The sequence below is a fragment of the Nelumbo nucifera genome, chromosome 1 (genome assembly GCF_055504915.1).
Source record: "Nelumbo nucifera cultivar China Antique chromosome 1, China Antique-T2T, whole genome shotgun sequence".
Lineage (NCBI taxonomy): Eukaryota > Viridiplantae > Streptophyta > Magnoliopsida > Proteales > Nelumbonaceae > Nelumbo > Nelumbo nucifera.
This window is the reverse complement of record NC_142649.1, coordinates 52,430,513-52,539,282: the sequence shown is the minus strand read 5'-3', so window position 1 is coordinate 52,539,282 and position 108,770 is coordinate 52,430,513. Positions and strand designations below refer to the sequence as shown.

At 38.9% G+C, this 108,770-nt stretch overlaps 3 protein-coding genes across 17 annotated transcripts; 2 read left to right on the top strand and 1 right to left on the bottom strand.

The window, feature by feature from the left end:
• The first annotated feature begins 19,329 nt into the window (after positions 1-19,329).
• LOC104586957 (uncharacterized) lies at positions 19,330-36,030 on the top strand. 3 transcript variants are annotated; one of them, XM_088896751.1, is made up of 3 exons: positions 19,750-19,876; positions 21,791-21,891; positions 34,250-36,030. In XM_088896751.1, coding segments are annotated over exons 2-3 (1,413 nt in total). In that variant the 5' UTR covers positions 19,750-19,876; positions 21,791-21,889; the 3' UTR covers positions 35,661-36,030. The 3 variants fall into 3 exon arrangements, with proteins under 3 accessions (XP_010242665.1, XP_088752877.1, XP_088752878.1); XM_088896752.1 differs by having other exon boundaries at positions 19,758-19,876; positions 21,795-21,891; XM_010244363.3 differs by lacking the exon at positions 21,791-21,891 and having other exon boundaries at positions 19,330-19,876.
• A 25,441-nt stretch (positions 36,031-61,471) lies between these two features.
• Positions 61,472-82,908, top strand: PUR4 (purine biosynthesis 4). 13 transcript variants are annotated; one of them, XR_733524.3, is made up of 8 exons: positions 61,472-61,644; positions 61,725-61,774; positions 61,867-61,945; positions 62,124-62,173; positions 62,282-66,483; positions 66,604-66,657; positions 79,798-79,871; positions 82,627-82,908. XR_733524.3 is itself a non-coding variant. In XM_010244365.3 (6 exons), the coding sequence occupies exons 4-5, from the start codon at positions 62,132-62,134 to the stop codon at positions 66,476-66,478; spliced, it is 4,239 nt and encodes a 1,412-aa protein (XP_010242667.1). In that variant the 5' UTR covers positions 61,472-61,644; positions 61,725-61,774; positions 61,867-61,945; positions 62,124-62,131; the 3' UTR covers positions 66,479-66,483; positions 66,609-66,935. The 13 variants fall into 13 exon arrangements, 2 of the variants coding, with proteins under 2 accessions (XP_010242667.1, XP_010242666.1); XR_733527.3 differs by lacking the exon at positions 82,627-82,908 and adding an exon at positions 80,316-80,752 and having other exon boundaries at positions 66,609-66,657; XR_733521.3 differs by lacking the exon at positions 82,627-82,908 and adding an exon at positions 80,316-80,752.
• Positions 82,909-83,049: 141 nt separating this feature from the next.
• On the bottom strand, positions 83,050-96,642 carry LOC104586960 (protein VERNALIZATION 3-like). Its single transcript, XM_010244367.3, has 4 exons — positions 96,445-96,642; positions 96,226-96,287; positions 93,989-94,029; positions 83,050-85,145 (listed from the first exon to the last, which is right to left on the bottom strand). The coding sequence occupies exons 1-4, from the start codon at positions 96,640-96,642 to the stop codon at positions 84,925-84,927; spliced, it is 522 nt and encodes a 173-aa protein (XP_010242669.1). The 3' UTR covers positions 83,050-84,924.
• Positions 96,643-108,770: the final 12,128 nt, after the last annotated feature.

The following is a 108,770-nucleotide window of genomic DNA, read 5'->3' as shown; positions in this document are numbered from 1 at the left end:
GGCCTCATAAGCTCCATTTCGCGAGGTCGCCTCTACAAGTCAAGATCTTCGTGGCTCCCGTAGGAGCTGACGGCCAACGGACTGCATGGATGCCCTTGTAGGTCGAGCCTTCCAAGGCTCCCGTGCGAGTTGGTGACCTAAAGTCAGTAGTGCTGCCCCCGTAGGTCGAGCTCCCAGTGGCTTCTTGTAGGAGTGGATGACTGGTGTCACTATGAAGTTAATGCAATGCAGTCGTGGCCCCGAACTGCCGACTCATGCCGACAACAACTTTATGTATCAACAGCCTTCACAAGGGGGGGCAGAACATGTATGTTGTGGTCTCGCAAGCACTCACCCAGGAAGATAATCCCACGGGGTGACGTAGAAGCAGCCATATGAGAAGTTACTACAAAATGACCACCTGCTTAGGCGAAGAGAAGTTATGCTGCACGTCGGCTAAATAATATTATGGGGAGTGGACTATGAGTCACTCCCAAAGCCTAAGGGCCACGGCACCGAACAAATAGTGACCTCGGTGCTAAACATGAATAAGACCCAGTCGCCTCATCGGCATGGGAAGAATAAAAAAGTAGTTCGCGTTCAGCCCCATCGGTGTGCAGACAAGTCGGGTACATACCGTTCCGCCTCAGCCTCATCGGTGTGTAGAAGAAAGAGAAAAAGAAAGACAAAAAAAGAAGCGAAGGAATGAAGACTAATTCGGCACAAGAAAGAGAAACAAAGGAAAGACTAGACCATGACAAACGCAAACTTGGTTGATCTCTTCACAGTAGACCTTCACCTCGATTTTAGGCTCCGCATCGAATTCGCTAGCTACTCTTTTGAGAACCAGCTTGAGGGACATTGCGTCGAAGTCTACCTAGGTGGAGCAACCTGATAAAGCAGTCACACAGAACCCCTTCTTGAGGACGGCATGATGAGCTTTGCTCTTGAGGTACTTAGTCGGATTGCAGAACCCCTTGATGGTTGCATCCCTAATAAGGTAGATGTCCTCGGGGTACCTGTTCCACCTCTCCTCGAGCGGATGAATTTGCTCTTATGCCTCAATAATCAAGACAGCGAGGTCCTGCGTAAGGCTGCAAACACTTGGACTCTTTCAACCTGAGGAGCAAATTGGATTGACACCAACGACTACGAGCTCATCAAACAGTCATTCCGGGCCAAAGGAACAATCTACTCCCTTCGCCGAGTTGCCCTCATCTCGGGAGTAGGGGCAATTGATGAAGGCAGATTTGGGCCTCCAATAACCTCATGACACATGGCATCTCGAAACAACTGGGTGACACCCAGAACCACCTAGGCAACAACTTGCCTTAGCCAAAATGATAGTCCCATCTAGCGACCTGGCACTGTCGCCGACCTGGCGACCTACCCCTGGTGCCGACCTAGTGACCTACCTCTGGTGCCGACCGGGCGACCTGCCTCTAGCGCCGACCTGGCGACCTGCCCCTAGCGCCGACCTGGCGACCTGCCCCTAGTGCCGACCTGGCGACCTGCCCCTAGCGCCGACCTGGCGACCTGCCCCTAGTGCCGACCTGGCGACCTGCCCCTGTTGTCAACCTGGTGACCAGCCTCTAGTGCCGACCAGGCGATCTATGAGACGTGCTCGCCGTCGATTTCTGCATGCATCCCATCACTCCCTGGTCTCTCGGAAGTCAGCTCTCACACCAAATGTTTTGGGAGAAACTGCGTAAGGCGCAAAGATTGGCCTACGTGCACGACTACCTCCGAGGACTTTGGAGCAGTTAGGCATGTCCTCTCGGAGATCCCGGACATGTTGTGTGATGCTTACGCCAAACCTCCAACTCTAGGTGGTAGATGCGCAATTTAGTTCTCGCAGCTCTCTCACATTTATCTATCTTAAAATCTATGATCGCTAACTTAAGCTTCGGAGTGCCCACCCCAAGTAAAGCAACCCGGGCACTCTGACATTGTTTCCTTGCAGGTCGCATCAGAGCCACCTCTCTAGCTCGTCACCATTAAGTTAGGCATCAGAGCCACCTCTCTAGCTCGTCACCATTTAGCTAGGCATCAGAGCCACCTCTCCAACTCGTCACCATTCAGCTAGGCGTCCAAGCCACATTCCAAGTAGGAATTATTCAGCCAAGCATCCAAGTCACCTGTCAATCGGGGAGCTACCAGAATGCACATCATCATCAACCACTTTAGAGAGAAATTCTTGGTGTTGTATGCGAACATTTTTACTGAAAGATTATTCCATTGGAACATTGCAATGGAACACTATAGCTGATAGATGTGTTGCCTATTTTTGAAGAAATACCATTCCTTGATATCCTTCCAAACTATTGTCATTGTGTCTACATAAAATACACTGGTCGCAAGGTCCTTGTGGATGGCATTCAAGATCTAGGAGAGGATCATATTGTTTGTTCACTGCCAAACAAGGTAGGTAACTTCATAGGATTTGGGCTTGGTGGTCGTACCATCAATGAACCACCCAAGCTTGTTTTTGGCTAAAATATACATGGTCATGGCTTATGACCAAGTCATGTAGTTATCACCAATTAGGAGAATTGTGATGAGAATTGTACCTAGGTTATCTGAGTGATGGAGATAATATGGGCTACTAATATCATTGATTATAGAAGAAACTTCTATAGAGTTGTTCTATGGAGAAACAACTTGTCAACACCCAATTTTTGCTTGGCCCCTTCACCCTACCTCTTTATATCATTTTTCAAAACCCCAACACTTGAAAACATAACCAAATCTACCTAGGACTTATTGAAACCCAAAATGATAAAGGTTTCCTAATTTCTTTCTTCCTATACAATCCAAATAAACGCTGCTTTTGTTGTCCTCCATATGACTTTTCCTCTCTTCTTTTACTGCCTTAAGAACTTAGAGTTAAATAAGCCTACCATGTCCTGTAGGGGTTCCCATCTACAACCAAAGAGAGAATGGACATATTTTCAAATACAAAATACAAAAGGTTATACGATAAGTAAATGTAGAGGTGTAAATCAGGTTGTGTCGCCTACGGCACGAATTTGGACCGGCCTGACACGACGGTTCGCCTGCTGTGCTGGGCTGGGGTTTTAGGTCCATGGGCCGGGCGGGCACGACACGACCGAGCGGGCCGCGTGTCGACATGGCCCATATATATTATATAAATTATAATTATATAATAATATATAGTATATAATATATTAATAAAATAAATATTTTTTTGATATTATTATACTAATTTATTTAATTATTGTATATATAAGCAATTATATACATCCAAATTCATATAAAATTAAAATTTTAAGTTTTTGTCATTTTTTTAAATAAATAGCTTTGGCCCCGGTGCACGGCCCAACCTGGCCCAAGGCACGACCCGTGACATAGCACGATACGACACAGGCCCGCACGGGCTTGGGTCGTGGACCGTGGACTGTGCTGGGCCGACCCCCCAAGTTATCCCAGGGGAGGGCGGCATGGCCCACACAAAGTGCGAGCCCGGCCCAGCACGGGCCGTTTTACACCTCTAAGTAAATGAAGAAGGATCTCACCACTTTCCTAGCAAAGGATACACACATGAGGAGGCACTTAGTTGGCCTTCTTTTTTGTAGCAAGTCACATGTGTTGATCTTCCCACGGAGAACTTCCCAACACAAAGCTTGTACTTTAGGAGGGATACATTTGCACCGGATTTCTCTTACTATAATTTTCTTCCAAAAGCTTCTAAGGTTAAAAAAGGAAGCATAGGAGAAAAAGCCTTCAAGCAAGGGGAATCAAATTCTTCCATATAGAGAGTTAGGGTCCAAAAAAATAGTTTCTAGCTTTGACTAAGAGGATAAGGGAGCTACACTCATTATATTTTAGACCCCTACTAAAACCAAAATCCCAATTTAAACCAAGTTCCGAGGGTAAACCAATTTTTAAGATAAGTTTGGCCTTGTAGTTAGATAAAGAGAAAAGCAAGGGAATTGTAGTTTAAGTGGGAGATCTCCAATCCAAAGATCCTCCCAAAATAAAACTCTTTCCCCATTACCCATATGAAACCGAGTGAAGTTGAGAAAAGTTGATAACACTTATATTATTGCTTTCCAAGTGGATTTTGAAAAACCATGAGGCGCCAAATTTGCATCCCAGTCATTTTCTACCATACTATGAATGCTTTCATTGACATTGTGCCACAATCTATCTCTTTTTAGAGGAAATATCCAAAGCCATTTTCCAATTAGAGAAAGATTCTTCTTTCTCAAATTCCCAATACCGATTCCTCCCAGTTCTTTAGGTTTTCATATTTGTTCCCATTTGATGAGATGATCTCTTCTTTAAAGCTAATTTCTTTTTGAACCTTTCTACTACTGGTTTCCAAAAATTTTCAAACCTAGGGTTACCCCCCAATGACATACCAAGATACTTTAAGGGCCATCTACTAACCTCACAACCTAGTATTTTTGCCACCACCTGAATATATTGTTCTCCACATTAATTCCTACCACACATTCCCCTAAGTCACTTTCAACATTGATACCCTTTGAAAACCATCAATAGTTGTTTTAAGTTCCTCAAACTAAAATCATTGCAGCCCTCATAAAAGATCATTATATCATCTAGAAATTGTAAGAGGGTGACAACAACCTCATCTCCACCAACTCTTCAACCTCTAAGAAAATTATTTAGATTAGCATTAACAATCAATTTGCTTACCACATCATCCACAAAAGTAAACGAGAAGGGGGAAATGAGATCTCCTTACCTCAATCCTCTTTTTACTGGGAAGAAATCCTTAGCTATTCCATTTACCATAATCAAGAAGTTTACTGAACTAATGAACCCTTTAATCCATTTCCTCCACCTTTCTCTCGACCCAAACCTTTTCAAAATAAACATAATGACCATTCCACCATATCATAGGCTTTTTTCTAGATGTAGCTTACAAATTAGACCTCTCCCTCCTTTTTTTTTCTTTTCAACCACACATGTTAGACAATGTATGCCCTTAGCTCCAATCATGTTGATGTACAGAAACATTTGTATATGAATAGTATAAATATAATATTGTTTTATGTCCAAAATTGTGTGTTTTTGTAAATTACTCCTTAAACAAGATACTTATTAGACTTGTGTTACTTTAGAATGTTCTCAACCATTAGATAAACTTGGGGAATTTATCCTGACAAGGCTGATACTAGTGTGTTGCCAAATTCGTAGAGTAGCTTATCTTAGCTTATAGGGTTAGACTCCAAGCACAGTCGTTTGGTGTTTGGAAGAAGCATTAAACCTGGACCAATTTCCAATTACACTATGGACCTTGGAGATAGATGGGAAAATTGGAAAGTGTCACTTAAACCCAAACATGATTATGATATTGCACTAGGTCTTGGACTAACTTGCTTTTGATATGCCAATCAACGAGACCTGTCAAGGGTCAAATGTCTAGGCATGTTGGAGTAGTTTGGGAAATTACTTGGGTGGGTGATCATAGTGATAGGTAGACCTATTCATGGGATGGGCCGGGTCAGGCTTTCACTCTTCATTAATAGACTTTTTTAGGCCCTAGCCTGAGTCTGACCCTTATAAAAAGCCAAAGATCGGGCCCGAGCCTGAAGCCTAAGTTCGTTGGCTTCCTGATTTTGCTGGTACGAATAGAAAGAGAGAGAAAGAGAGAAAGGAAGAGAACAAGAGAAAGAGAGAGGATCCAGTCGTTGCTACCTAAGTTCGTCGGTTGTAGTTGCTAGCCTACGTTTGTCACTGACTCGTCGGAGATTGATGAAAATGATGAGAGTCGAGATATGAGAGGACATGGTCATTAGCTCGTTTTTACCTGAGTTTTACGGAGACAGTAATGCAAAAAAGGCCATCGCATGTTGCTGCTAGCCTATGTTCATTGTTGACTCACCAGAGACCGCTAGTTCGTTGGTCGTTGCTCGCTTTAGCTCTTTGAGAAGTAAGAGCTGATAAAAGAGATATAATGAAGAGTGGGAAAGGGAAAGTAGGGTAGGGTTTTCAATTTTATGAATTTGAAAATTACAATAAATATTATATATTTTATATTATATAAAATGGTCAGGTCAGGATGGACTTTTTTGGAAAATCCCGAGCTTGACCAGCAAAGAAATCAGGCTTGGTGTTTTGGAACCGAGGTCAAGCCCGTGGGCTTAAAAATATGTCCAAGCCTGTTCAAGGACTAGGCCAGGCTGGGTCAGGTCGTTGAATTACCTAGCTCATGAACAGGACTAGTGATAGGATCGATCAACCCTTTTGCTAGACAAAGTGAATATCAGGGTTTACACTCTCTCTGATGGAAACCTAAACTACCGGTAGTGAATTTCAACTATATTTGAAATTGGATTTGCAAAATGTATTTGTACATATATTATGTTATTTTATGAAAATTTTTGGTAAAAGCTTTTAATCCCGGGACCATCTAAGTAGAGAGTGTAACATTGCATTTTGCAGTTAGGGAAGAGGTCCTTCCTTGTTCCTGTGAGGAGTGTTTTGATTATTTAGGGCTAAGAGATTAAGGGCAAGAGACCATTAAAGGGCTAATAACTTAAATCCAATGATCACTTATGTTTAAGTGTTGGGCCCAGACTGAGCCCAACTTGTTAGCCTCAGGGGTTTATTCCCCTTAGCCAGGGAATCTGGCCTACCCCTTTCCTAGGATGGACTAAAACCATGTGGACTTGTGTGAAACCTTTATAGGTCCTACGCCACACAATATTTAGGCCTAAGTAGCCGTATAATGCCTAGATATGTGAGCCATTTTAGAAAATGTGCCTTAGGTCCATTACTAACAAGATTAGTTTAAGAAGAAAGAGGGCATAAAGGCTCAAAGTCCAAGGATAATCCTAAGGGGTTACGAGTGCAAAGCATCACCTTGGTAGGAGTGGTTATCGTGAGGTAGGGCCTATGGTTAGACTTCTTTCTTTCATTCTTTTTTCCCTCTATTTCATTTTTTTCTTTTTTTTCTTTTTTTTAGAAAGGGCCTCTCAAAGTTTCATTGCCAAGTGTTTTTTGGCTTCAGGTGTTTTTCACCTTAAAAGTAGTCCAAGGAGGACTTTCTACAGGACAAAACATGGCTTAGGACTTGGGTTAGCAAAATAAAGGAAAAGAAAAACATCAAAAGATGTTACCTAGGGCCAATTGAGGAGTTAAGAGTGTGACGTATCACCTATCTAAGAGTGATTGGGTAATTTGAGTCATGATCTTTTCTTTTCATCCTTTTTCTACCAGTGAGAAACTTTCTTATTGTTTCTCTTCCTCTTTTTCTGTTTGCTTTTGTTTTTTACCATATCATCCCCTAGTAAAATGGAGGTGTGTTTTCCTTTCTCAAAATGCCTTAAGGAAGATAAATGGGATTAAAAAGGAAAATATTTTTGGATTTTGGATTCTTTTACTTTTTTGAAATTTTTTTTTGAAAGATTCATGAAAAGAAAAGGCCAAGTCCCAATTTACAAGGGATTAGATACTATCATAGGCAGTTTAGGGTAAGTGTGCAACCAAAGATGGCCTCCTTTTGATGGATTACTTCAAGTTTTCATTGCCTCTTGCATGGGGCACTAGTAGTTGCCTCTTCAAGTACCCTTCTTTCTTTTTCCTATTTCCCCCCCCCCCCCTTTTTCTTTTATTTTGTTAGTTTAACCATTTACCCTCGTCGTTTGGTGAAGGTGTGTTTTCCTTCTTTTGTTTGCTCTTGTCACACTAGATTGGGTTCCTTTTAAAAGATTTTTAATTTATGGATTCTTAAAGGGAAGAGGCCAAGCTCTAACAATGGGTTACAAGGGATATATATGATTATGAGTGGCTCAGTAGGATAGTAACCAACTAAAGGGGACTCTTTTTTTGGTGAATCCCAAGGGACTTCTTTGCCCCTAGTATCAGTTTCATCATAAAAAAGCGTGGAAAAGTTCTCTTCCTTTTTTGTTGGCCTAATTTTTTGCTTAGACTACCTTTTCAAGTTTTTAATCCAATTAGTTATCTCTGTTCTCTTTTTTTTTTTCTCTTCCTTTTTACCCTAACTTTTTTCTGGACCACCTTTTTGACTTTTCAATCCAATGGTTTACACATAATATTTTTTGATCCTATCAGCATTGGTGAATTTAGGAAGTTCATTACTATCGAGATCGATGAGCTTGACTACATAACCAAGGAGTACCTCCCTAATGGCATATGGTCATTCCCAATTAGGTTTAAACTCATTTAGTAAATCAACTAAAACTTCTCTTTCCACTAGATTCAAGGTAGTACGTTGATCATTTAAGGGTTTTCCTCAGTTCTAAGGTTAATGGTCTCTATCTCATCATTAGTAGGTTGTGCCCTTTCTTGTTATTCAATAGATTTTGTTTTTCCTTCAAATAATTCCCTATTTTCATCATTTGGACCATTGTCATGTTTAAAAGTTAAAGCCGGTTTGAAAACTTCAAAATTTTTGAAACAAATTTTTAATGTTTTTTTGTTTTTGAATTATTGGATTTTTGCTTTTTATTTTTTGGTTTTTTGAATTTTTGAAAAGGAGTCCATAGAGGGGGTGTTATAAGATGATGCTATGTTATCTCTCCTCAAAACAAGACTGTCTATAGACTTTTTTTTTGTGTGAGAAGCACTCAAGATTGCAGTCGTCCAAGCCATGTTAGGGGGTTATGACCCAATTTTTACTAGCACCTATTGTCGGTCCAATCCATTTTGTAAAGTCAATGTTGGGCTCATTATGTATTAGGACCAGAGCGAAGTGAATCTAAGAAGACCCTCATCACCACTTGATCTTGATGGGGAACCTTTCCTAGGATGATAACATGGGGAACTTTCTCTAGGATCATACAACGGGGAACTTTACCCATGATGATATGATGGGGAACCTTCTCTAGGATTATGTGATGAGGAGTTCAAACACATTCTTGAGGATATAGAGTTGTTCCCCATACTACTTGGAGTCTGGTCATGTTGCTCATAATATGGGTGTCCACACAAGGTAGTTAGAAGATCGCTAGGCTCTAAACTTGCCCAATGCATATTATGATTTGGGGCAATGTGCCCCATGTGTTCATAAACCATGTTGCTATAGACCATGTAACCATGTTTAAGAGATTTTTAGGATGAGGGTATTGTGTTAACACTTAAGCTAGGAGGAGTGCCGGTCTCCCCCCCCCTCCCCCCCCCCCCCCTCCATAAATCAACCATTTGTCCAATTGACTCTTTTGTTGTGTTTAAGTATAGATGTATAGGGACTCGAATAAAGATCCATAGCCCTAGGGTTTTCATCATAGACAGGCATCAAATCATCCCAAGAGTCATCTAGATTTTGATTAGACGTATGGTTGATTTGTGGAGTGAAAAGGACAGTTGTTCCACGGGCAAGATCCTTCTCTTCTAGTCCTTGCCATCTTTGTATTTCCATGCTTTGATCTTGTAACCTATTGTCTAATCCATGCATTTCTTTAGACCCCTTATGTAAGTCTTCACCTTCCATCTCAGCAAAAAAGCTTTGGAGGTGTCAGGAGGATTCTGAATCTAGGGTTTGTGGCATTGAAGTCACAAATATAGGGAGTGCACCAACTAGATTCAACTTTACATGGTAGGTTAGGCAAAAGACACATTTTTTCTCCATTTACATATAACTACCCCAGTTATCAATATCAAATGTCTGAATGGGACCCATACCGATCCCATTCCTCATTATCGTATTGGGGATCAAATGTCAAGATCTAACAGATGTTTGGGTTGTACCACCCTTTAGCTAGGATGGGGGTAATGTAAGTTTCTTCATTTTTCCCACCTATCTAACATGGTATTTTGGTCGTTGTGGCTCTGGTTCATGGGCTTAAAAAATTAAAAGAATTCACACATATTAAGCATAACAAATGCATATAGAGTGATATAAATATAAAACTATAGAACCAACAACTAAAGAATTAAATTAAAATGAACAAACTAGCTAGATTAAGAAAAATAAAGTGAGCTAAGATGAACAAATGAACCGAACCTAGAGAAGCAAATAGATTTGAACCACTATAGGAAAATGAATTAAGTTAAGAAGAACAGACAAACAAAGTTAGAATATGGGAGGGAATAAGTCTAAGAACTTTCAAGAAAATATTAAGCTATGCTAATGAACAAATGAATTTGACAAATATATGAAAAATAAGAAAACAGCCTGTTTATCAAATGAATTAAGTTATGAAAAATATGGAAGGGACTAACCTATTAAGGATTACACTATTCTGAAATAGAGTTTCAAGCATATTATTAACATGGAACCAAACGGCCTGTTTATCAATACAAACTATTAATTGAAGGAAATATAGTGCATTAACGTTGCTGCCTAAAACCCAAAAGATTTATCCAATTAGCCAATGCAAAACGGATGTTAGTTAAGGATGTATTGAAAATCCAAAATACTATAAAGAAGTGAGTGTTAGTGTTAGCCTAAGGAAAATGACTAGAAAAAAGGCTATGCAAAAACATGGAATGATTAACAATTGCTAAACATAAATAATTAAATAAAAAAACATGATTCGATAATAAATCTTATGATGCATTAAAAATTAAAGACAAAAAATTAATTGACTTGAGAAAAGGATGAGGAGATTAACTACTAATGAAATCCAAAAGATTATTAGAGTAATGAAATCCAAAAATGTGAAGCTAGTATGCTTCTATTTTACAAAGTGAGACAATCCTATTCTGGATTGAACTGGACTACTATGGAACCAAAGAAAACGAAAAAAACTCAACTCCACGATTAAAGAAAATATCATGAAGTGAATGCATATTGGAAAGTATCGCAAATAAATGCTAAAGTCAACTAGTCCCTTTTCTATATATATATTCATGAAAAATGTTCGAAATTAAACAACAAAATGATGAGAATGTAGATGAACCTGAATGTATGCTTTTTGGAAATGTAGCTCTTAATGCTAAAGAGTTATTGGATGCCCATGGTTTCTTTACTACTCAACCTCAACTTCAAGCTTGCATCTAGCCTTAGGGATTGAAGAGCACACAATCAACTGAATTGTATACTCTCCTTAAGAAGGTTCTTGTGTGGAGGTTCACTTAAGGAGTTTGTTTTGGATTAGGATAGAGCTTGTAAGATAAGATAGAATACATCATTAGAGCCTAAAAAGGGCGAGACGTTCTAGTCCCATGGTATTATTATGGGGGGATCCCAATTTGAATGCTATGATTGGTCTATGATAATTTGAGCTCGGGTCTTAGGATGGGTGGTAAATGATATCAGAATTGAGATATTTTGGTACCATTGGATTCAGCATTTTAGGCTCTATGTACCTGTGATTTTGGATTTTTGTCTTGATGTGAAACATGGTTGAAGATTGAAAGGATTCCAAATGTACTACTGAAATTGATCATGACTTCGAGTTTTAGGCAAGGATCAAAGTATTGGTATCGGGTATCGTATCGGATAAATTGGATACGGATACGTTTTGAAAACGTATGGATACGAACGAAAGATATAGAAACACTTGGATACGCTAGTAAAATGCATATAAATCACATAAATACATTAATCATACTAAACCAAAAGCTGAATTATCTATGAATAATATATAAGCACATGAGAAATGCATACTTTAATAGGTTATATGAAGAGAAATATTACAATAAACGATAGTGGGACTCTAGAACATTAAAAAATTGTGAAGAGAAATATTACAATAAACGATACTGGGACTCTAGAACATTAAAAAATTGTACAATAATTATCACTCTTTCAATTTTATAATTATAATTTTCAATTTTTATTAATTTTTGGGAATATTTATTAATTTAGTATTTTATTTAAATAATAAATATGTTTTCATTTTTAACATATAATGTTTTTATTTTACACATAATTGTAAAATAAATAAATAAATTATTTAAGGTAAATAAAATAAATTATATTTAATTTTCAGTTTTTATTAATTTTTTTGGGAAAATTAAATCTTAAATTATTCATTTCAGTTTTTATAATTATAATTTTCTGTTTTCCATTAATTTTGTTGGGAAAATTTATTTATTTAGTATTTTTATATAATAACTCTATTTTTTCAAATAATAACTATGTTTTCATTTTTTAACATATAATTATGTGTAAAATAAAATATATAAATCATCTAAGGTAGATGAAATATATTATTTTTATAATTTTTAGTTTTTATTAAATTTTTTGGAAAAATTAAAGCTTAAATTATTTATTTCAATTTTCATAATACTATTTTTTAACTTGTATTAAAGATGAGAAACAATCCAAATGTACTCAATGTACAATTTTGTCAAATTAGACACGGATACACTTCCATATCGGTGTGTATCGGGATACAGCCCGATACAGAGGCATATCATACTAATGCACAAGATTCGTAGGATACGTATCCAATCGTAGAATATCCTGTATCTATGGTCATGGATACGGAAACAATACGCCTCGTATTAGGAGTACCGTATTGATACCTTAATCCTTAGTTTTAGGATGAAAGGGTAAATGAGATTGATTTTAGAATGTCTTAGTTTTGTTGGATTCAGAATTTTAAGCTCTATGTATCTATTAGGTTGGATTTGTAATGTTAGGCTTGAGATCGAAAAGATTCTAAACTGAGGGTTGGAATCAATTTTGGCTTTAGGTCTTACAACTAAGGGGTTAACAATGTTGGGTTTCGACACTCTTGGTATCATTGGATTCAAAATTTTGGGCTCTATGTATTTGTCAAGTCATAATTATAATGTTTGGCCAATGATAAAAAAGATTCCAAATTGAGGATTGGGACCAGTTCTAGCTCTAGGTCATAAAACGGAGGAGTCAACAATGTCAGGTTTAGGAAATCTTGGTTCTATCGGATCCAAAATTTTAGGCTTTACGCATCCGTCAAGTCAAATTTGTGATGTTAGGCTTGGGATTGAAAAGATTCCAAATCGAGGATCGGGTTAATTTTCATCATTCCTTTGTTGTGTTTTCTAATAAAAACATTAGAGAATACTAAGTTTACATAGATGCATTAATCCAAGCAGGTTTGAGTTCTTTTTTTTTTTTCTAAAACAATGTTGCTGAATTGGCTTCACACCTACAAGTATGCCTTCTTCAGTTAGAGGACGATTTGGGTCTGATATTGGGCATGAACCACCACTTTGGGAGTTGCATATTGTAGACTTCGTATCAAGTATAAATTCGGGTTTCAAATCTTGTCCGGGTCTAGTGCAAGAACAATCCAGGAATTCAAATTTCAATATACCAAGAAGTTGGTTCTTGGGTTCAACTGATTTTTTTTTTTAATTTCAACCAACAACTATAATAGGTTCAGCCATGTTTAATTAAGTTTCCAGATCTTTCAACAACACATTCATTTGCTACTAGGATTTGGTCTATTATTTGTCCCCCTTATAAAGGCTCCATAGTTTTAGGAGATTACCAAAGGCAACACAAACTTCAGCCTTCTTGCCATAACTTTAGTAATAATTTTATAGAGATTGCCAATAAGACTTATGGGTTTAAATTCCTTTGGGGTTTTAGCCTCTTTCTTTTTAGGCACTAGGGCAAAGAAAGTAGCATTTGCACCCGGTGAGATTTTCCCTTTGTGGTGGAACTCATAAAACACCTCCATCAAGTCATCTTCTAAGATTTGCCAACAATCTTGATAAAAAGCTATGGAAAAGCCATCAAGACCTCGGGCTTTAGATCTCTCTACTGAGAAGACTACTTTAAGGACCTCCTCTACCATGAAATTCCTTTCTAGAAAGGTAGCTTGGGTTTCAAGCACTCTAATCCAATCCAAATGTTCCAAGTTTAAATGACCATCCCCTGTAGTAGCAAAATTTGATATAAAATGATCCACTAGAGATTTAGCAATTTCCCCTCCTTGTATGTCACCCAACCTTGAACCTCAATGTTGGTAATTAGACTTTTCCTTATTCCATTTGCAAAAGAGTGAAAGAATTTTGTATTACCATCTCCTTCCAAGAGTCATTTGCACCTTGACTTTTGTATCTAAGAGATTTCTTCCTCCGGATCCCTTCTAGTTCTACTTTTAGACTCCACCTCTCTATTCTATCCTCCTAACTACATTCTTTTCTAGCCTCATTTTGATTTAACTCATCTATCCTTTTAGAGATTCTCTCGTTCAACTTCTCCAATCTTCCAAACTCTTCTATCTTCTACTCTTTAATCCTTTCTTTCAATCTCTTCAACTTTTTCATAAAATATATCCCTTTATTCTTTATATTGATTTCACCTTCCTTCCATTACACTTTTATTTGTTCAATGAATTTTGGGACTTTTAGCCACATGTTTTCAATTCTAAGAGGTATGGGGCCTCTAAGATAGGTTTCCTGATCTAAGCATAAATGATAGTGATCAGAGATTACCCTAGGCAATGCCTTTAGAGCCAAACTACCCCAAATTTCCTTCCAAAGGAATCTATCCAATTTGGAACAAACATGAGTTTCTTAAAAATTTGACTAAGTTGAGGATGAATTTAACAAGGGAGGTTCTTTCATCTCTAGAGAATCTACCATGGTATTAAACTTCCTCATGCTTGTAGTTATGGTCTAACTTGGATAACTTATCTCATTTGTAAATCTTATAACATTAGAATCTCCACTAGAGCACACAATCCTTCCCACAAACCTTTGGTTGCAGCTAATTCTTCCCATAACAGATCCCTATCTATATATGAGTTAGGGCCATAAACATTTGTTAGGACCTAGGGGTACAAATGGATCAGATTCTAATCCAATTCGATCTGTGATACAATCCTGTTTTGTCGAATTCAGATGTCCCCCTATTCAGATCGAATTGGAATAGAAAATATGATCCGATAATAAATCGGATTCAAATCACCCCTATCTAATCCAAGAAGATCTAATATATATGTTATTTATTTATAAATATATTGTTTATATTGTATTTTTGTAAATTTGTTATATTAATTTATAGAAAACATGTATATATATGATGAAAATAGTTGAAAAGAGACTTGCATTTCTTGTATTTCTTTTTTAATTATTATATTTTATTTTTTTTTAATAATTTATTAATTTTTTAAGAAATTTAAATCGGATCGAATCAGATTTGAAAAATCCAACATCTTCATCGGATTCAAATTCGAATCCATACTTATGAGATTCGATCGGATCTTCAAATCGGATAGGATCAACTCTTAACAGAATAACAATGTCAGATCGGATTCGGACATACCCTAATTCGAATATGATTCAATCCGCTTGCATCCCTATAATAGGACCTATTCCTTTCCGTAACTCATTCTTTCTATTTTATTAAAAGTGAAATTATCCAATCAATTCCCTCATGGCACTCCATTTCCTCATTCCTCTAACCAGTAATTATTTCCCCTAAAGCCCCCAAGGAGGGGGAAAAAGACCAACTCAAATCTCTAGTGCTCTAGATATTCCTTATCCATTTTCTATCTAATTTTAAGAACTTTGTTTTCTTGCAACATTAAAATATCCGATTTCTCTTTTCTTGCCACATTTATGATCAGTCTCCTCTTCTTTGTTCTTCTTAGACCCCTTACATTCCAATATGTGATCTTCATTATCACTTGTTAATAGACCCCTATCATTTTTCTCCCGACTACTACTAACCTCTTGTTTTCTCCTTCTTTCGGCTCTCCCTCTATCATAGGCGACTCCACTAGCTAATCTCTCTATTTCGATCATCTTCCTTTTCTTTTCTTTTTTCTCTTCTCCCCTTCCTTCCTGAAGTAAGTTGTTAGTTAGTGGAATTTTTATTAGAATCTCTGTTTTTTCTCCTTCTTTTATTCTGATTATTATTTACTCCTTTTATCTCTTTATCTAAATAGCCACTTTCTATTCCTATCACCTTCAAGGGGGTTCCCAGCATTTTCACCTTTTCTACATTCTTCTCCTCCACATCAACTAACTTTTTAAATGTATTAAGATTAGATCCATAGTTTCCTTCTCTTCCACTCCAACCCATTGCCTCCTTCCTTTTCTAGCACTTTGGTCTTTGTTCACAACAGGTATGGTTCTAACAATTGAATCTACAAGATCAGAAGAGCAAAGAATAGCATTAGTACCAATGCCAAGGATAGAAGAAGAAACACAAACAAGAAGAAAAGCATAAGGAAATTTTCCATCCCTAGTGTGGGAGGTCTTTCATGCAAGAGTTTCTAGTGTTACAAGATAGGTCCACACATAGTGAGATAAGAAATTGACTTGTTAGTGAAAGCTAAAAGTAGGTTTGCATGAGCTAAGAAATTGGCTTTTTAGTGTAGCTATTTTTGGTAGCTTATAGAAAGTGTCTCAATCAATGCAGGTCAACCAACCTTAACACCCTCCCAAATGGAGCCAGAGGCTTTTTCCAAATTAGATGAACCAACACTTTAGTTCAGCCCTCCCAAATAGGTCATAAATATGCTATTAGTACTTATTTGGGAGGGCTTCAGGTAAGGTTGGGATTGAATCAAGTTGATTTAGACTTTAACATGTCTTGGCTTGGTTCAACTAAAATACTACTATATTCAAGTTTGGATTCGGCTCGAAAGTTTGAAAAAACTAATATATTTTTATATTTGGGAAATTGTCAAAAACTCGCCATGAGTTTTCAATATTTCTCTTAAACTCACCACAACTTTTCAAAATGTCTAAAACTCACCATGTCACTAACTTGACGTTAAAGAGACCAACGGCTGTTAATGTATTAATTACCATTTTAACCTTCATAGAAAAATATAAAATATATACATATATTTTAATATTTAGACATGAAAAAAATGAAAAAAGTTCAAAAAGTACTTTCAAATATAAAATACATAAAAACATAAAAATTGCAAAAAAATAAAAAATTATAGAAATTGCACACAAAATAAAAATTATTTTCAAATTATAGAAACTATAGAAATTGAAAAACAAAATCAGAAAATAAAAATTGTAGAAAAAACACCAAAAATTATAGAAAAACACAGAAATTGCAAATAAATAACAAAAAATATAGGAAATTTTATAGATTGTAGAAAATAGAAAAATGTAAAAGAACAAAAATTATAAAAAAAATATTAAAAATTATAACAAAACACTAAAAATGTAAAAAAAAACAAAATTGAAAAATGAAAAAGACCATTTTCCTCTAACTCTCCATTCAAGGGTGATTTGGTCATAAAAATTGTTATTTATGCTAACTGGGACACTTCTGTTAAGAAACATTAATGGTGCACTAACCGAAGGTGAGTTTTGGAAAATAAAAACTTATTGACATGGTGAGTTTTAGACGTTTTGGAAAGTTGTGGTGAGAGAGAAATGCTGAAAACTCATGGTGAGTTTTAGACAATTTCCCTTTATATTTTAATATACATATATACATACATACATACATACATACATACATACATACATACATACATACATACATACATACATACATACATACATACATACATACATGCTGCATGCATGCATACATACATACATACACACATACATACATGCTGCATGCATGCATGCATGCATACACACACACATACATACATACATACATAGATGCTGCATGCATGCATCCATACATGCATATATTGAGCCAGGTTTGTGAGCTTTTGAGCCAAACATTTTATTGGTCAAATTTGAGTTTGAATAACTAATTGAATTTACCTTGAGATTCAAACTTGGTTAGCATTGAACTCAAATCAAACCTAATCCAACTTAAGCACAAACTATTTGATTAAAACTTTGACCCGATTGCACCCCAACTTTAAGGTAGTGACTTCTAACTTTATGAAGTGGGCCCCACCTAAACAACCCTTAAGTTATGTTTGGAGAAAGCCCTAAAAAAATAAAATGGCTGCATTTTCCTTTAGTAGCTTCTCTAAAGCAATTCACTAAAAGCAGCTCAACCAAAGCCTCATCCCTTCCAAAATGGTCAATTATTGTTGGGAAATGGGACTGTTTTTATGGGAGCAAGGATTAGCTGAACACAATGGTTGTTTAATGGGCTATGGAGCAACGATAATGTTCCACGTCAGTAATAAAATATATGGAACCCGCACCTTTCGCAATGGGCCCATGAATTTATTATGGGCGAGGAACATTATATTTGTTCCATAGCCTATTGAATAGCCATCACGTTCAGTTAATCCCAATTATTTTTATGGTATGATTGAAGGATGGTTATCCCTAGGGGTGAGCAAAAAAAAAAAATGAATTGACCAAAAACACCGATTGAAACCAAACTAAAAAATCGGTTAACTAAATCGACCGATTTGGTGTTTTAGAAAACCCAAGGTACCAGTTCAGTTTCGGTTAACCAATATAGAAAACCAGTGGTTAACCGAACCGACCGGTATACATATATTTCTATATATTTTATATATATTTATGTATATAATACATATATTATATTTTATATATTATAAATTAATAAATATGCATTATATAAATATATATTTATAATTATGATGTATTATTTATTATTTAAAATATAATATTTTATATATATTTATAATTTTTTATTATATATTTATATATATTGTAAAAATTAAAAAACTGAAAAACCGACAAACCGAACTAATGGTTAACTAAATCAATCAACTGATTGATTACGATTCGATTTCGATTACCAGTTTTCCAAAAACCAATAATACCAGTTCAATTAAAAAAGAAAAAAGACCCACGGTTAACCGAACCGTGAGCACCCCTAGACTTATCCCGAGTCCAATGGGTCAACGCTATTATGCTAAGAGATTAGCTGGATTATCTGGTCCCGGAATACAAACGAAGGATATGAATATTTCTGATCCACAGATCCCTTTGTTCGTCTATAATTCCTTATTGGGCCTGTATGGGACCAATTCCGTCTGGCCTGTACTGGAGCGGGCCTGGTATAATCCTAACAGGAGTAGGGTCCGATCGGATTAAACTGGGCCCATGGACCCATGGTGGATCGGTGTCAGTGATGACCCACAAAAACCTGATGAAATTTTGGAAAGCATCAGACCCCTCTCTCTCTCTCTCAATCTGCGTATTTTTTTAAAGGTTTTCTTTTATCTGATTTTCTAACATTCCAAGCTCACAGTCCAAGCTCAGGCCAGAGATCGTACTCAAAAGTTGAATCCGGCCTGGCCCAGGTTGGCCCCAACCACCCAAGCCCACAAACCTGCTGGCATTCGTAAACTCTCATGATGTTCATGGAAGAAATCACCATTAGAACGGGTCCACCTAAATATAGATTGGTGGGCCTTGATCTTCTGAGCATAGCACACGTAGCTAATTTAGGCCCAGATCCATCTACTATTCTGCTCCTGTGGGTTGAGGCTGTGGTCCAGCAATAGAAGTTCTTTTCTCAGTCCCACTCTCTCTCTCTCTCTCTCATCTTTCTCCTCAGTCCTCCCACTGACAACTCATCACTATACAAATCACCGTTGAAATCTTTTGTGTCAATTTACTTTCAAAATTTTACACCAATTACACATTTCACGGTCTTCTCTCTTTCTCTCTAACTCCAGACATTTATATATTGCAGACCTCTCTCTAATTCTCTCTCTCTCTCTCTCTCGCTCTCGCTCTCTCTATATATATATCCCAAGTTCTTCTAGCAGAGAAAAAGAGAAAGTTGAAAGGTTGATGTTTTTTTTTGAAGAGCTTCGAAGGGTCTCTGCGAAATGCTAGGGTTTCTGGATCGAAGATTCTGAGAAGCACATAGAGCAGAAGTGGAAATGAGGGTCTTGGGGGAAGCTTCTTGGTGTTTCTGCAATGGAGGGGGAAAGTCTGAAAGGATGAAAGGGAGCATTTTCTGCAGTAAAGGTCCGGCCATTGCTAGAGTCTGTAATGGGACTGGGTTTCTGATACAGAGAAATCTATTGTTGACGACTCACGTTAACCTTCCGTCGGTGTCGGCAGCCGAGGGGGTTGAGATCCGGTTGCAGGACCGTGTTGCTGCGATGCTCGTTCCTCAAAGGTGGGTGGCTCGGCTTGATCCCTAATTTGGCTTTTCCGGTTGTTCATCTTTTACAATTTATGGTCTTTTATTGTGTATTGTTTGGTTTTCTCACTCGAACTTCGAAAGAGTGGTTCCAATTGATGCTTATGTCGGTTGTTTTGAAAATCCATAAATTGCCTTTTAACTGATTGAATTGGTTGTGAATTAGGAGTGTCGATATATGGGAGGAACTTTTATTTTCTGTTGTAATTGTGGAGTTGCTACATCAACAATTAGCCATTTCGTGTCGAGAATGCAGAGGGGATGTGATCTAATATTCTAATGGCTATTATGATATTTCAGAAAAAAAAAAAAACAAGTGGTCATTTTTATTCCCCTTTCCGTATAATTATAGGATCCAGTTACTTAATTGCAACTTAAATAGAAAATGGCAACTTTCCTTTTTGATGGTTGGTGTGGTTTTCATTTGTTTTCCGTAGTTGAGCCTTGGTACCGTCAGCTAGAGGTTCCTTTAGAATAGGTCTTCTGTGGCCAACGTTTGAGGTAACTACAAAATTAAGTACACCATTAAGGCTATTAGATTTCAAGATTTCCTACCTTAATTCGCTTTGTAAACAGTCGCTATGTTGGTTGAGGTAATGATGATTCATGAATTTTTTGATGAAGCTTGGGGTAGTGTTTTATTGCAGGCTTATCTGTAGTTCTGAATCGTTAGAAATGGAGGCTGAGCTGAGGGCTTGATTGAAATTCATGGACTGAGTGATTTGTAGGGTTGCAACTTGGGTCAGGTTGGGTTGTAAATTTGTCAAATTTTTAATGGGTCTGAACTCTAACCAGAACCTGATGTAGCTGAAATTCTTCAAGTCAGGCAACCTGACTTGCAGCCCTAGTGATTTGGTCATTTTTGGGATATGCTCAGTGTGTTTGTCCTTTGTTCTTTGCTATGATCACCAAATCAAAGCTTGTAGATTTTCCTTTATTTATTTATTTTATTTTATTTTTTTCTGTCAATACCCAATAGTTGTCTTTGAGAAAGGAAAATGTTGGCAAGATAGCAGCTCCATTGTGCATTCAATGTGCTGGAGGAAAAAGAGAATAGTGCTCTTTAAAGAGGACATTTCAGGATCAGTACCATTCTCCTTGCTGGAGGGATTGCAGTGTCCATGCAGCAGACAGGACATATAAAGGAGTTTCACCTAGGGGATCTTTTTAAATAAAAAAGTATGATCGTTTTAAGACATGACATCAGAAAAATGCAAAGAAAATGTTAAGTTACAGGTTTCTTCCCATATACAAACATTTTACCAAATAATATTCTTTATGCTGAATTTGGGACATTCAGTGGATTACACGACCAGGTCAATTTTAGATTAAATTGTAAAACACCCTTTCTGAATTAGGATTAAATCTTCTTGAATTTAGTCAAATCTACTTACTGAAATCAGTGTGTTTATATGCATTTACAATATGCTGGCTAAGGTGGCTTCAATTTTTTTTTTCTTTAATGAATGACATTACTTAACTTTATTAAGAAATAGGGATATACAAAGATTCCAAGCATTTTATGGATTATATGAGTGATTTTTTTAATAAATGATTCTATGAGTGATGTCCAAAGATGAATTAATATTATTCTGGAAAAGCATTGCAGAAGGCATGTCATCCTCGTATTTATACCATTTCTTGTATTCTAATCCTACCTGCTACTTAAAAGGATTATCTTTTCATCTTCATAACTGTACTTACCTTGAGGAAAGGGTAGTTGTGACAAGTTCTGCTATATATTAATTTGTTCTCTCAGGGGATATGGTCTTTGTGGTTATGCAATATCTTGTGTCAATTGTATTATATCTTTTTGACTTTCTAAGTGGCTAAATAAATAAGAAATAGATATTTGACAGAACAATGACTTTATTCTTTTTCATGATTAAGACAGAATGGATCATGAGCATCCAAAGTGGGAGAGCTTCAAAAACAAGAATATCATATGCTGTGGGTGCACAGAAAGATAAATAGCTCTTGGGAGTTAGCATGTATGACTTCAACAGGGGTTCAATATTTGTTTTTCTCTAGTCCATTCAGTTGGTGTTTGGTATTTTGTTTGAGCAAGTCAACTTAGATACAATCATGTTCTTATTAGGTTTGAGTTTGGAAGTTGTGAGAAGTCAGGTATCTGGAGGCCTAGCTAATCAGGCTGAGATGGTCATCTGGGCAACTGGATGAGTGCCCAAACATTTAAACAAGCCATGGCCTTTGCCTAATTTTCTGCTATATAATATTATAAATATCTGTATGTTATAGTATTAGAAGTGGTGAGGTGTTTGGCATTGACATGTAACTGGTCAGACTTTTATTATTTGTTCCAAAAGTACTCAACTTAACTCAGCCTTAATCTCAATTATTTGTGATTAGGTAACCAGATATAAGTAAAACAAAGTCAGGGAGTAACCAGGCTAAATATACATAAATTCGTTTTGAATTGGAAGTTGGACTTCAAAGCGTTAACATGACTACCCCTTCCAAAGAATACCAGTAAAAGACTATAGATGATAAAGGTAATGCACAGAAAGTAAATAGGGTAACCTACAAAAAATAAATAAATAAACAGTTAGTATGGAGTAAAAAGGATGTTACTTTTTATCCAGATTTTTTGATAAGTATATCGACCCTTCTTCTTGAGGTTCTCCACAATCTTACGACATTGGATGAAGATGAATTTATATCATCAACAAAGTAATACGGTGCAAGGGTTCTTGGATCCAGTCATGATGCTATTGTAAATTGTAAGGTTATTTCTATCTCTTGGAAATTTGTCAAAAACAGTAAACTATAGTTAATAAAAGCTTAGGCATATTGGAACTGATTTGGAAAATCCACATCCATTATATAAGCAATTAATATAACAAAAGTTTTACCACACATACATTTTAAGTTCAATAAGATCTAATTAAGCTTGACTTTAAAGCCAATTAACCCATGCATAATAGCTCTTTAACCTAAATTATGATTGAAAATAAACTAAAAAAAAGTCTATAGTAGGTTTTGAATAATCTAACTAGTTTCTATTCTATTAAGAGTTTAAAAATAAAAGCTACTTGAAAAGAATTAAAAATATAAAGAAGATGGATGGTACATATCCACTTAACTGGAAAACAGTCCAACTTAAATTATTTATTGATATAGTTAAAAATTAAATAAACATTAGAATTAGAAATCGAATAATGAATTTATAAAATGTTTAACCAAGAATACCCTCTAAACCTCATAAAATGTGGATTTTCTATAGGTATAAATTGGCAAAGCTAAGAGAAAGGAAAGGTAGAGATTTAAACCATGTTAGGTGCATTAAAGATGAGGATCAAAGAATCTTGGTAAAAGATGAGGAAATCAAACAAAGATGGAAAAACTATTCTGAAAAATTATTAAATGAAAAGCAGGGAGAGGGTGCTAGAGGAGAATTTAGGAATACTAGTAATGTTAAAGATAATATGTACCATCATAAAGTTAGACCTATTGAAGTATGGAAAGGCGTTGGGACCCAATGGGATATCAATATAAGTATGGAAAGGTATGGGAGAGGTAGGCTTGTTATGGCTAACCAAGCTATTTAACAAGGTAGTGAAAGAAAAGAAGATGCTTGATGAATGGAGCAACAACATGTTGCCTATATTTAAGAACAAAGGTGATATGCAAAGTTGTAATAACTATCAAGGGATTAAACTTATGAACCACACTATGAAACTTTGGGAGAGAATGGTTGAACAAAGATTATAAATTGAAACAAGTGTGTCAGAGAACCAATTTGGCTTTATGACAGGGAGATCAACCATAGAAGCTATATTTCTTTTGAGATGATTGATAGAAAAGTTTAGAGAGAAGATCTTCATATTGGTGTTCATTGATCTAGAAAAGGCATACGATAGAGTTCCTAGAGAGATAATATGGTCAGCCTTGGAAAAAAAGGGGTTCAAAATGGGTATATAGACCTAATTAAGGATACATAAGAGGGGGCAATAACCAATGTTAGAACACTAGTGGGAGAGACTTTAGATTTTACAGTTACCATGGGTCTTTACCAAGGTTCAGCACTTGGTCCTTATCTATTTGCATTGATCCTAGATAAATTGACTAAGCATATTCAGTAGGAAGTTCCATGGTGCATGTTGTTTGTGGATGACATTGTTTTAATTGATGAAACTAATGGAGGATTAAATGCAAAATTAAACTTATAGGCAAATGCCTTAGAAGCAAGAGGTTTTAAAATAAGTAGGACTAAAACAGAGTATATGACATGTAAATTTAGTAATATTGGGAGTGTAAATCACGATACACTTAGGGTTAAAGTGGCCATTTCCGGTAACTTGGTTCAATAATTCATAACAAGGGAGAGATTGAGGAGGATGCCATCCAAAGAATTAGAACAAGATGGGCAAAATGGAGGGGTGCATCTGAACCTTTATGTGATAGGTGAATGCTACTTAAATTAAAAGGAAAATTCTATAAAATAGTTGAGTCCAGATATGTTGTATGAAGTAGAGTGTTGGGCAGCCAAGAAACATGTCCAGAAAATGCATGTGGTAGAAATGCGAATGCTAATATTGATGAATAGAAAAACTAGAAAGGATAGGATTAGGAATGAAGTTATCCATAAGAACCTAGGAGTAGCTCCAATAGGTAATAAAATGAGAGAGAGTATACTAAAATGGTTTGGGCAGGTGCATAGAAGACCACCAACTGCGCCAGTTAGAATAAGTGATTTTTTACACACTAAAGGGGCTAGAAGAGCTCGGGGTAGACCAAAAAGGACATGGTAGAAGTAGTATGAAATGATTTAAGCACTAATAATTTAACAGTTGGTATGCTTTAAATAGAAAGGATTGGCGAAACGGAATGCATGTGGCCAACCCTATTTGTGATGAGGCATGGGTGATGATGATGTTATACCACAGGTTTCTCATTTTTATATTACAAGTTACAATTTGATTCCTCTTTCTTTCTTTGTTGTTGATGCTTCCCATTTTGGATACCAATAATGGAATGTAAAAGGCCATTACCCAATATTGGTCTCAACTATCCAAGTTAAACATAAACTAGTTTCTATTGGTTGGTGCAATGGTAAAATCTTGGGCTAACATGGGCAAATGAGTTTGAATTTGAGAGTGGTCGCTTAGTGAAAAAAATGATTATGATGTAGAGCTACTCCACTCTGAAAGAATTTCAGAAGAGGGAATCATGACAGTGGTGAGCTGACCAAAATTTAGTAAGACAGTAAAATATGAAGATAAAAAGAAGTCAGCACTGTGGATGAAATCCTGGGCCTGGTGCTCCCATACTATTTCAGACATGTGGATCCTTCACTAGCCACTAGCTGAGGCATCAGCAGTGTCATTGGCAGATTTATAGATCCATCTGAACAAACTGTTCAACCTATTTGGCAAGTCTCTGTTGAATTGTTTCATGATTCATGGGTTTTCTATTCTAGTCATCATCCAATTTAGAGCCACTTCGCAATCTACTTCAGCAAGCAGGTTACCCCATTCCAAAGAGAATGCTAATTTGAGCCCTTGCAGCAGAGAAACAAGATCTGCTCTCAAAGAAAGGCCTTCCCCAATGGGTCCTGAGTAGCTTAGAAGAATGTTTCCTGAGGCATCGCTGGAATTCTAATAATATACCTATTCCTAGTGATCTCATGTTATTGATGGTGTATGTAACCATCAAAGTTATGCTTAAGAATTCCTTCAAGGGATTATTACATGCATAATTGGATTTATTTTTGATCGGTAACAATCAAAATGTTATTGAAAATATTTACAAGTACTAAGAAGTGTAGCTTGTCAAGCTACGCAAACCCAAATAGAATTATACAATGGATTCCCTAGGAATCCCCCCCTTCCCCCCAATACATTTGAGATCTACTAGTCCCATTGGGAAGGTTTAACTACTAGAGCCCTACCCAAGATAACTTTAGACTATTGCCCATTCAGATTAGGGAGGGAAATGATAGGTGGAGGCCCTTCCCCGTTTAGGCTCGAGAACATGTGGCTCACTCACCCTGACTTTGTAAACAGGGTAAAAAGAGGGGTAGAATGAGGAGTTGGAGGGAGTCCATTGGAAATGAGTCAGATTCCATAAAAGGTTACAAAGGCTGAAAGAAAGAGTAAAGGAGTGGAACAAAGATCATTTTGGGAGAGTTGAAGAAAGGAAAGAGACCTTAATTACCAAGTTTGACCTTTTAGATAAAAAGGAATCCCAATCAGCCCTAAGTGTGGAGGAGAAGAATGAAAGATGGAAATTGAAAAAGGATCTAGAGGAAACCCTTCTAGGGGAAGAGATTAGTTGGAGCTAAAAATCCAAGTACAAATGGATAAAAGAGGGTGATGGCAAATTCTTCCATGTTGTGGCAAATGGGAGAAAGAAAAAGAACTTTGTGTCCAAATTGGTAAGGGACGGAGTGGAGATCACTAATCAAGAAGATATAGCAAAGATCTTTGTTGACCATTATAAGAACCTTTTCAAAAATCCCTTAGAGGATGGATTGAATGTGGAAGGTCTAGATTGGCCTTCATTAAATGGAGATAGTAGGGCTTTGCTGGAGAAGAGATTTGACTTAGAAGAGATAAAGAGGGTTGTGTTTTCCATGGATAGATCTAAGGCACTAGGGCCGGATGGGTTTACCTTAGCTTTCTACCAGGATTGTTGGGACATAATCAAATTTGACTTGTTTGAGGTCTTCACTGAATTTTATGATAGAGGTAGATTTAACCCGAGACTCAATGCCACCTTTTTCGTGTTGATTCCCAAAAAGTCTGAGGCCTTGAATCCTAGAGACTTTAGACCAATCGGCCTGGTGACTAGTGTTTGCAAGATTGTGACCAAAAAGTCCTGTCCCTAAGGCTAAATGAGATTCTTCCCTCCATCACCCACACCTAACCAAGGGGCATTTATTCAGGATAGACAAATCCTGGACCAAATCCTAATAGCCAATGAGTGTGTAGAGGAGAAAAGAAGAAAGGGTTTGTGTGTAAATTGGATGTGGAGAAAGCTTATGACTTGGTGGATTGGTTGTTCCTGTTAGAGGTTTTAAAAAATTGTGGTTTTGGGGACAAGTGGTGTAAATGGATCCAAGGTTGTCTACAATCTAGTCACTTCTCAATGCTAGTCAATGGTGTGGTAAGGGACTTTTTTCTAGCTTCTAAAGGTCTTAGACGGGAGACCCACTTTCACCTTAATTGTAGATGTCCTTAGTAGACTGATTGCTAGAGCAGATCAAAAAGGTCTTGTAAGGAGGTGGAGAGTAGGAGGCGATGAGGTGGTGGTCTCTCACCTACAATTTGTAGATCACACAATGATCTTTTCTGACGAGTTTAATCGGCATCAGGTAAGGAAGCTGAGGCTTTTGCTGAATCTTTTTGAAAAGATCTCAAGTTTGAGGATAAATCTTGAAAAGAGCTATGTAGCAGGGGTAAACCTAGCAGAGAGGGATTTAGAAGCAATTGTGGACATTTTAGGGTGTCAAACTAGTAGTTGGCCCTTGAAATATTTGGGGCTACCTTTGGGGGGTAACCCAAGAAGCATGAAATTTTGGACTCTAGTTGTAGAGAGGTTTGAAAGGAGGCTAGCAGTGTGGAAGTGGAATTATATTTCTTTAGGAGGTAGGCTTACTTTGATCAAATCTACGCTGGAAAATCTCTGTCTATTACATTTTTGTTTTTAAGATCCCCAAAAAAGTGGCCAATTTGCTGGAAAAATTAATGAGGGATTTTCTCTGGGAACCTAGGGAAGGAAAGAAGGACCATTTGGTGAAATGGGAAACAATGAGTTTGTGTAAGAGAGAAGGTGGTTTAGGGTTGGGGAATGTGAATTGTAAAAACCAAGCATTGCTAGGGAAATGGTTGTGGAGATTTCCTCTTGAAAGCGAGAAGTTGTGGCATAATGTGATTGTAAGCTTACATGAGCTATTGCAAAATGGCTGGAATGCTGGTGTTTCAAACAGAGCTACCTTGGCCACTCCTTGGAAATCTATCCATGCAGTCTTGCCTTTCTTCTTTGAACGAGTCAGGTATGATTGTTATGCAGGGTCTAACATTCGCTTTTGGGAGGACCTTTGGGTGGGTAACTCAACTCTTAAAGATGCTTTCCCATCAATTTTCTCCCTTTCCTTACTTAAAAATGAGTCCATCTCTTCATTTTACTCTGATTCTGAAGAGGGAGCTTGGAACTTGGGGCTTAGAAGAGGATTAAGAGAGGTTGAATGCTCCCTTGTTGTCGAGCTGCTGTCTAGCCTTGATTCTGTAGCAATAAACCCATGTCTTCTTGATGAAAGAATCTGGCTGCCTGACCCCAAAGGCTCTTTCTCTTGTGCCTCCTTCCTTCAGTCCCTGATTGCTCGTGCCCCTCATAGGTCTTCCTTTCCAGTGTGTGAGGTTTGGTGCAAGCCAATTCCTTTAAAAATAGAGGCTTTCTGTTGGAAGGTCTTTCACGGAAAAATCAACACTCTGGATCTGCTACAAAAGAGAAGGATAAACATTTGTTTATCCCCGAACTGGTGCACACACTGCAAAGCAAATGGTGAGACTGCCTATCACATTCTCATCTCCTGCCCATTTGTTACCTCTATCTGGGACTGGTTCTTTGATCTCTTTGGATGCAGGTGGACCCTTCCTACAAGCTTAGCTAGTCTGTTTGCAGGTGGAACCTTTAGGTGGCCAAGGAAAAGAGGAAGAATTTTATGGAGATGCACCAGGGCTGCAGTGTTATGGACAGTTAGGGAAGAAAGAAATGCAAGAATATTTAAGGAAGTGGAGAGATCTGTGGAGAGGACACATTAGAATGTGTTCTCTTAAGGGTGACTCTATGGGTTAAGTCCTTGGACTGGTTCTCACCTTTTTCCTTTGATGACATAAGGAGGAATTTTTGGGAAGTGGCTTCTTCATCTACATGTAAACCAAGGACAGTTAAGATATGGGAACCTCCTCCAGAAAATTTTATAAAACTCAATTTTGATGGGAGCTGCCTCAGTAATCTAGGCCCCTCAGGTATAGGAGGGGTTTTTAGGGACAAAAGGTGTAATCATCTTATCTCTTTTCTCAGGTCCTAGTGCTCAAGGTGACTCCACTAGAGCTGAACTATCTGCTGTTCTGTGCAGGAGCACAATTAGCAAAAAGTCTAAGGCTTAGAAGGTTGGTTGTTGAAGGGGATTCTCAAGTTGTGATAAGCTGGTTAGAGAATGAAAAGAAAGCAGCCTGGACCTACCAAGAAGTGGTGAAGAAGATTAAAACAGTTTGGTATACTGGAAGATTGATGGCAGTTCTACTAGGAATTGCTTTGGCGAAACTCATCTTTCATAGAAATCTTGTAGTGGAAGGGGACTCTCATGTAACCATAGAATGTCTTAATTACAATAATATGGGCCTATGCCCCATGGAAATATAAACATGTTGAGGGAGATAAGTCATATGGAAATGGAATTGAGAACAGATCACAATTGGATTCCAAGACCAGTGAATAACATTGCTAGTTCTTCAGTAAGACAAGGAATGACTAGGAATCATCTATTTTGGGGGGAAGTGAACTCAATTGGGTCTGTGTAATATATATTGAACGATGAAAGAGGGGAAGGGTAACAGGTGTGCCAAATCTGAGGTGCTTGACAATTCTTGAATATGATTCTTTACAAGCATTAATAACATTTACAGAAGGCACATCAATGCTTAAGATGCCAGCTTAAATGCAATGGGTCTTCCTCTTCTCCTTAGAAGGTGGTGATGGCATTGCTTCCTTTGTCTCTCAGCCGCACTTGTTTCTTCATCGATTCTGGAGATAGAGTCAAATTCTGGGAAGACAATTGGTGGGATAATAGACCTTTAAAAAGATTGCTATCTTAGCCTCTTTTCTATCTCCTTGTCCAAAAATAGACATATCTCTCACTTTCCAAATTCCTCTAGGGCTAGGCCTTCTTGGGACTTTGAGTTTAGGAGAAGGCTTAGAGACCATGAAAGACTCACAGTTGTGGACCTTATCAGTTCTTTGGACTCTGTTTTATCTTGACCCATCCAAACTTGATTGTAGAATCCGGACAGCCACCCCCTTCGAGTTTGTTCATCTTTGCCTCCTTTTTCAAAATCCTTGCCCCCTCCAGACCCTCATCTCAGACCTTTCCAATGAAGTTTGTAATAAATATGTTCCACCTAAGATTAGGGTCTCTGTCAGAAGGTGCACCCCAAAAAATTAACACTTGTGAGGTGTTGCATAAAAGAAGACTCCTTTGGTGTTTTTCTCCTTATTTTTGTTCCTCGTGGTTTGCAAGTGAGGAATCTAAATATCATCTATTAATCTCTTGCCAATTTGTGTTTAGTATTTGGGGTTGATCTTTGACCTATTTGGGTCTAGGCGGAGAGGGCCTAATGCCATTGAGTCTCTCATCAAAGGTTCTTTCTTCCTTATCCACCAAGAGAGCAAGGGTCATGTGGAGATGTTTAAGGTCTGCAACCTTCTTGGTAATATTGGAGGAAAGATCAATGGAATATTCAACGAGTGGAAAGAACTCAAGAAGTGATCAAGGAATGCATTTGAATGACAATTGTACATCGGATAAAAACTTTAAAGCTCTTTCAAGCTTTTTGTATTGAAGACCTGCTTAGGAGTGTGGTAGCGACTATTCCTACTCAGAGGAGTATGGTCTTTTCACATTGGGTCTGACCAATAGTAGTTGTCAAGCTAAGATTTGATGGATGCAGCTTGGGTAACCATGGAGAAACGACAGTAGGAGCTTTTAGAGGTCTCATTGGGACACTTCGGCTATATTTTCAGGTCGTATTGGGGAAGGAAACTCCATCACAGCTGAGTTGTCAGCAGCATTGAAAGGCTTAAGATTGGCAAGGACGTTAGATTTAAGGAAACTTGTTGTGGAAGGGGACTTAGAGTGGCAGTGAAAGTGATGGTGAAATGGCTGCAACACCAAAAAAAAACAAAAAACAAAAAACGGGGTCCATGGCAATATTGGAACTACTTGAGGGAGCTTAAAGCCTTAGCATCATAAATGAATTCAAGTTTTATGTGGATCTTTGGATTAGCAAATGCACTGGAGACAAGGGGTGAACAGGGTACAGATGTTTTGAGGTTATGCTGTAAGGAACCAAGGGGCTGTTTGATAACAGCTGAAGCAGCTGAACTGAAAAGCTTGGTGCTTTGTCTTTTAGTGAATAAGTTTTTAAGGAGGTTGTGGGCTCCTTAATGGCTGAAGATGAAGTTGGGTAGAGTATTATACCCTTAAATATTTTGTTATTTAATTATTTTATCTACTAAAAGACAAAGCAATAAGTTGTTCAGTTCAGAACCTCAGCCATTATCAAATGGCCCCTAAATGTAAGAAGAGGGGCAGGTGCTAACCTCACTAGAAGAATGTACGGTACTTTATTTCTCTTAGGATTTTTGGCATATTGTACATATTTATTCTTCTATTCAATTAATAAAATTCTCATAGCTACCAATAAAAAAGAAAGTGGTAGAGTCCACTATGTATGAATTAATACTTTAGATATCTTTTCACTTTAATTCGTTGCTTCAACTCAATGTCCCCATCCCCAGCCATCAAACATTTAATTAGTGTTGATTTGTAGTGTTCAAGAACATACTTTATTTCTCTTTCTCTTGCTTTCTTTCTATGTAGTACATGAAGGTGAAAATTCTAGTAGGGCGTACATGGTAGGTAAAGAAGTGGAATTAAAGGTCTGAATAGTGAAAGGAAGGGGATTCAGATCTGGATAGAAAAGAGAGAGAGAAGAAAGAGAAGAAACATTTTGCCTTTAGAGATAAAAAGAAAAGAGAGAAATAAGATCAACACTCTCACCCATAGGAACACACTTTTTACTTTTTTTGATCAAACACACTTTTTACTTCATTAATTCACATTTAAAATTTCAATTAAAATGACTCTATTTATAGACTCAACATAAAGTCTCAGATCACTCTTCACGTACTCCAATTCAGACTGAAAAACTGACCAACTACAACTCTTAACTGCTTTTTGAGTTAGAGTCATAAATTCATAAAATAATTCTAATTACAGTCTATGAATCCTACTAAAACCGAACAAAGTAAAACAACTCCAAGATAGACCCAAAAGTAGGACTGAATTCCATCACAAACTGACATCCTATCACTAGAATGGATGGCCATAACTTCCTTAAAACACATTTGATTTATAAAATCTTGGTCTCATTGGATAGATAACTTAATTTTGTATCCAATGACTCCAAAATTGTGCTACATGCACAAGTTTTGGCCCCTGAAAAGTAGGTTGAAAGAAAACGACATGATTTAGTCTTCAAGTTTTAAAAATCCTAATACATCTTTAATATGACTTTTTAAGCTACCATGAACCTTCAAGTGAATTAATATATTACTAAGAGTAAGACACCAATAAACTAGAAAAGTAGATCTGAATTCTGAATTTTTTGGAAAAGGTAAAGTATAATTTCATTAAAGACAAAACAGGTCCTCTATACAATGAGATGCTGTACAAGTATAAACCATTAGGGACTCCCAAATAAATCCACTCTCTAAAAAGAATAGTCTGTCATTTTTAAATATATTGTGTATAGAAAACCAGCGAGATCACATCCTTGCCCACAGGCGCCCCATGTGCATATCTCAGCGTGCATTGGGAACATCTCCCGTACTTGTCATTGGGAGATGTTCCTAATACACAGTTGGGATGTGCTGTGGGATGCTGATGTGAACTAAAACCAGCTTATAAGATCCTCTACTGCCCTATTTATTACCCCTGCTTCCAGTGATGCTTTTTGTTAAAAAATTCTCGTATTTCTTTCATACCAAATGGCCTACATAACCACCATAGGATTTACTGACCATCAGACTTTCCCTTTTCTGGATATGTCCCATTCTTGTAATAAATCCTTAACTGAAGAAGGGAAGAACCAGTGCAGATTTAGTACCCTTCTGAAGTGAAGCCAAAGAACTGTGCTAAAACTGCAATGCAAGAACAAGTGGCCAACTGACCCTTCCTCTCTATTGCAAACCACACTGAAACCCTTTCTCAGCGGCATTTCCTTAATTAAGCAGTTCTCCAGGGTTACAACCCAAGTGAAATTTTCACTTGAAGGTGCAACAGTTCCTCAAATGGCCAAGCTAGGAATCACTCTTGGATCTCCTACTAGACCTTTGTAAAAGGATTTAACTGAAAAATCCCCCGATGGTGTCCACTTTCAACATCTTGAGTCTTGAGAGTGCAGGTTTGGTTGTAGAAAATTTTATAATTTTGACATTTATCAAAAAAAAATTATAATTTTGACATTTCAAAACTTTGATTAATTTTAAGAGTCTTATAAAATATTGCTGATAAAAAGGCTTATAAAATGTTTCTAGGCTATCTGATTAGATTTTCATTTTCAACAATAATGTAATTGAAATTCAAACCATTGCATGTCTTGTTAGAGTTAGATAATTTACCTCTCTCTTGTTTGTTGTTGTTCTATATGATAATGTTTTATACCTGTTTTTGTAGTGAGTTATGTGAGGCATTTACTAGGTCTCAAATAGAAGTAAAACAGAACAGCAAGAGTCTTCTATTTAATTAAGAATATAGGCAGAAAATGAGAGGAGAAGATTCAGAAAACAAAAAGAAAGAGAGATGGGAGAGAAATAGGGTTTGGGAGAAGAAGAGAACGTAACAGTTTCCAAGCCCCTAATTGTGCTTTATTAGTTCTAATCATAATTGAATGTAAAAATCACAAGAAGGCCCTTAGTAGGGCGGCTGCTAGAATAGAATAAACAAATAAAAAGGCTTAAGCCCATAATAACTCAGGCTCATTAGCATAAAATAAAAAAAAGAACACTAAAAGGTTACATATGACCCAATAGCTCAACACGAATTTACCTAAGATTGTATTGGGATATTGCTAATTAATTATAAACTATTTATTTTTTTTACTCTTGTATTACCAACTCTTTTTCTCCAATTTAAATACCTAAAAGTTCCTTCTGAGAAATTTTTTTTATTCCACAACCAAATCCAAAGTATATGCTTTCTTCTTATGATGTTTTCTGTTCATCATCTGATAATCTTGAAGCTGTTGGGTTTTATGAGTACAGTGAAAAGGAAGACAATTTTTTTCTAAGAATTTCTTTTTTATTGTTACTTACATTGTTCTTGTAGTTAGGATAAGACTTTGTTGAATTGAATTGATCTTGCATATTCTTGTAAAGTTTTAAATGCTTGATATTTAATAGTAGAAGATTTGCACCCCCTGATTTTAAGTTGGAAGGAAAGGAGCTGGTGCTGCTTATGCAGAAAAAATGGTGTCATGATCTAATCTTGTTCACAAAATTAGGTATAGTGCAACAATTTCTCATATTTTCATTTTGGTGCAGGTTCTTCATTACCAGCTCTGTTCTTGATCTTACAATAGTGGGTTTAGATGCCATCGATGGAGATTCAAGTTCCCAGGGGCAACAGCTTCACTACTTGAAGACTTGCTCTAATCCAAGTCTTGATCTGGGCAGTGTAGTTTACCTTTTAGGCTACACAGGGAAAAGGGAATTGACAGTGGGAGAGGGGAAAGTGGTGATAGCCACTGATAATCTCATAAAACTGTCAACAGATGGAGTAACTTGGAGCCCTGGATCTGCTGGTTTTGATGTACAAGGCAATCTTGCATTCATGGTCTGTGACCCCATGAAACTTGCTACATCTCCAACAACCAAATCTTCATCAACCTCATCATCTTCATCATCATCGTGGAAAAAGGACCTCCCTATGCAATTTGGAATCCCTATTCCCATCATTTGTGATTGGTTAAATCAACACTGGGAAGCCAGCTCAGATGAGCTTAGCAAGCCTAAATTACCAATTATCAGATTGATCTCTACTGGACAGAAGAGTGAGCATTCATGCACTTCTTTCACACTGCGACGGGTCTTCAAGTCAACAGAGGGTGAAAATGAAGAGAGAACATCATCATCACATATCATTTCAGGACCTGGGAATCATCCTGGACCAAGCTGTTCTGCTGCAAATATATGCCAAGAAGAAACTCCAGTTGCTGATCTACAATGTTCTGTTGTTCATGAGCAGGGCATTCAAACTCCTGAAATTTATGAATCCCCAAGGTTGACTTCAGTACCTATCCAGAAGAAGGAAACTCAAATTCAGCTTCTGGACATTAACTTCCCTCCAAGGGTTCCTAAACCTATTGCCCTGCCTTCTTCCAGCAAACAATTGACCCCAAACACAGATGAAAATTGTGTTGGGGAACTTGCTTTGCAGAATCCAAGAAAAGAAGACAAGGACGGAGGACCATCCAGTCCTGGTGGAAATGCTGAAATTGCATCAACTGGTTCTGTTAATGGTGACCATAGTGAGGTCCAATCCAGTTCATCTCCTGTTGAAGTTTCAGAGTTGCAAAATGATAGGCATGGATTCCATCCAGACTATAGCAGTGAAGGTGAGACAATGTACTCTGCTGAAACTGCAGAGAGCAGAAACTACCCTAGCCCTCCTAGGGGCGAAAAGTTTCAGCAGGTTGGAAGGAGCCAAAGTTGTGTGAGCTACAACAGATGGGGAGCTACTCAAAGGAATCCTGTCACACACAGGGCATCACTAGAAAAGCATAGAAGCTTTGTACAAGGAAAGAAAATGTATTCACAGGGGGCATCATCTCAAAGGAGCCATGATTACTTTAGCCCCACTGTTTCTTCAATTATGAAGAAAAAGAACAGCTCAGAGCAGATGACTCGACCCCGGCAAAATGCAGTTCATATGTCTCCAAGATGGATGTTTTGATTGATTCTTACAGGGCAGAGCAACTGCAAGGGAATCTTATTCATGTTGACCTGATCCCTGTTCACCTATACAGTAACTGATTTTTTGTGATTGTATGTGCAGAAGAGTCAGTGAATAAGCAACTTCAGTCAAGTTTTAGTAGATCTGCTCAGGGAAAGAGTTATTTTTTCATTTCCTCTGTGATAATCTTCTTGTTTGAGACAGTAGTGCTGCTTGTTTCGTTAGAAGCAAGCTCATTTTAACAGTGTTTTGGATACGTTCCATATGCATTTGGGCATACAGGACGTAACTTTGTATCCTTTATATAGTTTGGAAAGTGTGCAGAGAAATGTTAATATTCCTTAACTAACTTAACGTGATGTTACTGGTATTAAATTGAAGGGATACCACTATCATGTGATTGGTGTAGAAGGCCTTGTCTCAATTGTTAGGATTTGGCCTTGAGAAAACAAAAAGGTAGGTTCCTTATCTTCTGGGAGGAGGGGGGTGTTCTCCAATGTGAATTGTAAATTGTTTTTCATGTAGCCAGTTTGAAAATATACTGTTTCATAAAACAAAGACAGGGAACATGTTCTTGGTTATGTGTGTATGTGTGTTTTTTGTTTCCAAAATTGAAACAAAAAACGTGTTCTTGAATTTCTGGTTTAAAGAACATGTTTTTTGTGTAATATTATAGGAGCAAGACAACTGTACAAGCTTTTTTGTTTTCTTGATTTTCTTGATTTCTTGGTTTCACCACATGTTCTTGAAGTCAGTTAAATCACATGTGTCCTGTAAATAGAAACTACAAAATGCTTTTCTCAGAATTTATATGGTATTAGAGCACCTCATGTGTTCAAGATCCTCTGTTTCCTGCGTTCATCCTCTGGTTTTTCCTCTTCCGTTTCTTTTCTCATTTTCCATGGCGTTCAGTGCAAACTCCAGCAACTCTGTTGTCGATTTTTTCAATGATCCTGCATCACCTTATTTTCTTCATCCTTCTGACAGTCCAGGTGCTGTTCTTGTTTCATCTTCTCTGAACGGTGACAATTACTCCACCTAGAAAAGAGCAATGAAGAATGCTCTGTATGCCAAAAACAAATATGGTTTTGTTGATGGCTCGATAGTGAAACCTGATGAGTCTTCAGTCAATCTGACTGCCTGGATGAAATGTAACTCGATGGTAGTGTTGTGGATTTTCAATTCTTTGGCAAAAGAACTCCACGAAAGTGTTGCATACGTAGAGACTGTTGCAGAAATTTGGAAAGATTTAGAAGGTTCTCTCAAGGCAATGGACCAGGAATAAGAAAATCTTCCCATATCAGCTTATTTTTCCAAGATTAAAGCATTATGGGACAAATGAGCATCTATCAAATTGTTCCAACTTGTGCTTGTGGTGCAAAGGAATTCGTTACTGAACGGGAAGGAGAACGTATCTTTCAGTTCTTGCTTGGTTTGAATGAAAGTTTTGGTGCAGTTCGTTCATACATCCTCAGCATGGAGCCCATTCCTTCTGTCAGTCATGTATACGCCTTGATCTCACAAGAAGAGCGATACCAAAGTTTAATGCATCAGAAGTTGCCCACTCTTGAAGTTGTTGCAATGATGGCTAATAAGCCATTAACCAAGAATGGAAGTAGATCAAAGTTCAAATGTGAGCATTGCAAACTCAATGGTCACACCAAGGATCGTTGTTTTGAATTGAACGGGTATCCACCCAATTGGTTTGGAAAAAGACTTTCAAATAATAACAAATCAGCAACTGAAACCATTGGTGCAAAATTCGCTTCCTCAATTGCTGGATTAACACTTGAGCAACATCAGCAGTTATTGGACCTCCTTACACCACCAGCTTCGGCTAATATCACTGGTATGTGCTTCATGTTTCCATTTGAATTCACAATCCTGGATTTTAGATAATGGGGCTACGGACCACATGTATACGTTTGATTCCTTTTGGACTCATTTACCAGAAGAACAACTGTGTCAAGGCCAGTTTAGTTATCGAATGGTGACATTTTGCCAGTATCTTCACAAGGCATCATTTCACCAACCCCTTATTTGGAATTACATGATGTCTTGTGTCTGCCTAATTTTACTTGCAATCTCATATCCATTAGCAAGATTACCAAATAACTGAATTGCGTTGCTATTTTCTTTCCTTCGTTCAGTGTCCTTCAGGACCTTCAAACGAAGAGGGTGATCTGTTTGGGTGAACAAAGAGGAGGTCTATATTACTTTATTGCAATACATACCTCAACTGCTTTACATACAACAACTAAAAATTCTCAACTATGGAATTTATGCCTTGGTCATTTTTCATTTGACTGCATAATGGGGTAGTAGAGCGCAAACACAGTCATCTCTTGGAAATGGCCTGAGCCCTAAGATTTCAAGCAGGTCTTCCAGTGAAATTCTGGGGAGAATGTGTTCTAATAGCGGCGTACCTCATCAACCACTTGCCAACTCCAAAACTTCAAGATCTTTCTCCATATGAACGACTCTATGGTTAGCCACCTAGTTACTCTCATCTGAAAGTGTTTGGATGTCTAGCTTATGCCAAAGTTCCTGGAAAGGTTCATGACAAAATGGCCCCTCGCTCAGTTCGTTGTATATTCATTGGATATCCCCATGGGAAAAAGGGGTATCATCTTTACAACCTTGAGACAAAATCTATCTTTGTCTCTCGAGATGTACTATTCTATGAAGACCAGTTCCCCTCCAAGTCCCTGGTCCCTACAATACTTGATCATTCACCAATTATCCATTTACCAGTCTTGGACAATGAACACATTGCTACCACAAATCCAATTGAATCTTCTTCGCCCCAAGACTTTGTGGTCGAATCTGGCATAAGTCCTGATGATGCGCCATCTGGAGGCTCCTAGCTGGAGGATGACCTGGACCTTAGTCGTGTAGCGAGCTGGACCAAGCTGCAAGACAGAGGATTAGAGCACCCGGGCGGTTAACCCGGCGAGGTTGCTCCGATGCTTAAGTCAGTAATGTGTCGTGATTGCGAGCTAAAATCTGAGTGCTAGAGAACTTGGATGCAAGTAATCGCATGTACCTAGACAATGGAGGGGTTGATGCCTTTATATAGCTGAGTTATTGCAGGTTTCCCAGAACAGTTCCGAGATCTACGGCCTGAATGGACAAGATCCGTTTTCACTTTAGTCGGAGAGTAACATATCAATCAATGAACTTCATTATCGTCGCCCGATTCGGACGTAGAGAAGATAAGGCTTGCCGTTATGCGGTATGATCCCACAATATTCAAAGTTTGCTGGGAAGCTATTGGGATTTAATATGTGTCACTTTGGTTCCTGGGCCTCGAACTCGATTAGCCGCCGAGGTGGTGTTACGCCGAGGTGACCTTATGCTGAAGTGACTTTACGCCGAGCTCTGCATACCACTAATTAGGCTCCCCTTGCTGAGTTGTCATCCTACATGCAGATCGCGTCCACATGACTTTTATTTACTAGGTCGTGCCAAATTACTCTTCATCAATTGCCCCCACTCCTTGTGGTAGGGGTCCTAACCCGGCTCGGGGAGTTCACGACGAGCTTAGGTGGATTTGGCACAAAAACTAGGTGATGTGGAGGGGGAGTCGTTGGTCGGACTTGTTCGACCGTTCGGTTCAACCAGGAAGTGACCCAGATCGCGTACCTGGTATGTGCGAACGTCAAGCCGATTATTGACTCCGCGGACGTCAAAACATGCACTAAATCGATTTCAACCTCGGAGGGCGTGCAAACGATTTTTCTAAGAGTCGTCAGATCGTGTTGATCTTGACCGTTGATTCCCGGATATACTGGCTATAAATAGGGGCCAAAAGGCCCATTTTCTTCGCCATAAGTCCACAAGTCCACAATCTTTGAGGTTGCGCTCAAGTCTTTCAGTTCGGTATCAGCCTTTTCTGGGTTCGAGGTCGCCTCCTTTTCTTCGGTCTTCCTTTTGGTGAGTTCACCTTCCTTGGATTTTTCCTTTTGATTTCATTGTCCTTTCCTTTCATATGTCTAGCCTTAGCTTAGATAGTCTTCTAGACGGGAGCAGCGAATCCGCTGGGGCCAAGGTGGGTACCTCGGCTTAGACCGTGAACCCTCGTCCTACTGAAGTGGTCACTTCAGGATAGGACGTGGTTCTCAGTCCGCCCGAGGTGAACTCACCTCGGCGAGAGCGAGAAGCTTCTGGTAAATCGACTTCCACCTCACACCGATTTCGGCTGCCAGACAATTTCGGCCTGTCAATAATGACGGCGGACAAGCTCCTAGCCTTAGTAGCCTGGTACAGACTCCCTAACGACCTTGTGTATAGCATCCTCTTAGGCAACTTTCCTTGGGATCATGATCACAACGAGATCGTGGTCTTCGAGGAGCAGCTCGTAGTCGGTCTGCATCTTCCACTTCACCCTCTTATAATTGAGATCGTTAAATTCTTTAACATTACCAGAGACCAACTACACCTGAACTCTATCCGTAATATCGTAGGGACCATTTCTCTTTTCCATGATTACAACCGTCCCCTTGACCTCGACGTCTTCTCTTCGATCCTTTCCATTAAGAAAAACTCGTCCTGCATTCTGCCCAAATAAAGGTGAACTTACTACTTGTCTCCTCGTCCCGAGTACAAACTGTTGCACGAGCTCCCTAATAAGGTCCCGACCTAGAAGAGGCATTACTTCATGGTCCGCAACACAAAGGGGTGGCCCTTTCCGACTCACTGGAGGGCAGCCATCTAGGACCCCGACGTTAGACTAGACCTGCAGACAAGGGAGGAGGTCCGATATTGGGCGGAGCTCGGCCTGAAGTTCGAAAACTTCGTGACCGAGGAGAAGCTCGTGCAAGCCGGCCTAAGTCCTCCTAATAGGTCACTACTTGCTATACTTTTTCTATTTGTTTTACTTCGGTACTATATCTGACTTAGCTCATTTTTTATCGCAGCTGCCATGGACAATATCTCTGTCGATGAGCTCTTCGAGAGCATGAAGAAGGGGAAGAAGAAGAAGAGAGCCTCCAAAAAGGCTTGCGTCAAAACAGAAGCAGCCATAACTGAGGCTGTCGTTCCTGAGCCCGAGCACCCACCAGTTGCCGAGCAACCTCCTGTAATCGATCTGGTCGAGGAGGACTCAGGCAAGACCACCCCAACCTGGCATACCCGAGGAGGCTATGTCTTCAGAGCCCGTCCCAGCGACCGCCACTTCTTCGGGCAGCGATGCTCTAGTTCGGCCTTCTCAAGAGCAAGGACGCGGTGTTCACTGAGGAGATCACTCGTTGGGCTGACTTGCCAGTTGCTCAGATTGGGGCCCGATCAGCCATACACTGTATGGTAGTATATTCTTGAACTTATCTTTCAAATTGTCTTGTACTTAGATTTTTGGTATACTGATACTCATTTTCTTCTCTTGGCAGGTGAACTCCTCCATCCATGCCTTGGCTTATCAGTCCAAGGTGAACCTAAAGCGGGCTCTCGAAGCCAAGGAGTCTTCCCAAAATTCCCACGCCAAACTAAACTTAGCTCACAACAAAATCAACCAACTGAAGAACGCCGCACGAGCTAAGGAGTTGCTAACTCTGCTGATGTCAGAGAAGAAGGAGCTCGAAGAGCGTGAAATGGCATCGAAGAGGGAGATCGAGAACCTCGAGGCCCACGTGAATGACTGAACTCCTACTTCAAGCGATGGAGGAGGCCAAGGTTAAGGCAGTTGAGGAGTACAAGTCCTCGGTGGAGCTTCGAGAAAGGTTGGTCGAGGCAGGGACAGCGGGCTACCACAAGGGGTTCAATCTCAGCAGGTGGTTGACCCGGCGTGAATTTACCCACCTCGATCTCAGTGCCATCACCAAGGAGATGACCATTGAAGCTGCCAAGGATCCGGACTCCAAAGCGGAGAGTGATGACAACCTGCTTGATGATGAGGTAGAGGAGACCGGTGCTGCCGAGGACCATATGGAGACAGATCCTCTTGCTGATGTCTCCACTAAGGATGAAGAGCCCCGAACAGATTGAAGCCTCTTTTCTTGGACCCCCCCCCCCCCTTTTGTAATGTTCAATGTTTCGAGCCTCTGAGCTTGGTTAATTCTCTTCTTTTTCTCTCTTTTTTTTTTGTACTTGAAGTTCTTTATCAATGAAATACAAGTGTTTTGCAATCTTTGTATGCAAATTTTTCTAAGTGTAGATTACTCCCGAGCTAGCGAGCTAAACCAAATAGGAGTGAAACTTTTTCTAAGTATGGGTTACTCCCGAGCTGGCGAGCTCGACACTAGTAAGAATAATCTAATCGTCATTGTATACTAGGGCGAACAGACACTGTAGGGTACATACCCGACCTGTCTATGCCTGGGTCACTTTGCTTTGCCCATGCCAAAGCAACTGGGTTTTAAGCTGCTTATGCCGAAGAGGCGACTAGGACTTTTATCGTGCCGAGGTTTGTTATCAGCTCGGCACCATAGTCCTTAGGCTTCTGGGAGTGACTTATGGTCCTCTCTCTAGCTCGTCGTCTATTTGACCAGTTTGGTGATTTCATGAGTGACTTATACTTGGAGTTGTGGACTCATACATAGTACCTTCTTAAGTTGTCGATGTTTCATGCTCGAGGTAATAGCTTTCCTTCCAAAGTCTCGAGCTCATACGTGCCTTCCCCATACACCCGTCTTATACAGTACGGACCTTCCCAGTTCGGTCCGAGCTTACCCACGCCAGGCTCAGGTACCATAACTTTTCGTAGGACTAGATCGCCGACACGAAACTGCCGCTTCTTGACTCGGGCATTATAGTACAGAGCTACTTTCTGTTAGTATGCCGCAGTCCGGTAGGCCAAGTCTCATACCTCCTCTACAAGGTCCAGGTTGGTACGGAGTCCGTCATTAGATGCTTCCTCATCATAAGCCTCAAGCCGCAATGTGGGCACTTCGATTTGATGGTAGTTCGGTAAGCCCAAAGAACGTTGGGTAGCTCGTCCACCCACAACCCTTTAGCTTGTGCAAGACAAGCTTTCAGCCCGCGAAGGATAGCTCTGTTCGTTACTTCGGCCTACCCGTTTGCTTGTGGATGTGCTACCGAAGTGAAGTTCTACTGAATCCCCATCTCAGCGCACCAGTTCTGGAATTTAATATCTTCAAATTGCTTCCCGTTATCCGAAATCAAGATTTTGGGGAGTCCAAAACAACATACAATGTTTTTCCAAAAGAAATTTTGCATGTTCCGGGCTATAGAGCTTACTAGCGGTTCGGCTTCCACCCACTTTGTGAAGTAGTCTACTGCCACGACTAAAATCTTCCTTTGTCCGGTTGCCGACGGAAATGGACCGAGGATGTCAATTCCCCACTGCGCGAAGGGCCACAGGCTAGTAAGATACTTTAAATCGGTAATAGGTTAATGGAGGATGTTGGCATGCCTCTAACATCTGTCGCATTTCTTGACAAGTTCGAGTGCGTTTGCTTTCATTGTGGGCCAATAGTAGCCCTGCCTTAATGCCTTTTGGGCAAGGGCCCTACCCCCTAGGTGTCCTCCGCATAGACCTTCATGGATATCGCTAAGTACAAGCTTAGCTTCTGTGGGTCGCAGGCAACGTAGGTAGGGAGCATGAATGATCTTCTATACAGCCGTCCGTCTATGAGGACGTACTTGGCCGATTGTCGCTCTACCCTCCGAGCTGCATTGCATTCTGCAGGTAGGGTCCCGTGGAGAAGATAATCAACGAGCAGGTCAATCCAGCTCAATTCCGCTTGCAACACGGGAGCGGCCTCTTTTGCCCCCCTGAGAATGCTGGGCTGAGGTAGGTCCTCTATGTATACAATCCGCATAGTGTTGTCGCTCGTCTACAAGTAGGGTCCCGTGGAGAAGATAATCAACGAGCGGGTCAATCCAGCTCAATTCCGCTTGCAACACGGGAGCGACCTCTTTTGCCCCCTGAGAATGCTAGGCCAAAGTAGGTCCTCTATGTACACAGTCCGCATAGTGTTGTCACTCGTACTTGCTAGTCGTGACAGGACGTCGGCCTCGGCATTCTCGGACCTCGGGATTTGTCTGATGAAGCAAGAGTGGAAGCTCGACAGGATCTCTCTAACTCTTGTTAAGTAGGCTGCCATGGTCGAGTCACAAGCTTCGTAATCACCATTGACTTGGTTTACTACCAGTTGAGAGTCACTACAAATGATGAGGTGCTTCGTTCCCATCTCCTTTGCTAAGTTGAGCCCGACAATTAGCGCCTCATACTCCGCCTTGTTGTTCGATGCCTCGAATCCGAACTGGAGAGCATACTCCAGCTTCACCTCGCTCAAGCCGTACAGTATCAGTCCCGCTCTGCTTCCTCATTGGTTAGACGACCCATCAACAAAGAGGATCCAGGGCTCCTCGTCCCAGGTCAATACTGCTACGACTGGGACCGGTGCCGCACTAGTTGATGCCTCCGACGTGCGAGCGGGCTCAATCGGTTCAGGGGCCGGTGCGTTGAACGTGCATTCTGCTACGAAGTCTGCCAAGACTTGGGCTTTGATCGCTGGTCGTGGCTCGAACCGAAGGTCGTATTCGCTGAGCTCGATGGACCACTTCGTCAACCTCCCAGACACCTCAGGTTTAAGTAGGATGTGCCTTAGAGGTCTATCCATAAGGACAACAATGGTATGGGCTTGGAAGTAGGGGCGTAATTTTCGAGCTGCTACCACTAGCACGTACGCTAGCTTCTCGATGTCGGGGTATCTGGTCTCTGCGTCCTGCAGTACCTTACTTACATAGTAGATGGGCCGTTGAACCCGGTCTACCTCCCTAATTAGTATTGAGCTGACTAGCTTGTAACTCGCAGAGAGGTACAGCTTCAAAACATCACCTTCCTCAGGTCGGGTTAAAACTAGGGTGGCATTCTTTTTATTAGCATTCTTCAGTCCATTCGAAAGTCTCATTCTTTTTAATGGCTTTAAAGAAGGGGAGGCATCGATCTGTCGACTTGTACATGAAACAGCTTAGGGCTGCTACCCGGCCAGTCAGCCTCCAGACTTCTTTTATTTTCTGAGGTGGACTCATGTCCATAATTGCCTTTATCTTTTCTGGGTTGGCTTCGATACCACACTGGTTGACTATGTAGCCTAAAAATTTTCCCAAAGTGATTCCGAAGACACACTTATTCAAATTTAATTTCATATTATATTTTCTTAAAATTTGGAAAACAATGTCTAAATCATTAATTAAAGATTCAGAGAACTAGGACTTTACAACCATGTCGTCAACATAACACTCCACTTTATTGCCAATCAAAAGCTCAAAAATTTTATTTACAAGCCACTAGAAGGTTGCTCTAGCATTTTTCAAACCAAAGGGCATAACTTTATAGCAGTATAGCCCTAGTTTAGTTACAAAGGCAGTTTTGTCTTGGTCAGCCGTGTCCATCCTAATTTGATTATAGTTGGAGTGTCGTCCATGAAACTCAACAACTCGTGCCCTAAGGTCGCATCTACCAGGCGGTCAATTCTAGGTAGGGGAAACAATCCTTTGGGCAGGCTCTGTCCAAGTCGGTGTAGTCGACGCAAATGTGCCACTTGCCATTGGCTTTCTTCACGAGCACCAGGTTTGTGACCCAGCTTGGGTAATGGACCTCCCTGATGAAGTCTGCAGCGAGGAGCTTCCCGACCTCCTCATCGACTACCCTCCACCGTTCTGGGGCGAGGTTGCATTTTCTTTGTCAGACTGGCCTAACTAAACGGTCCACATTCAATTTGTGAGTTATGACACAAGGGTCAATTCCAAGCATTTATGTCGCAGACCAGGCAAAAATGTCTAAATTGTTATGTAGAAAACTTACTAGTTGATTTCGAAGCGGTTCACTTATGAGTGCTCCGATCTGGAGAGTCTTAGTCGGTTCGGTTTCGAACATTGGTATGTGGACTATCTCTTCCATTGGGGCAGCTCGCTCCTCGCTGTATTCTACCGGTCGTTCTAGCTCAACGTCCTCTGCTATCTTTGCTTTTCTTTTGAGAGCAGCCACATAAAACCTTCAGGACTCGAGCTGGTTGCCTCGTACTACTCCCACTCCGCAATCCATTAGGAACTTCATCGTGAGGTAGTAGGTCGACACTACTACATGTAAAACATGCATAATAGGTCGACCGATGATTGCGTTGTACAGGGATGGGGTAATGACCACTAGGAATGTGTGCTCGAACTGAACAATATTTGGCCATGTGCCTGCCTCCATTGGTACTGTGACACGACCTATCGGCCTAACTTCTTCTCCGTTGAACCCTACTAGTGGGGCATCTGCTGACGTTGGGTCGCTCTATTGTAATTGTAGCTTGTCAAAGGTTTCCTTGAAGAGGATATCTGCCGAACTACCTGAGTCCACAAAGATCCGCCTTACTTCAAAGTCATTGATGACCATCTTCACGACCAGGGCGTCATCATGACGATACTGGATCCCACGGGCGTCGTCCTCGGTAAAGTAGATCGGTTCTTCGATCCAAGGTCGTTTGGGTGGGTTCTCTACTTCGTGCTTTAGCTCTCGGAATGATGTTCTCCCAGCCGCCACTGTGCACTCCACTACAATAGATCCCCCGGTGATCATATTAATCACTTCGCGGATCGGTCTCTCTTCTGGTAGCGGGCGAGGTGGCTGTTCGTTCTATCTGCTACTCTCTGGGGTGTCTTTTTTCCGATCTCCCTGTCGGTTCCCATGTTCCTTTTCTTCGTGTAAAATGTACTTTTTCAAGTACCTACGACAGATTAGCTCTTCAATTTCATCACAGAGGTTTCTACAGTTTTCTGTGTTGTGATCATGGTCCCGATGAAAGTGACAAAGTGACAATAGACGTTCGGGCTCCTGGTCATTGTGTCTCCGCGGAGTATGGGTGGTCATCTGACGGTAGGGGAATCCTTTATTTCCATTAAGATCTCTCCTCACTTCATGTTCAAAGGGGTGGTGTAGTTTGTCCGCTCCACTGGAGGGGTCCTGGAATGCTGACCCGACATGTAACTTCGCGATGGGGATTTGCTTCTCGAGCTCGGGGATTTGCTTCTTTGCTTGGGGGACTTTCCATCAATTAGCAATGTCCTTGATCAGATGATGAATATGGAGTATACAAACTTTATAGAATACATAAGAATGGAAATTTAATGCTCAAACTGAAAATATGAGAAATCATTTCTACTATACCTCATTATCTTTTGGCATACATAGTCGACCCACAACCTTTGGCAGACCACTTGGCGAATAACACCTATTCACAACAACCCACTTTGACCTAGTTCTAGTATCCTCCCAAAGTGCCTGAAACAAGACACAAGAGTTTACAAATTAACAAATTTAATAGAATTCAAAGAGAATCACAATAGTAACTTGTCCCCTTGCAATTTCAGGAAAAAGAAAGTAGTTCATATGAAAAAGATATAATCTCTCTCATTGATGGAAGTATTCCTTTTTTATTCTTTCTTTTTCTTTGTGAAAAAGTAATTCTTTCATTCAATGAAAAGAGAGATGTGCATTGGAGGATGTACAAATAGGGCTCTATAAAAGAAAAAAAAAACATCAAAAGCCCTCTCAAGTAATAGGTTAAAATATTTGCACTACATAAAAAGGCCTTCCCTTACCTAGATTTAGCTTAAGAGCCTGCCACTTGGTTTAGTTCTCTAGGGATCCATTTGTAGCTATGACCAAGGAACTAGGAGATTCCACTAGTTTCATGAAGGAGATGGGCTAGCAGCCATGGGGGGGCTGCCCCAATCTTGTTGGCCTAACCTATCACATTCCAGGAGTCACCTTCAACTGTCAAAGAAACATATTGGATCCCTTTAACAATTCTGAGTTTTAGGAAGAAGGGCCCAGGCTTTTACTCCAGAGGCATATATTGCAATTTTAGGGCCATCAAATCCCAATGCAAGCTACCATCAAATAATGAAAGTACAACTTCACTGGTGTGGGGTGTTAGACAGTGTATGCCCATAGCTCTAATCAGATTGATGTACTGATACATTTATTGTAAATGAATAAAAGTACATAATTGTTTCATGTTATAATTGGTGTGTTTCTGTGTAATTACCCTTAAACTGAACACTTATGAGACTCATGTTAGTTTAGAATGTTCTCAATTGTTGGATAGACTTGGGGAAGTTTATCCTGCCAAGGCTGAAACTAATGTGCTGCCAAGAAGGTTGGGGCAGCCTGTCTTAGCTGATAGGGTTGGACCCGAAGCACATGCAGTGTGTGTTTGTTCGAAACATTGAACCCGGACCAATTTCTAGTTATGCCTTGTACCTTGGAGACTGGTGGGCAAAACTGGAAAGTTACACATAACCCCTAGACTCGATTATAGTACTACACCGGGTGTCGGATTGGGCTGTCTTTGATATGCCAATCAGTGAGATCCTTTGAGGATCAAAACCTGGGTATGTTGGGGCAGTCATAGAATTCACTCGAGTGGATGATCATAGTGACAGGATCAGCCCCTTTGTCGGACAAAGTGAATGATCGAGGTTGCACTCTCTCTGATGGAAACCAAAACTGTCGGTAGTCGATTTCAAACTTGTTTGAGATTTGTTTTGCAAAAAATATATTTATATGATAATATATATATTATGTTTTAAGAAAAAAGGTTTGCAAAAGGTTTTAACTCCTGGGACCCATCCGAGCAGAGAGTGCAACACTGCACCTTGCAGCCAGGGGAGAGGTCATTTTCTGTCAAGCAGTGTTTGATCATTATAAGCTGAGAGGTTAAGTGTAAGAGACCATTTAGGGCTGTTTACCTAATGGGCTATATCCTACTTAAGTCCATTGTCTTTGGGCCTTCATAGGATGGCTGGACTCAAGGATCATTTAATGTAAATGTCGGGCCCATTAAGAGCCCATACTAATGGACTCAGGGGTTCACTATACTTGACAATGAATACGGCCAGGCCTTTTCACAAAGATTGGGCCGAACCCATATAAGCTTATGTAGAGTCATTGTTGGGGTCTCATGCCATACAAAGTGAACCAAATGGACCAGCAACTACTTAGGGGCATGAGCCACTTGCTTAATGGGCCTAAAGCCCATGATTAATTAGATTACTCAAGTGGTCACATGACAACTTAAGCAGTCATGTGACTTGGGCGAATATGGGTTTGGATAAGGGTATGGAGCACCCATTAGGATAAGAGGATAAGTCTTATCCACTTAAAGAGTCCAAACCCAAATAAAGATTTGGATTAGGAACCTCCTAATCAGATTAGGAGTGGGTGCTTTTTAAGGTTTATAAATAGGGAGGAGGCGAACTACTCCAAATATCACACTGCTCTTAGTTCTCTCTCTATTCTTTCCGCCCCAGAAACCCTAATTCAACTTCCACTTCTTAGACTGATATTGATTAGTTCCCTCTCTAATTTTTGCAAGAAAATACAGAGAAAATTTGTGTTCACCTCCCTTGTTCGATCCAAGGTGTTGGATCATAATTTTGCTAAAAACTGTGTTGTTGAACCGACTTTCAATTCAAGCTGCGCCATCTTCAGTGGAAGCTGATTTTGGTATTCTCTTTGGGTGTGAAATACCACTTTGGAAGCTACATTTGTGGAATCCATATCAGGTATTCTTCTCCCTTTCTGTTGGTTTCAAATCTGGTCCGGTTTTAGTGCAAGAACGATCCTATAAAAAGCAATTTTTCTAAAACTATGAATACGATTCTTGGAAAAGTAAAAGAAAATTTTTGAAATTTCGCCCAACCATCTAGCATGGTTCGGCCATCCATATGATGGATTTCCCCTTCCTTCATGGAGGTCATTCTACCCATTTAAAAGATAAAGGAGTCATAATAAGCTTGATGATGGTTTACCTAAAGCTTTGAAGGTCTAAGATGGTTGTTGTTAGAATGAAAAGTGCATGATCTAACAATTTGTACATGACTCCATTAATGCATTGCTCCTATACTTATCAGGTGTGGCGTCATTTTGTAAATCTCTTTGAGTTGTGTTGGGTCCCTCCATCCTTTTGTATTGATTAAGTGCAAGTAGTTGTCATAGAAAAACAGGTAGTGGTACCACTTCATAATGGTAAACCAACAAATTATAAAGCCAAAAAAAATCATAATAGAAGATTTATAAATACAAAAGAACCATCAAAATTTATACAGATTAATAAGAAATAACAACCCATTTAAACAAATATAAAAATAACAAATTGGTTAATAAATTATAGAAAATAAAAAATTGTAGGAAAACTTATTAGAAAAACAACAAAAAATATAGGGAAAGGCATAGAAATTGCATACAAATAATAGAAATTCATGGGGAGATATTCCAATGTGTGGCTGGAATAGTTTATTCCTAATGAACCCAAACCAACAACGAATAGTAGATTCCTGGTGAAGTGATGACCTGCCCTTGAGGTTGAAAGCTGAACTACAATCAACACTCTAGGTTTTATTAATTATCATAAAACTAATACCAAAAGTTCTAAGAAACAGATCTGATCATTTCCAGTCTAAGCAAATGTTGAGTATGCAACACTCAATGTTGAAACTCAAAAAATAATCAATATTTTGATTAAGTCACTGCAACCAAGGTATGGAATAGAAATGCAGTTCAACACCTAAAGTTGGATTTCAATCTCTCCACTCACCCTAACACAGGTGTAATCATTTAGTAAGGACTAACCTAGACTAACAGAAGAGGTTTCAAGCCGTACCACAGACCAAGAACACAGGATCAAGTATGCTCTTAATCTATTTTGAAAGAAGAAGAAACACAACAGAACAGTCCAGGTTTATCTCCAAAATTAGGGGCTTTATCTCCAGTAGGAAAGGAGGCACTTTTTAGAATTATAGTGTCATTAGGTAGGACCTATATTTCTACTATAAAGTTATGAACTTTTTATTTGGCATCATGCTCTCATCCTTGGTGACTTTCATGGAGAATTTAATTTTGTTGCTGGCAGTGGACTCATGGAGAGTTTAATTTTGTTGCTAGCAGTTTGCTAAAGTGGGTTAGCTAGGATGGAGAGTATTTAATCTTAATTGAAGTAGGAAGCTTGTATGGTTGTGTGCTACACATTAAGGATGGACTCTTGATGCTTTGCTTATGTCCATCCTATTCACCATTTCCTTATAATTCTATATATATTATCTATGAAATCCTTTAGATTGTGATTGTTCAAAAAAGTTATCATTACTGTGGAATGAGTGTTATCGTGAATGAAGATCACATAATAAAAGATGAAAAGAGTATTCTATTGTTTATGCAACAATTTCTTTAGATGTTGCAAGAAATTACATAAACTAAAAGTTGGACATTGGATGTTTTAGCCAGAAGATCAATAATATTTGTTTCCTCATCTAAGGCTTTATACACGTATGGGTGGAGCAAATATGGTCAGCTAGGACATGGGGACTTTCAGGATTACCTTATCCCTCACCAGTTGGAATCTCTATGTGATGATTTTATTTCTCAGGTCGGTTTTGTTTTCACCAATTGTACTAGTGATAATTTCTTACTTTCTTTTACCTTTTACTTTTCAATGGAAAGATGGTTTGCACTTTTGAATTGATGAGGAATTTGGTCAAGTCCACTTCAATTGTCCCAAATACTATTAAACCATAATATAACTCAAATTTAGGATCTGTTGTAAAAGTCATTTGAGACTTAAAATTTTCATATATCCTTGACTGGATTGTTTCTATTAAAAGGAGTAGCTAATAGAGGCTTTTATTGATGGGATTGAAGACTGGATTGGTGAATTAAGAGCAATGGTTAATGGACCCACTTTGGTCCTTGTGGTAAATAAGATTATATTCAAAAATGATGTTTTAGTTATTTAAATATTGAAATAATAATAAAAAAAAAAACTGATGGAAGATGTAAATCAGTCCTCTAAAACTGATGTAAACTTGGAAAAATTAGAGAGAAAAAGAGGAAGAAAAGAAGAGAACAACAGTACAAGAGAAAGAAGATGGAGAAAAGAGGAGGAAGAAGAGGAAGAGTTCGAATATCTCTTCCCTCCCTTCTCTAATCCTTTTTACTAAACTTCAATCTTAACATAATTACAAGTAATACCCTTAAGTGGGCGGCTAGCTAAGCAGTAACATAAGGAGAACTAGCAAAAAGAAATAACAGGCCCATTAAAATGGGCCCATTAGCTAACAGATAAATAAAAATACTACAAGAAAAGATACTAGGGCCCATTCGGCCTAATCTCTTTACACTCCCCCTCAAGCTGAGCATAGATGTCAATCATGCCCAACTTGCTTATATAGTGTGTCAAGTCCCCTCTGGGAATTCCTTTGATTAAAATATCAGCCAACTGCTCTTCTGAGGTGATGAATGGCAAACAAACTTTCTCCTAAGGAAACTCTTTCCCTATAAAATGTCTATCAACCTCAATGTGCTTAGTTCTATCATGTTGAACAGGATTATGTGTAATATTGATAGTTGTTTAGTTATCATAGTAGAGCATCATTGGTTTTTCATAGTCAAACCAATTCTTCTAAAAGGGATCGTAGCCACAGTAATTCTGACACACCATGTGCCATAGCCCTATATTCTGCTTCAGTAGAAGATCTGGCAACTACAGGATATTTCTTACTCCTCCATGAAACAATGTTCCCTGCCACCAAAGCACAATAACCCGAGGTGGATCTCCTATCATCAATACATCCTGCCCAATCAACATCAATGTATGGCTCTAGCTTCATGATGTTTGGCAAATAGAATACCTTTCCCTGGAGTACCTTTCAAGTAACACATAACTCTTTTTGCAGCAGCTAAATGAGAATGTCTAGGAGAATGCATAAATTGACTAATAACACTCACTGCATAGGAAATGTGCAGCCGAGTCATGCAAAGATACAATAACTTCCCAAGCAGTCTCTGAAACACTTCCCTATCAGATAAAAGTTCACCATCTATAGTAGAAAGCTTATGATTGGGATCAATAGGAGTGGAGGCTGGTTTAACACCAAGTTTACTAGTCTCAGCAAGGAGGTTAAGGACATATTTGCGTTGAGAAATGAAGATACCATCCTTAGATCTACCAACTTCAATGCCCAAAAAGTATTAGAGATCTCTTAAATCCTTGATCTCAAATTCAGAATTAGAAATCTTTTGAGTTTACTGACCTCTTGGGTGTCATTACCCATGACCACAATATCATCAACATAAACTATCAGAAAGGTCACCAGAGAGCCACTTCTTTTCAAGAACTAGGTATGATCATATTGATTTTGTGTGTAACCAAAGGAGACAAGAGCAGCCCTGAACCTCTCAAACCAAGCCCGATGAGACTATTTGAGACCATAAATGGATTTCTGCAATTTACACACCTTTCCTTGCATTTCGTTTCCATACACCCCTGAAGGCAAAGACATAGACTGTTCAAGAAGGTATTTTTAACATCAAACTGGTGGAGAGGCCAATCAAAAGTAGTAGCTAGAGATAACAAAACCCAGACTGGGGTCATCTTAGCCATAAGAGAAAATGTCTCAAGGTAGTCAATACCATACATCCGAGTGTAGCCTTTAGCAACCAGCCTGGAATTAAACCTCTCAATAGAGCCATCAGAGTGATATTTAATGGCAAATACCCATTTACAACCCATTGGTTCCTTCCCTTCAGGCAAGTCAACAATATCCTAGGGATGGTTCTTATGCAAAGCATCTAGTTCAGCCATCATAGCATCCCTCCATTCAAGTTTAAATAAGGCTTCTGGTACAGACCTGGGTATCACATGGGAAGAAATAGAATCAAGAAAAGAATAGTAGGTAAGAGATAGAAGGTTATAAGATAGGTGTTTGGAGATACAATGGTTTGTACACTTCTACTTGCCCTTGTAGAGATCAATAGGAAAATCAAGGTCTGGAAAAGAAGTACATGGGTCAGAGGAATGCTGACCTGTTACCTCAGGTAAAGTAATGAGAGTAATCAGAATGATATACCTATAACCTGTTAACTCAAGTGTAATGAGAGTAATCATCAATAAATAGGATAAAGTACCTATAACCTGTTAGACAGTTTTGTGTGCCCCTAGCTTCAATCAGAATGATGTACTTTATGAGTTTATTGTAAATGAATAAAGATACATATTTGATTCATGTTCCCTTGGTATGTTTCTGTGTAATACCCTTAAACTGGACACTTAATGAGACTCGTGTTAGTTTAGAATGTTCACAGCCAGTGGGCCGGTCTGGGGAGACCTATCCTGACAAGGTTGACACTGTAGTGCCACCAAGTCGGTTGGGGTGGCTTGTCTCAGCTGCCGGGGTGAGACCCTAGGCACATACAGTGTAGGATTAATTGAATCTTTGAACTGGACCAGATTTCCAGTATTGCCCTGGACCTTGGAGATTGATGGGCAAAACTGGAAAGTTACACCCGACCCCTAGACTCGATTATGATACTACACTAGGTGTCGGATTGGGCTGTCTTTGATGTACCAATCAGTGAGATCCTTAGCGGGGGTCAAAACCTGGGTATGTTGGGACAGTCCGAGAATTCATCTGAGTGGGTGATCGTAGTGACAGGATCAGCCCCTTTGTCGGACAAAGGTAATGATCGGGGATGCACTCTCACTGATGGAAACCAAGACTGCCGACAGCCGATTTCAACCGTTGAGATTTGTTTTGCAAAATATATTTTATATAAGATATAAAAGTATATATGTATGGTTTCTAAATTGTTTGCAAGAAGGTTTTAATTCCCGGGATCCATATAAGTGGAGAGTGCAACACTGTTCCTTGCAGCCGAGGGAGAGGTCCTCTCTTGTCGGGCAGTGTATGATCATTATGGGCTGAGAGGTTAAGTGTAAGACCATTGAGGATAATGCCTGATGGGCTAATCTTGCATCTGCCCACAGTCCCTGGGTGTTACAAGGTGGCTTGGCCCAGGGACCACTTAGTGTAAGTGTTGGGCCCATAGAGCTCATTTGATGGGTTTCAGGGGGTACACTGTCTTCAGTAGTGCATTCGGCTAGGCCTTGTAACAAAGGCTGGACTGAACCCATGTGGCTGATGTGTAGATCAATGCTTGGGTCCCACGCCATACAAGGAAGCCCAACTGGGCAGCAATTTGGAAGGTTTTTGAGTACATAACCTTAATGGGCCTTAAGCCCATTTCGAACTGGGCTGATTTGATCAGTCATTTAAAGGGGGCGAATTCTGAAGTGGGTCAGCTAAAAGGATTGGGCTTAAACCCTATCCACTCAGAGAGTCCAAGATCTAAATAAGATTTAGATCTGGAAACCTCCTAATTAGATTAGGAGACAGCTGATCTGATTTGCAGATAAGATAAGGATTATCCCTTATCACTAAGGGACTTCTAACCCAAATATGATTTGGATTAGCTACTCCTAATCTGATTAGGAGCTGATCCTTTTGAGATTATAAAAGGGGAAGGGGGCGGCAGCCTTTTACATCATCAACAGCATTCTTCTCTTAAAGAAAGAGAGATTGAGAGATTTCCTGCATACTGCGAATTCTCTCTTGCCGCCACCTTCCTGCCATTGCCATTCCTTCAGTTCGATCTCCAGTTCTTGGGAGCAATCAAGATTGGATCTTGATTTCAATCTTTTGGGAAAAGATTGATTGGAGCTGTACTCACAAGCCGTCCAGTTGATTCTTGCGAAGGGTCAAGTTCTTTTGAAGAACATTGCTGATTCTGCTCCATCCTTCACTGCGCCATCTTCAGTGGGAGCAGATTTTGGATCCTTCCTTGGGCGTGAACACCTCCATTGGGAGATAGTATTTCTCCGTATCAGGTATAATCCTCTCCCACTCCTTTTGGTTCAGATCTGGTTCAGTTTATGGTTCAAGATTGATCCTTAAAAATATGATTTTCTAAATGGGGAATACGATTCCCAGTTGAAGGGAGAGATAAAATTTTTGAAATTCGCCCCTTATTCCGCAATCTTTGGGCGTCCATAGGATGGATCTCTCATCCCTTCATAACCCCCATAGTATGCAAATGATATGGCCCCTACACATCAGAGTGAACAATATGAGAAGGAGAAATAGATCTTTTATTACTTACTAAATAAGATTGTCTACAATGCTATGCCAATTCACACGACTCACAATGAAGACTTGATAAAGACATTCCCTTAAACATATCTGAAAATAAATGACTCAAAGTAGAAAAAGACAAATCACCAAACCGAAAGTGACATAACATGACTTTGTCAACAGACTCTAACAAGACCGACTCCAAGGCAACTCCATCAGGTGGTCCAAGAGCTTTATTAGGTGTGTCCAGCAAGTATATTTGGTTCGCCTCATAGCCACTCCCAATCATCCTCTGAGACTGTAAGTCCTGAAAAACACAATGAGTGGGAAAGAAGGTTATGCTACAGTTCATGGATTTAGTTAAGCTACTAACAGATAAAAGATTTGTATTAAGTTTAGGGACATGAAGGGTAGATGATAAATAAAGGGTGTCAAAGGTCTTTATGTCCCCTTTTCCAGAAATGGGAGCAAAAGATCCATCAGCAAAGAATATTTTCTCTTTACCAGAGAGAAGGTGGTATGAACAGAAAAGGTTAGACAAGGTGGTCATATGGTCTAATGCACCAGAATCAATAATTCAAGGGATTTTATGATTAGTTGAAACTGAAGCATGGTTTGCAGAAGCATGGATACCTGAGTGAGCAAATGTTGATGATGATGATGTGTTGCATGAAGAGTGAGATGTAGAAACAGTAGCCTCCAAGTGATTTAACAGCCTTCCATTCTTTTCAAATTCTGCCTTCATTGCTACCAACTGTTCAATGGTTGACTTCTCTTCACTCTCCTTACTTCCTCCTTCCGGTACTGTGGCAACATTAGCTGTCTTACGCTTTCCTGTCTGACTGTCCTTCTTAAAATTGTTGTTATTCTTAAACCGGTCAAGAAGAAGATCAAGATGAAGTTTTTAATAAGTGTCCTTCGTATGCCTTGGTTTCTTGCTATATTCACATACATGTTCCTTCTTCTTAGTTGGACCCTTTGGCTTTATTCCAACATGTGCAAAGTGTTCCGTAGGTGGACTCTGTAGCAAAACTTGCCACCTACTCTCCTCACTACTCATAATAGCATATGCCTGAGCAAGAGTAACCTCATCTTTGGATAGAATATTCTGCCTAATGATGTCAAACTCAGGGTTGAGTCCAATAAGAAATTCAAAAACCCTGTTTTTTTCCACCAACTTCCTAAACATTTATTCATCATTCTTACTCTCCCATACAACTGTTTCTTTCCACCAACTTCCTAAACATTTATTCATCATTCTTATTCTCCCATACAACTGTCTTTATAACATTAATTTCCTGTCATAAGGATTTCAATATAGAATACTAGATTGCTACACTTTTCTCTTCCTGTCTTAGGTTCTTCACATCACTTTTCAGCTTGTAGACTAGCCACATTCAACTTCTATGAATAAGTTTTAGTAATACTGTCCCAGAGATAGTGCTGACTTATATGAGGCTGCATAGAATTGACCAACCATCCTATAACATTATAGTTCTCTTGCATCCATTTCTCAAATTCAAGGTCTATCTCTTCGAGTTTCACTTTACTGCCTGTGAAGTATCCTAATTATCCTCTACTATAGACATAAATCCTTATAGACTGTGCCCAAGCAAGATAATTTGTCCCATCTAGCTTGATTGTGGTCACACCAGTCAAAATGGAATCTATCGAGCCAAGCCCAGAAATCAGCACCTACTTGAATTCACTTACGTATTGTTCCATTAATCAAATGAAAATAAAAAAATCAGAAATTTGGTCTTTATAAACTTACTTGATGTCAAACCAGTACCCAGGTGCTCGAAAACTAGGGTTTCACTGCGTTCGGCTATTGGGGAGAAAGAGAGAAGATGCAACAGCTCCTACCAGAGCTTCCCAATCTCTTCCAAATCTGAACCGCCCTCTTTTAGAAGTCAAAAGACACCTCGTAAGCACAGAGCGCCACACCCAAAGCTTCACTTTTGCCTGTAACTTCAAAAATTTCTAATTGGCTAAGGTTTTGGGCAAAAATAGTACAACACCACTTCTTAGCAATATCCAGCCAAATTTAAACTCTCCAAACCCTCTACCAACTAGGCAAAAGATCCTCTGAACTATAGAGAACCTATCTCTCCATACATTCTCTTAATCGAAGGGTGTATGGGAAAAGAGAAGGAAGAAAAAAATGAAGAAAGAAACTTGCACTGATACCAAGATGTAAATCAGTCCCTTAAAATTGATGTAAACTTGGAAAAATTAGAGAAAAAAAGTGGAAGAAAAGAAGAGAACAGCAGTACAAGAGAAAGAAGATGGAGAAAAGAGGAGGAAGAAGAAGAAGAGTTCGAATATCTCTTCCCTCCCGTCTCTAATCCTTTTTACTAAACTTTAATCTTAACATAATTACAAGTATACCCTTAAATGGGTGGCCAGTTAGGCAATAACATAAGGAGAACTAGCAAAAAGAAATAACAAGCCCATTAAGATAGGCCCATTAGCTAACAGATAAATAAAACATACTACAAGAAAAGATACTAGGCCTCATTCGGCCCAGTCTATTTACAAAAAGTAACTTTTTCTTTCAAAAAATTACTTTTTTAAATTAAATTGAGAATAGAACATATACAGTTATGCTAAACAACCCATGTTTAGGGTGTCATACACCTAGCCCTCAAGCAATTAGTCACATTACAATTGAGCCCAATACAATCTTCCCTGTTCAAACCATGTTTTTCCAAAGCATCAGCCATACCATGGGTTGACTTTTGGACCCAACAAAGTATACAATTTAAATCCTTTGCCTACTATCTTATGCCTTGTACTACTAGAACCCTTGATTGTTCTTTAGCCAACCCACCACCACTTTTGAATTCTCTTTCACAATATTTCTTAGATTCAACCACTTACGAATTCCTAGCCCTAGTATTACAACCAGAAATTCAGCTCTCAATGAGTCTCCATATCCAACTGTTCCTAAATATAAAGCTAATAGAATGCCATTATGGTCCCTAAGTATTCCACCTATCCTTGACAATCATGGATTTCCTAAACAAAAACCTTCAAAGTTTAACTTTGTGTGGTTGGGCCTAGGTGGGGACAACTCTGACTGCAACAATGCCCTAGAGGTCGACGAAGAAGCTATCTAATACCACCTTCTAGATAGTTGATGATTCATGAAGAAATTATAGTTAGTTGAGACATAGATAGATAAGAACCTATAGTCCATAGAGAATGTGGTAACAACTTCCTTCCAAAGATCAGACCAATCGGATCCTCCTAAAGAGAGAGAGAGAGACCTACACATGATTAGAATAGAAGGTACATAATGGAGGAGAAGGCACATTACCCCAATCAACTTAGTCCAGAATTTGAAGAAGTTGTAATCTTCTACGATTAGAAGTTGGGTGAACTGCAAATGGTGGTTCCTTGTGATCATTTTGCAATCATAGGAGTTGGGTGAACTGCAAATGAAAGGAAGATTAGACATACCTCTCTGGAAATAAAGACAGATCGATGGATTTAGATCTCTTTTCCCATGAAGGAAGCAACCTGAAATTGAAAAGAAAATCAATATAAGAGTTCAACTTCAACGATCGAAATGAGAATTTCGATATCTCATAGAATGCTAATAGTTAGATTTAAGGGCCAATTTGGTTCATAGAAATAGGGGTCTAGAATTGGAATCAAATTGTGCCAATTATTTGGTTGGGATGGAATCGGAATCCCATTCCCATTCCTAGTGGAATGGATTCCCTTGTTTGAGGGAATGGCCATTCCCCTTCCTTAGAAATGAAGTAACATTTCAATTGATTCCAAATCCCATTATAATTCTTATCTTAACCAAACCAACTATAGAATTAGACCATTCTAATTCCAATTGATTCCAATTCCAACTACGAACCAAATGGACCTACGTATCTATTTATTTTTTGAAGGTTAAAGGTCTACCAGCAGAGTGCCAGTGACCAAAATTCATTAATAGAAGTTATAGAACTGCTCGGAATTACAATCCATCAATGAATTTTCCAATAAAATGGGTGGAGGGGAAGACCAAGTGTAAGACTGAACAAGGTTGAGTGCATGTTGGCCAAATTAAAAGATGGGCCACCTTGTTACAAGAACGAGAGGACCAACAAACCGAGTAGTGAGGGATTTGCAGCATAAGGAGTTTGCAATCTGAAATAGCATGTCTAATTCACCAAGGAGGAGAAGAATCAACTTCGAACAAACTCGAAATAATAGTTTGGCAATCACCCTCAATAACGATTGATGAAACACCAAGATCTATAGCAAACTAAATAGTAGCAAGAGCTGTCTTGGCTTCTACTTCCAAAGGAGAATCCAGAGGAATTTTAGATGCTCTACTATAACAAAAACACCCACTTGAGTCTCAAACTAAGAGACCAACACCCCCAGTAGAAGAATTTAGTGCCCCATGCATCAAAGTTTAACTTGAGAAAAGGAGTAGGAGGTTTGCTCCAACCAATTTGTGACTGAATTGGATTTGCAAATGACTGGATTATTGACAATATATTAAGATGGGAAAATAATTCATCTATCTGAGAATGGGCCACCAAGACCACAGATAGAGGATCAAATGTAACATGTTCAAAGATCACCTTGCACCTCTCTTCCAAATATTCCACATAATTATTGCTCCTTGTGCTAACACTAAAATGTGAGATGTGTCCAAAGGGTTGTCCATTTTAGACCAAAGAAGAAGCCAATTATGAAGAGGAACCCTCTGAGTCATTGGACATCCAAAGAACGAGTGACCGATAAGTAGGGTTTAAATGGATCAAATTCGAATTGGATCAAACAATATTCGAATTCGAATCCGATTAATAAGTTTGATACTCGAATTTGATTTGATATCTGATAGATTTTAAAAATTAATATTCAAATTCGAATCTGATTAAATATTCAAATATTCAAATCCAAGTGGTGGATTAGTGATTCAATTGTCCATATCAAATGGATCAACACATGATGTTATAATTAAATAATAAAATACACAAAATTATAGAAAAAATGTAGATAAACTCAAGTACATTATATGTTATTATATATTCATCATATAAAAAAGTGTGATAAATGAGAATTATTTTCATTAATGATGGAAATGAAATAAAAATTAAGAAAAAAAGCATTAATGTCTAACACATGACTCAACTAACCATGTCAAATGATTCCACGATTTAATTAGCTAGGCCACCGTGGGCAATGGTTTGGTGGTAAATGAACCTACAATCTTGAATTGGGTGGTCGGCTAATCAATCTAATAAATTGATTTTACCCCAATATTAAAAACCAATATCAAACAATATATTGGAATTGCATTTCCTCTTATTAAATAAGTAATTTTTATTATGTCATAAATTAAATAGTAAAAAATAAAAATATAGAATTTTTTTATAAATTTTATGAAAAAATTTAAACATGTATTAATATTACATATTCTTCATATTAAACAAAAATATATTTGTAAAAAATGAGAATTATTGTTAATAAAAATAGAAATAGCTAAGATACAAAAAAAAACAAATTAATGTATTAACCATAGCCCATTTTCTTGGTTAAACAGGTTAATGGTTCCATCAGTAAGGACCTCATTTGATTATTGACTAAGTTAATTATTATTTTTACAATAAATTAATTTAAGTAAAAACATAAAAAAAATGTATCCAATTAACAAATCAATAAATCCAACTCTATGCTTCAACCCTATGTTAAAAACTTTTGTTGAAATTATAAGAACATTTAAAAGTTTTAAATTAAACAACAATATATACGTTGCCACGTGCAACACGTACACTTTTACTTGTATAAAATAAAAATACATACCCCACGGAACGAAAATATCTAAGTCCTTGCTCCCTCCAAATGCATTGACGAAACCTTTCGGACAACTATATACCCTATTAATATATTTAATTCCAAAACTACCCCGAAAGGCAAAACCCCACAAACCCCCCCTCCCCCTAACACCTTTCCTCTTCTTTCTCGACCTTCTTCTCCAGCGGCGGCACTCGGGCACTGATTATTCTCCGGCTTGGCTGTCCTTCAATCTCAAGCATACTGGCGTATTTAAGTAAGATTTACGCTTACAAGCGACCTTCCTTTTGATGTTTACCGTTCGGAAGTTTCAAGCTTTTTATTTGTTTGTTGCAGAGAGAACCGGGCGGTGTGGTGGCGTGTTTCAGTGGTTTAAACGACAACTGGTATCATCGTCGTTCTCTATTTTCACGTTTGTGCGGTCAAACAACGTTTCAAATTCTTTCTGTTAACTTGCTTTGCTCAATACACCTTTCAGGTTCATCGGTCTAGGAGATTTCTCTGTCTCCACTGCAGCTCGTTCAAGGAAACGTCTCCATAGCAGTTTCTTCACAAAGGTTCGTCTCTCTCCTTCATTATATGGTATTATTGTTTTCGTTGTATATGTTTTTGCATTAGGGAAGATGAGAAATTGTTTGTAGAGGGATTTTGTGATTATGGGTTATTATATATTTTTTTCCATAAAAAAATCGTTATTATGATATTGTTCTTGTGTTTTTTTTTTTATTTGATCAGTTATTAAAATGGCTGCCACTGGGGAGATTACAGCGTCAGAGTTCTTGCTGGTATGACATTATAAAGTTAGGTTCTTTTTAATTTATTTTTGGTGTTTGAACTTTGAAAATGACTTTTCTTTTCTTTTTTTTTTCTGTTTTTTCTCAAACTTTTTGCAGGGTTCACAAAGACAAAGTTTGTTTCTACACAGAAGTTTTCACAAGCAGAAGTGCCGTTTTCTTTGGGGTTCACTTCGCAGTCGAAGCCCTTCACTGGGAATATCAAGTAACTATAGTAAAAGGGCTCTGACTCCTGTAATGCCCAGAGCTGTGGTTTCAGGGACTGTGAACAGTAAAGTAGAAGATGATTCAAGTAAGGTTGACAGTTCTGCAGGGGATGTTATACATTTTTACCGTGTTCCACTGATTCAGGAGAGTGCAACTGCAGAACTTCTCAAGTCAGTCCAGACGAAGATCTCAAGTCAGGTTATTGGGTTGAAAACTGAACAGTGTTTTAATATTGGACTTCACTCAGAACTCTCAAGTGAGAAGCTTGGAGTTCTAAAATGGATTCTTCAAGAGACATATGAACCTGATAATTTGGGGACTGAAAGCTTTCTTAACAAGGAGAGACAGGAGGGCATCTCCACTGTGGTGGTTGAAGTTGGGCCACGACTATCTTTTACAACAGCATGGTCTGCTAATGCTGTCTCAATTTGCCAAGCATGTGGGTTGACTGAGGTAATCCGCATGGAGAGGTCAAGAAGGTACATGTTGTATATTAAGGAAGGAACTGATTCTCTGCAAGAACAACAAATCAATGAGTTTGTTGCCATGGTTCACGATAGGATGACAGAATGTGTCTATCCCCAGAAGCTAACATCTTTCCAAATAAGTGTTGTTCCCGAGGAAGTTCAGTACATTCCAGTCATGGAGAGGGGACGCGAAGCATTGGAAGAGATCAATGAGAAAATGGGATTGGCATTTGATGAACAAGATATACAGTATTACACTAGGCTCTTTAGAGATGACATTAAGCGGAACCCAACAACTGTGGAACTATTTGATATTGCACAGTCTAACAGTGAGCACAGTCGTCACTGGTTTTTCAATGGGAAAATTGTTATTGATGGTCAGCCTATGAATAGGACACTTATGCAGATTGTCAAGAGCACACTACGGGCCAATCCGAGCAACTCTGTCATTGGCTTCAAGGACAACTCCAGTGCAATAAAAGGTTTCCTTGTTAACCAGTTGCGTCCAGCCCAACCTGGTTCAACATCTTTGTTAAGGATGGATAAACGTGAACTTGATATCTTATTTACTGCAGAAACACATAACTTTCCTTGTGCAGTGGCACCTTATCCTGGAGCAGAGACTGGTGCTGGGGGTCGTATAAGGGATACCCATGCTACGGGAAGAGGATCTTTTGTTGTGGCATCTACTGCTGGGTATTGTGTCGGTAATCTTCATATAGAAGGTTCCTATGCTCCCTGGGAGGATCCATCTTTCACATACCCATCAAACTTGGCTTCTCCTTTGCAGATCCTCATTGATTCAAGCAATGGTGCATCAGACTATGGGAACAAGTTTGGAGAACCCTTGATTCAGGGGTACACAAGAACTTTTGGAATGAGACTTCCAAATGGGGAAAGAAGGGAATGGTTAAAACCTATCATGTTCAGTGGAGGAATTGGGCAGATTGATCACATTCATATATCGAAAGGAGATCCAGAGGTTGGGATGCTAGTTGTGAAGATTGGAGGGCCAGCATATCGCATAGGAATGGGAGGTGGTGCAGCTTCAAGCATGGTGAGTGGTCAGAATGATGCAGAGCTGGACTTTAATGCTGTACAGAGAGGGGATGCTGAGATGGCACAGAAGTTATACCGTGTTGTTCGTGCCTGTGTTGAGATGGGGGAGAACAACCCAATTATTAGCATTCATGACCAGGGTGCAGGGGGGAACTGTAATGTTGTTAAGGAAATAATCTATCCAAAGGGTGCAGAGATTGATATTCGGGCAATTGTAGTTGGTGACCACACAATGTCAGTTTTAGAGATATGGGGTGCAGAGTATCAGGAACAGGATGCGATATTAGTAAAGCCTGAAAGCTACCACCTGTTACGATCAATATGTGAAAGAGAAAGGTTGTCAATGGCTGTTATTGGAACAATCAGTGGTGAAGGGCGGATTGTATTAGTTGACAGTGCAGCTGTAGAGCGTTGTCGTTCAAGTGGGCTTCCTTTGCCCCCGCCTGCTGTAGATCTTGAACTTGAGAAAGTGCTTGGTGATATGCCTCAGAAATGCTTTGAGTTCAGTCGAATGGATCAAGCACTGGAGCCACTAGATATTGCCCCTAGCACCATGTTAATGGATTCTCTGAAGAGGGTCTTGAGACTTCCATCAGTGTGCTCAAAGCGCTTCTTAACAACAAAAGTAGATAGGTGTGTAACAGGTCTTGTGGCACAGCAGCAGACAGTTGGTCCTTTGCAACTTACACTTTCTGATGTTGCTGTCATTGCTCAAACATATACAGACCTGACTGGGGGTGCATGTGCAATTGGAGAGCAACCCATCAAGGGTCTGCTAGATCCAAAAGCAATGGCAAGACTAGCTGTTGGAGAAGCACTTACAAATCTAGTTTGGGCCAAGGTTACTTCTCTTTCTGATGTTAAGGCAAGTGGGAATTGGATGTATGCTGCCAAACTTGATGGTGAAGGAGCAGCAATGTATGATGCTGCTACATCTCTTTCAGAAGCAATGATTGAACTGGGTATTGCAATTGATGGAGGAAAAGACAGTCTGTCAATGGCAGCTCACTCATCTGGTGAAGTTGTCAAGGCTCCTGGAAATCTTGTTATTAGTGTTTATGTTACCTGTCCAGACATCACATTGACAGTCACTCCAGACTTGAAACTTGGGGATGAGGGTGTCCTCCTTCACATTGATTTGGCAAAAGGAAAGCGGCGTTTGGGTGGATCTGCTCTTGCTCAGGTATTTGACCAAGTTGGAAATGAGTGCCCAGATCTTGATGATGTCTCTTACCTTAAAAAAGTTTTTGAGGCTGTTCAGGAATTGCTTACAGATGGGCTGGTCTCGGCTGGTCATGATATCAGTGATGGTGGATTGATGGTCTGTGTCCTTGAAATGGCTTTTGCTGGGAATTGTGGTGTCCTTTTGAACTTGACTTCGCAAGGTAAGACTCTCATTCAAGAGCTATTTGCAGAAGAGCTTGGTCTTGTTCTTGAGATTAGCAAGCAGAACTTGGATGCAGTGATGGGAAAACTTAGCAGAGCTGGGATTAGTCCTAAGATCATCGGGCATGTTACAGCTTCTCCTGTTGTCGAACTAAGGGTTGACGATGTAACTCGATTGAAGCAGGAAACATCCTACCTTTGGGACATGTGGGAGGAAACCAGTTTCCATATAGAGGGGTTCCAAAGGCTAGCTTCTTGTGTGCAATCAGAACAAAAGGGTTTGAAAAGTAGGCGCAAACCTATATGGAGGTTATCCTTCACTCCTTCATTTACAGATAAGAAATTGATGGATGCAGCTTTGAAACCAAAAGTGGCCGTGATTCGGGAAGAAGGGAGCAATGGGGACAGAGAAATGTCTGCTGCTTTTTATGCTGCTGGTTTTGAACCCTGGGATGTCACTATGTCAGACCTTCTGAGTGGAGTAGTCTCCCTGCATGATTTCCGTGGGATTGTATTTGTAGGAGGTTTCAGCTATGCAGATGTACTGGACTCTGCAAAAGGTTGGTCAGCCTCCATAAGGTTCAACCAGCCTCTATTGACCCAGTTCCAGGAATTCTATAACAGGCCTGACACGTTCAGCCTTGGGGTTTGTAATGGGTGCCAGCTTATGGCTTTACTGGGATGGGTTCCTGGAGGGCAAGTTGGGGGTGTTCTTGGTGTAGGTGGAGATCCATCTCAGCCGAGGTTCATCCACAATGAATCTGGTAGGTTTGAATGCCGTTTCACAAGTGTGACAATAAGTGAATCACCTGCAATAATGCTTAAAGGAATGGAGGGTAGTACTCTTGGTGTGTGGGCTGCTCATGGTGAGGGAAGGGCGTATTTCCCTGACAGTGTTGTTTTGGATCGTACCCTCCAGTCTAATTTGGCCCCACTAAGATATTGCGATGATGATGGGAAGATAACAGAGGTTTATCCTTTCAACCCAAATGGTTCCCCATTGGGAGTGGCAGCAATTTGCTCGCCAGATGGGCGGCACCTTGCTATGATGCCTCACCCTGAGCGATGCTTCCTGATGTGGCAGTTCCCATGGTATCCAACGGAATGGAATGTGGACAAAAGGGGACCTAGCCCGTGGCTGCGTATGTTTCAAAATGCTAGGGAGTGGTGCTCTTGAGACAGGTTTGCTCTTTTCTGTTGGTCAGGTTTAACTTTTATTATTCTTCTTCCTTCACCAAGTGTTTTTTTTTTCTCCTTTTAATAGTTAATTTAGTTTATCTTTTCTCTGTTGATATTTTGTAGTTCAGGGGAAGGCTCTTGATTTCTGAAATAGAAGGGCTTCTGAAACTTTTAAAGGCAAGTTACTGGAATTTATTCTCCATCTAATGTTTTGTTTCTCAGGATACCTACTCCATTTATTTTTATGTTTTTCATCTGCAGAAATTCTATTTAAATATTGAAGGTCAAAATGCTGATACATCCTGGTTTATTTTTGTTTCTCCTCTGAAATAGGCTCTTGTTTCTTTTAGTGGCTGGAAATCATGTTTATTTTATTCATATTCTCAAAAGACCAAATTCCCTTAATCTGTAACATTTTTTTTTCACCAAAAAGCAGAGTTACTTCGTTATCTGCATGAAATCATTTACATCCATCACCTAAGAGGGTACAAGCATTCTGATATTATACTTCTACAAGTTTTTAATGCTCGACATCTAACAATCACTTAGATTTCCACACGCAATCCAGTTGAGGATTCTGTGTAGCCTGTACCTCCAACATAGCATCAGAATATAACGAAAAGTTGTTGAGCTTTGTTCTCTTAACCTCTAGTAAACCCTCTAGCATAGTTGTCAAGGCGACTAGGTGAGGCTAGGCGACCATGGGGCGTCCAGGCGCCTAGGCGACGCTAGGCGATGAAACCTATAAATATAAAATCTATATTTATACTACAATATGTTTAAGAAGAAGAAAAAGAAGGGGAGAGAATAGGGGCAGAGCCCCTGTTTTTTTGAAAAAAAAAGGAGAAGGAGAAGCAGAAGCAGGGCGGAGTATAGGGATGGAGCCCCTGTTTTTTCGAAGAAAAAAAGAACTGAAGCTGGCTGGAAGAAGTAGAAGAAGGGAGGAATATAGGGGCGGAGCCCCTGTTTTTTCTGAAAAAAAGCACTGAAGCTGGCTGGAAGAAGAAGAAGAAGAAGCAGCAGCTTACCAACTGAAGCTCGAAGTTGGGCTGGAGATGGAGCTGGAACTAGAAGCCTTCGGTTCTCCTCCCTCTTCAGCCGAGCAAAAACCCTTTCAAGACAACAACTGAACTAAAGAAATGAAAATGAGATGTATTCTATTAGTGTGGCTTAATAATAAAATGTTAACATGTAACCAGTTGTATTTTAGAACAACATAATAGCCAATAAAAATATTAGAATAATAAACATGAAAAAAATATTTCTTAAATTTATTTAGGCGCCCGCCTAAGTCTCTGGGCGGTCGCCTAGTATACAAAACTATAGGTGTTTGGCATAGTTGTCAAGGTGACGCCTAGGCGACAAGGCGCCCTTTGAGGCTCACCTAGCAGTTTTATACTTCCTACTATAAAATACTATTTTATTCATTCTTTTTTGAGATTATAATTATAAAATAGACACTATTAAACTAAAATAATCATTTTGTGTGTTTATATACTAATTTCTTTTTATTATTTTCTTATTTATTAGGGCTTAATCAACACAAACATTGCTAAATGCTGTATTGAACCCTCAAAGACTTAAAAACCTGAACCAATAAGTAAGGAAGAACTTAAAATTTTATCTAATCAGCACATTTTCCTCTTCCATATATTCTTCTTCTACTTCTTCTTCTTCTTCTTCTTCTTCTTCTTCTTCTTCTACTACTACTACTACTACTACTACTACTACTACTACTACTACCAATACTTTTTATTTTCTTCTTTTCCTATAACAAAAATAAGGGTTCAGCCCCTATATTTTTTGAATTTTATTTTCCTTCTTCATTTTCTTCTCATGAATATGTTGATTTTCTATACTTTAATATGAAATTTATACTTTTCTTATGAAAATCATGAATAATTATTAAAGAAGTATGGTTATGGTACCTAGGGAACTACCCTAGGATCTATATTTTTAACATAAAAAATCCATCGCCTAGGCAACTAGGCGACAAGGCACCCCCAGTCGCCTAGCCTCGCCTTGGCGCCTTGAAAACTATGGCGTTTGGGCGAGGCAACACTGTAAAACTGCCTAGTTGCCTTGACAACTATGCCCTCTAGAATGTTTCTCCATTTAGCTTCAGTGCTTCCTGTGTTTTGTGAACTTTAGCATCTGCATGAATAATTCTGTTGTAAGAATCCAACATGACAAAGGCAGCTCAGATATCCCTGTTTGGGGATCAATGGAACCATCAACAAGCATAATATATGAGTCTCTGAGGTCACAAGAGAGTGATTGTGTTGATTGGCTTCATTGTATTGTCTTGCTTCTGTAGTAACAGAGGTTAAGGAGTTAATATTATACAACACCTGATTTGGCTTCCGAAAAGAGTTTCAAGACATTCCTTTGTTCCTTTGGTCCCAAATGAGTCTGAGAGCTATCATGAACTTCTTAAGAAGCAGATGTTTGTGATTTTTATTGTGAACTTAATTTGTTGGAGTTCTCTATCCTGTACTTAATGAAATTCTTTATCATGAACTTCTTAATTTCATGAACAAACATAATATATGAGTGCTCTGAGGTCACAAGAGAGTGATTGTGTTGATTGGCATCATAGTGCTGTCTTGCTTCTGTAGTAACAGAGGTTAAAGAGTTAATATTATACAACACCTGATTTGGCTGCAGAAAAGAGTTTTCAAACATTTCGTTATTCGTTTGGTCCCAAATGATTCTGAGAGCTATCATGAACTTCTTAAGAAGCAGATTTTTTTTTTCTTTATCTTTTTTTTTATGAATTTCTTAATTTCGTGGAGTTGTCTATCCTGTACTTCATGAGGATTGTTTTCCAATTGAAGAAAGAACCAAATAGCACTCGAGTAAGGACATGTGAAAAACAGATGGTTGAAGGTCTCTATTTGTTCCTTGCAAAAAACAGAGAGTTTATCTTCATTTTCAAGAAAAAATGTTCATCTCTTGTTCAAACACCTCCCCATAAACCTGATCATTGTCAATGGCTGGGTTTGGTATGATTTGAAGTATAAGGTGAGCAGTGAATGGGGGAAATAAATTATGTACAAGAGCTTCATTCCAACTCCCCTCTTGAGTTAACAAATTAGACACCCTGGCCTCATTTTCTGCCAATATAAGACCTGGATTGAGGATGGGAGAATTCATCCCTGAGATTAGGTCATTAGGTATCCAAGGATTATGTTGGACGTTGATCCTATGACCATCCTTTATCTGCCAAACTAAATTTTGCTTAAACTCTTGGCAATTAACAGCATTTGCTTCTGCCACTTGGAACGATGGCTTCTCAGGTTTTGACTAAAGATTGATTTATTCCCAAATATTTCTGACTTTTCACTTTGGCCCATAATAATGATGGCTCAGATAATAACCTCCACAGTTGCTTACCAAAAAAGTTCTTTGTTTATTTCTGCCATGCATCTGATCACAAGGCCTCCTATTATTGGTTTACATTTTGTCTTCCGGGACTAGTATGAGGTGGAGCAGTGGAAGTTCTTCGCATCCCCATCTACTTCATTAAGGTAGCTGTAATAACTCTTATTTGCTGGTTTAATAAAATTTCACTATTTATAACAAAAAAGGCCTATCCAAAGGCAAGAAGGGGTAGTAGCTTGTAAGGATGGGTGGTTAATTTTGGGTGGGATGTGAGAGAGGTAAGATCATCCCATGAGGTAAGTGTGTGGAAGGGAATCACGAGGTTTCACTCTTTGATGCAGCCGTTCTTGTCTTGGAGAGTGGGGAATGGTGCTAGTATTAGATTTTGGGAAGATGATTGATTGGCTTGGAATTGGGAAGTTATTTGAGATGTGCCCAAGGCTGTATAGTCTAAGCAAGAAGAGGGTGGCAATTGCTCAATGCTATGAAGTCATAAAGGGATCAGTGGTATGGTGTCCTAATTTTAGAAGAACGTTGCTAGATTGGGAGGTGGAGGAATGTGTTGGGCTGTTATCAAAGATGCATGAGGTGGTGGTTAATCCCTTGATGTCAGATTCAAATGGTGGAAGGAATGCAAAATTGGAAAGTTTACAGTCAAACCTCTCTATAGTGCTTTGCTTCTGGTGGAGCCCGAGGAAATAAAAGTTGTTTGGGAGAAACTGGTTCCTTCAAGAATTTGAGGCTTTTGCTTAGTTGGTATCTATGGGAAGCATCTCACTCAAGATAAGCTGAAAAAAAGAGGCTTTCAATTCCCAAACAGATGTGTATTATGTTTGGCTGAGGTGGAAACTGTTCTATATTTTCTAGTTCAATGCTGCTACGTCAGAGGAATTTGGGGTTATTTCTTCAAGTTATTCAACATGGATTGTTGGCTGCCCAATGATGATACTGAGGTATTTGGAAGCTGGCCTAGAGTTATCGGGAATACTAAAACAAAAATTATTTGGAGTTGCATCCCCTTTGCAGTGTGTTGGGAGGTTTGGAAGGAAAGAAACAAAAGAATATTTGAAGGGAAAAGGAAAAGCAATGAAGATTAGGGGCATTAATCAGTTTGAAGATAGTTTGATGGGTTCTAATTCTTCCGGAATTTGAAGGTTTCAGTAAAGAAGACTTTAGAGCCGACTTATGGAAAGTCTTGAATGACTTAAATTGATTTTTGTATTTTAAATTAGTAAGTGATTGTACTTTTTTATTTTAAATTTCTCTTGCCTCTGATGTTTGGTGACTCTTTGCAATGAGAAGTTGTGCTATGTTTTTTATCAATCAAATTTCTTTTTTATTTATCTTCAAAAAGCTGAGGAGAAAAACTAAAATCCCAAACAAAGGAGATTCAGATCCATTTCACCAGCAAAAGCAGGGTATCTGTGATGAGATAGTCAAGGACATTGAGTGGCCTATCAGGATTACTTCAAATAGGGGTGAACAACAAACTGACATGGATACTTCATGCAATTCTTCCATTCCTTGTCTGGAAGGCAACAACCATACGGATGGGTAAGACAAGGTTGCAAGCCTATTGAACTAGTCCCTGCAGTTCCTATCCCCCTTTGCTATACGTGTGCCAATTTGGTTTTGGGTACTAACCTTTCTCCTGTGTTTGAAGCAGATGCTCTAGTTGCCTATCTATCTGCTAAGCAAAAAGTCCATGAAACCACAGCCAGTGTATGTAAGGGAGGAGGGGAGTTGGTCAGTGAAAGGGGTGAAAGAGATGAAACAGAAGAGAGGGAGTAAGGAGAGAGAATTTGGGAATTAATAACTGTACTGTTTGAGGAGTTAAAATATAAGGAAGAGGAGAAGTTAGGTGAGGGGTTAGAGAGGGTGGAAGAAAGGAGTTCTAAAGCAGGGTTGGAAAAGAGTGAAGAAAATAATATCGGGTTGAGTAGAGAGGGGCAAGGTAATAAGGGAGAAGAGGGAGTAGAAGATTCTGTAGCAGCCTTCCGTAGAAAGGTTGAGATGCTAATTAAAGAATCCAAGTGATTTAAAGTTTTACTTTAAGAAAAATGAAACATCTGACTTCACTTCTTGAGAATGAAGGTTACAACTGGGTTATATCAGAGCACATTCAAGAGTTCTTGCATCAGTGGCAAGGAATAGGACTAAGCAAAAGAGGAAAAATTTATTGGCAATCTGTGCTTCATGCAGTGATGTGGGGAGTTTGGGATGAAAGAAATAAACACCTTTTTGATAATAAATTTAGGCCCCTTGGAGAATTAATTTCAGATATAACATACCTTTGTAACCTCTGGACAGTCAATTCAGAATTGTTTGAAGGATTCTCAATCAATGATCTCAATAGAGATGCTCACTCCTTTCTTTTTCTTCCTCACCCTCAACAAACAATCCCAAGTTAACTGGTTGTTCTTGGTGATGGAAAGGTGGCCCTAAACTTCGATGGGAGTGCTTTAGGTAGTCCTGGTTTAGCTGGCATTGGAGGCACAGTAAGGGATGAAAGGAGCAACATATGCTGGACTTTCAGTGGTCCAATTGGATTGGCTGACTCCACTAAGGCTGAGGTGATGGCTGCTCTTACTGGAATCAGAATAGTAAAAAAATTGGGAATTCAGAACTTAACCACTGCAGGTGACTCAGCAAATACCATAAAGTGGTTAAGAAACTGGAAGGAAATTGCAGAATTAACTCCAGCTAAGAAGGCATCAAACTCTTGTTGGATTCCTCCACCTCATGGCTTTATTAAACTGAATTTTGATGACAGCAGTATGGGTAATCCAGGGCCATCCGGAATAGGGGGAGCAGTAAGAGATGAACAAGGGAATCTGTTAGCTATATTCTCTGGACCAATAGGGGTGGGAGATTCATTGAGGGCTGAGATACTTGCAGCTCTTGAAGGGGTACAAAGAGTAAAGGATATGCATTTTAATAAGATGATCATAGAAGGAGACTCTGAAGTTGTGGTGAACTGGTTAAAAGAGGATAACTCTAGGATATGGAATTACAGCAATGAAAAGAGAAAATTTAAGTGGCTGACTAAGGACATTGAAATTCAGTACAAATGGGTAAAGAGAAGCACAAACTCACTGGCAGATGGTCTAGCTAGGCAAGGGGTGAACAGAAACTCTATTTTTTGGGCTGTTTTGTAATTGTTTTTTGGTGTTCAATGGTTGTACTCGGGAGCTAAGATGGTTTATCCCCTTTGCTTGTAATTTCTCATATTTTTAATTCAATTCAACTCACAGTTATTGATCAGAAAAAAAAACAAGGGGGGACCTTGGAGACTGAGCCACTTTTTGGCAGAGGCTAGGGACTCTTTGGACTGTTTAAATGCAATTTTAGTTTGGATTCCAAGGGAACAAAATCATATAGCAGATGGATTAGCCAATTGTGTGGTGTATTTCGATCATTTGTATAATGACAAGCTTCCTCTGTAATCTCTTGGGGATCCTCCCCCTTTTTTTGTACATCTTCTTCTCATGTACTTGTTCTTTCTTTAATGAATTTTGGTTATAAAGAAAAACGAAACAGAGGGGAAGGAGGAAGAGAAAGTTGAGTCATGAGTGAAGTAGAAAAGTTGAGGCAGGATGTGGAAGGGGTTAAGGAATTAAGTGGAAGAAGGGCGAGGAGTGGAAGTTAGTAGAGGTCCTAGAAAAAAGATGGTATCAGTGAAAAGTTTTATAATGAGAATAATAATCTGGAATGTGAGGGGTTTGGGGAGTGCCAGAAAAAGATCAGTCATAAGGGACATACTTTGGAAAGAAAAACCTGATGTTGTAATCCTCCAGGAAAATAATTTGATGTTAGATGGGCTAGAAGCATATGGAGGGCTATGGGAATAAGTTGGTCCATGACCCCATCTTGGGTATCTTTGGGGGACATTGTAACATTATGGAGAAATGAATTCATGGAAGGAGTAGAAGAATTAATTGGAACGTTCTTTGTTTTTTTTTTTAATGTTTTTTGATTAGCAGAATTAGAAAGTTCTTTGTTTCCATCAAGTTCGAACAAATGGATGATGGGTTTGAATGGGTATTGACTAATGCTTATGGGCCTAATGGGTATAGGGAGAGAAATGAAATGTGGGAAGAATTAAACGGCACTGGAGGACTATGGGAAGGGCCTTGGTGTTTGGAGGTGATTTTAATGTTATAAGATTTACAAAAGAGATAAATAACCTTAGGCAAAGGATCACCAAAAGCATGAGGAAGTTTAATTAGTTTGTTAATTCTCTTTAGCTAAAAGAGGTACCTCTTCAACATAACACCTATACTTGATCCAACCTTCAGGTTAGTTCTATTTGCTCCAAACTAGATAGATTTTTGTTCTTAGTGGATTGGGAGTGTAGGTACATAGTGGTCACTCAGACCATCAGAACACGAGGTGTCAAACTAATACTATGAGAATGCCTGTGATGAGTCCATAACTCATCGCACATCTACGATGAGTTCATAACTCATCACACATCTGTGATGAACTCACACCCGAAACAGGTTGCGATGAACTTTGGATTTGCACGGACTTGCGATGAGTTTAAATCCATCGTAGAATCGCGATGAGCTTCGGACCCGCGTGGATTTGCAATGAGTTTAAAGCCATCACAAAATCGTGATGAGCGCAGACTCATTGCAGATCAGAAGCAAATAATAAAAACACGTGTGTCGTTAAATAACGCGCGTGACGGGACACCCCGCGGGCCTAATGAGGGCGTGCAAGCTAAATAGTGATGTCACCCATGCCACGTCGGTTTAAAAGGGTTACGAAAAGGAAGTATCACACACGTATTGTGAGAATCCTTAGACGAAAGGAAAGTTCGTCCTTGAAATATCTCATAAGACATGTGGCGAAACCCTAGCAGTGTTCCCTGATAATTGACACCGAATCTAAGATTCCCTTTCCTAGTGGGAATCAAACACTTTTGGCCCCTTCCTTTCGGGACCTTGGGTTCTCTCCCTATAAATAGGGTTCCATCTCATAACGAGATCATCATTCTGTCACCTCATTTGCCCTAGCCTTTAGCCTACCTCCTGCACTCGACTTTCCTTTGTCCTTCAAGGAGCCCCCTGTACATAGCGTAACCACCTCACTCACAAGGAGGAGCATTGAAGTGGTGTTGTATTGAGAGCTCTGTTGAGAGTGACTTTTGACCATTGGCCAATTGCCATTTATAATGAGGATTTGGTAGGAAGGGGCCTTGTTGTTTAGATTTGAAAACATGTGGGTTTTTCATCCATGTTTCATACAGAAAATAAAGGAGTCGTGGGTGGAAATGAGGCCTAGAGTTAAATGGAAGGGGATGAAATTTCATAGGAAATTACAAATGCTAAAGGCAAAAATCAAAGAATGGAATTCTGTACAATTTTGGGAGGCTTGAACGTAGGAAGCAAGAAGTTTGTGATCATATGGAAGGGCTGGATTGGAAGGCAACTTAGGGCCTTTTGAGTTTTGAGGAACGTGATAGAGCTCTAAGATGGAATCTAAAAAAGATACTAGAAGACATAGGTGGAGGACATTAAGAGCAGCAATGGTATGGAGATTTGGGAAGAAAGAAACCAGAGAATATTCAATTAAAAGAATAAATTTAAGTAAGAGCTAATTGAAGCTATAACAATTAGAGCTGCACACTGGGTAAAAACTTTAGAGCTATTCCAAGTCTTTTCAATTAATGACATTGTTAGAACTTGGACTGAAGTGGCACAAACAGGTAGGCATATTGACTGAGTGAGAATGGAATTGAAACCTCTATTTGTAAGCTAAAGCTGAACTTTGATGGCAGCTCTACGGGTAATCTGGGAAGGGTAGGCATAGGGGGAATGATTAGAAACTAACTACCAAGAAGTGGTGGTAGCAATGCATTCAGGACCAATTGGCTTTGGAGACTTGGTCAATATGCTTACCTGTTTAGACGACCCATAAATAGTAGAGTGTGAGTTGATGGTCCGGATTGGCCCAACCCATATAGCGAATTCAAAGAGTGGATTGAAAGGAAATTTGAGTTGGAGGAAATCAAGGAAGCCATCTTCTTTATGGATAGGTCAAAACCTTGTAGTTGTAATTGGGATGGGATTTTTCAGGATGTCATTGTTTGTTTGTAGGGTTGATTATCTTATCTCTAAGGGGTTAAAGATGTTAGGGTGGGTCTGTTCTTTGCTGGGTGATTTCTTATCACCCTGATGTATCCTCTTTAATCTATTGATTATCTTATCTCTAAGGGGTTAAAGATGTTAGGGTGGGTCTGTTCTTTGCTGGGTGATTTCTTATCACCCTGATGTATCCTCTTTAATCTATTTCCTTAATAAAGTATTTTTATTTATATTCAAAAAAAAAAAAAAGCTTTGGGGCCTGATGGATTTACAACTGCTTTTTACTAAGATTGTTGGGACACTCGAAAATCAGAAATTTTGGAGTTTTTTAATGATTTTTTTCCAGAGACGTGTGACAAATCTGGATTTGAATTCAACATGTATGGCCTTGGTCCCCAAAAGAAGTTGAGCATCTCACCCAAAAGACCTTAGGCCTATCAGTTTGGTGAATATATAAAAAATCCTCTTCCAAGTCTTTTTCAAGTAATGACATCGTTTTTTTTGATAAATGAAATAATAATTTATTTATAATAATCAGAAAGAAATTACAAAACAGCCTGCCCAAGGAGAGGGACAAGCTGGTACCTCTCCTCAACAAGAACAATGTACTACATCAGACTAGGAGATGAGAGTTTACAGAGCTGCCCAGAATAAATGTTCCCTTGAAACTCCTTGTTTAGCTAACCCATCCGCTATGGTATTAGTTGTTCTACCCACCCACTGATAATTTACAGTCATGTTCCTTGAAAACCAATTAGCTTTCCTCATAATATCCCTGTAGCACCAAATAACTGAAACTGGATTTTTTAACCAACCCACAACGACTTTGGAGTCTCCTTCAATAAGCAAATTCTGAACTCCTAACTGGTCTGCAATCTGAATAGCTTGTACTGCCACTAGAAGCTCAGCTCTAATAGAGTCTCCTATACCCACGGGACCTGAGAATAAAGCTAATACATTACTATCTTTATCTCTCAGCACCCCTCCTATCCTTGATGGACCTGGATTTCCTTGGCTGCTACCATCAAAATTCAGCTTTGTCCAGCCTTCAGAAGGAGGCACCCACACAGCTGGTACCCTGTTCTTCTTGTTACTGCTACTAGCCACATTGTTTTTTTTTTTTTTTTTTTTGATAAACTCAATTAATGACATTGTTAGAACTTGGACTGAAGTGGCACAAATAGGTACTTAGGTAGGCATATGGACTGAGTGAGAATGGAATTTGAAACCTCCAGTTGTGAATAAGCTAAAGTTGAACTTTGATGGCAGCTCTACGGGTAATCCAAGAAGGGTAGGCATAGGGGGAATGATTAGAAACTACCAAGAAGTGTTAGTAGCAATGTATTCAGGACAAATTGGTTATGGAGACTTGGTCAATATGCGTACCTGTTTAGGTGACCCCCTAAGTAGTAGAGTGTGAGTTGATGGTCTGGATTGGCCCAACCCATCCAGCGAATTCAAAGAGTGGATTGAAAGGAAACCTGAGTTGGAGGAAATCACGGAAGCCATTTTCTTTATGGATAGGTCAAAAGCTTCGAGGTCTGATGGATTTGCCATGTTTTTTACCAAGATTGTTGGGACACTCTAATAGCAGAAATTTTGGAGTTTTTTTAATGATTTTTTTTTTCAAAGAGGTGTGATAAATCTGGTTTTGAATTTAACATTTATGGCCTTGGTCCCCAAAAGAAGTGGAGCATTTCACCCCAAAAGACTTTAGGCCTATCAGTTTGGTGAATAGCTTGTATAAAATCTTAGCCAAGGACCAAGGTCCTTGAGGTTTAAAAGAGTCTTTGCTTCCATTGTTTGTCCTAATCAAGGGGCTTCTGTGCAAAGTGGACAAATCACTGATCGAATCTTGATTGCAAATGAATGTATGGAGTTAAAAAACTCAGGAAAAAAAGGTTTAATCTGCAAATTGGGTTTGGAGAATGTCTATGATTTGGTGGATTTGTCATTCTTATTGTACTGAGAAGTTGTGGGTTATGGGAGAGATGGTCGTTGGACCGACTTGTGTCATCTAGGTTGTGGTGCATGTTCCAAGGTTCAGCATTGAGGGAATAGAAACGAGGGGATCATAGAAGGCACCCGCTCTCTAATCTCATTACCATGTTTAACATGGCTTACACAAAGACAATGAGGAGCAGAATCAATTCCCACATTTCATAGAGATGACTATGGGATCATTATTCTCATTCCAAATGAGATCACTATGTATTCTTTTTTCCCACTTATATCACAAGAATCGGTTCTGAGAATGCATGCCAAAAACAACCTAGGCATACACTGTTCTTTTCCTATGGGCCTCTATTGAATAGATCAATCCTGTTGGATGTGAAAATGGTCAGAAATTTGGAGTCGTAAAAACGAAAGTGTAAAGAAACAAACAAACTAAAAATCGAAGGGGAAAGGAAAATAAAACGAACAGAAACACGAAGGTTTCAGCTTTAAAAGAAAAGTGTAAAAAGGTGTCGAAAAAGCATGAAGATGGCCATGTGGTTTGCCCAAGTTGCCACAAGGTGGCTAGGGGGATCATTTTCAGCCTGGCCTTGAAATTCTAGGCTTGGGCCTTGGTTTTGTGTGCAGGCCCAGCCCGGACCACAATTCTTTTTATATAATAAACATTTTTCAGAAAAAAATTATGTCTTTATATTATATATAAATATAAATAGTATAAAATGCACAGACAGTATATTATATATAATATTTTCTATTTATATTTTATGCATATACTATGTTGTATAATATAAAGTATTTTATATATGAAATCTAATGTATTTAATAACTTAGGACTAGAGCCCAGTCTGGCCCATGATCACCCCTAAAGGTGGCTATGAGGTAACATGTTCTATTTATAAGTGGAGAAATGAAACTTCATTGTTGATCTTATCATTTAGCCCATAAATGATGTAAAGTGCAATACCTAGTTGCATGGAACTAAAACTGGAATGAATGGGGAGCATGAGAAAATTTGCTTAGTATGTATGCTACCAGGCAAAAGCAATCAATGTCATTGATTGGGCAAAATTTTCTGGGTTAATAGATATAATAGAAATCACACAAACATATAAATGAAGATTTCTGCCAACATCTCAAAACAGAAGAATTTCTTTGTACACTAGCTTCATTTTGTTGTTCTGATAGAAAGTCTTGACATTATTGCTAAATCTCATGGAAATGTGAAGTATCCTTTTCTACAAATAACTTTGGCTATCATTTGCAGTTTCATGCAAGGTTTGAAATATTGATATGATACACCCTGTATGACTGGAGGTGCATCCGTGTATGTTGCTAGACATGCGCATTGGGCCAATATGGGTGTGTATTGGTACATATCGACTTGTATCGATTGATTTGCACTGTTATGGATCGATACACTGTGATACACTGTGTCTTTCTATTAAAAAATGAACATAGTCTCCAGCCGATGAAGTGGATGATGCCACCAAACCAACTGACCATCAAAATATTTAGTTTGTTAAGCTATCCTAAGAGCTATGACATTCAAAATCCTAGGAATATAATAGAAGTCTATACAATCAAAACAAAGTATAAGTTTCCTAACTTGCTCCGAAAACACTAGACTAAACCATGGGATACAATTCTGAACCATGTTAGCGCTTTTCAAAGAACGCCTCGCCCAAACGCCAACTATGTTAGGCGCATGCTTAGTGGGCTGAAGCAAATATATATTATATAAATATTTATTAAATAAAAAATAAAAATATGTAATATTTTATTGGTTGTTGTAGTTTTTATAATAGAACCTATTGCATGTTACCATGCTTTTGTTTTGAGGAAAGTAAAAAAAAGTTAATCTTTGAGGGTTTCACATTGACAATAGAATTGAAGTATCAAACTGAGGAAGATGAGAGAACAACAGCATCCATCGTTCCCACACAGTCCTCTAAAGTCAAGGTGAGTTAATCAGTTCTTGTATCTTTGTTTCCTGGTTTAAAACAGTGGTTACGCCCCATTTTCTCTTCCTTTTTGTATCTTTTCTCCAAGTTTTTTGAATCATTTTATTGGACTAAAACAGGGGCTCCGCCTCCTTTTGTTCTTAAATTTCTTGCATGTTTTCAGCTTTTTTTTTTTCTCATTATTGGTGTCTGAAACAGGGGCTCCGCCCCTTCTTTTATTCTTCATATTCTTGTTTTATTTTAGTATTTTTTTCACCAGCTTTTCTGGGTCTAGAACAGGGGCTCCGCCCCCTTCTTTTGTTCTTAATTTCTTCCATTTTTTCAGTTTTTTTTTTTTTGTTATCATTGGTTTCTGAAACAGGGGCTCCGTCCCTTCTTTTCTTCTTCATATTTCTTCTTTTGTTTTAATATTTTTTCACCAGATTTTCTGGGTCTAGAACAGGGGCTAAGTGCAATGACAGTGAACTAAGGTGCGATTGAGGCATACCAAGGTGCAATGGAGGCTAAGTAAGGTGCAATAAAGGCTAGGTAAGAGGCAATGGAGGCTAACTATGGTGCAATGAAGGCTAGGTAAGATGCGGTGGAGGCTAAGGTGCGAAGGAGGCTAAGTAAGGTGTGATGGAGGCTAAGTAAGGTGCGATGGAGGTGTTCTGATGTGCGATGGAGGCTAGGTAAGATACAATGGTAGGATATGTTGTGTTGGAGGCGTTGAGATGCGATTTCAAATCGCTAGTAAGGTTTGCTATGTTGCGCATCACTGAAATGTGATTTTGACTTATGCTTACCATGCTAAGTCTCTAAGAGATGCGATTTTAAATCACAGAATGAACAACACTTTCAGTTTTAAAGTTGTAAAACCCACAAGAGCCAAATCAGACTTAAACACCTCCCAATAAAGGTTCTAATTTTTCGCCAATGGAGTCACCAGCTGTGAGCTCTGAGAAGCTCATGGCTTGCTCAAACAAAGGAGTTACCACCCATTTAACTTAAGAGGAAAGGGGTCCTTTTTTAACTCTGAAATTTGATTTTTGATTTGAAACAAAGTGACTCCATCCTCCTCCTAAAAGGCACTTACTAGAAACTCAATCCGTTAGGTTTGGGAGACAAAAGGTGTTAGGCACCTCTCTCTCCATGTTGTAAATAACAACCCGATATGGGAGTTGTTTAGGCTCTCAACTTTACAAAATTTGAATTAATACAGATGGAGTTCTAAAATTTGTGAATAGGATCCCTTCTAACATCTCTTAATCTCAAATTTAAGGGGATGTTATTAGAAATTAGGTACTAATTAATTTTTCCTAAATCCATCGCCTCCCTCCCTTTAGTTTTGAGATTAAGTGAAGTTTAAAGAAGCTTTTACAGTTTTTGAGCTTCGATCAACCCAAAATCAAACTAAATGATATCTGAAAGGAAACTAATGCAACAATTGACTAATGAGAAAGAAAAACTAACAACATATGTTAAGAATCTTACCTATTTGATGTAGCATTGACTAAAATTTATAGCAATGATTTTAGAGCCTGAGAATGGCACCTTTTGGGATTTTTTAGTGAAGGAAGATTTGGCAATTGCTCCTTAAGGAGAAAGAGTGGATATTTCATAAGGGCTTTGTCCTTCTTGAAGACAAGGATGTGAACACGGGGGGATGGGGCATTTTTGGTGAATTCTAACCTAAGATTTAAATTTTTTTCTCAGGTTATTTATTAAAATGGTTGGGGATTCAAGTGGGGGTTCTCTCTCTCATTTTTCCTTTTAAAAACCCATCCTATTGTAGAAAAGGGAGACTGGAGTAAGTTTGAAACAAAATTACCACATGTTCAAGATTTCAGACACGCTTTAACATGTAAGAAAACCCAAAAATATGAGATTTTAGTGATTTTCCTGGGTTTCTCATGCCCAATGGAGTTATTCTTGAACATGTTCATGTTAGGTTCGAATTTGACTTACCAGTAACAGCAAATGTAAATTTGAAGTGGCCATAATGGCCCATTTGTCAAATTTTAGGGTCATGAAGGGTTACATTGGGAATTTTGGGTTCCTTTGGTCTATTTGGAATTTGAATTGTCCTAATTGGTCCTATGAGCTAGGGGGGATTAAGTGAAGGGTTGACATCAGCACTCGCTCTTTTAAGGTTTTAGGTTGGGGCAAATAAAGGGGTGATTTAATCTTGTGCGTCCTAATGAAACCTTTCCAGTTTAACGGTCAAACAGATGAATTGGGTCATGAAAATTAGCATATTGGGATTTTTTGGCTCTCTAATCACAGTGGTGAAGTCTTATTAGTCAAATAGGATCGGGATGATGAAGATCTATGGCTGAAATGATTGGATTAATGAGATTTGTTGAAATAAAATGCTTGCTATTTGGGCCTCTAATCACAGTGGTGAGGTCTTATTGGTCAAATAAGGTCAAGATGATGAAGATCTATGTCTGACAAGTTATTATAAGTGATGGATCACTGGCTAGAGGTATATATTGGTTTAGATTATGGTTTTAAGAATGCTTAAAAATGGAATCTTGGTTGTTTTGGAGGGATTTGGAGGAATTAAGGCTAAAATTTGGTTTAATTAATTGTTTAAAGGTTTTGTTTCACATGATGGAGTCTGATCGTGTGACTAATGTGGTGATATGGCATAATTGTAACTGTTGGTAAGGAATCTTGTAGATTTAATGGTAGATCTAAGGGTATTCAAATCATGATTTAGTATATTGGGGTCTTGACATGTTCTAAAAAGAATTGTCGGTTTTGATCAGGTACCCAGAGTATGAAAAGTGGGTCAGAGAGGGGATCGAGCAAAAAATGGTATTGACAAAGAGCCTTGAGGAGTGGATTAAGGTCTGAAGGGTCAAACCAATATATGTTCTTAGTTTCTCTTCCTCCTTTATGGACCTTGTTGAATAGAATCCCTTCACTAGTAAATCACTAGGATGAGAAGTATTATTAAGAGATTGGATAGCACATTCAAAAAAAAGCATACTCTATACAACACTACTGACGAATGCACTTTAATTATAATAACTCATGCTTATCTAGGATGACAAAATCTTGGTTATTTCTTTCTTTAAGAAAATACGAAATAGATAAATCTTCGTGTTGTAATTTCATCATCATCCATGGCTTGTGCCAAATATATGGGGTTGGCTAAAAACACAAAAGTACAAAGAAAATTAATGTCTAATTAATTTATATTGACTGATTCAAATATGTTAGTGACTCAACTAAATAGGTCATTAGGTTGTTGACCATGCATGTCAACATTTTTATTTGTTTTCAACAAAGTGGTTTGGGTTGAAAAAGGCTCATGAATTTGTATGTGACTAGTCAATAATCAGTTTGACTATTAGATTTAACTGAAAATTGAAAACATTGATAGAAACGAGTAGGAAGATTTAAAGCGAGGTGGTTGAGTTGTCGAGAGACAACAAATCCACCATTATACCATGTTTTCATTACTTGTCTTCGTTAGATGAGTTCTAGTGAGGACACATTTTATGGTAACCATCCATGTGCCAACCATATAAGTGATTTATTTAGGTACAAATATAAATTTAGCTTTAAATGAGCACATGAAAATCATATTGTCAACGTAACCGTTAAAGTATGTTGGAAGTGATTAATCAGGTAATGGGAATATATTAAGGTGTGTGGATTCTATTAGTTGAATTTATTTAAATTTTTAGAAGATATAAAGTGAGGTAAATGGTGGATCAGGTAGATCTGAGGATGGAAATCAATATTTTGTTGATTCTCATTGATCTTGGCATATGATGTAATAGTATGATCATGGTGGCAAGTATGAATGTATACGGTGTTGAATCTTGGCTGTTGATTTTTGAATTGCTCAAAGGCTAGGTATATGATAAATTTGATGGTGGTTTAAAGAACTTGATGGTTAGAGTTGGCCTTCCACCGTTGGACGGTTTGACTGCTTAGGTCAGTGGTTTGCTGATTAAATCAACGTTTTTTAGCAAAATAACGGTCATGGGGTATAATGGAATTGGTTGTTGGATTTGACCGGTTCTTGGTTTTTCCGGTCCCGTCTAGTTTTGAAAACAATGTCAAGTCTATAATTTTCAGGTTTTCTAGAGGTTTAAAGGGTTCAAACTGATCCACCCAGGCAATAATCGAATTTAGCGTTTTTTTTTTCTTTTTTGTCTTTTTCTGTTAGGCTCCATTTGCTTTTCGGGAAGTTACTTATATATATGGGTAAATGTAACCTGAGTAAGTATTTCCTAAGAAACACTTACCTCCCTATGTGCATTTATCTATGCTCTTTTATTTCCTAGGTAAATAAGATATTGACCATTTTACCTATAAAAAACCATTATTAAAATGGGCAATTTTGTCTCATCCAAGTATTGTCAACTTTCCCCTAAGGTGGGAAAGTTATTTATCCACCTGAGAGATGGGTATCACACTTATTAGGGAAAATAAATTTTCCATTGACCCCACCGGTGTTTTTGAACCATTGTTGATTCATACAGTCAGACCGTTTGGCCTGGGAACCATCTTGTAGGCAATTGGTTCCATTTCACCCTTAACCTGTTATTTGGCAAAAAATCGTTGATTTGGTCAATGACCCGTTGACATGGGTGGTCGAACCATTGACCTATTCAACCCGAACAATGGTTTTTGGCCATTTTTTCATTTTTTTAATTTAGAACAGACCATCCATTCAAAGTGGATGGTCAAATCACTGACCCTGAAATCAGTGGCCAAAGCAATTTCAGTTTCAGGTCGGTTTTTAAAACATTAGACCCCACGTAAATCTGAAAACAGAACATACATATCTTGGCAATACATGAAAACCAAAATCCCATTAACCAATTTTTCTCTCTAAAAATCCGAAAAACAAAAAAGGCTAAAACAGAAGACATTGATCAGAAAACATAATTCTAACACACGTACCGAGTATTATATTATTTATCTACAATAAATCTTACACTGGATTGTTTTCCATCACATCATCAAATTAAAATACATATCATAGTAAACAAACTAAAGGCGAATGTGTGATGAAGAGCTAGAAGTTTACTGACACATTTATTTAATTACCTCCTCCCACCACAACCCCCCTCCCTTTGGCAGTTGAAATAGAGAGCAGCAACTGGTAGGCCGAGGTTGTAAATCTCAGCAAAGTCTCTGGTGTTGAAATTTTGACGCCACCCTGGAGCATACACTGTCTGCCTTCCCAATTGCCTAAACAGTGCAAACACAAGACGGTGGATCCCAGACGTTGGATTTGGGCTCTCATAGCTCACTATCTCATTCCCTGCTGGAACAATTAATATTAAAGCATACCCATCTTGCAGTCACACACTTGTACGTGGAAATATTGTTTCTCATAGTCATGCCTCTCGCTAGACAGCCAGAAAACTAAATAGGTGGTGATATGCACATGCAATTTTCATTGAAAAGTAAAGATTGATATATAATATATTTTAAAGAGAAATATATGTATGTTTGATAAAGGTTTAGGGTGTACTATTTAAGGCATTCCTGAGCTATATCTTTCAAACCCTACTTAAAAAGGATCGGATATGCTACTCATACTTGTTTTCACATTTCTATCCACGAATAATTACAACTGTGCATCAGAAATATCTCCTTGTCATTACAGGGAGCAGTGGTAAATAATTTATTTAAGAACCCACTACACCCTTAGAGTGCAGTTGTAGATTTCTAGTGGTGGACTGAACGGTAAAAACCCCTAGGCCCAATCTCTTTTAACTTGGGTTTGGAAATTAACATTTCTGAGAGTTCATAACGAATGTTTCAATAAATTTTGACCGTTACTGGGCGAAAGTTATGGGTGAACAAGGTGAATACATAGTTATTTGAATAAATATATGTTTGCTTCCGTGTACGTTTTTTGAATAAACAGTCCCACATAGACACCTCGTGCATTTGTATGTATCGATATTTGTAAAAGCAAACTTCGATTTCTGTGCATCTCAACCATTTTAGGAAGTGGGATTGGCATTTTGCTGATGTGGTGCCTAATGGCATTTATGTGTCATAAATACCCTCATTAATTGCTTTTCTCGGTATTGTAGTCACACAAATATAAAACGTTTACTCAATAAACATAAATGAAACCAAACACCCTATAAGTGGTTTAGTGGTCAATTATCATTGTCCTATTACAATTTAATTAACTAAGTTTAAACACAAGGTATTTTAAATCTAGACTGGACCAGACAACCAGACCGAAAAAATTGGGAAGTAGTCACCTGGTTGGTTCCGTTTCAGCCCAGAACTGTTTTTTTGGCCAAAAACCATTGATTTGGTCAGCGAATTGCTGACCTGTTGGGTGGTCGAACTGTTAACTCGGATAACGGTTTTTGGTCGTTTTTACTTTTTTTAATTATTTTTATTTTTTTTTGTCCGAATGGGCTGTCTGTTTGGTTTGAATGGTCAAACTATTCGACCCAGGAATCGGATCCTAGAACGGTTCCCTGTCTAGTTCGGTTTTAAAAACTTTGAATATATATATATATATATATATATATATATATATATATATATATATATATATATATATATATATATATATATAGATGCAGGCCGTGCTTCCCTCCCTTGGGATTCTTGCCCGCATAGGCCCGGTCTGTGCCATGCCATGCTGCGGACCGGGCTAGTCCACAGGCCAAGCCTTGGGCTAAGCCAGGCTACAAACCGGGCCAAGCCATGTTTTTTTTTTTAATATTTTTGAAAAAGTAATGAAAATTTTAACATAAATTAAAAATGGGCAAAAAATAAAAAAGATCTTAAAATTTTATTTTATATGAATTTTGGTGTATACAATATTGCTTATATATGTAATAATAAAATGAAATAATATAATAAAATTGAATAAAATTATGGAAAGGTACATACAGGCCCATTGTAGATTTCTGAATTCCACTGCAGACCTATAAACATTCAAAATGTCAAATACCCTACTCTATACACCAATGCTTGCTTGTGAATTGGCATCAATTCCAAATTGGCACCTACCCCAAGTGTACTTTGGGCCTAAAAGTTCTGACCCTTGGCTGAACCATCATTCTCCCAAAAAATTATATATATTAATATATTATATAATAATTGATGAGGGCGGATTTGGCCCTCTAGTGACACTATGACACCTGGCACCTTGTGACAACTAGGTGTAGCCTTGTGACAACTAGACAGCTCGCCACTTACAAGCAGTTCGCCACAAGCACTTGCCACTAGGCAGTTCTCCCAGGCAGCTCGCCACTAGGCACCTCGCCATCATGTAGCACTTCATAGGCAGCTCGCCACCATGCAGCTCTCCCAGGCAGCTCGCCACTATGCAACACTCACAGGCAGCTCGCCACTAGGCAACTTGCCACCATGCATCACTTATAGGCAGCTTGCCACTAGGCAGCTCGCCACCATGCAACACTTACAGGCAGCTCGCCACCATGCAACACTTACAGGCAGCTCGCCATAGGCAGTTCGCCACTAGGCAGCTCACCACCCAGACAACTCGACACTTCACAGGCAGCTCGACCATCGCATGATAATTCCAAGGAGCTCACCACTGTACCCCGCATTTTACGGGATTGTGACTTGTAACGGCTATATTAGCTCACCCACTCCTCGACTTAGGCGGAAATGGGCAACCTTACCGGTTGGGGGCTTTATCCTCACCTAGCATGAAAGCAGGTCCCATCACAGCGGGAATCCAGGAACTGTTCCACCAAACCCATGGGGACTCCACTATATAAAAACCTCACCCCCTAGGGGCGAGGTAAGCGGAAAGAGGAGATGGTAACCCCTGCTCTCTAGCTCTCTCATTCTCTAATATCATTCTCAGCTCACTACTAAGTGCTGACTTAGCCATCAGAGTGACCTCGCCGGGTAAACACCCTCGGGTTCTCTGATTTAGTTCTCGTAGGTCCCTCAGCTCCTGCCACCTACAAAGATGAGCAGATTATCACCTGCAGGGAGTAGCCAGTTCAATTCCCATCGCTGCTGGTAGCCAGATCATCTCCAGTAGGGAGCAACAGGGTTGCGCTACGCTAGGGAGCTCCACTTCGACCCCTAAGTCATAGGCCACTTGGGAGCAGACGAGTTGACGAGATACTTAGTAAAAAAATTGATACGCGACCAGAAACCGTTACATCAATTGGCTCCATTTGTGGGAATCGCTACAAAAAGCTAAGTTCTCATTCTACAAAAGCTAAGTTCTCATCCTACAAACAGCTGAATTCTCATCCTACAAAAAGCTAAGTCCTCTTCTCCCAGAAAGGTAAGACGTCGCTTTTTAGAAATTGAAGCTCTCGCTTTATAGTTTCCTTTTTTTTATGAACTCAAAGAAACTGAAGCTCTCTCATTACGAGGCAGATGCAACACGATCATAGCTCTAAGGCGCCCACCCAGCGGCCTGGCGGCCTGGCGCGGCTTACGCATGGCCTGGCGACCTGGCCTAGCCACGAACTGACGAATTGATAAAAGACTTCCTCGTCACTTAAGACCCATTCGCCTCTTTGGCATGGGAAAAGTTCAGGAGTGGACTATGAGTCGTTTCCAAAGCCTAAGGGCTGTAGTACTGCATAAGACCCAATCGCTTCTTTGGCATGGGCAAAGTTCAGGAGTGGACTATGAGTCGCTCCCAAAGCCTAAGGGCTGTACTGCTACATAACGACCCATTCGCCTCTTCGGCATGAGCAAAGTTCAGGAGTGGATTACGAGTCGCTCCTTGAAGCCTAAAGAGACACAACACTGCATAAGACCCATTCGCCTCTTCGGCATGGGCAAAGTTCAGGAGTGGACTATGAGTTGCTCCCTAAGCCTAAGGGCTGTATTGTTGCACAAGACCCATTCGCCTCCTCGGAATGGGCAAAGTTCAGGAGTAGACTATGAGTCGCTCCCAAAGCCTAAGGGTTGTACTGCTACACAAGACCCATTCGCCTCCTCAGCATGGGCAAAGTTCAGGAGTGGACTATGAGTCGCTCCCAAAGCCTAAGGGTTGTACTGCTGCATAAGACCCAGTTGCCTCTTCGGCATGGGCAAAGTCCAAGAAAGTGGACTATAAGTCGCTCCTAGAGCCTAAGGGCTAAAGTATCGAACTGGCAGAGAGCTCGACACCTGGTCAGCCCGGCACCTCACAGGCAGCTCGACACCTGGTCAGCCCGGTACCTCACAGGCAGCTCGACACCTAGTCAGCTCGGCACCTGGTTAGCTCGACACCTCACAAGCAGCTCGACACCTGGTCAGCCCGACACCTCACAGGCAGCTCGACACTTCACAAGTCCCAGTCGCCTCCTCGGCATGGGCACTTAAGACCCAATCACCTCTTCGGCATGGACACAATCAACAAGAGTGGACTTTAAGTCGCTCCTAGAGCCTAAGGAACTGAATCAACGCTTACGAGCTCGTCGAATTACGGGCCAAAAGGAGAAATCTACTCCCTTCGCCGAGTTACTTTCAGCTCGGGAGTGGGGGGCAAATGATGAGGGCGGATTTGGCCCTCCAGTGACACCATGACACCTGGCACCTTGTGACAACTAGGTGCACCCTCGTGACAACTAGACAGCTCGCCACTAGGCAGCTCTCCTAGGCAGCTCGCCACTAGGTAGCTTGCCATCATGTAGCACTTCATAGGCAGCTCGCCACTAAGCAGCTCGCCACCATGCAGCTCTCCCAGGTAGCTAGCCATCATGTAGCACTTCACAGGCAACTCACCACTAGGCAGATCGCCACTAGGCAGCTCGCCACCATGTAACACTCACAGGAAACTCGCCACTAGGCAGCTCGCCACCATGCACAACACTTACAGGCAGTTCGCCACTAGGCAGCTCGCCACCATGTAACACTTACAGGCATCGCCACCATGCAACACTTACAAGCAGCTTGCCACTAGGTAGCTCACCACAGGCAGTTTGCCACTAGGCAACTCGCCACCCAGACAGCTCGGCACTTCACAGGCAGCTCGGCCACCGAATGATAATTCCAAGGAGCTCACCACCGTACCCCGCATTTTATGGGATTGTGACTTGTAACGACTATATTAGCTCACCCACTCCCCGACTTAGGCGGAAATGGGCAACCTTACCAGTTGGTGGATTTATCCCCACCTAACACGAAAGCAAGTTCCATCACAGCGGAAATCCAGAAACTGCTCCACCAAACCCATGACGACTCCAGTATATAAAGACCTCACCCCCCTGGGGCGAGGTAGGCGAAAAGAGGAGATGGTAACCCCTGCTCTCTAGCTCTCTCATTCTCTAATATCATTCTCAGCTCACTACTAAGTGCTGACTTAGCCATCGGAGTGACCTCATTGGGTAAACACCCCTGAATTCTCTGATTTAGTTCTCGCAGGTCCCTCAGCTCCTGCCGCCTACAAAAATGAGCAGATCATCGCCTGCAGGGAGTAGCCATTTCAGTTCCCGTCTATATTGGTAGGCAGATCATCTCTAGCAGGGAGCAGTAGGGTTGCGCTACGCTAGGGAGCTCCACTTCGGCCCCTGAGTCATAGGCCACTTGGGAGCAGACGAGGTGACGAGATACTTAGTTAAAAAAGTTGATACGCGACTAGAAACCGTTACATCAATAATCATATATATATATATATATATATACATAAATATATTTGGGTCATATTGGGCCATGCCTCGAACTGCGGGCGGCCGCAATCCGTTGTGTCGGGCGGCCGTGGTGCGGGGCCTGATTTACACCTCTAGCTAGAGAAGCTAATAAATTTTTGATGATGTGTCTTCCGCAAACACAAAATGCGAGTAAAGAGTTTGCAATATTTTAGGATTAGTGGAAGTAGGTAATAGGTATGCCTCTAAACGTACTGGTTCGGCTTTCCTTGTCAAATTCGAGGAGTCATGAGATCTTCTCGTTAAACATTCTCTTTGGGACCGCTAGAAATAAACAGCAACCTCGACCTTTTGTTTTATGGAAAATGGGGAATGGAGAATGTTCAAATTCTGACATTGATTTCTTCACTCTAGATTAGACTCCAGTTTACCTTCAAAATTGGTTAACACGACTTTACCTTCACCATTTTACCCATAAATAGTCTTCGCCCCCACTAATATTATCATCTATCATATATTTGCCATCACCGAGACGCAGAGCACGTTTTAGTTGGAGACACCAGGCGCGGTATTAAAATGGAGAGAGGAATTTTGAAAACTTTGAACAATATTTAAGGGAAAAAAAATATTTTTCTGCAATTTATGGTCAAGGCCTAATGAAAAGTGAATTTCCTAAATTTAAGTAATCGTTAGATAATTTAGGATACTGTTAGAGAATATCAATCTATTCAAAGGCCTCACCTAATAGCTTAAGATTTTAGGTTGAATGGTTCTTCGAGATGGTATTAGAGCCATTTTGACCAAGTGGTTTAGTGTTAGTTCATCATTACCCCCATTATAATTAAATAAGTTTCAGCACAAGGTATGGGTGGGCTTGTGCTTGTTCACGCTTCAAGCCCAATGAGCTTTCATGTGAGAGGGCGTGCTAGAGAATATCAACCTATTCAAGGACCTCACCTAACAGCTTAAGCTTTTAGGTTGAATGGTTCTTTCAGAGATACTATTAGAAATTAATCCAAATTATGTGCAATGTATGAGCGTGAATATAATTTATTAATTTACCTAACATACATGTAGGGCCTGGCATCGTTAAAAGAACTTGAGGCAAAAGGAGTTGGGGGTAATTTGGGTGGGGCCTAGCCTGAGTCCTATCCAGTTCAACCAAAGCTTTTTTATAGGTTAGGCTTGAGTTTTAAACATCAAATCGGGTTTGGGTCAAAAAGCTCAAGCCTGACCTAAATTGATCAGGTTGCACTTGGATTGAAGCCTTGGATATCCCAACTTGGCCCGACCCAATCTGAGCCTACCCAGCATTTTCAATCTATTCTATGTAAAAATTGGGATAGAGGGCTCAACAAGACCAAGCTGAAGCCCAACCTAAGATGTTGGGTTAAGCTCGAGATAGCCTTGGGTTGGTAAATTCAGGCTTAACTTTGAGTTAGGCCAAGCCTGAACTTGAGTTTTAGGACATGCAGTTGGGCTTAAGTTGACCCTTAACCTGACCCAACCCACCCAAGTTGTACCCCGAGAAGGAGCATTGTGGCATTCCTAACTGTTTTAGTTTTTATCTTTTAGGCTCAGTTTGGAAAGAGTACAAATACAAATATGTACAGTACAAATATATACAAAATAATACAAAAGGCAAGATTTTGTACTGTACATATTTGTATTTGTACTCCTTCCAAACTAAGCCTTATTAAATTGTTATAACATTATGAAATTTTTATTTAGTATTAATTTTTGTTATTTTTAAATGGATTAGGGGATTTGGAATTAATAATAATTAAGATTAAAACTAATAATTTTGTTAATTTGTTAATTTTTATCAAAAAATTTGTAGTATCATTTTATTTATTTTTTAAATGAAACTTAAATGGATATCAAATTATAAGATATAATTTTGACACTAAAATTTTCTTGCTTTTTTTTTGCTTTATTAATAAACATGTATTAATTTGTATTAAATTTATTTTTAAATAAAAACGTTTATTAATAAAAATAATTATTAATTCATATTACTTATATATATATTATTACATTATTAACTTAACTAGTTAACTAATTTATTATGTTATTAATTATTTGTTAATTAATTATATAATTATATTATTATTTAATTAATCCTTGTAATTATATAATTGTTTTATAAGCTAACTAAATTTTTTAAATTAATTAATGTAATTAAAAAACTTAATTAATAATTTCCTACTTTAATTAATAAAAGTACGTTAACTAAATAAAAGTAACTTATTAAATAACCTTATGCGGGTTAGGCATATACAAAGTTAACTAATAACTAATCAATTAATCTTAGTTAATTAATTTAATTTAATTAAGGTAATGAAGTTAACTAATTAAGGTAATGACTTTAAGAGTAAGTCAAGAAATTAATTGAGTTAAAACTTATTAGTTTTTGAAATTAACTAATTGAAGAATTATGTAATTAATAACTTAATTATGTTATCATTAACTAACTAAGTAGTTTAATACTTTAAAAATAGTCAAAAAGTTTACTTGTATGAGTGACTGAATTGCCCTCGTTTGTCTTTAATTAAACAGGTAAGTATTAACCTGAAATGAAAATAATGTATAGAATATAGATAGTTGTATTAATTAATTGGGTTGATCCTCTTATTAGTTGCTAAACCAAACCTTACTAAGTAGGGCCATATTTTTATGGGTAAGTGGAGAGAATAGAGGGTAGCCGGAGATAATTTAGAAGTTCGTAACCCCGAGTCATTTATTCAAAAATTATTTAGGGGGTGTTCTTTTTTTTTGGATTTTGAGAGGGGGAAAGTTGCTCAATAGGATTTTGTTTTCTATTGACCAAGAATTCCATGTTTGTTTTTCAAATTTATGTAGGGACCAGGGAAAGTTTATTTTCCTGCATATCATACCAAGGTAAGTGATACCCATCTCCTAAGGGGTAAATAACTTTACCAAGAAAAACTTGCCCTGGTAAGTAACTTACCAAAAAGGTAACGGGGCTTAAAGTAACACTCAACAGTTATTAAGTGAATTATGTGAAAATATGACTTATAATATGAATATTTAAACTAAGGCCATGTTTGGTTTGAAGGAAAAAGTAGAGAAAGGAAGGGGAAGATGGGGGAGCCTATACAAAGGTTTGTAAAAGTTTCCCTACCTTTCCCTTTCCCTACATTTTCCTTCAAACCAAGCATAGCCTAAAAGTTAAATGCAACGTTTTCGAACCGCCGTTGACTCGGACGGTCAGACCGTTCGGCCCGGGAACCATCTAGGCAACCGTTCCATTTTACCCAAAACCCAGAATCTGGTCAAAAACCAATGAAAAAGTCAACAAATTGTTGACCCTGGCGGTTGAACCATCGACCCCGTTCAATGGTTTTTGACCATTTTTATTGTTTTAATAATTTTTTTTAATTTTACTGTCAGAACGGGCCATCCATTTGAACCGGACGGTTGGACTGTTGACCCAAAAACCAATGGCCAAAACGATTCCATTTCTGGGTCATTTTTTAAAACGTTGGTTAAAATTTGATTATATGTAAAAATTTGATTATTGTTTTTAACTTACCAAAAGTTGCATCTGTTCCTCCAGGAATGTCGGTCACCAACCTAGAGTGTTAAAGCAATCCAATTAGTACAAGTACGATGAACAATGCAGCTATTCATAGATTCACACACTTATTTGTGAGAAATAAAATAGGTAAAATATAGCCCCCACCCCTGAAAGAGAATGGAGGGAGTAGGAAGGTAGGAAGCAAGATAATGTGGTCCGCACTTTATACGAAAAAGAATTGAGATAGAAAAGTGGTCGAATTTTGCATCAATTTTTAAGAAAGAATATTTGCACTGCCCAAAAGTGTAAATGAGACAAAAATTGCAGATTCTGTATTTGATGCACCACAAACAAAGGTGTTGAATTGAACCTGGTACAAAATTTGTAATTGATTTGAATTTACACCACAAATAGAGTATGGCATTTTTTCTAATAGAGGAGGTTTAAGCTCAATTCCAACTTGTTGTTTATTTGATTAATTGAATATTTTGTGGCAATTCAACAAATCTCCATCCCAATAAAGTTTCTCTTGGAAAAAATGGGAATTAAATACTATTACATTAGGCTTTGTTTGGATCTAGTGTAAAACGTCATCAGTGTACTTTTACATTGGTGATGCTTTACACTGAACCGTATAATAGGTGATTGTTACATTTTGAAAACCATGATAAAAAAATGTAAAGTTTTACATCAATAAAATCAATGTAGTATTTACATTAATTATCAATGTAAAACTTTATGTTTGATGAGCCTTAGTGATCAATGCACGTAAAACTAAACCAGAGTGGAGTTTTATGTTGATCATAATTACACGTTCCTTCCAAACGCCTATAAAACCGAACCGATATAAATTTTACATCGGTTCTTGATTTACATCGCTTCCAAATGCAGTCCTAGTGTTTTCTATCAAGACAATTAACAAAATACTTGCATACTTGTGTATGCATATTTATTTGAAACATGAAGGATGGTTTTAGGGGAGATCAAAATGCAGGGGGAGTATTTTCCAGGAAATCGACACAAGGTTTAAGCACAATTTCCCATTTAATGTGTAAATATTCATTAAAAGATTTATTTCTCAAGTCAAAAGAAAGTGAAAGTGTCTTGTAGGTACATCGCCTATTTTTAGCTTGGAAGATCAGTCTCCTAAACATCCATCGGCAACATTGACACATTTAAAGGGATAAATTTCAATATAAATAGTTTTAGGCCATGTTTGTGAGTGCTTAAGTTAAAAATAAGTGCTTATTTGAATAAACTCTTATTTGCATTTGGCACCCAATTTTTTCAAGTGCTTTTTTTTTTAAATAAGTATTTACCTTATATTGGGTGTTTGTAGTCCTTTTGTCTAATAAGCACTTAAATAAGCATTTGTGACAATTTTATCCTTCATTTTCTTTCAAATTTTCAAAATATATCCTTTGAAAGCACTTTTATAAAAACACTTATATAAAAGTAGTTTTATAAAAATATGTTTATGAAAGAATTTTTATGAAAGCACTTGTACAAAAGCACTTTTCTAAAAGTACTTTTGTGAAAGCACTTTTATGAAAACACTTCTAAAAAAGTATCCTTATGAAAGCACTTTTATGAGTGCTTTTATAAAAGTGATTTTATAAAAGGTGTTTTCATAAAAGTACTTCCTTAAAAGTACTTTCATAAAAGTGCTTTTATAAAAGTGTTTTCATAAAAGTGCTTTTATAAAAGTGCTTTCATAAAAGTACTTTTATGAAATTCAACTAAGTATAATTTTATAAGTGGTATTTTAAAATTCAACTAGGGATAATTTTGAAAGAAAAAAATTGAATAAATGCTTATTGTATAAGCACTTAAAGAAAGCTGGAAATTTGGACTTAACAAATAAGTCCTTATTTTAAAATAAGCACTTATTTCGGATTTATTTCCCAAATACCAATAAGTGCTTAATGACCCAAATAAACACTTATTTTGAATAAGTACTTATTTTTAAGCACTTCCAAACATGGCCTTAGTCTGTCTCAAAGCCATTAATTTAGCCATGTTAAGAACTAGGGGCTTTTTTGGTATTAGGTTCATATATCCAAAATCCTTATAGGGTATCATTGATATATATTCTCATGCATGTTAACAGTTAACCAGGTGATTCCCTCTTATTTTTTATAGTTTCCTCTTTTTCAATCCCACAAAAGATTTCAATTTAATTTGAAAATGTAAAAACCTAAGACAAAACCTTATATACCAAACATACAAAGAGAGAGAGATTGAAACATAACCAGTGTAAATACTCTCTGAGGTTTGGATCACTTGGGCTTGGAGCATCAGGGTCCACCATTACCTACAACCATATATAATCCACTTGAAGCCAATCGTATGCAAGAAAAACCTCAGGCATGAACTATATATATATACTTGTGCAGGAGAGGAGATGATATTCCAAAAAAAACATAAAAAGAAAACAAGATATAGAATTAGAATTGTAATTAAGGACTGACCAGCGTGAAAAAGATCCTGAAATCATTGCCCCCAACTTGGACTCTAGGTTGGTGTAGCAGGGCTGAGGGCCTAATGTCATATCCATTGTTGATTTCCCTATTGTTGCGAGTGACCCTTAGAGATACGGATCGTTCAAAAGGATCTAACACATCCCCTATTACACCACCAACAACCAGAGGATCCCTTGCCCTCGACATGGTATACGTAGAACCTGGCCGCCCACAAATGTGTGTAACTTGAGAGAGGTGGCCAATGTATTTATAGGCTATCATTGATGAATCATGACCTTTGATATGTTATTATGGCCCCACCTTAAAAATCATCAAGTCACAGCCTTCCATGTATTAATCTGTCTGTGTCACTGGAATCTACTTTTTCTACTTTCTATTGACTGGAAGAACATAGAATCCAGGTGAGCCTAGCCTTTAACGTTCTGAAAGAACATAGAATCCAGATGTAGGTGGAGTTTGTGTTTATCATCAATGATGCATTCTTCACAAAATAAAACTCAAATGCACTGCTAAAATTGATTATATGGAATTAATAGAAACACCACCGTTCTTAATTCTACTAATTAACCACCTTGACACATTCAGTCCGAGATAATAGTGAATCGCATTCTCGTGTTAGGACTACATTAATTCCTGAGTTGCATTCTTGTTTTAGGGGAGAGTTCATGACTTTTTTTAATATATATATATATATATATATATATATATATATATATATATATATATATATATATAATTGATTGATTATACAAAAGTTAAGATTATTTGCAATTTGGGTAGATTAGTTGTATGTTTATGTTCACTCTGAGTTGAGATCCTCTGCCAACAAAACACCTTTCAACCCCACTACCAATTTGATCTAACACCCCACGTCTCATTATGAGATTGGGACCACCATGTGTGAGATTATTGGTAGAGGATTTTTGGAACATGTTTTTTTGGTAGGGTTGGGTTGTCGCATGGCAAGTCTTATTATTTACAAGTTTAACAAACAATAGCTTTATTTTGTCACGTGGAAAATAATATCAGAAATGATTTTCTCAATCCAACCTGTTTTTGTCGCATGGCAAGTCTTAAGAGAGATGATTTTCTCAAAATATATTTTTTTTTCTTGGATATACGGGTCAACCTGACCTGTTCTTTCACGTGGCATCTTTGAAAGAGATTATTCTCTCAAAAATTGTTATTTTCGGGCATACGGGTTTCCCTGACCCATTTCTGTCACATGGAAGTCTCGAGAGATGTTCCTCTCAAAAATTTGTTACTTTCGGGTATATGTTTCGATCGGACCCATTTCTGCCATGTGACAATCTTGAGAGAGATGTTCTTCTTAAAAATTGTTATTTCGGATATACGGATCGTCTTAACCCTTTCTTGTATTTATAAGTGAGGGTAGATGAATAAATATGAGTGAGAATGGTTAAGAATTAAAATGGATGAATCAAATGGATTAATATGAATAGATTAGGATTAAAGTGAATTATAACCCTTTAACAAGTATTGATGATGAGACATACTGAATTAATGGATCAATATAAGTGAATTGGTATTCAACAACCCAACCCACCCCTACCCACAGGCCACAGCACATCCTAATTGTTCATTGGAAACATCTCCCAATTGGGATGTGCTGTTAGGCATCTGTAGGCGGTGCACGGGATAATGATATAGTATAAATTCTTCAAATTGCGCACGTGATAATAGACTTTTATTTGTCTAGCAAAGAGAATTTTTTAATTGTTTGTCAAACATAAAGGTGACATTAACTTGACATTTAGTCACATCAATAAGCAAAACTGATATTTGCCTTTTCAAAATTTGAGATCAAAAGATATCAATTCTCATTCATTGTAGAAATGCTTTTGGAATCATAATCATTAATAAAAATCAGTTCAATAAATCTATGATGTTGCTTTTTAAATTTTGAAAAAGCAATCAATTCTCATTCATGGTAGAAATATCTTTTACAATCAAAATCACCCCAAAAGGTCTTATCTTGTTACTTGCAAGCGTATTTGATTAATCTATGTACCACGGCATTTAGCTATATTGAATTGAATCCGATCCCTTACCCACTAGATATTACAATAACATCTCCCCATGTAAATATATTGAATCCGATCCCTTACCCACTAGATATTACAATAACATCTCCCCATGTAAATATGGAAGATATTTTCAATGTGAAGGAAGATTAGATTTATCATATGGATGACATAATCATGTAAGATGGTTTGACGAAATTTCAAAAATTTTCTTGTAATCTTCCGGGAATTGTATTCACAGTTTTAGAAAAACTGTATTTTTCAATGATCGTTCTTGCATCGAAACTAGACCAATTCTGAAACCAAAAGAAATGGAGAAGTATACATGATACAGATTTCACAAATGTAGCTCCCAAAGTGATAGTTCACGCCCAAACTGAATCCCAAAACCAGTCTCCATTGAATATGGCACAGCTTGGAATGAAGCCAGTTCAGTAACACAATTTTCATCAAAACTGCAATCCAACTCTTTGGATCATACAAGGGAGGTGAGCACGAAATAATTTTGATATTTTTTTTTGCAAAAATCAGAAATCAGAACTGATCAAGATCACTCACAAAGATGGAGGACGAATTAGGGTTTCTGGGGCAGCAAGAGCAGAGAGAGAACTGAAAACAGATGTGTGTATCTGGAGCAGTTCAATCTCTCCTTTTATAAGCCTTAAGTAGCACCACTCTTAATCAAATTAGGAGGTTCCTAATACAAATCTTTATTTGGGTTTAGACTCTTTAAGTGGATAAGGCTTATCCTCTTATCCCAATGAGTGCTCCATACCCTTATCCAAACCCATATTCTTCTAAGTCCAATGATTGCTTAAACTGTCATGTGACCTCTTGATTAATCAAATTAATCATGGGGTTTATGCCCATTAAACAAATGGCTCACGTCCCTAGGTAGTTGCTAACCCATTTATGTTCACTTTGTATGGCGTAAGACCGCCAAAAATGACCATACATAAGCCCATATGGGTTTGGCCCAGCCTCTATGAAAAAGCCTAGCCGAATTCACTGTAAAGTACAGTGAACCCTTGAGTCCATCAGTATGGGCTTTTAATGGGCCCAACATTTATAGTAAATGATCAGTGTCTGATAACTCTGCATTTTGATGCCTTAAGGGCATCATTTTAGGGGTGTTTTCGGCCTTAGAATAGTCAAAGTATGCCCTTTTCCTAGTTAAATGCAATGTTGTGGCCTCTAAGGGTCTCTGTTTAAACTCTAGGGAAATCTAGGAAGTTTTCATGGTTGTACAGATTTTGGGAAGCTGGTGTGAAATCCAGCTGAGAGAGGGTATTTTTGTGAAAAACTGAAAGTAGGAGGATGCCTCCTAGCTACTAAACCCAATTTGGCGCCCCTCCTACTGTATTAGCATGCTCCCCATGCCTTAGCAAACCCTAGGGCGCCTTTTAACCCATTTTATTCACTCTTAACAAACCCTAGCTGCCCCTAATTCCTAAATCCTCGCCTTCCATCCCTTCTAATCTCCACCATCCATTCTAAGGGACTCTCTTTTTAGCATTCTAACCCTAGGAGCCACCCAAATTCTAATCTTCACCATTCAACCTTTAGCCATTAAATCTCAGCCTTACATAATATTGGGTGATTTCTCATTTTCTTCTCAGCCTTACGATCACCCTAGAACCATCTTAACCCTTCATTCTAAACCCTAGGGCACCCATATTTTTGCTAAAACCCAGTTGCCACCCCTCTCTTTCTCTCTATTCCCAGTTGTGTCCACTCTTCTCTATAAAAAGGACCCTAGAGGCCCTGTAGAAGGGGTTGGTCAATTCACCCAGTTAACAAGGCTAAGGTTCTTGAGGAGTTCAAGGGTTGTAGAAGGAGAGGACACCCGGTTCTTGTCAGGAGGGGTTCCTGCAAGCTGTTCAACCAATCTGCAACTACAACCACTAGATCTGATCAACCATTATTTTCTGTTATTTTTATTTTTGCAATCTTTTAGATTTAATTCTTTTTCGTTTCTCTGTTTAGCAGATCTAAATTCGTTCGGTTCAAGGCTAAGGTGTCTCGAGGGTTGTAGAAAGGATAGATGCCCAATTCTTGTCAAAAGGGGTTTTTGCAAGCTGTCTTGCCGATCTGCAGCTACTGCCACTAGATCTGGATTCTGGATCATTTTTTTATTTATTTTATTTCCTTTGTTGATTCCCATACTTTATTAAATTTTGATTTTTATTTATTATCTTGTTTAAATTTGAAACATTTAATTTTAGCAATAACAGATTTTATTTTCGTATTTTCTGCCATTACCGATTGCATTTTCTTGTTCGAATCTAAGTATATATTAATTTTTCACTTGCTTCCCTGTGGATACGACCTGTTCTCACCCATTTACTACGTTAGTAGTTGATTGAGAAACGATAAAAATTATAAATGTTTAAACTGGTGTTCTAGAGTGTTTAACAATGCGTTTCCAAACACACCAAGTTTTTGGCGCCGTTGCCGGGGAAGCAACAGAAAAAAAAATTTATTTGCTATGTCTAGATCTGTTTCAATATATATATATATTTATTTTTGTTTGATTACCTGATCTGTAATCTCATTTTAATTCTGGTTTCTCTTTGATTTTGTAGGACGTAATAGCGAAAGATGGAGTACCGGAGCGTTGCGGGACTACGGGATGGAAGAGAAGAGAAGAGAAATTGGATTGCGTTTCAAGTGTAGTCATCCCATTTTATTTTTAATTTTCTTTGTTTTTATTTTTGAACTCTTTTTTTATAGAATAGTGATTTTCGAATTTTTAATTAATTTTTTGTTAGATTCGATTTGTTTTATTTTAGTATTATTTTTCTTCCGTTTTGTTTCTAGATCTATTTTTCTTTCTTTATTTTAATTTCTTGTTTGAATTTCTATCTTATTAGGTTTGTGTTTTTATTTTATTTCAAAAAAAAATCGTTTGTTTCCTTATTAGGTTTGTGTTTTTATTTTAATTTATTTTGGTAGTTGTTAATCTTTTTAGCATAATTAATTCTTTTATTTTCTATTTGTTATAATTATTTGTTTCCTTATTTAATTCTAACCTTTTAGTTATTTAATTGAATAGTTAATCGTTAAATAGGAAATTGTTTAAATTTTTGAATTTGAGTTTAAATTTGGAACTTAAATTTAAATTAAAAATTTAATTCCAATCTGAATTTGAATTTCAAATCTCGAAATTTAAATTTAAAATTTCGAATTTCAAAAAAAAAATTTTAAAAGTTAATATAAAAAAGTTTGGAGTAGTTCACCCTTTCCCTTTTATAAGCCTTAAAAGAGCATCTCTCCTAATTATATTAGGAGGTTCCTAATCCAAATTTTTATTTGGATTTGGACTCTATTAGAGGATAAAGAGTTATCCACTTATGAGAATGGGTGCTCCAAACCCATATCCATACCCACATTCGCCCATGTCACATGACTGGTTAAATTGTCATGTGACATCTTAATTAATCACATTAATCATGGGCCTTAGGCCTATTAAGCAAGTGGTTCATGTCCCTAGTGGTTCACGAATTTTCTTTGTAATTTTCTTGCAAAATTCAGAGAAGGAACTGATCAAAATCAGTCCAAGAAATCTGATATCAAATTGGGGAGTTTGGGCGGCAAGAGCAGAGAGAGATAACTGAAGAGCAGAAGATGATTTGTAGTAGTCCACCCTCTCCCTTTTACAAGCCTTAAAAGAGAACCACTCCTAATCAAATTAGTGTTAGACATTGTATGCCCTTAGCTCCAATCAGAATGATGTACCTTGTGACATTTAATGTAAATGAATAAAGTACATATTTGATTCATGTTATTGTGGTGTGTTTCTGTGTAATACCCTTAAACTGGACACATATGAGACTCGTGTTAGTTTAGAATCTTCACAACCATTGGATAGATCTGGGGAGATTTATCCTGCCAAGGCTGACACTGATGTGCCACCAAGTTGGTTGGCGTGGCTTGTCTCAATTGCCAGGGTGAGACGTGAGGTACATGCAGTGTGGGTTTGATGGGATGAGAGATCCATCGTATGGACGCCCGAAGATTGCGGAATTAGGGGGCAAATTTCAAAAATTTTTCTCTCCCTTCAACTGGGAATCGCATTCCCTATTTACAAAATTATATTTTCAAGGATCATTCTTGAACCATAAACTAAACCAGATCTGAACCAAAAAGAGTAGGAGAGGATTATACCTGATACGGAGAAATAGTATCCCCCAACGAAGGTGTTCACGCCCAAGGAAGGATCCAAAGACTGCTCCCACTGAAGATGGCGCAGTGCAGAATGGAGTAGAATCAACAGTGTTCTTCTCCAAGAACTTTGTCCTTCGCAAGAAACAACAGGAAAGCACATGAGCACAGCTTCCTGTCAATTTTTTCTCAAAGAATTGATGTCAAGATCGAATCTTGACTTCTCCCACAGCTGGAGATTGAACTGACAAACAGGGCGGCAAGAACAGGGAGGCGGCAAGAAAGAATTTTGCAGGGTTGCTTAATTCTTTCTTCTCTGATTTCAGCACTCAAGAGGATCTGGATCTGTCTGTGTGTCTTTAGGCTGCCGCCCCTTTCTTCCTTTTGTTAACCTAAAAGACCAACTCCTAATCCAATTAGGAGCTGCTTATCCAAATCATATTTGGATAAGACCTCTCTTTAGGTGATAGGGATAAACCCTTATCTTATCTGTAGATTAGATTAGCTTTCTCCTAATCTCATTAGGAGGTTTCTAGATCTAAATCACATTCAGATTTGGACTCTCTGAGTGGATAGGGTCAAGACCCTATCCTATCTGCTAATCCATCTCAGAATTCGCCCCATTATTAACTAAAAAAATAGCCCAGTACGAAATGGGCTTTAGGCCCATTAAGTTTATGTGCTCTCTTAACCTTCCTAACTGCTGCCCAGTTGGGCTTCCTTGTATGGCGTGGGACCCAAGCATTGATCTACACATTAGCCACATGGGTTCGGGCCAGCCTTTGTTACAAGGCCTGGCCGAATACATTGTTAAGGACAGTGCACCCCTTGAAACCCATCGAATGGGCTCTTTGGGCCCAACACTTACCCTAAGTGGTCCCTAGGCCAAGCCACCTTGTAACACCCAGGGACTGTGGGCAGATGCAAGATTAGCCCATCAGGTATTATCCTCAATGGTCTTACACTTAACCTCTCAGCCCATAATGATCATACACTGCCCGACAAGAGAGGACCTCTCCCTCGGCTGCAAGGAACAGTGTTGCACTCTCTACTTATATGGATCCCGAGAATTAAAACCTTCTTGCAAACATTTTAGAAACCATAGTATATATACTTTTATATCTCATATAAAATATATTTTGCAAAAACAAATCTCAACGATTGAAATCGACTGCCGGCAGTCTTGGTTTCCATCAGTGAGAGTGCATCCCCGATCATTACCTTTGTCCGACAAAGGGGCTGATCCTGTCACTATGATCACCCACTCAGATGAATTCTCAGACAGTCCCAACATACCCAGGTTTTGACCCCCACTAAGGATCTCACTGATTGGTATATCAAAGACAGCCCAATCCGACACCTAGTGCAGTATCATAATCGAGTCTAGGGGTCGGGTGCAACTTTCCAGTTTTGCCCATCAATCTCCAAGGTCCAGGGCAATACTGAAAATCTGGTCCAGTTCAAAGATTCAATTAATCCTACACTGTATGTGCCTAGGGTCTCACCCTGGTAGCTGAGACAGGCCACCCCAACCGACTTGGTAGCACCACAGTGTCAGCCTTGTCAGGATAGATCTCCCCAGACCGACCCACTGGCTGTGAACATTCTAAACTAACACGAGTCTCATTAAGTGTCCAGTTTAAGGGTATTACACAGAAACATACCAAGGGAACATGAATCGAATATGCACTTTTATTCATTTACAATAAACTCATAAAGTACATCATTCTGATTGAAGCTAAGGGCATACGAAACTGTCTAACAGCTCCCACTTGCACTTAGGTCCAATCAGGTACTAGCCGGAGTCCCATGCTTTCCACGTGTTTCTCAAACACTTTCTATGATAGTGGCTTTGTCAATGGGTTTGCTACATTTTCCGCTGACGCTACCTTCTGAATCAGGACGTCCCCTCTACCAACAATCTCCCGCAGTACGTGGTACTTCCTCTCGATGTGCTTCGACTTTGAGTGGGCTCGTGGCTCCTTAGCCTGAGCAATGGCTCCATTGTTGTCACACAACAATGGGATGGGTGATGGGCTAGATGGAACTACTCCCAACTCGTGAACGAACTTCTTCATCCACACGGCTTCTTTGGCAGCCTCACTTGCGGCAATGTACTCGACCTCGGTCGTGGAGTCTGCAGTGGACCCCCGTTTGTTACTTTTCCAGCAAACAACACACAATCCTATCGTGAAAACATATCCAGATGTAGACTTTTTATCATCTAGATCCGACTGGAAATCGGCATCTGTATACCCTTGGATCTGTAGTGAGCTACCGTCGAATACTAGACAAAACTCTTTTGTCCTTCGAAGGTACTTAACTATGTTTTTCACAGCAGTCCAGTGCTCCTGCCCTGGGTTGGCCTGAAATCTGCTTACTACACTCTCTGCCTGAGCAATGTCAGGATGAGTGCAAAGCATGGCATACATGATGCTCCCTACGGCAGAGACATAGGGAACATCTTTCATGCCATCAATCTCCTCAGAAGTCTTTGGAGACATCTTCTTGGAGAGAGTGACTCCATGCTTGAAAGGAACGTTTCCTTTCTTGGAGTTTTCCATGCTATATCTTTTGACTATTTTGTCAATGTAAGCAGATTGGGATAATCCTATTATCCACTTCGATTTATCTCTATAGAGTCGAAGACCCATTATATAGGAGGCTTCTCCAAGATCTTTCATGGAGAATTGCTGTGAAAGCCATACTTTCATCGTAGTTAACATTCCTACATCATTCCCAATGAGTAGAATGTCATCTACATACAGAACCAAGAAGGTAACCTTATCTCCACTGTACTTCCTGTAGACACAGGGTTCATTCGGATTCTGCTTGAAGTCAAACAAGTTGATAGCAGAGTCAAAACGGATGTTCCAACTTCTAGAAGCTTGCTTAAGTCCATAAATGGATTTGTTAAGTTTACATACCATGTTTTCCTGACCTGCAGCAATGAAGCCTTGCAACTGCTGCATATAGGTATCTTCAATAAGATCTCCATTCAGGGATGCAGTTTTGACATCCATCTACTAAATCTCATAATCATGGTATGCTGCTACAGCTAGCAGGATCCTAATGGATTTAAGCATGGCCACAGGCGAAAAGGTCTCCTTATAATCGATGCCCTCTTTCTGAGTGTACCCTTTGGCCACCAGACGAGCTTTGAAGGTCTCAACCCTACCATCGGGGCCCTTCTTCCTCTTGTAAATCCATTTGCAACCGATTGCTTTTACCCCGGAGGGTGGATCGACTAGAGTCCAGACTCCATTGGTCTCCATTGAGTCCATCTCTTCTCTCATGGCCTCCACCCACTTCTGGGAATCTATGTCCAACATAGCTTCCGCATAAGTCATGGGATCTTCCTCACTAGTCAAGGTTTCCACCAGGTAACTATCCTGGTCATAACCATAACGGACTGGTGGTCTGGATACCCGAGTGGATCTTCTAGGTTGGTCACTACTTGGAACTTGTGGGACATCTCCCACTGCTCCTGAGCTCTCCTCATCAAGAACAACTTCCTGACGATGGGTGTCCAGGATATAATCGGTTTCCAAGAATTGTGCATTTCGACTGCAGAACACTTTCTGCTCACTTGGGTCATAGAATAGGTAACCTACAGAGCCTTTTGGGTAGCCTACAAATAGGCAACGACTGGCTTTGGATTCCAACTTGTCTGCACTCGTTCTTTTAACGTGTGCTGGACAACCCCAAATCTTCAAGTGTCTGACACTTGGTTTCTTTCCGGTCCAAAGTTCATATGGAGTATTCGGAACCGATTTGGTTGGAACCCGATTCAGCACGTAAATTGCAGTTTCTAATGCGTAACCCCAAAAGGATGTGGGCAACTCTGAGTGTATGAGAAGCGACCGGACCATACCCAATAAGGTCCTATTCCTCTTCTCTGAAACACCGTTAAGTTGTGGTGTAGCAGGTGGAGCTAATTGTGATACTATCCCATTGTCCTTTAAGTAGTCCCTGACATCAGAGAGATACTCGCCACCTCGATCTGATCGAAGGGCTTTAATTTCTCTCTCTAACTGTTTCTCGACCTCTTGTCTAAACTCTTTGAACTTTTCAAAGGATTCAGACTTGTGTCTCATTAGGTACACGTAACCATATCGTGAAAAATCATCTGTGAAGGTGATGAAATACATATGTTGGTTCCGTGTCCTAACACTCAGGGGACCACATACATCAGTATGTATTAGGTCAAGTGTGCCTGTACATCTTTTAGGCTTACTGTTAAATGGCCGTTTCGTCATCTTGCCTTGTAGGCAAGGCTCACAGGTGGGAAGATCTTCTACAGTTAGAAAATCCAAAGGACCATCCTTTACCAACCTTGTGATTCGGTCAACACCAATGTGGCCAAGTCGGTAATGCCACAGACACGTGGGATTAACTGTATCACGGGCTCTCTTCTTGGGGATTTCAGCCGACATAGTTTCAGTTATGTTAGTTTCTAGAGAAGGATGTAGAACATAGAGACCATTCTCCAGTTCCCCGTATGCGACGAATCTGTTATTTCTTTTATTAGTAATCGTATTACTAAAGAAGACAGAATAACCGTCTGCACACAGTTTTGAAACAGAAATCAAATTTCTCCTTATACTTTGTACATAAAGACAATCTCTCAGTACAATAGTTCCTTCTCTAAAAAGTAACTCCATGGTTCCTATGGTCGTGGCTGCAACAGTTGTATTAGTCCCCAAGTAGAGTGTGACTTCTCCTTCACTCAACCTTCTGCTTACCTTGAACCCTTGCAGTGAGTTACACGCATGAATTGAAGCCCCAGAGTCAATACACCAGGACGCAGAAGCTACCAATAACTCAGTTTCTATAACACAAGTTTCAAAATTACCTTTCTTGGATTCCAGGTAGGCAATACAGTTCATTTTCCAGTGGCCGGTCTTTTTGCAAAAATGGCAGGCATTTGATGGGATGAGAGATCCATCGTATGGACACCCGAAAATTGCAGAATTAAGGGGGCAAATTTCAAAAATTTTTCTCTCCCTTCAACTGGGAATCGCATTCCCTATTTAGAAAATCATATTTTGAAGGATCATTCTTGAACCATAAACTGAACTAGATCTGAACCAAAAGGAGTAGGAGAGGATTATACCTGATACGAAGGTGTTCACGCTCAAGGAAGGATCCAAAGACTGCTTTCACTGAAGATGGCGCAGTGCAGAATGGAGCAGAATCAGTAGTGTTCTTCTCCAAGAACTCCGTCCTTCGCAAGAAACAGTAGGATGGCACGTGAGCACAACTTCCTGTCAATTCTTTCTCAAAGAATTGATGTCATGATCGAATCTTGACTTCTCCCACAGCTGGAGATCGAACTGACAAACAGGGCGGCAAGAACAGGTAGGCGGCAAGAAAGAATTCTACAGGGTTGCTTAATTCTTTCTTCTCGGATTTCAACACTCAAGAGGATCTGAATCTGTCTGTGTGTCTTTAGGCTGCCGCCCCTTTCTTCCTTTTGTTAACCTAAAAGATCAACTCCTAATTCAATTAGGAGCTGCTTATCCAAATTATATTTGGATAACACCTCTCTTTAGGTGATAGGTGAATCACATTCAGATATGGACTCTCTGAGTGGATAGGGTTAAGACCCTATCCTATCTGCTAATCCATTTCAAAATTCGCCCCATTATTGACTAATAAAATAGCCCAAATCGAAATGGGCTTCAGGCCCATTAAGCTTATGTGCTCTCTTAACCTTCCTAACTGCTGCCTAGTTGGGCTTCCTTGTAGGGTGTGGGACCCAAGCATTGATCTACACATCAGCCACATGGGTTTGGCCTAGCCTTTGTTACAAGGCCTGGCCGAATACACTGTTAAGGACAGTTCAACCCTTGAAACCCATCGAATGGGCTTTTTGGGCCCAACACTTACCCTAAGTGGTCCCTGGGCCAAGCCACCTTGTAACACCCAGGGACTGTGGGAAAATGCAAGATTAGCCCATCAGGTATTATCCTCAATGGTCTTACACTTAACCTCTCAGCCCATAATGATCATACATTGCCCGGCAAGAGAGGACCTCTCCCTCGGCTACATGGAACAGTGTTGCACTCTCTACTTATATGGATCCCGGGAATTAAAACCTTC

Coding starts and splice junctions, on each gene's coding strand:
- LOC104586957 (XM_010244363.3), top strand. CDS start 19,635: ATGAGGGTCTTGGGGGAAGCTTCTTGGTGTTTCTGCAATGGAGGGGGA. Junction 19,877..34,249: donor GCGATGCTCGTTCCTCAAAG/GTGGGTGGCTCG, acceptor ATTTTGGTGCAG/GTTCTTCATTACCAGCTCTG.
- PUR4 (XM_010244365.3), top strand. CDS start 62,132: ATGGCTGCCACTGGGGAGATTACAGCGTCAGAGTTCTTGCTG. Junction 62,174..62,281: donor CAGCGTCAGAGTTCTTGCTG/GTATGACATTAT, acceptor AACTTTTTGCAG/GGTTCACAAAGACAAAGTTT.
- LOC104586960 (XM_010244367.3), bottom strand. CDS start 96,642: ATGTCGAGGGCAAGGGATCCTCTGGTTGTTGGTGGTGTAATAGGGGAT. Junction 94,030..96,225: donor CTCAGAGAGTATTTACACTG/GTTATGTTTCAA, acceptor TTAACACTCTAG/GTTGGTGACCGACATTCCTG. Junction 85,146..93,988: donor AGGAACAGATGCAACTTTTG/GTAAGTTAAAAA, acceptor TTGTTCCAGCAG/GGAATGAGATAGTGAGCTAT.